At 41.7% G+C, this 144,179-nt stretch overlaps 5 protein-coding genes across 8 annotated transcripts; all 5 read left to right on the top strand.

Annotated features, from left to right (window-relative positions):
- The first annotated feature begins 22,956 nt into the window (after positions 1–22,956).
- pde10a (phosphodiesterase 10A) lies at positions 22,957–98,188 on the top strand. Of its 2 annotated transcripts, XR_013965303.1 has the most exons (23): positions 22,957–23,359; positions 50,910–51,041; positions 64,057–64,085; positions 69,162–69,282; positions 69,678–69,727; positions 69,882–70,022; positions 70,239–70,400; positions 71,039–71,089; positions 73,644–73,702; positions 73,910–73,961; positions 77,439–77,581; positions 78,291–78,383; positions 80,426–80,612; positions 82,377–82,519; positions 83,572–83,655; positions 84,154–84,301; positions 85,106–85,261; positions 86,383–86,555; positions 87,398–87,509; positions 88,098–88,178; positions 90,227–90,315; positions 92,585–92,837; positions 98,074–98,188. XR_013965303.1 is itself a non-coding variant. In XM_080782365.1 (22 exons), exons 1-22 carry the CDS (start codon positions 23,296–23,298, stop codon positions 92,712–92,714), a joined length of 2,400 nt encoding a protein of 799 aa, XP_080638491.1. In that variant the 5' UTR covers positions 22,957–23,295; the 3' UTR covers positions 92,715–97,448. The 2 variants fall into 2 exon arrangements, 1 of the variants encoding a protein (XP_080638491.1); XM_080782365.1 differs by lacking the exon at positions 98,074–98,188 and having other exon boundaries at positions 92,585–97,448.
- A 521-nt stretch (positions 98,189–98,709) lies between these two features.
- On the top strand, positions 98,710–102,556 carry LOC308328019 (uncharacterized protein). 2 transcript variants are annotated; one of them, XM_080781695.1, is made up of 6 exons: positions 98,710–98,750; positions 99,358–99,717; positions 100,159–100,316; positions 100,475–100,588; positions 101,317–101,376; positions 102,493–102,556. In XM_080781695.1, the coding sequence occupies exons 2-6, from the start codon at positions 99,366–99,368 to the stop codon at positions 102,505–102,507; spliced, it is 699 nt and encodes a 232-aa protein (XP_080637821.1). In that variant the 5' UTR covers positions 98,710–98,750; positions 99,358–99,365; the 3' UTR covers positions 102,508–102,556. The 2 variants fall into 2 exon arrangements, with proteins under 2 accessions (XP_080637821.1, XP_080637820.1); XM_080781694.1 differs by lacking the exon at positions 102,493–102,556 and having other exon boundaries at positions 101,317–101,419.
- Positions 102,557–103,482: 926 nt separating this feature from the next.
- LOC308328201 (uncharacterized protein) lies at positions 103,483–107,634 on the top strand. 2 transcript variants are annotated; one of them, XM_080781939.1, is made up of 6 exons: positions 103,483–103,627; positions 104,227–104,279; positions 104,659–104,858; positions 105,812–105,865; positions 106,121–106,182; positions 106,440–107,634. In XM_080781939.1, the coding sequence occupies exons 1-6, from the start codon at positions 103,494–103,496 to the stop codon at positions 106,486–106,488; spliced, it is 552 nt and encodes a 183-aa protein (XP_080638065.1). In that variant the 5' UTR covers positions 103,483–103,493; the 3' UTR covers positions 106,489–107,634. The 2 variants fall into 2 exon arrangements, with proteins under 2 accessions (XP_080638065.1, XP_080638064.1); XM_080781938.1 differs by having other exon boundaries at positions 106,121–107,634.
- Positions 107,635–107,993: 359 nt separating this feature from the next.
- On the top strand, positions 107,994–136,104 carry mertka (c-mer proto-oncogene tyrosine kinase a). Its single transcript, XM_080782418.1, has 19 exons — positions 107,994–108,318; positions 109,504–109,864; positions 110,230–110,330; positions 111,010–111,180; positions 118,057–118,143; positions 118,263–118,378; positions 119,118–119,313; positions 120,685–120,830; positions 123,101–123,236; positions 124,735–124,885; positions 126,945–127,036; positions 127,281–127,376; positions 128,015–128,095; positions 128,202–128,294; positions 129,804–129,925; positions 130,543–130,652; positions 131,173–131,332; positions 133,017–133,153; positions 133,910–136,104. Exons 1-19 carry the CDS (start codon positions 108,234–108,236, stop codon positions 134,379–134,381), a joined length of 2,913 nt encoding a protein of 970 aa, XP_080638544.1. The 5' UTR covers positions 107,994–108,233; the 3' UTR covers positions 134,382–136,104.
- A 217-nt stretch (positions 136,105–136,321) lies between these two features.
- On the top strand, positions 136,322–143,398 carry LOC308328534 (uncharacterized protein). The gene is made up of 5 exons (XM_080782419.1): positions 136,322–136,992; positions 139,279–139,382; positions 139,554–139,663; positions 140,585–140,736; positions 142,704–143,398. Exons 1-5 carry the CDS (start codon positions 136,881–136,883, stop codon positions 143,183–143,185), a joined length of 960 nt encoding a protein of 319 aa, XP_080638545.1. The 5' UTR covers positions 136,322–136,880; the 3' UTR covers positions 143,186–143,398.
- Positions 143,399–144,179: the final 781 nt, after the last annotated feature.

The raw sequence follows: 144,179 nt of genomic DNA, 5'->3' as shown, positions 1-144,179 counted from the left end.
TGAGATTTGGCCCTACACTGTATACATAAAATTGATTAAACTTGACTGCGACCCTATCCATGTTGTAGTGATGAGGGGGGTAAATTACTCCACTGTAGAGTGGACTTCTAGTCTGCTCGTCATGTTTCAGGGCTGACTACTGGTGTAGTTTGACTAGATACCAGATTCTCAATATAAACTCTCAATTAATACCAATCAATCAACTGACAGTCAGACAGGCATTAGTCCGACAACACAGTCGCTCCCGACATGCGCGGCTGGTTACAACTAACCCTTGGCAGGTTAAAACTCATCCTTGGCTTCTGACATGCGTGAATGATAGGTTAAAACTAACCCGTGGCAGGTTAAAACCAACATGTGGCTCCCAACATGCGTGGCAGGCTAAAACTAACCCATGGCTTCCTATGAGGTTTAGGGTTTGGGTTTTGGGTTGGGTGTCGGACTAATGCCTATCTGACTGTTAGTACGCCAGACCAAACGCATGCACCCGCTGGCAGGGCACTGCGCCAGCCAAGTAAATTGACTCTAACCCAGGGCAGAGCCAGGAGGGGCAAGAAGCACACCACCTACTTTGACGTACAACACTGTAGAGCTCAAGAACCTGATAGATAGGACAGTGTGGAGGGCAGCGATCCAGGAGTCGCGCGTTGGTGCTGGCTAGACCACACTCTCGCATCGCATGCAAATTCATGCAAAAATACGTTATTCCTAAATTATTCCTAAGTAAATTCAATGGAACCCCACTTGAATTTACACTGTGAACTACGTGCACATTTCAGTGTGGATTAAACAATGACTTGTTATGAATGAAGCATGTGACTTGTGAATAATGACACTGGGGATTCATATTTTTGGGGTTCCCTGGTGTCTCACCTGGTAGAGTGCATAGTATTAAGGCTCACATATCGTTGCTGTCGGGCAGAAACCTCCTATCTCCATATTCTAACTTTTTGTCGAGCTTATACAGATGTGCTACTTTTGCAATTTTTTATTTGAATCCTGAAAAGTAAAAGTTTTGGAGGTTTCCACCCGACAGAGATGATATGTGTATATATAATATATCATATTAGTGCAGCGATTCATCTGGCTACACAAGGCTAGCCCTTTGCTGCGTGACATATCCTTCCTTCTCTCTCCTGCCATTTCTTGTCACTCTCCACTATCACAATCAATTAAAGGCTTGAAATTGCCCCCCCAAAAATACGAAAACGAATTAATGAAATGTTGCATCGTTGGGCGTGGGGTGTGTGTATATATATATATATATATATATATATATATATACACACACACACACACAAAATATGCCCACATGATTAGCTGAGGGAGTAAAACCAATATGAGATTTATTTTGTAATTATTATCTATCCTATCCTATTTAACTTGATAAAGCCTTTTTTTGGAAGTGGACAAAAAGGCACAAAATACAGATAATTAATGATGTTTAATATTTTCAAGGATATAATATGACTTAAGCAAATGGCAGCTGCAATAGAAAGGTGGCAGCAACAGCCTCTGAAAACAGACACATCCGAGAGAGGCAGCACTCTCTCTCTTTCGCCTGCCTCAATCTCGCTTGCCTTCCCAAGTGCTCAGGCTTGTGTTTTCTCATGGAGGTCGTTTTTGTTCGCTACCATATCCATGGCCCTAGGGGCCCAGGTGGGAGAGGAGGCATAGAAATGGGGGCATTGAGATTCATATCAGGACCACAAAGCAGTTATTGTCTCGGCCTCTCTGTGTGTGGCCTGGATGTGTCGATTAGAGAGCCACTCCTGCACACAGGTCTGCTCCCCTGGTCAGCCTGGTGTCCCCATCCATCCAGACCCGGTCACAACAGCATATCAACCACAATGCCTAGCGCACACAATGACGGTTCACGTGTTTGCGGCGCGCTAAATGACCCGGCCCTGAAGCATCCTGGGATATTTGTACTTATGGGTGCATCTTTACACTCAACTCAATAAGTGCTGAGAATGTGAATCTGTTTCACCAGGGTAATAAATCATAATTCCAAACATGACTTATAGCAAAACGAAAACCACCCAAAATAAATAAGGTATTTTGGTCTATTGTGGCGTTTCATTAGAGCCGACTTGTGGGTGAAAATACTGGAAGGGGTCACATATACGTAAATCACTGGAAATTAAAGGAATGTCTTGATTTGAGGAATGGAAACTTAGGTAATTTGTTCTTAATTAATTTTGTTTCATATGTAGCTAAGCATGTATAAAATGGTCCTACAAGTGAATAGATGAATGGATGCATGAATACCAATTTATTCGTTAAAATAAGTGGTTCTCTGATAAGTGAGACTACTTAATTGCTGGGCCCAGTTGACACACGTTGTCACATGTTGACACATGTTGCCTATAAATGCTGTCTAGATGTATGCTGTTGTACTTGTTCACACACTGTATGCTTTGCACATTATTTAGATAGAAGTACAGTATGTAAGCCGTTTGCTTGTCTACAGATAGTATGTTATTTAGACAGATGCTAGGTTTGATTTTCTTGCCCTCTATTGACTGGGTTTCATGCCACTTACTGTGTTACTCTGTGTAAGTCCCTTCTGGATGAGAGCATCTGCTAAATGCTGAAATTATAAAATTGTATTGGGTTAATTCAATCCCAAGAATACTCAGTGGCACTGGCTTATAACGACAATGTGATAATAGCGCAAGTATAGCAAAAAAGCTAACTCTCAGTATAATAATAATAATCGGTTGAAAATTTTACCAGAAGTGGGGGGGGGGGGGGGGGGGTGAAAGAATAAGATATGGATCTGTATTGTAGTGTTTGCCGACGGCATAGTCAAGTGGTTCTCAGATTCTTGCCTCCCGAGTTACACACAGACCTGCTTCCAGCCAAATCCTGCCAGAGCATTTATTTGCCTCACTTGCCTTGTCTTCTCTCCTAGCCATCCCACAGTCACAAGAAAAGGGCTGAATGATAGTGAGGGATAGGGCTGGGCAATATATCCATATCAACGTCCTGATATGAGACCAGATATTGACTAGACTCGATAGACTAGATACTACCTATTTATTTTATACTTAAAGCTGAGTGATTGTGATATTTCAATTTGTCATTCCTACTCTCACCTATGGTCATGAAGTGTGGGTCATGACGAAAGAATAAGGTCGCGAATACATAAGCGGCCGAAATGAGTTTTCTCCAACGGGTGGCTGGCATCTCCCTTAGAAATAGGGTGAGAAGTTCAGTCACGCGGGAGTGACTCGGAGTAGAGCCTGCTCCTTCGCCTGGAAAGGAGCCAGCTTAGGTGGTTCGGGCATCTGGTTAGGATGCCTCTCGAGCGTCTCCCTAGGGATGTCCTCGATGCACGTCCCACTGGGGACGATGGAGGGATTACATGGACTCACTGGCCTTGGAACGTCTCGGGATCCCCCAGGAGGAAGTCACTAATGTTGCTCTGGAGAGGGAAGTCTGGAGCTCTCTGGTGGAGCTGTTGCCCCCGCGACCCGACTACGGATGAGCGGTTGAAGATGGATGGATGGATATTATGCCCAACCCTATAATTTACAGAAAATGGCTGACACGTTCAGCCACTAAAACGGGGATTCTCATTCCTTTTTAATTTCAAGGACCCCCAATTTGATATGCATTAGAGTAGACCACAGACCCCAATATACACTGTAAAGTCATGAATTTTGCCTGAGAGTTCAAAGTTACCCACTTGTGAGGGTCCATTTGGTTCCTAATCTAACTAGCGATAATGTATCTAGGGACCCCCTGGAATCCCGCCAAGGACACCGGGGGGAGACCCCACCTCGAGAAGCACTGCCCTAAAACAACAGTGACGCTCTCAACCTAATTAACAATACATTAGGAGTTTCATTATGAAATGGCATGGCATTCACCAGAAGAACAAGAAAGGCAATGTTCTGGCTCAGAAAAAAGCCGTTTGTTCATGGCCAGTTTAGAGTTTCCCCTCTTACTTACTTTGCATTCCCCATACTGTTTATAATTGACTGCTGAGGATCAAGTTTCCGAACTAGTGGATTACTTTGTCGTAATGGATTTAACTGAGCAACAGTCTAACCTTATACTCTGGCATTGGTGTAAAGTAATTAAGTAAAGTATATTTACTTAGTACTGTACTGTACTCGAGTACAATTTCAAGTCGCTTTTACTTTGCTTGAATATAAAAAATGTGTAGATACTTTATTCTTCTACTCCACTACATCTCAGATCAGAAGCATTGTTTATTGTAACTTTTACTCCATACAGCTATTTGACAGCTTCAGTTAATCCCCCCCCCCCAACATAGCTGCTTTCAAGCTCATAGCGTGATGCGTTGTGAGCTTGTATAAGTATAAGAGTAATACCGGTAAGTATAAATTGATAATGATCAATAATTATATTCCAATAACATTCTGTTATTGAAATTCTGAATAATTAATATGTTTGTTAGTCTACTGAGGATAATCTTGATGGCAATACTTATGTAGGCCTACAGTACTTTGACTTAAAAGTATGTTAAGTGATTTCCTAAAAATATAGACTACTAACCATAAAACTATATATTCTGGTAGTAATATATGTTTGTTCAGTAACAGGATTCTCCATGTCTCTCCAGCTCTTTATTAAACAGAAAATGTATTTTCGGGTCAGGATACCAATTTCATCTTATCAGGATAGAAAACTCATTAAACAAGTGAAATTGGAAGTGATGACACATATAAATGAGCAGACAAAATTGGAACTGGAACACTATCAAAATGAAGTTGATGAATGGGCACCCTCTCCTGACTTCATACATAACTGAAAATGTATTTTACTGAACAAACATACGGTAACCAAAACATATCACTTATACCCGGCTACCTTTAAGTTAAATCTTAAATGCACGATTTAACCTGTAACAAAGCATATCTTTCTTTTTTATTTCATATACATTTTCTTTGCACAGCGCTATTGCTACTTTTATTGAAGTCCAAAATGGGAGTAGTTCTTCCAGCAGTGCTGGCCTGGCTTTCCCGCGGTGCAGTGCAGCATGTGTGTGTCTTTAGCTTGGCAGGGTGCCCAGGATGCTCAAAGACTTTGTGGGAGCAGAAGGAGCGCGCCGGCCTCTGTTTGCCACTCGCTTGACGTCACCAGTTTGGCCAAAGGCTCCGACTGCAAGTACTAAAACCACATGCAAGTTTGGCATGCACACGCATGCACAGGCTACACTGTGTACTGTACACAATTCATTTTGGGGCTTTGTTAACTTTTGGGGGGCATTGAATTGACTAAACATTCATTCCATATCTCCTTACCCTTTTGTCAAATGCTTTATTTAAAGTACATAATTGCCTTGAAATGTCTAAATAAACCCTTATCCTAACTATGAAAGTTAAATCCCATTGGGGTCACAAATCTTGTCTACAATTTGTCATACCATCTCCAAACAATTGCATTTGATTATTTGTCAGGCTTTTATTTTTGGATACATTTATACGTTGCTAACTTGCTGGTGTCAGCTTATGCTTGGTCACCTCACCATATGAGTAAAATGCCTGCATGGACTCTTTGCATCCTGTCCGTCGTGTGTGTGTGTGTGTGTGTGTGTGTGTGTGTGCGTGTGTGTGTGTGTGTGTGTGTGTGGTAATCTCCGGCACCGTTGGCTTGATCGCAGCAAAACTGTGCACACACAGTCTCTGGATGCGAGAGCATTTATTTGTGACCCAGCAGGTTGTGGCTTATGTCAGGACTTCTGTATTCTGTACAAAACATCTTTCAAGAATATTTTCATCAATAGAATACTTTTTTGGCAGGTGCCAAAATGGATTTAGCTTGTTGGGCCATCATCGGTCCAGAAATCTATTTAAAGTCAATATGAGTTCCTGACTTGTACAGGAACACCACATAGTGGGCTACCTTTGAACTGCAGGTAAAATAACTGGATTCATGTTATTATCTGCAAGTTGCAATGTTTGCCATTTTGACTTTCTCTTTATTTGTCCATAGTTTGTTGATGCTTTACCTACCGGTATGTTACAAACACAAGGTGGAGCCAAAGAACAAGTAAGAGGAAAACCAAGCCATCACTATTCACTGTACAGTTGATTACAAACATCTTTGGTTTGAATATTTGAATGAAAGAAGTTGACTTCATTCTATCTTCAACTGCTTTTGACTTCATAGGCCAGTGTGGTCTGTGGGACCCAAAATCTGTTTAACCACTTTAGGCCCAAAGTATATACATTGACTGAGCTACAAGCTGTATTATAACAACACAAATCTTGTATGTATGGTCCCTGGCATGAAATATTTTCAGATTGTGGGTCCAGTGTAGTTTTTCCACCAAACATTTGAAGAAACACAAATGTAGACCCGATTTCACCAGCAGTTATTGGATATTGGGCCACATTCCTTATTATATATTATATGTTTAGGCAGATGCCATTTCTTCGGTTTAGGCTGTTTGAGATACCATTGAGATTGAGACCCCATATGGGGTCCGTGGCCCCATATGTGGGTCCGACTCCTTGACATAAAAAAGTGACCACTGACATAGGCTATTTATTATTCACTGAATAATAGTGTCTGAAAACCATATTCAGAATCAGAAGACAGAATATAGTTTTTTTTATTTGAGGACTGTCAAAAGAGGGTTTAACACCATGTTCTGTAGATGCAGAAGATGACACGGACTTATATTTGACCGCTTATATTTGTTCATATTTCAACTTATTTTTACTTTATACGAAACCATAAATAATGGAGAGAGAGAGAGAGCAAAAGAGAGAGAGAGAGAGAGAGAGAGTGTGTGTGTGTGTGTGTGTGTGTGTGTGTGTGTGTGTGTGTGTGTGTGTGTGTGTGTGTGTGTGTGTGTGTGTGTGTGTGTGTGTGTGTGTGTGTGTGTGTGAATGTATAATATGAATCTATTATATTTTACTTATTTTGTTGCATTGCAATGTGCTGCACGCTTGTAGATCAGATCTTTTTTAATTAAATAAATAAGAAACAAATCAGACAGATAATATTAATAATAACAATAAATGTAATTTATAATTAGCATTTGAAACAAATCTCAAATGCTACAAACAGGGTAACACATTTGTATAAAGAAAATCACAAAACTGTAAAATAAAAGAAAGTAAAAGAGTTTTCTGAAAAACCTATGTTGTGGTGTGCAAACTAAAATAACATTTAGTCAACTAAAACTAGACTAAAACTAAAGCATTTCAGATGACTAAAACTAAATGAAATGTTATTCAAAAGACTGACTAAAACTATATAAAAATGTGCAGTCAAAATAACACTAGCATCCAATCCGGCATGTGTATGGAAGGATGTGTGCGTATCGGCACACACAGCGAGTGCACACAGGGCTCATACGCCCTCCCTGTGAGTGTGTGTGTGTGTGTGTGTGTGTTTGTGTGTGTGAGTGAGTGTACGTGTTATCAGTAAACACGCAGCCGTGACGTCTGGGCAGCCAAGCTGTCTCGTCCAGCTCTGATGTCTGTAACGCAGAGCGACGCTGACAGGCCTGTACGTCATCGCCCATATTTCTCACCTATGATTCATACATACCCACTCTGTTAGGGCCCCCCCGATGAGGGCTGCTGCTGCCATGCTGCTGGCGCGCTGTCCACACACACACACACACACACACACACACACACACACACACACACACACACACACACACACACACACACAGCGGTGTGTATATACTCAGTAGAGTACATATACTCAAGTACTCTACTGAAGTATAATTTTGAGGTTTTCTTTCTGCAGTATTTAAAAAATGCAATACTTTTACTTCTACCCCACTACATCTCAGAGGAAATTATTATACTTTTACTCCACAAAATAAATTATGAAAACTTTAATTACTATAATAGTTGCATTGTAGATTTTGTGCAAAAGACACTTTTGTCCTATACATTTCGGCCATTTGAAAATGGTGAGGGAGCCCGAGGTGAGGGATTTTTTCTTCCTTCAAGCACCAGGCTGTGTGAACATTGAACAACATGTACTGTACTTCATGTCACATGAAGTACAGTGACACGAGGACACACTGGATGGAACGCCACACAGCTGTAGCCTTAGTAGTGGCTTAATTGTGCTGCTGTGGAGGGAGCTATAGGACAGTATAGCTTAAGCCCAATTTCCACTACCATGGCCTGACCTCACACCACTCCACCCCTCACTACCCACTTGTACCACCGTTTCAACTGCAAGGAATGGGGCTAATGAGTGCCTAAAAAGTACCTAGTACGCCAGGGTGGGTCTGATGATCTCTGATCTAGGCTAAGCGGGGCCAAACACTTCATAATGCCTGATCACTCACTGACTTTTTATTATTTTATAATTATCATACATTAAAATACTTTATATCGTATTATAATCAGCTACAATCCATATAATGTATTATCATAGTTGAGATACATTATATTGCATTATAATTACAGTTATCTGGGGTCCTGCGAGGGGGTATTTTATTTGAATGAAATGGTAGATATTTTGATGCGGTGTGCGTGCAGGTGTAGTGAAATGGTAGATATTTTGATGCGGTGTGCGTGCAGGTGTAGTGAAATGGTAGATATTTTGATGCGGTGTAGTGCAGGTGTAGTGAAATGGTAGATATTTTGATGCGGTGTGCGTGCAGGTGTAGTGAAATGGTAGATATTTTGATGCGGTGTGCGTGCAGGTGTAGTGAAATGGTAGATATTTTGATGCGGTGTGCGTGCAGGTGTAGTGAAATGGTAGATATTTTGATGCGGTGTAGTGCAGGTGTAGTGAAATGGTAGATATTTTGATGCGGTGTGCGTGTAGGTGTAGTGAAATGGTAGATATTTTGATGCGGTGTGCGTGCAGGTGTAGTGAAATGGTAGATATTTTGATGCGGTGTGCGTGCAGGTGTAGTGAAATGGTAGATATTTTGATGCGGTGTGCGTGCAGGTGTAGTGAAATGGTAGATATTTTGATGCGGTGTGCGTGCAGGTGTAGTGAAATGGTAGATATTTTGATGCGGTGTGCGTGCAGGTGTAGTGAAATGGTAGATATTTTGATGCGGTGTGCGTGCAGGTGTAGTGCCGTGTGGTGCTAAAGCTGCTTTAGAAGCCAGAGCATTCAGTATAGTAGTGTTCAGTGGTGGGAAGTAACTGAGTACATTTAACTTTACTCTTAACATTTGAGGTACTTGTCTTACTTTACTTGAGTATTTTCTTTCTTCTTCCCTTTATACTTCGTTGATGTCAGGAAGAAACCTCTCAAGCCTATCTCCATGTTTGAACTTTTTGTCGTCGTCCCCCCCCCGTAAATGAATGCCCTACTTGCACACTACAATGTGTCACACACAGTCTAAATACTTGTCGATCTAATACTTCTGCTATATTTAAATTTGATTTAGATTATTGTAACAAAACACACATTAACCACTTTAAGCCCCATGGTCCGTCTATTCGAAAATCTACAAGAGATTTTCTAAAACGTTTGACAAATTTGGAAATAATCAGAGTAGCCTACTTTTTACTTTGGTACTTTAAGCATATTTTGATGTCTTTTACTAAAGTGAAATTTTGAATATAGGCCTTTATAGGTATTTTTATATCGTTGCATTGCTGCTTTTACTTATACAAAAAATAAAACGGAAAATAATTCATAGTACTTCTTCAGCCACTGCTAGTGTGAACAGGTTAAATCTACGCACATCCATGCTAGAGATTGTGTCACAGTCGAGTGCGAGCGTACTAACCAAGAGGGCTGGGGGGGTGTGTGTCTGCCTTTTGTGGTGCCAGTAATAATTTCTGTGTCTGTCGGGGTGTGTGTGCGTGTGTGTGTGTGTGTGTGTGTGCGTGAGATGGAGGGGAGTGGTTTTTGAATGGTTGGGGTCGCGAGGCTCACGTTGCCTGCTTGCGTCATCAACCTATAAGGACCTGCCCCCCTGCGCGCGCTGCAACAGCTGTGGCTCTCATTGTTGCTACAATGTCACACACAGCCGGGCGCAGTACACGCAGTGGTGTGGATAGAAACGGAGTCCATTTACTCGAGTGCTGCTGTGCATGAGTACAATTTTGATCGGTGCTTTGCTTTACTTGAGTATTCACAATTCCTGGATACTTCTGATCCACTACATCTATACGTCTAAAAGGCAAATGTTGTTCTTTTTTTTACTCCACTGCATCTATTAGTACTAGTTTTATTTTAGTAATACATACTTTTATAATTATTAATCTTCAAAATTATTGGGAAATTGCTGATCTACACGCTCACAACGTGATCACGTGAGCTTGTAGATTGTCTTCTGAAAGAATATATATTCAAAGATTTGTGCTGCATTTTCACAATAAAAAAATAAATAGCAGACCTACAAGCTAGTAGGGCGCGCTATGAGCTTGTAGATCTGCTACTTTTCAATAGCTAAAGTATCACATAATGCTTAGTTAAAAAGGGGTTCCCTCCCAAAATGGGTTTTTAAACAGACAGAGCCACAGCAATTGTGGGTGTTTTGTTTTGAATGCATACCATATTTTAAAAGAAAACCGAAATAAACACTATAGTGTGTGTGTGTGTGTGTGTGTGTGTGTGTGTGTGTGTGTGTGTGTCTGTGAGTGTGTGTATGAATGAGAGAGCATGCATGTGTCTGTGTAGCACGCACGCAAGCCTACACATGGAAACCATGCATGCCCAAAACTGTTACTTTCCAAGAATTCAAAATTGGCAAAAGTAGCAGATCTAATAAGCTTGTTGTGGATCTGCTATACCTTTGACGCTTGTGCGTGACGCTGTAGCATGCTCAAGTAGGGCGCTAATTTACAAAAAACAAAAATATATGGAGATAAGAGGTTTTGACAGAAAAGCATTTTACACACGGCCCCGCGTGACGTCAGCAGCGGGAGGTTTTGGCCCCCGTATAGTCGTCTAGTCCCCCCCCCCCCCCACCAGTGACCCCCAATGAAATATACTTAGTTACCACCCCCTCCTCTCCTTACCCCTCCTGACCACACATCATTGCAATCGTCTTCCAGAATTACGGGTGTAATAATCCGAGTGACGACGGCATCCAGTAGAAATACTTGCCCTCTAATCTCATACAGTAATAAGCAGGATTTATGTGTACACACACACACACACACACACACAAACAAACACACACACACACACACACACACACACACACACACACACACACACACACACACACACACAGAAACAAATGGTTGTTTTATGGTTTTAAGAGTTAGGATTAGGATTACAATTAGGAAGAGATTGTTTATGGGTTATAGGGATTATAGGATTACTCATTTAGAGGTTAGGTTTAGGGGCTGGGGATAGATCTTCTCTTTTCAGGCTTTAAGCTTAGTGCTAAAATTCCCCACAAATGTAAAAAATGGCATTCATAAAAGTCTGTCCTCGCAAGTATAGTAATACAAACTTGTGTGCATGTGTGTGTGTGTGTGTGTGTGTAAATATCTGATGGCACCATGTCACAGAGATAACAATAAAGTTGTGTGCTCATGCATGTAACATGTTGTCAGGCAGAACAAATATTTTTATTTTATAAATCTTTCTCTTAAATAATAGCCTACCCTACTTCTTCACCATACAAGAATGTCAAACAAAAGCATCAAAAGTAGCAGATTTACAAGCTTAGATCCGCTATGCTTTTAAAAATGTTTTGGAGAGAGACGTGACATGAGAATATTAAAGCAATGCTCTCTTTCTCTGGTGATGAACACTCACAACTGTATACTATGTACATTACTGCTGTGTGTCTGTGCCTCATACACACCGCATCTTGCATGTCACCTTTACTGCATAGCAATACACGTGTGTGTGTGTGTGTGTGTGTGTGTGTGTGTGTGTGTGTGTGTGTGTGTGTGTGTGTGTGTGTGTGTGTGTGTGTGTGTGTGTGTGTGTGTGTGCGTGTACGTGCAGGCTTTGCTGCTGCGATGTCACACACACAAACCAGAAAATAGCTGATCTACAAGCTTGTAGATCTGCTATTTTCCAGCTGTAGATCTTCTATTTTCCGGCCATTGTCAATGCCTAATTGATGTGTATGTAAAATTGTACAAACCTGTGTGTGTGTGAGACAAAGGAGTGGAGGCTGCTGTAATGTGTGCCAGCCCTGTGACGTAGGGGGCCTGGCGGCCCGGGTGGGTATACTGTGTGAGAGTGGCAGTAACAGCGTCTCTCCTGCTCCAGCCTGCCCCAAGCTCTGACTTCATTGGCTCCAGCTCTGACGCAAATAACCCCCCTCCCACCCCCAGCCCTCGCACGCACGCACGCACGCACGCACGCACGCACGCACGCACGCACGCACGCACGCACACACACACACACACACACACACACCTCCCCCCTGCACTTTTTTCATCCCTTTTTTTCCTCTCTTTTCTTTCACCCGTTCAGATGGGTTTTTTTCTTTTCTTTTTTGATTCATGTGTTTCCTGCAGCTCCTCCACTCCACTGCAGACTTCCAGTTTTGCTTGCCGTCTCTTGCCTGATTTCTGCTTGCCGCGTTGCGCACGAAAATGGCAGATCATCAAGCTTGTAGATCGGCTGAATCGTGTGTCTTGCCGTAGCTGCACCACCTGTCTCTCTCCCTACCTTATCGTTACGTTTTCCTCTCCTCTTTAGCTTTGTGCAGTCTCTCCAAATGCCTTTCGCCATAGCAATTCCCTATTTGTCTCTCTCTTTACTGCTACTGCTGAAGTCTTCTTAGTTGTGGTTGTTGTTGTTGTTGTACTGTTGTGGCACAGTATCTCCTGAGGACCTCACAAACTCGCTGCTTTTACCTGTATGTCTGACAGATAAATCTTCTTACTCGATAGCTGATTCTAGATGAGGTCTGTCTGTCTGTCTGTGCAATCTTTGAAAAATCGGGAAGATTTAAATAGAAATATTTTTTAAATCAAACCTATTTAACACAAATCCTTGCTTCTGGAGGCGTCTGGCACAGCATATTTTTGAGTTGGGGTCTGTGGTCAAATACAGATCATTTTGGGGGTCCTCGACAAGCAAAGGTTTGAGAACCACTGCTCTATAGGGGTTGTGACACCACCGAAGGGCCTGGTGACAGTCATGGGGTGCTTTTTTTCCCTTTGTTCTTTGGAATGTCCTTCCAGCCTTTTTTTTCCTTAGTCATTCCTTGCCTTGCAAGTGTGCATTCAGTTCCCATGTCCAAGATAACATCCTAGTTGGAGCCCATGTATTTCCATTCCACACAAACGGGTTCTGTTCACGATTACCTAAGGCATTTTTCACGTTCTACGCTCTATCGTAATCACATAGTTCTGTTTACGATTACCTACGGCATTTTTCACGTTATCGTAATCACATACATCTCATATTCTGAGCTGAGTAGGATGTCTCTGAACGAAGTCAGATTAAATTCTTATTCAAAGACTAATGTATAATGTTTCATTAAAAAAATACTTAACGTTTTATACATCTGATCTCACTGGTGCAGTACTTACAGTAGTTTAGACAGTTTTTGGTTTAGACTAGTCATTAGTCCTACAACTACAACATATCTCAAACCCTCACCCTAACCCTAACCTCCCACAGGGCAGCACACCTAAACCTAACCTTAACCCATGTCTAACCAATGACTAGTCTAAACTAAGTATGCACCCCAATGCTAAACATTTCATTCGATTTTGCTCTCTGTGGTGTCTGAAAAGCACCAAGGTTTGAAGAATCTAGAACGGAACCATCTAGAACCAAAGTTCCTTATGTGGAAAAGGGGCCATAAAGTACCAAAAGTAAAAGTGCTCAATGTGCAGAATGTCCCAATCTTCTTAAAAATAGCCAAATCTATTTTCAAATAGACCAAAAAATATATAGGACTGAAGTTTTTAGTGTGTTTTGTAATAATCGAAATCTACAAAGTAACTACACTAACTAGTAGTAGTCAAATAATTGTAGTGGGGCAAAAGTATAATATTTGCCCCTGAGATGTGGGTGGAGTCGAAGTAAAAGTAATACTCAGAAATACCTCAAAATTGTACTGTACTGAGTAAATGTACGTACCGGGTAGTTACTTTTGACCACTAACCATGTTTTTGGCCAGATTCATTGTTTACCTGGTATACTAAAGTTTAAAATGTATGTACAGTAGAAAAAGTGTTCCTGGGAGCACAGGTCTTTGCCAAAGGTTTTTGTGGGCCAGAAATGTTCGGAATTCACCAATCAGGATGGAATATGGAAGATCGGACAGACCACATGTACCGGTTTCTCTTGATGTTTGGACAACATTTGTAAGAGTAAATATAAAAAACTGGTGGTGCTATAACAGGACAATGTGAAAAGGGCGGTATTTCTTCCTCAGCGTAGTGGGAATGTGTGTGCTCTGTTTTACAGCAATCGGATGCTGCGTTTATGATTTGAGACATTTTGTTCAAAATAGACCAATCCTGCTCCGTCAACCAGGGAGTGTTCACTTTGATGGGCCAACGGTGCCGGAGATTAGCTGTGCACAGACGGACGGATGGATGGACGCACAGACAGGCTTGACAGACAGGGTGCGAAACATAGTCTCGGCCACGCCTTTGGCCTGGCTGGCGGAGACAATAATGTCATTTAGATAGCATGTTGTTTAGACAGATGCTAGGTTCATTGTTTACCTCGTATCGTATAGTTTCAAATGTACAGAATGTAATTTAGATAGCAATGGTGTTTAAACAGATGTTGGGTTCATTGTTTCCCTGGTATGCTTTATCTGAGACGTGACTACACTGTTCTTTCTGCACTATTTATTTAAGCTGTAAATTGGCTAAAGTTCAGATTGAATGTGGTTATTCCGAAGTAAGTCAATTTGGATTAGAGTGTCTACTAAATGCCTATATGCCTAAATTTGTTACCTTGCTAAATAAAAAAGAAAGCTTGTAGATTGGCAATCTTCACTATTTGTCGTACAAAGAAGTACCTGTGGTTAAGAAAATGTCAGTCAGTTGTTCCTAATATAGTGTAGCAGTAAAGGCCTTGACAAAAGCCTAATATCTCTATGGCCAAGGCGGAATTCCCCTTTAGACTAGTGGTTAAGATGTCCCATGATTCTGCATGGGAGACCTGGGTTAAAAAATCCTGGGCATTACAAAACATTGCGATACCACAAACCAATATGAGGCAAAATTTTGCATGTCGCATGCTACTTTAAGTAGCATGTGACAAACTAGGGGGTTTTCATGATTCTGAATCCATTCCAAGCATTAGTTTTGCACGAAAAACACTCCTTGGCCTAAGAACGGCGATAGCCGTCATCTCAAATGTGATGAGGTCAGCACATTTGATATGGCCGAATTTAGGCCAAGAGGTGTTTTTCGCGATATTTCCGGCAGAGCAGACCTCTCATTCTGTGGACCTTAATGACCAAATGAATAGAAAAAATACAAATAGAAAGTATGTCATGACATCACAGGTCCTCTCAAATTGTTGATGCTGGCTCCCCGGTTAAAAGTATTCAATCAATCAATCAAGCCCTGGTGATATATGTGCTTTGGTTTAGGTCCATCCATGCTATAGTAGGCGTCACACATCATGTAATAATGCATCTGAGACTGGCTTTCATGAACAACCATAAACTTCCTCATGGGTTTTTGTCTGATCTATTATGATAGCAATTATTATTCGATCAGAATGATGATTATTCATAGAGGCCAGGCAATGATTTGTGGAGAGAGAGAGAGAGAGAGAGAGAGAGAGAGAGAGAGAGAGAGAGAGAAACAGAAATAAAAAAGATTGCAAATTATGCACACATCTCTTACATTGTGTCCTTGAATGAATAATGACAACAGGTGCATTTGGAGATGATCTGCATTATTGAATGCTAATGACATGCAGGGCCATGGCTATGTTCATATTGTCTCTATCAGACGGACACCTCATATATTACTGTATGTGCAAAACACTTACTTTTCAGGATTCAAATTCAAAAGTAGCAGATCTACAAGCTCAAAACGTGACGCTTCGCGCTTGCAGATCTGATACTTTTGCTATACTTTATGTGACGCCGTATATATGATCAAGTAGTAGGGCATTAATAAGGTTTCTGCCCTGGCAGCAACGATAATATCCTACTAGCCTACTGTTTTTTACTCTGTTACTCTTTTTATTCCCAGTGTTTCTTTTTTCTTTTTTTTGGGGGGGGTAAACAGAGGCTGTAGTGTACAACGTTGGGTGGTTATTGAACTAGTTGTGTGAGCCGAGCTGTGAAGATGTGCATAACTCTCCTCCTCCCCCCTCCCCCCGGGGACCCTGTATTTTCATGGGCCTGCCTCTGACGTCAATGCACCGGCTGTCCTGTGGATTGTCAGGGCAGACTATTCAGCTGGGGGGAGGGGGATAGAAGTCTTGATGGTGCGTGCGTGCGTGCGTGCGTGAGTGCGTGCGTGCGTGCGTGTGCGTATGTATGTGCATGTGATCACTTAAGATCTGAGACGTGTGTGGCGTGCAAAAGAGTACATGGTGTACAGTGCGTCGAAATCTAAAGTGTGCTTTGCTTATAAGTGGATATAAAGCCATGATGATTGAGACTGTATATACTTATGTATACATCATGTTGCGATGGCATGCTTATAAAACAAACTCACGACAACGTACTCTGTGCTTGTAGATCTGCTGTTTCCGGCTCTGAGAGAGAGCAGGCATATCATTTATAATACATCCATATGTGAAGTTGAGGGTTTTCCTTTTTTGCACTGGAGCGAGGCAGAAGCCGCCGTCGTCATGAGTGCGGACGCATCATGCTAAAAACGGCCAAGGCTGAAGAACGGTTAAGCATAGCCTGATGACTGCTTCACTCTTCACTCAGCTGTTGCGATGATGGACGGCAGTAATGCATGCTGGACTCTGACTGGCCACCATAGGGGCCATAATTGAAACGCGAAAGGAATTGCAACCTCTTTCATCATCGTTTATGATTTCCATGCATTGCGCTGCTGCAACAACATGTGGTGTCCATTCGTTGCTGGGATGGGGGTATTTTGGTAGCGAGATTGCATTGGCCTGAGAAGTGAGCACGTTAAATGGACATGTCCAAATTGATAGCGATCAAGCGGGAGAAAGCACAGAGCTCTCTCCTGGCAGACATTTTGAGTGTTTCTGGCATTGTTTGACTCTCAGTTCATTTGTTCCTGTTGCCTCAGATTGAGTCTTTAAATCCTTCAGTCCTTTTGTATTTGTTTTATAGTATTATTTAGTAGTATACACAGCCTACAGTACCTATCTATCTATCTATCTATCTATCTATCTATCTATCTATCTATCTATCTATCTATCTATCTATCTATCTATCTATCTATCTATCTATCTATCTATCTATCTATCTATCTATCTATCTATCTATCTATCTATCTACCTACAGTAGGCCTACAGTACTGTCTGTCTGTCTGTCTGTCTGTCTGTCTGTCTGTCTGTCTGTCTGTCTGTCTGTCTGTCTGTCTGTCTGTCTGTCTGTCTGTCTGTCTGTCTGTCTCACTGGTAGAATGTAGACATGTACAAACGTAGGTGCAGAGAATGTCCAAGAATGGCTATTATTGTTGAACAGCATGTCGACATACAGTGTAGATATATGGAATTGTACCCCGTGATTCGGTTTAAAATTAGATATGATTTTAGCTAACGGGGACATTTGTGGGACCTTGAAATGAAAACGTCGACCAGAATCACTGGTCATCATCACTGGACTGTTGCAAATCACTATTTACATAATGTTGCTCTGACATGTTGAAATAATGTTCTAACTGTTGCAGTTGTCTAAATAGTAACCTAAACATACGTAATAGGAAACACACAGCCGTTTATATGAGCATTAATCCACGAGATAGAGCTCCCATAGCAACCCATAACCGGCTGTAGCTTTGCTTTGTGTGCTTTGGATAGCATGCCTAAGGTACTGTATACCTAGATCATTTATTCTTCCTTGTGTTTTGTGGCTTTCAGGTCCAAATGGACCCTTACAGGTCTGTAACTCTTGAGTAGCGTACACATTAATGACCCTTTCAGCAGGGGGCATTTGTGACCAGATTTGACTGAGAGCCTGCCATCGCGCAAATTCCAGCTCCTCACCAGAGGAAAAACGTATTATTATATATTTTTTCCAAAATGAGTTAAAAGCACAGGCAGACTCCTCACATACTAGAGCATGTCTGAAATAAGTGTCAGAGCTGAAATGCTAAATGTAAATATGAAATAAATGCTTAGACATGTAGCTATAGGTGTAATGTTAGAGACCACAGAAGTGAACCTTTTCGCTGTTTTCTGCAAGACTTTATAAGCCATATCTCCAAAACTGGTGGGTCAAACTGAACAACCAATTAATTAATGTCAATTTGAAGCTATGATTCCCTGCTTTCATATGACATGAAAACATCCAATGGCAGTCCATCGGTCAAATTTGGTCAAATTTGGTTCCACTTGTACGCTCTCAGATTTAAATGAACACTGAGGATTTTACTGTGTAGATTGGGGTCCAAGAGGTTAAAAGAAAAGGTATCAAATGGGGGTTGAACTAATCCTTGGATTTCAAAAGGATGAGAATCCCTGCTGTACAAACCTGACAGAACTCTGAAGATTGCTGTCAGCTCTTATGCAACCTCTAGAATCTATAGGCTACTTCTTATGACAATTTTAGAATAAAATCTCACTGATGTTGAAGATTAGGGCTAACAGGACTGCAGCTTTTCTGAGGGAAAACCCCAAAATCCAAATAATGTTTTGACTGGAAGTCTTGGGCTTTGTAAATGTGTCTCCTGGTGGTGTTGTCGTACAGTATAGTTACAAGGCTGATAATAAGAGACATTCGAAGTGAGGATTGCTTGTCACTGCAGAGAGTTCCCCTGTACCGAACGCTCTTCATTTAGAGTCTGGAACGACACATCCCCAAAGCAGAGAACGGAAGCTGTCATCTGTTCATCATTTCCGTTCACGAAAATATATTTTAAAATATTTTTCTGATAAGCAGCAAGCCATACATGCTCAGTTCATTCTGACTCATATTTGATCGGTTGTGAAGACGAAACGGAAGAGGGGAGGAGGCGTCCCATCCGATTTATCCTCTGATCATTTTCAGAGCTCCTGTGCTCCAGACTGTATGACGGAAGCATTTGCTAATTGTGGAAGGCAACAGTCTGGCTGGCGAGACTATAGTTCCCTATAATGGCCGATATTCCTTTGCCTGCCTCAGTTGTGCTTTCACTTGTATCAGACTCCCCCTCACTAACCACCCTTTAGACCTGAGGCAGACAGAGTCTATAGGGTATTTATTTAGACTCTTTCTTTTATGTTATGTTATGTTTGTTGTCTCTTATGTTATGTTTTCTGAAAACCTTCAAATTCGTGTGTGTGTGTGTTTGTGTGTGTGCGCACGCCGTGCACACCGTGCTGCTACATGTAGGCTATAGCAACTAATGAGACACAGAGGTACAGTAGCTCCCGTATTGAAAGCTAACTAGCCAATTTCTGCCATCTTATATTATTTGATTTGTCTTTTCTTCAACATGTTTGACCAGTTGTTATAGTATAGTTTTGTTGATTACTTTTGACCACTTATATGGTTGACCAGAGCCCCTCAGGGTTCTATAAGTAATTAAGCCTTCCGAGCTGTGAGGCCCATACGGCAGGAGCCCATCTCCTGTTTCTGGAGCGTGACGCAGCTTGATGTATACAAGTACACCCCCTGGACATGATGCTGATACCCCCTGGACACGATGATGATGCTAGTATTGTCACATGATGTACAAGTACACCCGCTGGACATGATGATGCTAGTACTGTATGTCGCAGGGGACTTACCCGCAAAATCCAACCCTTGATGCTGAGTGTCAAGCAGGGAGTCACTGGGTCCCTTTTTTTCCCTCCACAAACTCTCTTCAGTCGGGCGTCCGCGGTCAAACACATATTTATTTGGCGGGGGGGGGGGGGTGCTCCTTGGCATGAAAACGTTTGGGAAAACACTGGTCTAGGATGACAGAGTTGAATGGGTAAGGGCAACGAGGGGGGAGTGTTAGAGCAACAGAAGGAGGAATGAGGCGGGAGGGAGGAACAGACACGCGCCGCCGTGCCAGTGAGAACACGTTATGCTATGCATGACCCCTGACCTCGGCCTGAGCCAGCTGCCAGAGAGTGCAGAGGAATGCCAGTGATTGATGGCACACGGTCTGACGTAATCCCAGTTGATATGCAATGCATGGTCCCCCATCTGAAAAGGTTTTGTGCAAGGGACCCCCAGAAGAGAAAGGTAATTGTGTTCTTTCTAATTCTAAATGATAATTCTAAATTTTCTAAATATTTCTAAAATAGGCCTACCAGATGTGAGCTTGTTCATCTGCTTTTTGTTTTGTTTTTTGTTTTTAAAGCCAACATATGAATGGATACAGGTTTTGATGCTATATTCACTTTAGCTGGGGACCCCCAGGCGTCCTTGAGGGGGTTCAAGGGGGTTCCCAGCACAAAAAGGTGTTAATATTGTATCTCTTTAACCGATTGTATCAGTTTGACCACAGTACACATGTAGATGTGCTATTTTCAAAAAAGAAATATTTTACCATATAGATTCTCTCATGGGGGTCCCTGGCACAAAGTATTTTCAGATAGGGGACTGCGGCCAAATTCATATCAATTTGGGGGTCCTTAAATCTTGATAAAGATAGAGCAATCTAGATACGATCAGAATGTAATTCTGTTGTGCTATTTATGCTGTATCATGTTGCAGAACTGCAAGCTGTTTAGGTCCAGAGGGACACTGATAACGGACATACAGAGTCTACAGGGTTTGTGAGATTTCTCCACTGAGATTGCTCTCCAGATCTGCACCTAGTCTGGCCCAGTTAAACAGCCGTATAGATCAGTGGTTCTCAAACATTTTCATGTCGAGGACCCCCAAACTCTACTATATTAATTTGGCCTTTAGACATAGCCTCGCATAGCCAGCCTTCATCTGCCTTTGCAATGCATATTCCAGGCAAAAAAAGTCTGGTCCCTCTCAATTGTGGGAGGACTTCATGGCCGAAGTGGTGACGAGCCAACCAGGTTCGTCTAGAACCAGTATGCAAATATGGGACGGGACATTGCAAAATATATCACACCCGTGTGAAGTGAGGGGCGGTCTTATCATCATACGTCATCATACATCATCTGTTGACCATTTGTCAACATTTATCAAAAATATACTATATATAAGCTCACTCACAACCTTTTCCGAAAGCCGAAAAATAAAATAGGGCTCAAGTGTTTCAATTGTTCCTCATTTTGCTGTGGGAGAGCTGGAGAGCTGGAACGCCCTCAAGGACCCCTGGGGACCCCCGGAACCCACTTTGAGAACCAGTGTTATAACTGTTGATAAGGGTTGATGTTTTGTACTTTGAAATCCAACAAGCATCTTCAAGTGGGCTATTGATAAGCAGTGGGTATGTTTATGGCACAACATTTGTGCGGTGTCATGACTTTGATTTTTGTCCGACACTGGCATCTTTAATAAACCAGCCTATCTATGATCCTTTCACTCCATGGACTTTATTATTGATAGTTGTACCATAGATAGAGACTCCCATCCACTTGCATGGAGTTGCTCACTCAGCGCATGAGACGTTTTCACCCCTTCTTCCGGGTTGTAAAAGTGGTGGGCTCCGCCCATTTTGGGCCTATCTACGTCATAGAATTGCATTCAATTATACCCATTCATTCATACACCGATGGTGGCGGAAATCATGCAAGGCACCAACCTGCACATCAAGAGAAATTCGGGGTTCAGTGTCTTGCTCAAGGACACTTCGACACTAACTCTGGGGGAGCCCGGGTTCAAACTGGCAACCTTGCGTTTACCATCCGGGCGGCCACTCTACCCCCTTAGCCACCGCCACCCTGATTTGTTTAATCTATAATGTTATGATAATTCTTTACTGACAGTGATAAATGCTGACTACTCGCACACGTCTTGTGCTGGATGGGGGGGCATTAGGTTTCAATATTGTATAGTACTCTAGGTTATAGCCTATGATAGAAATGGAATTGTATATCCTATACTATCCTCATAGCAGACCTTGAACTGTGCTTATTCTATCTACAAGCTGTTAATAAAGTTTCCAATCAATCAACCAATCAATCAATCAATACAATGACTCTGTCCTCTTCAGTGATGTATAGCCTACTAGCCTGTCCACCCCAAAGCTCATTGATTGTTCATGAATTTGTTCATTCCGTCATCAGGTGAGGTCATTGCCCGAAATGTAGCCCTGGTCCAGAGCGTGTTCTCTAAACTCTAATCTAAAACTCGCTAACGCTCTGGAGTCTGGACGGTGGACCAGCCTGGGGGGCTTAGCAGATAATAAAATAACTGATGGCTGACAACGCGAAGTTCATCCGTCCTTTTTTCGGCAAAACAACACCCTTTGTGCGAATGTGATGATGGAGTAGCAGCAACGTAGCGGAGCTACGTAGGCTACAGCAGCAGCAACCTAATTAAACACATTGGAGACAGCCAGGCTGGTAGCCATTCACTCAGAGATGTGGCTCAGCTCACTGAGTTCAGCAGCAATACGCGACACCGGGGGGAACAGCAGCCAGCATCCAACCGTGTGTGTGTGTGTGTGTGTGTGTGTGTGTGTGTGTGTGTAACACGCGTAACACGCGCGCATTTTCAAGAAGGGGGGTCTACAACTAGTCAGCTGCGTGACTCTATCCCCCAAACAACTGTAGTGCGGTTGATTCCGTTCCACTGTTTCCAACTCAACTCGTATCCTCCTCCCATTTGTGTGTGTGTGTGTGTGTGTGTGTGTGTGTGTGTCGACGGTCGCCCCTGTTTCTCTTCCTTCATTTTCAGCTCTCTCTCTTTCTCTCGCACATTCACAGTTCACACAGCACAGGCTCTGAGTTTAGCTATAGCTGTCTGTCTGCCACGCCGAAGGAGGAGGAGGAGGGCGGACCGACGTCTAGCTAGCTACACCTCGGCGTGGTGGTGGTGGTCTGGTGGAGGTGGTGGCTGGTGGGGGAGGAGGAGGAGGTGGTGGTGTGGGAGATATTTTGCCTTTTTAGCCGTTGCTCGTCAAGCAGCGCTCAGTCAGTCAGCGCCGCTCACGGCATCGTACCGCTCAGAGCAACGGACCATTATTATAATATAGCACTTCCATCCGGACGCGTTGTGTATGTGTGTGCCGTGCGCGCGGGCGTGCGTGTGAGCGTGTGTGTGTGTGTGTGCGCGCGCGTGCGTGCGCGCGTGTGTGAGTGTGTGTGTTGGGGCTGGCGTCGTCGCTGCTAAAAACGCGCACAAGTTTTTCTGCAGCAGAGAGAGGTGCGTCTTTCTCCCTCTCTCTCTCCCTTTTTTGCGCTCAACAATCCGACATGGAAGATGGCCCGTCTTCAACAAGCTGTTTCAGAAGGTTAACGGACTGTTTTCTGGGTGCAAGTACGTACTTTTTTAAAATTTATTTATTTGTATTTCTCCTTCACTTTTAAGAACAGAAATAACTCCATTCTGACAGTTTAGCCTCTGTGCGTTTGAACAGAGAATATGTATGTTTGTGTTTCAATTTGCTCTGGTGCTCCAGTGCCTGCCTCTCTCTCTCTCTCTCTCTCTCTCTCTCTCTCTCTAAATTGAATTTGTTTGACTGGTGACAGAACAAATTGCCGTACACCTTATAGCTTATGAAATCATCACTATGTATGGCTTAGAGAATACATCCCTGCAGTGTGAGTAACTGCTCCATTCACCAAACCTAATGAATGACAGATTGACAGCTAGGTTAGAGCAAGGGTGGGGACTTTACTGTTGGAGGTTGTAGCTACCTGTATTTGAGTGTTTTGAGTGTATACAAGTGTCTTTATTACCCCCCCCCCACACACACCCACACACACACACACACACACACACACACACACACACACACACACACACACACACACACACAGGAGATATATGAACTCTTGAGACACTTAAAATAAGTTGCAGAGATTATACAAATGAGCTTCATTATTATGCTACATTAAACTTTGCCTATCTAGGCATTTCCACTTTGACACCTAACTTTATAGCCAGCGCCACACATGCCCCCAAGCTTTTAAACAAGACAGCTACCATCAGAAGAAAAGTTTCAGCGCTTGCATGGGTGTTTTAAGGCCACCGCAGGCCTTATTTGAGAGTCATTCATTTCAGCATAGGTTTTTGTCATACACATTAGTGGTGTATAATCACACACCAAGTTCTCAACTATAGCAAACAATATTGTTATAACATGTTAGCTGTGTTTTTAATCTGGCTTGCTTGATGATGCCAAAGAATACACATAGCATTATAATGTGATCATGGAATGTATTATTGAGACATGCAGGTATCCAACACCCACATACCCCTATACCCTCACCCCCCCCCCCCCCCCCCCCCCGCCCACACACAGACAGACAGACAGACACACACACACACACACACACACACAGGGGACAAGGACAAAGATTTCAGAATACTTTCCCACTGCAATATATTAAATCGTAAATATGCGTAACGATGCCAAGCATTAATATGAGATTGATGTGGTGCTTTGAAACTTTATTTGATCTTAAGATGGCTTGTGGCAGGTGTTCATGTAAATAGATCAAATCTAACAAAACAAAACCTCCATTTTATTATGTGTCAACGCACAGGATATACTGTATACTGGTTTCCATATAATTTGACATAAAGCAACTATTATCATATTTATGTGTTATTGGTATGGGTTATTATTTATATAGCTCACACTTACAATTGCTACTATGTTTTATTTCCCAAATTGTGTTTCACAAGTGTGAGTCAACCATATTCAGTTGATCGTAGTCCACCAGGGGCCTATATAAGTCCACTTTCCCCTCCACACTAAATATAAATCTTGCATTGTGAGCTGTAGAGCTGCTATTGTTGCCGAATGTTCAGCCCAGAATACAGACGCTATAGGGTTTATAGGTGTATAAAGGACTATGGTATGTTTACAGCTTAATATAGCTTTTATCGGACCTGTAAGTGGAAAAAACTTGTTTACATCTTGAGATGACGCTCTGGACTGAAGCTGAGTTTTTGCCCGAATTCATTATGACAGCTAGTGTTTTTATGGTTCTCAAAATGGGGTATTTGAAGGAGTTCCATGGGGGTCCCCAGCTAAAGTATTGATTTTTAGGAACTAAATGGACACTTACAGGTCTGTAAGCCTGCTATGGGGGACTAATGGGTGCCCGGGGGGGTCCTTGAAATTAAACACATTGAGAATCACTGCTCTCCAACTTGAATGTAAAAATCATGTACTTCAAAAAATACACATGTAAATCCACAGAGGACACAAGCATTTGTGTTCCATTTGTTTTCTTGACTATCAATGGGATGATTACCCTCCTGTCATTGTCCCTGCAGAAACGGGGTCGTTTCAGCTGAGTTGCCCTCTGTTCCGAGGGCACAGACAGCAAATACATTCCTCTACGGAGAACCACAACCTCAGTTCATAAATCCTGCAGTGTTGGGTCACTCAGTCTGTCGTTGAGCTCATGCTCAACTCTTAAAATTCAAAGTCATTAGTCCACATGAACCTTAGTGTGCGACTCTGTGTCCTTATACTGGAGGTGAACATTCCGCAAAAATAGCAATAGACGATAGTAAAATAGATCTATAAGCTCACAATGCTTTGAAAGCTTGTAGATATTTATTGTGGAAGGAAAAAAGGAGGGGGCAGATCCCTGGGGGACGCCTGTCACTGAAGTATAAGTTGAGCCGACTGCTGTAGTGGACTGTATGACAAATAGCTCAAGCTTGTAGATTTAAAAAAAAAGGTATACATTTTAAAATCTTTTGAACGTGTAACATAACCCATATCCATATAGAGGAACGCCCAGTTTTGTGAAAGTTATTTTATGAACTAGTTCAGTTTCTTTTAAATTAACTAGTTCAGTTCATTCAAAATTTTGAACTAAAGTTCATGGTTCCAAAAAGTTATTTATTTATTTTTAATTATTGCCACAGCCCATAGTCATATAAAACCGCATACTTTATTCCTATTGGAAATTAAGTCCAAACCTTAAAAAAAAAAAACTTTGGGATAAATAAAATGACAACTTTTACAATATCTCCATTACCATTATCCAAATTAATTCCTTGTAAATTTTTTACATTTTGGAAAAGAAATTGCTCTTTTGCAATGTGAAATGCCACCGAATTCTTAATCCTTTTCCTTGTCTTTATGGGCACACTTGTGAAAGCTGCATGCTTTTAAGGCAAAAGTTTCTGAATGTTCTCAGTTCTCACAGCCTGCATATGGGCGTGCTGAAAATAGCTGATCTACAAGCTTGACGTGTTGTGAGCTTGTAGATCAGCTATTTTCAGCACGGAACACGTTGTGCGACGAAGAATAAATCTGGCATCGCTGCGCTTCACTCACTGTGGGAGGGAGATGTATTTTATTGGCCGTTCGGGGCGATATGGACACTAAGCTATTGGAAGCTGTTTTTCGTGGCACATTATGTTTAATCAAACAACAAGTTTGGGTCGGGAGTCGGTTCTGTGTTTGCTGTCTGCGTGCGTGATTGGATCCAGTGTTGCCAACTTAGCGGATTTGTCGCCATATTTAGCTTCTTTCCAGACCCCCCTAGCGACTGAATTAGTGAAAAGCTTCTGGCGAGAAATCTAGCTTTTTTTCCTCAGTGAATTGGGGACAAATCGTGTTGACAGGCGCCAGATATGCGCCAGAGATAAAATTCAAACAGTGTAAAAAAACAGTGTCAGGCAGCCACCACGGTAAGGTGATGGTCCTTGGAGAGGATTTTATTTTTTGTTGTTTTTTAATGGGTAGGGGTTTTTCGACGCAGCAGCTGCAGAGGCACTCTGTGCTGTGGTCTGAACTCTGAAATTTCGCTGCTCGTTTAAACTCATTGTAATATAAAAAAAACAGCAAGAGATGATACAAACTAAGTGCACGCTACGCGCGCGCATATCCCACCCCTGGCGACTTTTAGCTACTTTTCGAGGAGCCACTAGCTACTTCCGTTAGTGGAGAGTTGGCAACACTGATTGGATCATCATCATCATGCAGTAGATGCGCGCTGCACACTCCAGTGACGGCTGAGAAAGATTAGTTAATTTGTGTCGGATAAGGGCTTATTGGTGGGTTTTCCGCGGCCTGTTTAGGGTTTGTTTTAGTGGGGATTTCGCCTGGAAGGCTCTATGGAAACACTCACTCTTGAACGAAGTTGAACGTGAGAAAGTGACATTCCCACGCCAGAAATGAACGTGTTCACAATGACGTTCAAGTAGAAATACAGTACGTTCAGTTCACGTTCACCCAAAATATGGGTTCGCGTTCGTGAATGATACTTCTTTCAACGCGTTCAGGGACAACACTGGGGACGCCAGGTTGAAATGGTTAAAGCATGCCAGTTGTAGGTTTATCATGTCATTATCATGTGTTTGCCTGTGCATTTATGTGTGTGTACATGTGTATGTGATGCATGTGTTTATAGAAATGTCCCACAGTTCTGGTTAGTATCAGAGGTCATGCTAGGGCAAAGCTTAACCCATTTTGACCTGGGAACGATTCTACAAATGTCCTCTAAATCATGACAGTTTTCTGAAAAACCCATGTTTCTATGCCAGTCGTTCTCAAACATTTTTATGCCAAGGACCCCCAAAGATATATGAAATTGACCTCCCCCAGAAGCAAAGATTTGAGTTAAAAAAGTTAGTTCTGAAAGAATATATTCAAAGACTTGAGGCACATTTTCACGATTTTTCAAAAATAGCAGACCTACATGCTCGTAGTGAGCTTGTAGATCTGCTATTTTTCAATAGCTATACTATAAGATAATCCTTAAAACACCAACAGGGGTTCCCGCCCAGAATGGATTAATATGATCTGTCAGGCATTTCCCAGCCCAATTGGACGTGGAGGAATTGCTTAACTTCGTGAAGAAAGCGGCATTGTCAGTTAGGAAGTGCTCACGCTGGACATTTCCTGCCATACTGCATGCCATCTCTCATAGCACAGTTTTTCATCCTTTTGGAAGAAGTCATTCAGTATGACAGCGGTTGTATCAACTGACTCAACTGACTATCTGCATATTATTGTCATGCCTGGAATATGATTATGAGTGCTCGCTTGCTTGGACGTTGAATTCCATACGTAATTACATACATCCTCGCCTGGGTTAATGCCAAATAGTTCCTTTATTTGGTTTGTCTGCCAGGAAGGCAAGCCCTGTATTAGCGTGTTGTGAAATGTGACTTTCCTTTTTTTATGTCAGCCCCTACTACTACGAGTCTATACGACACAGCCTTGCTGCACACACACATTGTGTCGTTCGAGCTGCGAAAAGCCAGTGACATTTTCCTCAAGTACATTCCGCTGACCCTTTGTGGGTCTGGTCACGGGGTCAGATCTTGCGGGGGAATAGTAAAAGGCCACATACATGTGGATCTCTCCAGGTCTTGTCCAAGTGTCAGGGCTCATAAAAGAACAGTACGTGGGGATCTGTGGTTCTCATTACGCCAGGGTCCCCACTGGCCTCTCTGCAGTGGAGCTGCGGAGTTCAGCGCGGGTCCAGATGTGGGACAAGGCAACACGATCCTGCCCCTAATGTGGCTCAGGGGGACAGGGTGCAGCGCTACATCAAACCAGCCGTTGGAGGAAGGGATGCAGTGTCTCCCAGGCAGCAGCTCCGGTCACAGTGCACGGTCACGTTAACCCGCAAATCTTGGCTCAGTCGTAGGCCGGCTGGCCCACGTTCAAGTTTAATTCAAAAATGAGGGAGGAAAAGGCAAGCACAGATATAACATGATTTGTCGAGGTGAAGATTGTTATTAAAACACTTTTCGGCAGATTATCATCTCTCATATTTATGACTTACCCTTCGTCGCACAGAGGACAGGGCTTTTCCTGGTTGAGTCCGAAGGTTGACCTGATATGTGACTGTATAGTAGCCGGGAGAGAGCTGCAGGTTAACTGCAACCGTACTGTTAGACTGCGGATCAAGGGACATTCCTTATCTACATCTCAGCTTGTCATTTATAGCCCTCACCCTTTAAGTCTAATGACCTGGACCATGGCAGTGGAAATAATGCAAATTACATTTCCATGGAAATCTGTCTCTCTGTCTCTCTCTCTCTCTCTCTCTCTCTGTGATTCTTTCTCTCTCTGATTCTCTCACCCGCAGTGTCAGAGGTGTGAGCTTGCATGTTTGTGCGGCGGTGTTTGTTTTCACCATGTGGGGGGTGTGTCTCTTTAAAGTGGTGTGATTGCTGGTGCTGGTGATATTAGCACTTTGAGGTCAGAGTGAACACAGCACTTTCTTAATATGACACCCTCGTTCGCGACAAGCGCATCGATTTGGTGGAGCCAAGAAAAAGGAAGTGGCATTTTCGTCGCCATTCATTCGTCCCTTGATTCATCGGTGAACACACATGCTTCACCAGATACCTGCATACTGTACAGTACAGTACATGCCCCTTTTTGAGCCTCAGGTGGCTGAATGAATAAATTACGACGACTGGGTATGAGTAGAGTCAAAGCCTTTTCATTTGTAAGTCTTTCCACCACTTGCTGAATGTCAGCGTTGCACGATGTACACCAGCCCGCCCGCTAGATAAGATAAGAACCACATGCTCGTCCCACCTTCTGGCAGAGGGAGTCCCAGGCGGACCTGCTGACGCACACACTCACACGCCCCTCCCCCCCAACCCTCTACTGCCTGCCTCAGCCTCATGTCAGGAAAGTGAAAAGTAGTACCTTGGCAGTTTGCCCATGACTCTCTGCCAAACGACGAGGCGCTGCTTAAAGAGAAGTGGTCTTTTCCCCTTTTCCCTCTCATGTGCATTTATTTATCTATGTGTCGTTTCAAAAAGGGGAGAGTCTTGCTCACTGTACGTCATGGCCACTGCACTGTAAAAATAAGGCCTTCTGTTATTGACACGACTCTCCCCTTTATCCTGGAGACAAAGCCACCGCTTCGGCTATGTTGCATAGCTCTGTCGTGCAAATGCAGGTCTGCTGCGTTGGAGACTGGAATGGAGATGTTTGTCGGAGCTTACGGGCAGGAACGGTTGTTGCTTTTTATCGGTGCTTTGAGCATTTATTATTCAGCGTCACAGTACCATGCGTAAGAAACAGCTGCGTTCCCTGTGGCAAACATTGGGAACACAACACTGCTTTGTTTGTTTGATTGTTTGCTTGTTTTCTTGTCAAGCACAGTCGCTTTAAATTGCCTAAGATGGAAGATCAGTGACTTTGAATTAGTTTTTTTCCTGATCAATCTGGTAACTCATTTGGTAAAAACATGTTATTTATTCTTTTAGCTGAATCTGTCTTGAGAGATTCTCTGGCTAACTAAAAGAGTCAGTGGGGTGACCTTTACTCTCTTACTAATCACAACTCCAATTGCATTTCACGGTAAACTGCCGGTAACAGCCGCGGTGCTACTGGGAGAAGGGGCTGCAGCTGCCGGGGAAACTGGGGGGGATTATGACACTTGACTGCCGCTCGCTTACACGGCAGTGCGTTTGGTCCGACATGCGTTGCGTTATGGTTACACTCGCTCTCTCTCCAAATTTGTGCACATTGAATTGACATTCGTTCACAATTTGGTCCCAAACAACATCTAAAAAACTACCGGCCTGGATTGCTATTGAATTTTCTGTGCACCTTCGTGATCTCCAGAACATGGCTGGCAGAATGGATAATGTTTTCCGGGACCCCTTAACTCACCGTTCCAGTTCCACTAGTGCCACCATTAGGCCAAATGATCCACTTGATTTATCTCAAAATTGAAATAAACAGATTGTCATTATAAGTTGCACCTTACTAGCCCAGTAAATGAAGTAAAGCAAATCCTCTCAGGTTGGACAAAATTTGATTATTTTGTTTCTCAACTGATTCTGACAGGACTTTAGGTCTACTAGCCAGGATAAAAAATCTACTGTAATCTGCTCACTGCGAATACCCTAAATTGGCCTTAATCCAAGATGCCACCATTGATGACCTATTATATAATGTTTTCTCAATTTCATTATGCTTTAAGTATCATGTGACGTGTCAAACTAGGGGGGTTTCATCATTCTGAATCCATTCCAAGCACTAGTTTTGCACAAAAAACAAAAATTTGGCCTTAGCCCCAAAATGTGCTGACCTCATCACATTTGTGATGACGGCTATGGCCGTTTTTAGCTCAAGGAGTGATGCTTGGAATGGATTCAGAATGATGAAAAACCCCTAGTTTGACACGTCACATGATGCTTAAAGCATAATGAAATTTAGAAAATATTGCCTTATAATAGGTTGTCAATGGTGGCATCTTGGATTAAGACAGATTTAGGCTATTCGCAGTGAGCAGATTATGGTAGATTTTTTTATCCTGGCTAGTAATCCTGTCAGAATCAGTTGAGAAACAAAATAATCAAATTTTGTCCAACCTCTGCCATTTAATTATTGGACTATACTGATCTTGGTGACCCACATGGCCTTTCAATATGTGAGTGATACCATGACCCAGTGATACCATGACCCAGTGGTTCTCAAACATTTTTATTTCAACGACTCGCATAACTGAGAGTGTACAAATGGACCGGTAAGGTTCCATTTGGTTCCATTTGTCAGAGTTACAGACCTATAAGGGTCCATTTGGAACCCCCTCCTAGCTAGGACCCTACATTGAGAACCGCTGAAAAAGACAGATTCCTGAATGGACGCTCCTGGCGTTGGTGACCCTTTGGCTTTAGGCCAACATTTCCATTTGAACACAAGATAGCATGTTGATAACCTCATGACCAGAACTGTCTTCAGTTGTTAACCTCACACACTCACAGTCTCACACACACAACCTTCAAGCTCCACAGTGATTATCTTTTCATCAATAGGAATCAGGTGTGTAGAAACTGTCTCGTCTCTCCCAGTAAGATAACAGAACTGTATGTGGAGTGAGGGAGTCACATACTGTGTGTGTGAGTGCGTGCGTGAGTGTGGTCTACCTTAAAAACCGTTTGTCCCAACCCTTTGGTGTGGTTTGGGCTTTAGAAGTGGTCCGAAAATTGATTCAAACGTCATTCTCAATAAAATAAATACGCCATATTATGAGCACACTTGAACAGCGTTTCATTTACGAAAAAACATAAATAGTTTAAATATGAAGATACACGGTTTCTGGCCAACAGAGACGATTATAATGCCCCCACCCAATTTGGACTATTTCCTAGTGACAGCAATTTTCCAAGGATGGCATTGTCAGTCGGTTCAAACCACAGTGGTCCAGTTGGGTGTAGCCTCCTAAGGCCTTTTCACATCAAGTCAGTTTATTTAATCTGAAAATACCACACGTTAGTAAAAAAAAAAAATACAAGCTTATGTTATGCCCATCACAGCTCGCACAACTGCAACATTGTTTTTCCGTCATAATTATTTTCTGAACCGGTTTGACGTTTTACTGTTTTCATGCATCAGCCCATAGATATTTTTGCTTGGCCTTGCCTACAGGCTACATAAGCTACAGTATTGTATATTAATTGTGCTGTATCAGAAACCACCCAGGATGTCTATTAGCAATAGAGCAAATAGTCAAATGTGTTTTCCTATGGCCAAATTGTGATGGCTTTGTGTTACTGTATGCTGTGTTTACCCAATCCTCTCCCCATCTCTGTGTGTAGTGTGTGAGAAAAGGAGAAAGAGTAGACCATGCTTGCTGGTTACTATATTTCTCTCCCAAATTCATGGAATTTCTTAGATTTTTTATTTATTCAGTCATGACATTCTTTTGAAAGATGTTTGAATTAGTTTCTAATTCATGAAAAAAAAAATATATAAAAAAGAAAAAGTTGGGAACAAAAAAACAAAAGGGATATGTACTCGTGAACCATAGAATTGGGTGGCAACCACTGCTGTAGACTGATGGATGAAGAAAGAAAATAGAGGACACTGTGTGTTTTTTTACTATCCTCACTAGCTGCATAGGCTGTACCTAGAGTTTTTCACAGTCGTAAGCAAAGAAAATGAAATTGGACAGAGGTCAACCTCACTGTGCGTACTTCATTCAGGACAGTCCAAAGTACTGACGGAGACAGTAGTCTATGAATTATTTGTCTGGTATTTATATTTTAGTTGACCAGCTTCATTCAAAACAGAACATGTTCTCTCCTCTTTGCCAAAATAGGATGAACTCGATATTACAATTTCCTTTTATCTAGAAGCAACAATAAAATGTCATCCTCGCGGCTGCTTGAACTTGGTGACTCCATTCCGTTGCTGTCGGGCAGAAACATGTGATATCTCCATATTTGTTTTTTCTGAATTAATACCAAAATTCATCATACAAGAGTGTCACACAAAAGTAGGGAAAATAGCAGATCGCTCACAACGCGTTGCGATGTGATATGTTGGTGAGCTTGTGGATTTTTTATGTCTTGAAAATAAGAACGGTTTTGGACATACAAGGTTTCTACCCGACAGCAACGATTTGCTAAAGGAAATGCTTTGACGAGAGAACATGACAGACCAAGGAACATTAAAATCACAAGTGGATTTACACAAAAAGCTTTTGCATATTTGCACTACCAGTTTGCAATGAACTAAACATTGTCGAGATCAATTATTTTCTATACATTTTCAGGCTTCTTTTTTGTTTGTTGTTGCTTTATTTCGAGAGCGTAGAAAGAAGAACATGAAGACGGAGAGTTTGATTGAAAATTGAATTAACAGTTTGTATAATGGGTACAGTTCAACAAAAGTACAGGTCAATACAAAATCTGCTAAGAGGATAAAACCAGAAAAAGCACTAAGACATATTTACATCAGGGTCCTGCACATACTTAAATAAAGCAAAAAAATAAATCTTAAAATAGATTACCGTTAGCGTTAGTTAGCGTTACTGATAGGGTTAGTAATGGTGCGAGTCGGACCAACGCGCCGTCTTGAAGCCTAATTCACACTAACTCGCGAGACAGTGTTGCGTGCCAAAAATAGCAGGCCTGCAAGCTCACAATGAAATGTCAACCTTCTGAACCTTGTACACAATAATATAGGCTTGCTATGAAACATCCAACACCGATATTTTGAAAAGTACTACTTGGAGTGTAAGGAGTAGCATGTAGTCTAGAGTCTAGAGCTGGCAGAACTCAGTTTATAAATTGACAGAATCTGTATGTTGGCCTTTGTTTTTAGAGAAAGTAATTTGTGAATGGATGGAGAGAAAAAAATAACCTTTCCACATTCTAACTTGGTGGCTTTCAATTGGGGTTCCAGGGGGTCCCCAGCTAAATGATTGTTAGTTATGAACCAAATGTAACCCTACAGGTTTGTAATTCTCATTGTGTACAAATGAGACCAATTTGATTCCATTTGTGCACTCTTGGGATCTCATGGGGTCCTTGAAATTAAAGTTTGTGAACCATTCTAACTCATACAGTAGGCCTACAGAAGAAAATGATGACTCTGATTGATCATATTTGCACTCAATAAGCAATGCCCATAGCTGCACAGCTGTCATGATCATGACACTTTACTTTAAAGTGATTAATTGGCATACAAATTATTAATTGTGTTTAAAAAAACAGAAAAACATTTACATTTCTTTTTGGCTTTTAGGCTTTAACAAAAAAAAATCACAGAGCGGATATGACGAATAACTAATATCGTTGCTGTTACTTTTTGTGTTTTTTCATAAATGAATGCCCTACTTGATCAAACTACAGCCGGTGTCAAACAAAAGTATCGGAACTGATGCTGCAACCCTGAGCTTGTAGACCTGCTGCTTTTGCCATTTTTGAATTTGACAGTTTTGGACATAATTATGCTATATGCATATACCATTAGCAGTGATGGAAAAAGTACTTTTCTTACTCAAGTAAAAGTACTGCAGTAAACAGCATTCAAAATCCACTTGAGTAAAAGGACAAAAGTATTGGAATTGAAGTACCAACAGCAAAAGTATGACTAATTATGCAGAATGTCCTATTTCAAGTTTTCAAATGTATACAAAATATTTTGAAAATAGCAGATCTACAAGTAGATGGACTATTTCAAATGGTCGGAAGTGGTTAATGCATGTTTTGTAATAATAATCAAAATCTACAAATTAACTAGTATCTAAGGTTTTCAAATAAATAGTAGTGGAGTAAATGTACAATATTTGGATCCAAGATGTAGTGGAGTAGCAGTAATAGTATTGCCGGACTTGGAATTTCTCAAGTACTTACTTACTAGGCATGTAACGATATATCGTATATCGATATATATCGATATTAATCCCGACGATATGAATCGATTTATTGAAATTAATGATGATGAATTATATAACATTTTAAAAAACAGTAATTTTTCCGGAAAATATTTTTTGTTTAAAATATCGTGAAAAATCGTATCGTGAACCTCATATCGTGATACGAATCGTGAGTTGAGTGAATCATTACATGCCTAAGTACTTACTCAGTACTAGTGTCCACCACTGACTATCGGTAGTATTTACATGTCATTAAACAGTGTTTTAACTTTTCCTTTATCTCAACCACACTATTTGTGTTCTCTACCACAGTAGTAGTTCTTATTCATCATTAAGCCATGGACCCCATTCTACACGGTGATGTAACTCTTGAGTGAGTGTGAACAGAACCAAATTGACCCCATTTGTACATAACCAGGGTTCTAGATGCACACGTTTCCATTTGGTTAATAACGGGGACTAACTAACTAGAATTAGTAAATGAAGGGGCTGTGAAGTGTGTGTGAACTCACCTGGGATTACCATTATACACTTGGATGTCATTCAAACCAAGTGCCTCTGAACAGATAGTTAGTTACTTTCAATAATTTTATGACAAACATTGCACACGTATTTATGAAATCCCTGACATATGAGACCTTGTGTTTTACATACCCTTGTTGAATCAAAGCACATTGAAACCATGTGCGTTTAATTTCCCCCAATTAAAATGTCCATAAAATGGAGGAACACCTGTTGGACCTTTGTTGGACTCTCCATGATGCACCTACCTAGATCACTTAAAGAGCAGCTGAAATGGAAAATAATTATGTTTTTTGCACTTTTCGCACACTGACATGCCCATACTGTATATGGACATCTCTGTATCTGTCAGTCCACGTCCTTTTTTTTGTTGGTCAAATATGTTTTTATTGAACAGATTATATATTGTTAAACATTATGATATGAAATACATTTTTTTTAATGAAACAAAATGAAAGAAAAAAAAAAAAGGTATGGACTCTGTATCTGTCAGTCCTTATATGGAGATCCCTGATCTCATCAGTATATGCCCAAATATGGGCATGCTCCCTATGGAGACACTACAGGGCTGCTAAGATGGCAGCCAGACGGTGCATTACAAACACTCCCATTTGTGTGTGTGTGTGTGTGTGTGTGTGTGTGTGTGTGTGTGCGCGTGTGTGTGTGTGTGCGCGTGTGCATGTGCGCGTGTGCGTGTGGCGGGTTGCGCAACAGTGACACTTTGTTGTGAAAACCAACCAAACGTTATTTGACAGACAGACAGACCCAGCCAGGGACAAACATAGCTGTCTATAGGAGCGGTTGCAACACTCAAAAATCACACTTGTGTGAGGTGAGGGGCGCTCTTATCACATTCCGTGCTCAGCCAATCAAATAATTTCCGTGGTACACACGGAGACACACAAAGCTGGGCATAGGAGGGGCTAGCGCCCCTCAAAGATCCAGAGTTGATTTGTGTACAAAATGTAACCATATATTCAGATCAATACAATAAATTGTTTATACTTGTACACTATTGGAGTTAAATTAACACAAATGATTTTGCTGTGTTGGAAGTGCGAGAGCTGAACAGGGAGATGCAGGGACATTGGGTCTGTTGTGGTTCTTTTCAAAACCCAGGGTGTGGTGATGTGTGCTGTAGTCAAGACAAGTGTTATGCAACAATACCTCACTGCCTGAACCCAGGCTCTGGTTTTTACACAGGAAACCCATGGCTGACTCAGGCGGTAAACTCTTTGCCAACTAGGCTCAAGCCTCTCACAAACATATTGTAGCCTATACTGCCCAACAATAGTGGGTACAGTATATCCAGATTATCCACCCATGCGACCCATTACTATAAATGTAACCACTTAAACCCCCTATAAAAAAGGACCTGAGTTGCAATTATACTTGGTACATCAGAATATCGTTGCTGTCATGCATTTATTTTTTTTGTAAATGAACGCCCTACTCGATTATCCTACAACGTCACACAAAAGTATGAAAAGTAACAAGTTTGAAACACGCCACGCTTCGCGCTTTTGCTATTTTTGAGTTTTAAACCCCCGACAATACATTTAACTCGTGGGAGTTAGAAGTGGATAAAGTATGATTTCACTTTGCACCGGCATTAAACAATTGCCCTTCTAAAGTGTGCTTATGTGAAACCCTCAAATACATGCTAGCTTTGACACGCCACATTTGGGCTAATGAAAGTGAATGGAGAATGATGATGTCATAAACGGTTTGTTCCAACAAACAGGCTCAAGGATCAGCGAGATGTTTTTTTATGACGTGCCAACAAGAGTTAGAAGGAGACGTTTCACTCCTGGTTCACCACATTCCTCTCGGATGATGAGGAGCCGCCGGAACGGGGCCATTTTGTTTGTACAGTTTGGTTATTAATCACTGTGATTACCACCGATAGACGACGGTGTCTGACTGTGCACATGTGAGATGTCACTGGTAGTCTCTGGTAACCAAGTACATATACACAAGTACTGTACTTAAGTACATTTTTGAGGCATTTCTTACTTTACTGGAGTACTTCCAATTATCAATAATGTTACTTCTACTTCCATTACATCTTAAAGACATATTGTACTTTAAAGCCCTAAACACAGTACACCAAAGGGTCAGGGCTTTAGCGTTGTCCCTGCCGTGTGATATGTCTTGTTGAAGGTTGACCCACGTTGACCCTAGTGAATTCAACGCATAGAATTCAATGGCCCAAACTACACCAAAGGGTCGAGGCGGTTTTAGCGTTAACTCCTTGCAACCGTTTGGACCCAAGGAGTTGCATGGTGACCCTTTGGTGTGGTTAGGGCTTTACTCTAATTTGTTGTTACTAGTTACTTTGCAGATTTGTATTACAAAATCACTTCAGACCTATATACTTTCTACAAACTCAAAGATTGTTTTTATATATTTTATACATTTGAAACTTGTAAAATGGGACATTCTGATTCATAATGATTACTTATGGTACCTTAAGTATATTTTGATGCCAATACCTTTACTCGGGTACATTTTGAATACCGTACTTGTACTGTAACAGACTATTTCTTCAATAGAGTATTGATACTTTCACAAGTAAAAAAACTAAACTAATTCCATCACTGCTGGTATTTCAAACCATCACAGTCAGCGCTCATGTAGTTTTTATTTTAATACATACTTTTTAGATATTTGTGGGTCTTTTTCTTAGAAAACAGTCTTACTGCACACCTATGGAGGACAGGTGCGTCAGACAAAGCAACTGTAGGAATAGAGTTTTTTTTTAATCCCGCACACTGCCTTCACTTACAGAACAAAACAGCAGTTTGGGGGCTTTATTCTGCCTTTATTGATAGATTGAAAGTAGGTTGACAGGAAATAGGGAGAGAGATGTGGGGGTGACATGCAGCAAAGGATCGGGAGTCGAACACGCTGTCGGGCTGGATTGCCAGCCTATAGGTGCCCGGACCGCTAGGCCAGCCTGGGCCATGCTCATGTATTCTTTAACTCAAACATTCGCATTGCTTTCCCTTCCCCTTGTTTCTTTCTTGATGACGGCGTCTAGTGGGAAGGAAAATGCTGTGAGTGCGGTTTGACTCAAAGCCTCAGGTCAAGTCGTGGACCAGGACCTGCCTTTACCGCAGCGGTCTGGGTCCTGTCTCTCTGCAGCATGTGGCCTACCCCTGGGGTTAACCATTTGAGACCTCAGCATCTGGGACGCAGCACAGAGTCAAATTCTGTGTGAATTTATCCATTTCGTGTATGACTGAGAGCGTACAAATGGAACCGAGTGGACACCTTATTTGTACACTCATGTATTTGTTCATGGGTTTAACTCTCAGAGTTATAACCCATTAAAACCCGGGGAAGCATCTGTCATTTTAGATTTTAGCTACCGGTATATAGATCAACGTAAGTTTCTCAGAAAACTCTTAGAACATTGGTTTATTTAGAACAGTGGTTTTCAAAAATAGCAGATTTACAAGCTCACATTGTGACATTTCGTCCTGCGCTGCATGCGGGCGGGCTTGTAAATCTGCATATTTGAACTACATGTGGTTTGGGGGGGGGGGGGGGGGGGGTCAGTTTAGATTGTAGCAGTGAGCCCAGTGTCTCTGATGTCATGGAGACTGGGCTCACTTCCTTCCTGGACTAAATGTTGTCTCAGTAAGACAGCCCTCCCCCTATCCACAAGGAGGAGCAGTGTTCCAAAGCATTATGGGAATTGTAGTCCAGGAAGGAAGTGAGCCCAGTATCCATGACATCAGAGACACTGGGTTCACTGCTACAATCTAAAATATCTAAAACCACATATTACACACATAAAGACCCCCAGGAAAGTGTTCTAAATCTTCTAAACGTCATTACAAAAAGGGTGAAGTGTCCCTTTAAGTGCTTTTGTGAAAATGCATACATTAAATTAACCTGACTTCGCCAGATTGCGGCAGTATTGAGTTCACCAGTTCCCTCCTCCTGCCTGCATCTGGGATCTCTCAGAAACGATAAACCCGGAAGCAGCGGGACAAACGTATATCCATAATAATTTCGAGTTGTAGTCTTATTAGGTTGTGTTTACATTTGCGCTGTGGGAGCGCTTCAATATGTCATAAGTCTCGCGTTGATCCCGCCTCTAGCAGCCTCATACAGCCGCATATCACTCCGGCCATAATTGGACCGGAGTACATCATCTCTGCCTGAGAGTTCCCAGACTGTCCCTGCTGGCAGAATGCAAATGTTGTCCAGCAGGGGGAGTGTTTTCACCCGACTAACATTAAATAGCCCTATATTCCGATAATAATTATAACTATAGAGGGTTTTTGAGTGGTGCAACCACTCCAAGGAACAGCTATGTCCCTATGTCTCTATGTTTAGAGTACCAACATGTCCCTATGTTTAGAGTACCAACAGGGGGCACTGTTGCACCACTCACTTCAGACCGGTCAGAATTTTCAGTAACAGGGTCATCCCATCTCTGTATAGCTGACAATATATTTACAGATCGGGATACTAATTATTCTAAACATTCCAACACACACTGATAATTAATTGACCATTGTGGGGCTCCATCTCTTGATTGAATAACATTTGTAACCCACCTGGGAAATGTATTTCTGTTTAATGGTGAGACTAGCCTGGAAAGCAGATGAATCTGCCAGTGCGATTTATTTTGCAGCGATCTTAGTGCCAGGTGAGATGGGGAGACACTTTTTGTTTTAGCCAAAAACATCACTTTTACAGCTAGTTTAAGTTTAAATTCAGAACTTATTTGAATGAATACAACTTTTTTGTTTGGTAAGCCTGCTGCTTAGACCCTGGTGTCTGGTAGGATGCCTGCTGCTTAGACCCTGGTGTCTGGTAGGACGCCTGCTGCTTCACAAGTCGTCCAGCCTGAATCTCATATATGCAGCATCTCCCCTGTCCAAGACCTGACTGTCTCTTGTGTGAGTGGCAGGAATGGGCCTTAAACCTGGGCATATAGTAGACAGTGGTGAAAAAAGCACTCACATTTTTTACTTAAGTAAAAGTATCAATACTGCATTATAGAAATACCCCTAAAAGTCTGGAATTCAAAATGTGCAAAAGTATTGGCATCAAAATGTATGTAAAAAGTACCAAAAGTAAAAGTACTCATTATGCAGAATGTCTCATTTCAAGTTTTCAAATCTTTTGAATAAAGCAGATCTACAAGCTCACAATGCATTGTGAGCTTGTAGATCGGCTACTTTCAAATGGCCGAATATGAAATGGCTGAAGTGGTTAATGTATATTTTGTAATAATAATTAAGATCTACAAAGTAACTAGTAACTAAATTTTTCTAATGTAATAGAGTAAAAGTACAATATTTGCCTCTGAGATGTTGTGGAGTAGAAGTAAAAGTACTGGCAATTGGAAATACTCAAGTCAAGTGCAAATACCTAAATTTTTTACTTAAACAGCACTTAAGTAAATGTACTTAGTTACTGTACACAACTGATGGTATATATGCGTTGCAGCATTTAACGCTGGGTATTTTTCCATGCACAGAACTGTCTGCCCCGTTGATTGGCTGACATATTCGCCCAGGACCAGTGTTATGTTGCCTTGTCCGCTTATTATAACCATATTATTAAAGAAAATAGATGCCTCATTGACCGCTGCAGTTCATTGGAGCGACGTGTCTCCATTGAAGGCAGGAAGTCAAGTGGAGGCAATTGCTGAAGGCACGCTGCGTCGCAGCCCAAGTGACGTCACTCATGCGACTGGCCAATCACAGCGCATCTTTTCCAGGACTTATGTTACGCACGCGGAAGCTTGCTTCGCAAGGAATCTCAGGAAAATTTGACTTCAACTTTGACACGCGCCCCAAAGCTGGAAGAGGCGTCTACCTTTTTATGTCTATGATTGTAACGTTGCTGTCGGGTAGAAACCTCCTATCTCCATCATCCATCCAACGCGTCACACAAAGGCATCAAAATGAGCATATCCACAAAGCTCGGATCGCAGCACAAAGCGATTTTTTTTTCTGTAAAGTCTCTTCTAATTTGGTAGGTTTTTTTGTTTTGCTTGTTTCTAAAGTGGAGTTGCTTATTTGGACTAGGTTTAAATTGGTTAAACCTATCTTGATGCTGTGTGTATGTGTTCATGTGGCCTGTACTTCGCTTCTTTTGGGCTTGTTTTTGTAGACCTGACCATTTCTCTTTGCAAAATCTGGCCCAGCACACAAAATGCACAAAATGCATGGCCCCCATTGCAGTCCTCACAACCCTGAGTGTCACCGTGGTCACATTAGGCTGAGCTGTGTGGCTCTAAAAGAAAAGGGCTTTTTAAGGGCCTATACAGACAAATAGCAGGAATGCCTGTAATGTTCCGGACAAAACGCTATCAATCACCATCATTCTGGAATGGTGCTTTTTGGGCCAAACCAATGCTTTCTTTCAATATGCCTGACTTGTGGTTAATCCAGAACTGTGTGCATGAACGCTGATCTTTATGATAGCGGATAAAGATTTTAACTTTCCCGTTCTCGTGCCCACAGTTACAGGTTTGTTGAACGTCAATCTTGCTGGATTTGCACTATCACTATGTTCTCTATCGGGTGGAAAGTGGAATCCTCATGTGCAAAAGTAGCAGATCAACTAGCTAAAGACGCGTTGCTTCACGGAGCATTTGGAACTGCTACTTTTTACGCTTTTGTGTGACGCTGTAGTATGATAGAAGTATGGCAAATTCATTTAAGAAAAAACACATTTCTGCGCAACAACTGCGCATTAAGTGTGTGCTACTAAGTGGCTCTTCTTGCACAAGAGACTGATATTCAAGGCGCACGGTGGCGCTGTCTCCTCTCAGATATCGGGTTCAGTTACCCCCGGGGGCACTGGGGGCATGTTCTCTTCTCCATTCGACAATATGACATTGATTAAAGTTGAAATGAAGTAGAGATTATACTCATCTTGAATTTACAACAAGAGAGTACAGTACCTACAGTCGCAGTGTATGGTTTTTGGGATCTGCAGGAAAGTGCAAAGAGATGGACTTCATAATTGTCCATGACAGGCCATTGACCCAGATTTGAAGGGCTGGGTTCAAGTAAAGTGGCGAAGTTGGCAGCTTGGGGATGTGTGCATACTTACTTAGTGAGTTGAGGACATAGCCTTTGGCTGTGTTATTACAGACACTGTCATGTGATTCAGTGTGCAACTTTGATGACGATCCATGTGATTTGGCGAGTTATTTTTGTTTTGAAATTACATTTATAGAAAGGTAACAATAGGTTCAACTTTTGAAAGGTGGTGTCACTGAGGAATAGGATGAGAAGGTGATTTATCCCATTAAGACCAGAGGCCGATTCTACGAATGCCTTCTAAATCACTACTTCTCAGTTCTCTCACACTTAAAATATTTTTCAAAAATAGCAGATCTACAAGCTCGCAGAGCTGTTAATCGTCGGTGCACCGCCCACTCCATGCAGGGCACAACCAAATCAGGCGTCATTGTAGTTTGATCTCAACGTGTTCAAGGTCGAGCCAGGGCTTCAGAAGTTAAGTGCGCGCTCTGTGGGGTTTGATTTGTGGTGAAAGATGCTCCGGGAAAATCTATTTTGCAATTTCATACCAGCGTAGGCCTGCAATCTTTAAAGTCCCTATCAGTCAGTCTGCTTGTCACCACAGCATTAACCCTTAGAAGTGGTGCATTTTATAGTATAGTAGATTTCCTAGTTCTACGTTGTACCACCATGTAGCACAGCCCCCCCCCCCCCCCCCCCCCCCCCCCAGCCACTGGGAACCACATACGACATACCTTTAGTGTGTGAAGGAGGTTTATTTAATACTCATTTCTATTCATCTGCACCACGGAATGACCTTTAGAAAATATTCAAATTATGATTTATTTGTGTTTGGACCACACATTATACTGTATATATTTTTTTAATTTTCATAATAATAATAATATATATTTTGTTCAGCCAAAACCAATGTGCTTTTTGTGGTGCTAATTCCCACACTACCCTCTTTGTGTCTCAAATAGGACACAGTTGTAAGGGTCTCTTTCTCCTGCCTCTGTGTGTGTCTTTGTGTCCCATGTACACCCCCCACCCCGCGCGCTCATGCACACACACACACACACACGCACACACACCCCACTTTCTCTGATTTATTAAGCCGTATTCCGCCTACGTGCGTCAGCACTGGCTAGGAGTCTCGTGAGGCGTTCCGCTCCTGAAGAGCTGTGTCTCGTGTCTGGATAGCGTCAGTCGGCAGCCCCCCCCACACCTCCTCCTTCTCCACTCCCCCTCCGCCCCCTTCCCCCTCTGCCTCTGTCTGCCCTACAAGCTCCAGTCCACTTAACCTACAGCAAGTCCTTCTCAAATACTATTCATGTCAAATTGACAACATGTTAGCCTGTGTATTTTTTGCACCAGGGACCCCCGGCAGGGAAGATTTATGTTACTTTTGTTTTTTATTTTAAAATTATTCAACTCAAATCAATGGATGAAATCAATTGTTGAAATTATTGTGATGCTGACGTAAAAAAATTATTATTCGGAAGTAGCCGATCTACATTGCATCGTGACGCTTTTGAAAAGCTTATTATATATAAAACGGTGTTAAAAAGATCCAATTGATTTTAAACGCTATATTAACTCACTCCATGCCTCATGACGCCAATCCCGTATCATAATGTTGCTGGAACCCCCTCAAGGACCTCCGAGTGTCCCTGCTGGGCCGCACTTTGAGAGCTACTGACCTACAGTACACACACACACACACACACACACACACACAGTAAAATCATAAGTGGTGATTTAACCACTTGTAACTCCGAGAGGGGAGACAAATGTACTGTAAGTGTACAAATGTAAGCAAATGGACCATTTGTAACCTCGGCGTTAAATAAACCTGTACAGGACGGATGTTCTGTCGCTTCCTTCCTAGTGGATGACGGGGTCGGAGGACACAGACACAGACAGTAACATGTCGCTGTCCGTTCCTTCCTAGTGGATGACGGGGTCGGAGGACACAGACACAGACAGTAACATGTCGCTGTCGCTTCCTTTCTAGTGGATGACGGGGTCGGAGGACACAGACACAGACAGTAACATGTCTCTGTCGGTTCCTTCCTAGTGGATGACGGGGTCGGAGGACACAGACACAGACAGTAACATGTCTCTGTCGGTTCCTTCCTAATGGATGACGGGGTCGGAGGACACAGACACAGACAGTAACATGTCGCTGTCGGTTCCTTCCTAGTGGATGACGGGGTCAGAGGACACAGACACAGACAGTAACATGTCTCTGTCGGTTCCTTCCTAGTGGATGACGGGGTCAGAGGACACAGACACAGACAGTAACATGTCTCTGTCGGTTCCTTCCTAGTGGATGACGGGGTCGGAGGACACAGACACAGACAGTAACACGTCGGTTCCTTCCTAGTGGATGACGGGGTCGGAGGACACAGACACAGACAGTAACATGTCGCTGTCGCTTTCAAAAATAGATTTTTTTTAAAATGCAGTCTGCAATTGAAATGGTTGAAGATTCAAATGTTGCCGAAATGGACATTGATTATTTGCCCCACCGTCTTCCCTGCATGGGCTTTTGTTTTTTGGGTGTGTAGTAGTCGGTGTCAGCTTCCATGCAATTGTGAAATCCGGAACTTTACATTATTTTAATCAATCTTTATGGTAAAGTATATAGCACACCCGCAGTGGTTTATTGGGATGTGGTCTCCCTATACTCTTCCATTGAGAACTTGAAACCCTGGTTGTCGTGGGTAGAAGTTACACCCGCTGGTTTCTGCCTGTCGTTCCTGAAACTGACCCAGAGGGTTGACATTCGTTGACATTCATTTCATGCGAGCGATTCAGGTTCATATCCTGGGCAGGACTGAAGAGTTGTAGATTTAAGCTTTGAATTGATTCGCCATGCGACTCCTTGCAACATGCAACTATACTATATCAGAAAATAGGAATTTAAAAGATTCCAAAAAGGTAGCACATCCAAAAAATGAATAAATGGCGAACAAACTAAGTACACACATTTCCATTTATTTATTGGCACACACCAAAAAGGAACGCTTACATGTTTCAGCTATGAGCCTTCATCAGAGCATTAACATGAAAAAAATAAATAAAGAAACTCTAAACTTCAAAACAACTCTCACAGTATAATCTAAATGTTAAGGAGGTTATAGTTACTGCGATAGTGAGGTCTAGCCAATGCCCAACTCGGGACTCCTGGATCGCTGCCCTCCACACTTTCCCATCCTTTTGAGCTCTACAGTGTTAGCCAAGCTGTCGCACCGCAGTGCGTCTACGTAGGTGTCAGAGTTTAGGGCGACGTTATCTGCGTAGTCAGACCATGATGGGGTGTACTCACCTTGAATTCCTCGCTACCAGAGTGAACCCCAGTGCTTCCTCTCTGCCATTGATTGATTGAGAGTCTCAGTGCATGGTCCATCGCTACAATGAACAGGAAGCGGGCCAGTGTCACCTTGTAGGTGTATCTCGCTAGTATCTCAAATTATTTGGTGTCACCGTCGCAGATTTGGACCTTGGTTCGAGTCTGGCTGTAGCTTGCCTCTATCATCTGGATAATTTCAGGAACTCTGTAGGCACGGGGAATGCTCATGATTTTTCTTTCGGTGGATGGTGTATGGTGTGGTGGAGGTTATAACATTATATATATTCTTTTATTGTTGTTAAAGCTGTACTATGCATATGTAACTTTCCTCTTCTACCCTGGATTTGAACCTGGTTTCCTGCACAAGTGCTGACATTTTACAGTCTAGCTAATGGAGCCTGCCTGCTTGCTCAGGGGATACATTGAATTGGGTAAACATTTGTGTCAGGTGAGACATGACCTTTGACACAATCTAAATGTCTCAATAGAAGAGCGGGGAGACAAAAGTTAAAAAAGGTTATATTGTATTATCATACTGCGCATGCATGCAAGTCAGTGGCAAAGTGAGTTTAATGTTGTGTAACACAATCAGATACTGACTTTTCTGTTTGGGTGTATGGGCTGTCAATGCCAGATAGTAGTTTTTTGCCACTCAGTAGGCGTTCACGCATAACTTCCGGGCACGCGTATACCCTCTATACAGAATGGACAACATTTGTCCAATCTTTCTTTTAATGAATTGTATTAATATATTTTTTTACATAGTTCCGCTTTAAGCTTGAACCCCTATTTTCTTCAGTTCATCAAACATTCTCTCTTTTATTTTTCATTCAGGAATGCAACAAAAACTAAATGTTATCGATTGATTCCAGGTTTTGTCGGGCGACTAAATGATAGAAAGCCATATTGGGGTGAAGTGCTACAAAAAAAGTCTTCTAAAATTCAAAACAGTTTTCTGAAAAACCTGTTTCCATATCAGTGGTTCTCAAACTTTTCATGTCAAGGACACCCACAATTATATGTACTTGGCCGCCGACCCGAATCTCAAAATATATTGTTCCAGTGACCTCCAGAAGAGAGCATTTGAGTTCAAAATGTTCACTTAATATATATATATCTTCATTTGCACACATTTTCATAGATAGGTAAGCTAGTATATCTGCTAGTAACTATATATCTGCTAGTATATTGGGCTAACGTTGAAAATAATGGTTAAAGTGGTTAAAAGCCAAGGCGACACAGATGCGTTCCAGGTCTTAATGGATTAAGTTATGTGTTGTTCTCCACAACAGTCTGTAGCCCCTCACTACCGTGGGATTTCTGACGTACAACTCACTTAGTACTGCTTTGAGTGTGTGTGTGTGTGTGTGTGTGTGTGTGTGTGTGTGTGTGTGTGTGTGTGTGTGTGTGTGTGTGTGTGTGTGTGTGTGTGTGTGTGTGACACAGAGAGGGGGAGGAGGGGGGGGGGGGGTAGTAGGACACATGCCTCCCAGCTGCGTGTCCTCCTGTGATTCATAGTTGAAGAGAGCCTACAGATGCTGCTGATATCCGGATATCTCGTGAGAAAGCGATATGTCCATGCAAGGCTCATCATCTAGGACAGGGATCTGAATACGACCGCCTTCATTCTACACACGGGGGGGGGGTAGCGTTTTTCAGGCCAAGGACCTCTTATAGCTGAGAGAGATGAAGCAGGGTGGGAACACAAATTGTGTTGATACAGCATCACAGTCATTTTAACCACTTCATCCATTTATATGTTAGCTGTTCAAAAATTCAATTCAAAATATTTTTTTCCCTCTTTTTTTCCCTCATCTTCTCTTCTGGGGGTCCCTGGCAAAACGTACTGTGGAGCGTCATAGATGGACAGCAGGCCACTCTGGTGGTCAGTAATCCAAACATGATGCTTTTCCTGGCCTGTCCTGAAGGACTGCTCAGACGGAGGATAGGACCACATGTCCGATAGAGTGCATTCAAATCAACTTTCCCCTCAACGATGATGCTCTTTGCAAATAGCTTTTCTCCCTGACAACAAAGACAATAAACAGGGGCACTTAGGCGTCTCTCGAAAACCTAATTGGCTATTAATCAGAGCTCCTCCTTTAGCCCTCTGTCGGGGCTTCCAGTTCACGGAGACACTGCTGTACGGTAAATATTTGTGAGATGGAGCACTTTATTACTCTGCCGTAAGATCACAGTGATTTGCGCGCCCACCAATATATGTGATCTACAAGCTCACAATAAGCTTAAGTATTAGATCGGCTAATTTCAAGGGATAATTCACTTTAAAAACGTGTTTAGGGTCATTTTAGTGTCTACTTTGGCTTTTGTGAGCACCTCAGACAGTTTTTAAGTTGCTCGTATTTAGATATTTGATATGCATTTGATCCTATTCAAACTCCATTTTAACCATGATAGATTCATCGAAATCACCCGTCCTTGGTTTTGGTCACTGTTGGACAGAAACCGCCGCAGATGTTTCTGCCACACTTGCATGGGACCAAAGCTTGCTGTATGCCACCTTATTCTGGACTACTAACGTGGGAAGTTTGGAAAATTCCTTTATTCTCTCCACATTGCAGTCGCAGGAACGTCAGGAAGAGAAGAGTTAGAACAGGGAAGAGTGGAAAGGAACACATAACAGGTCAAATAATAGGAAGGCACCGTCAAATCAAATATACAAAGTCCAACGGCACGGCCAATAGCCCTATTGACCATTACAAAAAGTATGAAACAGGAACATTGGTGGAGGTAATTATGTGGCCTATACTGGCAATGCATATATTGCTCCAGCAGTTTGTGATATTTGTGAGACATGATGCATGCACGCACATATGCAAGCATGCAAGCATACACACACACACACACACACACACACACACACACACACACACACACACACACACACACACACATAGCTTCAGAGCCACGCCATAAAATCCCTCGGATGATATTGTGTGCTTTCAGCTTTTTTATTTCAGTTCGTCTCTCTAGTCTCTCCTGACACTTTACAATGCCACAGATGTTAAGGTTTTGCCATTGCTGGGTTTGGATTTCCCTGTAAATGCCAGTAAACTGATGGTCTGGAAAATCACAATCAAATATAGTTCTAGGTCACATCGTGAGTTTTCTTTATCAGATATAGGCTTTATTTATTTTTATAATTACGAATAAGAGTGAAACTAAAGAGTAAAACTATCAAAACAAACATGTTAAACTTAACAGTGCTGAAGTTCTTCTTACATATTTTTCTTGGACATGTGCCAGGCACAATAACCAGTATTTAGGTGTTTAGGGGGCGTTTACCTATCGTCTCTGTCGGGTGGAAACCTCATATGTCCAAAACTGTAAAATTTCAGGATTTCAAAGATATCAAAAGTAGAAGATCTGCAAGCTCGAGTTGCTACTTTTGATGCTTTTGTGTGACGCTGTAGTATGATCAAGTAGGCCGTTTATTTAAAAGCCCACAAACAAGTTTTAATGCTTTGAACTGCATGCAGTTTCAGTACGAGATAGCAGGGGTGTGCAGGAATGTGAATTGACTTATGTTAGATGGTTTTTGGGCCTAGTATTGGATTCCGTTATGTAATGTATGTAACCATGTCGTGTTTTGTAGATATTTCATATGGTGATGATTTTATTGATTTTAGGCGAACATGTTATTTAATTTATGTACATATCTATGGGGTTTAGGTCTACGTTGTTAGAAACCCCCCTGTGGGAATGGTACCATCCAGGTCATCTACCTGCAGCTGGGCCTACCCTGGCAGGTAGTTCTACTCAAGCTGTTGACAACCAGTTGGCTGTGTCCAACATGGAAATAAATGGTGAAAGAGATGAAATAGACGTCTCATGTCTCTTGCCTCATTGTGGTAACTCCAGCTTTTACTTTCCTTTATTTGGAAGGGAACAGAGAGAATAAACCGGATTTAGCAAGGATGCTAATGTACATCTGCAGACAACCATAACATAATACTGCTGTTCATAAGCCGGACTCTGGGCTCCAGACTTAACGTTTTAGCTGGTTGCGCTGTTTTACATAAAACTGTACGTGCACCAGCAGATCATGCTCAATGTAAGGTGCACATGGTTTAACACGTGAAAAGGTTTAGTTGCACCTGGACAGATTTCTGGGTGCATGTGTGCCGACTGTGCACTGAATGGGTGCATTCTTGAGCCCTGTTAATATATTGTTGCTGTTGAGTGGAAACCTGTACAGTATGTCCACATACAGGTTACGCTCTTACATTATACATCACATTCTGTGCTTCAGCCAATCAGCTGAGCACATCCCGTGCTCATACAGACACACAAAGCTGTGCATAGCTAAAAAAAAAATATATATATATATATATATATATATATATATATATACAAGCCTATTCTCATTTTATATTCGATACAAATATTGTGTTCATTCACTACTCTTGTATGATGAAGTAGGACGTACACATACACATTTGAGGTTGTTCTGCCCCGACAGCAACACTATGACGATCATCACAGTATATGATGGGGGACTAGAAGATCATCACAGTATATGATGGGGGACTAGAAGATCATCACAGTATATGATGGGGGACTAGAAGATCATCACAGTATATGATGGGGGACTAGAAGATCATCACAGTATATGATGGGGGACCAGAAGTATTGGCTGAAAGAGACAGAGAAAGAAAAAAAGAGAGCTCTCCCTGTGACTTTGTGTGACACCTTGTGTCATGATGTCTTTGTCATCGGGGGTGACGGATTGCGACGCGTCACCGACAGGGCCAAGTGGATAACTGTGTCATCTCTCCTGTGTGTGTGTGTGTGTGTGTGTGTGTGTGTGTGTGTGTGTGTGTGTGTGTGTGTGTGTTGGGGCCCAGGTTTGACAGATGAGAAAGTGAAGGCCTACCTCTCGCTGCACCCTCAGATGCTGGATGACTTTGTGTTGGAGAGTGTGAGCTCCGACACGCTGGACAGATGGCTGAAGAGGAAGACCAGCGGCCGACCTGCAGGTGACAGCAACCATACACACACACACACACACACACACACACACACACACACAAACATTAAATGCCATTGGCAATGAATGGAGAATTTACGTCATATGTGTCTGAGCAAATCGATATTTGTGTGTTACACAAACATTAAATGCCATTGACAATTAATGGAAAATACTGTCATACTGTATGTAGACAAGCAAATTGGCTATTTTGTCCTAACCGAGAGAGAGTGAGGGAGTGCGATAGAGAGGGAGTGAGGGAGAGAGAGAGAGAGAGGGACTTTACAGGTCATTAGACGTGTATGAGCTGGCCGAGTGCAAGCCGGCCGGCGCTCCACACACCATGCATGGCCTCTGCTTCACAGCCCAAGCGCATCCATCAAGGGCCCGCGGGGGGCTGGCACTCAGCCCAGTGTGAGCCGGCTGACGTCAGAGCCCACCCCCAGGGACTTGCAGCCAGGGGCTGAAGGGTAGGGGGGGGACTGGCTCACAGTGTGGGTGTGCGTTAAGGGGTGGGTGGGGGGGGGCTTGTGGAGGATGGATTTGTCGCATTTTGGAGCGATTTCCTGCATGGAGGTCTGCAGAGACCTCGGTGGCCATGCGGTCTATACGCTCCACACCGTGCAGCCTTTCCCTTCTCTCTCCTCCTGTCTCTCCATCTGAGACAGGCCTGGTATATCCCATTTTGGACTGAGGTCGATAAAAAAAAAGCTTCTAAATCCTATTTTCTTCCCCGGAAAAACCGAAAAAACTATGTCAGTGGTGCTCAACCTTTTTCATGTCAAGGACCCCCAGAATGATCTCTATTGGGCCACGGACCCCCATCTCAAAATATGTTGTTCCAGGGACCCCCCAGAAGCCAATATTTTAGTTAAAAATGTTCGCTCTGAAATATATATTCAAAGATTTGCGGACCCTTTTTCACGACCTTTCAGAAATGGCAGACCTGCTATTTTTCAATAGCTAAAGCATAACAGAATGCTTAAAACACCGAAAGGGGTTCCCGCCCAAAATGGGATCTATGGAATAATATATCCAATCCACAAACCAACTTGTCCCATTGTAAGACCTGAGGTCGATTCTACAAATGCCTTCTAAACTGATAGTTCTCACACTTTCAAGTGACACGGATAATATTTTTCAAATTTCAATGAATCAAGCTAAAAAATATAATAGATATTTTATTATCGACTAAATCGGTTACGGTAGTCTGAAACTTAACCCTTGTATATTATACTGCACGTACAATGGTGTGTGTGTGTGCGCACGCACGCGCGCGCACACCCTTGAGTTAATCCAAAGTGATCATGTCCTGTATATGAAAAATGTGTCAGCTTGTTCCTTTCAGAGATAAGAAATATATTTATATATAAATTCTGCATACAACTAAACACTGTAGAATATTACTGTATAGTATACACAGTAAAATCCTGAGTGTTAATTTAATTCAAAATAATTAATTTAATTTGACCATTACAAGCCACATTCAAGGAAAAGGTAAAGGGATTCTCGTGCATCAGTGCTTTTCATGTGCACTATCCCCATTTTGGAGTTCTGGAGCTATCTTCTATCCAAGAAACTCCCAGAACAAGCATAGCTGTGTCAGCTCGGCCGGTAACTGACAACTAAATGCAGTAATCCCATGTCTTGTACAAAACATGCTTTAATGTGTTTTCCAGCCATTGACAATGAATCCTTGGACATTTACAGTTATTTCTTGGAAAGGCACTACTTACTTTATTGTCATGGATTTCATAAGACAGAGGTTCTCAACTTGTTATACTGTATTTTATACAGTATCTAATATAACGTTGAGCCGCTGTGCCAACTGAACTGCAAATGCCTACTGTAGTTGTGTGTTGTGAGCCGGCGGGCCCCTGTGTAAACTGCTGCTGCAAATGTTATTGATGGCTGATTGGACATTGTATTCAGTTTGTAGAATGGGTACAGTTCAAACGGAAGTAGCCTACACAGATCAACGGGTGCACACTCGGGACCACTTCGCAGATGTTGTGGTAGTGTGAATGATGCGTACCGTTACCGGGAGCAGATCGCCCAACCGTCCCCGGGACCGCATGGGGGGCGGGTCTCGGGACCGTTGAAGTGTATTCAGATACGGATCGTTCCAATGTGAATGCATGTGTACCTACAGAAGGAAGTGGACTGTTTTTTCTTTTTTAAATAATGTGACATAATCTCTAGTCGACGAGCCAAGCGTCAACAAAAAAAAACACAGTCGCTGCACGACGCGTAACACCAGCGCATTTCTCAACGCCGCCCGTCTCCTGTTGAATCTGCGTATACGCACAGCAACGCAGTACGCGCTGATCTTATTTGGCGGACTACACGTGGCTCTTGGGCTTTGCTTGGCATAGTTTCCAAAGTAAAACAAAATAATAATAATGCTGAAGTAGAATCCATATCAAACACGACACTGGAGCACAGAACTGACTGACACAGTGAATAGCAGGCAGGCTGACAGTGAAGTAGTATAACGGCAAAGAGCCAAAGAGGCAATGCAATGTGTGTCTGGATTTATTTGAGACAATGTCGCAGAGTTGATGGTCAGTGTCCGGGCGCGCCAGCCATCAAGCACACCACCATCTGGAGTATTAAAGTGTGTTATGCAAGTGTACCCGGGTGCGCTGTTGAATCTCGGGCAATGTGAATCATGGCCATCGGGGACCAGGCAACCGTATTCGGAAACAGTTCCAATGAAACAGATTCAGTCCATCTCAGTGTGAATTGCCTATGATAGGCAATTCACACTGAGACGGACTAAATCCTGTGCTCCTGTGCTCCAGTGTCGTGTTTGATATTAGTTTGCTATGGATTCTACTTATTATTATTATTATTATTATTATTATTATTTTGTTTTACTTTGGAAACTATGCCAAGCAAAGCCCAAGAGCCACGTGTAGTCCGCAGAATAAGATCAGCGCGTACTGCGGTGCTGTGCGTATACGCAGATTCAACAGGAGACGAGCGGCGTTGAGAAATGCGCTGGTGTTATGCGTCGTGCAGCGACTGTGTGTTTTATTTTGTTGACGCTTGGCTCGTCGACTAGAGATTGTCACATTCTTTTTTTAAAACAGTCCACTTCCTTCTGTAGGTACGCATGCATTCACATTGGAACGATCCGTATCTGAATACACTTCAACGGTCCAGAGACCCGCCCCCCATGCGGTCCCGGGGACGGTTGGGCGATCCGCTCCCGGTAACGGTACGCATCATTCACACTACCACAACATCTGCGAAGTGGTCCCGAGTGCACACCCGGGACCATAGTGTGAATCGCCCCTTAGACTTGTTACTTCAGGGTCCTCCATTTTCAATTCATCAGAACATTTAAAGACATAGGCCTATAAAAACGTCTATATGACTATTCTATTGTGTTCTGATGGGTGAGCTGGCCGTTGGTTGTGCACGTGTACGTGCACGCACGGGAGCTCCGGCACCTAAGAATTTAGAAATTAAGCACTGCTAAGCACCAATGATGTAAAGCTACGTCAAATGGTCTCTATAGTGCTTTATGATGAACCGGAAGCTCTTTAGATGTTTCCTTTCCCAGATTGCGGCCCTAGTCAAAACAACCTTTATTCCCATAACCAAAGAACCGACAATCGCAGTCACACAATGTCTTCTCCGGGTGAAAGAAAAGACGAGCGTCACACACATCATTTTCCTACATCCGGTTTAGATCTTCAAAATAATTTATTTCACTGAAAAACACGGTTTTGGTGAGTTAAAAGTATATTTAAGCCAAAAATTTAGGAAAATCATGTAACGATACAGTAGAACAGTGTACCATGAAGGAAGTCAGGTGCACATTATTATTGCAATTGCATACTACAATTTACTATCAATACTTAGTGCCCATTCATTTACCTGTATAGAGGCAAGTTATTTAGGCAACCCTAATTAATACCAGTCTACAAGCACGCAATGTGTCAATGTGTTGTGAGCTTGTCAGCTATTTTCGCTATGAGTACCTCGCGATTTTGACAAAGTGCCGCAGTAGAAAGTGACAGGTAAAGATGGAAGAGAACATGGGGATTGTATTTGAGGTTGTGGGCCAGATGTGAACACAGCACATTAAAAGTATATATGGGGGAGAGGGCCGTAGTCCAGCTTCACTCTCTGGAGTGCTGTCTTGGTACAGATTTCCATAGTGTCAGTCCTGTCTCAAGACCATGCACATGTACATTTGGTCTTAAAAAATAAGTCTATAAAATAACACAATCTTTTAGGGGCAGTGTTTCTCAAGTTTTTCATTTTCTCTTTTTTTTTTTTTTTTTTTTTCGAAACAATGATCTAGTACACAACCCAAACCTCTTTAAATCGTCTTGAGAGGCAACCTTGAACCAACCAAAGCTCCAAGAAAACGGGAGTATTTAGGCTGACGGTTCCCTAATTGTACCACATGTTTCTGTTGGGGTTGAGTGTTTTACGTCACAAACGGTAATGTCACTTTAAGTCTACTTCCTGCGGTGGCAGAAAGAGCACCATGCGTAGCCACTTACCAGAGCACTCTGCAGGGTGTCTTGGTATACTTTGCAACCACTATAAGATCTCGAATGACAAACACTTTGATTGCCCTTTCACACATAGGCAAAGTGGTCATTACGTTTGATGGGATGGAATTGGATCTTGGATCGTTAATTTAACCCATTAAAACCGGAAACAACGTCCGTGTCATTTTTTATTTTAGCGCTGGCTATTCAAAAATAGCAGATCTACAAGCTGACAGCGCGTCACTTGGTGCCGTGCTGTGAGCTTGTTTTCATTTTTTTTTAAACCTTGAATGTTTTTGAAAAATGTTGAAATACATCAAATTGTCTCTTCTGGGGGTCCCTGGCACAAAATATTTTCGGATGTACATAGATATATGTACATTTATATGTATAAATAGATATAATTTTGGGGTCCTTGTCTTATACGTATACGTATACAAATGGACACATAGGCCCTCATTTATCAATTGAGTGTAAAATATGCCTCAAATTCGAGTGTAGGTTTCGTAGTACACCCACGTCGCCACGGCATTTATAAAGTGATCGCAAACAGCTGATCCTTCCTTAATTTCGTTCCGATGTTAATAAATGTGACGGCTGAAATCTATCTGGCACGCCCTATGAAATCAAGCCTCGCCCTCGTGTTTGCGACATGAACAACTGCAGTACGACCTTGGAAACCATAGTTACATGAGTAACGTCAAGCCTTCCTTGCCTTGCTGACCGCCTCACCCCCCTCTCATACACACACGCACACAGACGCACGCACATGCAACTTGCAAGCAACTGTCACTGTGTGTTAGTTGTATAATTATGCTATTATTAAAATGTTTATTCATTTAATATACAACAAGATTAGTGAACGAAAACCTGAACCTGTGATTATGTGAAGCATTAATTAAATAACATTGCGCACGTCATTGGAATGAGTTTGGACACGCACAGCCTGTGACAAATGCTGTTTTGCGAATAGCTGCATCTCCTCCTCCACTCCTGTTCTGTCTGTCTCTGTCACTGACCTGCATGCACGTTTATGACATTACTCACTGTATATTAGATTGCCTCCATGCGCAGCCTAAAGTTTAAGAAGTGAAGTTGGCACCCCGTGATTTTCCATAATGACAAAAAGAAAAAGAAAAAGGTCCCCACGGTCGACACTGTCGGCATGTCACATTTATTGGCATTCGAGCGCGTCGGGTTTATCCTTAATTAAAAGGACGAGACGTAACGCGAGAAAGACATTGCTGTAGATTACAGTTGCCGTTGGTTGGTAGACTTGACTATAGCTGCATAGCCTCGGTCCCAGGCTTACTTATCTACGAAAAGAAAATCTAAAGCTGCAGCACTGCAAATGCCTCTCGATCCAGTCATGGAAGTTAGGAGGGGGGAGGGGGTCGGGGGGCTACCAGTATGCGCTCATGCAAAACACTATTTAAATGGCTTTTAAAGCATTGTTTTTAATTGCGCAATTTTAATAAGCTTGCACACTTGGAAATATCCTACCAATTTCATATGACATGCCTTTACAAAATATATTTTTTTCACATGTAGGCTATATTATTAGTTTTATACATTTTAGGAGTGAAAACATATGTTTAGATGCCTGTGACAGCCTCTCAGCTGGTCAAACAATGCTGCTCTGCTGTTCTATGACAGAAAAACAGGTGAGGACAAAGAGTACGACAGCTCCCGACCAGACGTGATTTTTTTCTTGGCACAAGTTCAATTTCAGGCTTTGGTGGAAATGGTAAATGCCGAAAATTTCGGTAATTTCGGCGTGCACCCATATTTTGGCGTACGCACGGTTGATAAATGAGGGCCATAATGGGTCTGCTGTATAACTATGAGAGTGTACACAATCGAACCAAAACGGTCTTTTGGTTCCATGTTTGTTTTGTACACTCAAAGTTACATTAACACCATGGATTTTAACTTGTAAAAGGTTTATTCCCCCCCCCCCTCCCCCAATCTCTTCTCCCCCCACCCCTCCTAAGTAGAAGCCCATATTTCCGTTTCTGTGTCGTAATAGTGTGTTTGGGTGACAGAAACAAAGTGAATGAATTCTGTTTGAATTCTGACCCGTCATCATGTGACTGTCATTTAGAGACGCACACTGACTGCTTCCTGCAAGCTATCCTTCCAGCCAGCCGCGTCCCCTCTCATGTGACGGACAACATTACATAAGCTGTCTGTACGTGTGTGTGTGTGTGTGGGGGGGGGGGGGGGGGGGGGGGGGGGAGGATTGTACTTGTATTCTGTGAGGACCCAATGTCACCACACAAGTACATCGAGAAACAGACATTGTGAGGATCATTTGTTCAGTTTGTTTTATGGTTAGGATTTAAATTGGCATTAGGATTAGGCACTTGGGGCCCTATTTTTGCCAGTGCCTTACCCCTTATCCCTAAACTTCTTTATCTTTACCTTTTTTTCAATAGTTAAAATTGCCAATCTACAAGCTCACAACGTGTCGATGTAGATCGTCTAGTTGAACAATTAAAAAAAAGTCTTAATAGTAAAAAGAAAAAAAGGCAAAGGCAAAAAAGGCAGTTGTGGGGTTGGACTAGCTATTTGGGGCTATTGTTCGGCTATTCTTTTTATCTATTTTCGATGCCGTCCTAAAATGTCGGTGTCCGCGCAAGCGATACATAATGTGCACATGCAGGCAGAGGACGTGTTCAGGCGCTCACAAATTGCACACATACGTAGTTATGAAGCCTACGTTCATTGTCCGTGTTTCTCCTCATGTAGCTATACCTACCTATCTACCTATATCTAATATACGGCAACGTGTTTCTTCACTATCTTCCCTTCTATGGAATCCTGCCTCAAAGCAGACCAGAGATAGAAAACTGTCGTTCCCTGATGTCATCGCTCGGGACACATGCATCAGTAAGCATGGAACTGGGGATGGCAATGAAGGACCTGAAAGTCTGGCGTGGCATTGTGAAATCCATGATCTCGACCGCGGTCGAAAAATGATGATGATGATACCTGCCTACTTTCGGTTTCATTACCTATTTCACATCATACGTCTGAGTTTTTTTTTTTTTTTAGCTTCGACGGCCTGTGGCAATCTATTACACAGTAATGCCCTGTAAAGGCTGATCAACAGCTGGAGGGCAATATTGTCGCTACGATATTTCCCATCGTTAAACCAAGCGGAGCATTGCTTAGAAGGCAGTGCATGAGTAAATCTACTCTATTACTTTCCATCACTGTGCTGAGCTAAGCTGAGCCTAGATGCTAAGCAGCTGATGTTGTTTATCAGATGTGTTTGGAGCACGGCCATAAGCAGACAAAGATGTGCTTGTGTGGCAGAATACACACGCACGCACGCGAGTGCACACACACACACACACACACACACACACACACACACACACACACACACACACACACACACACACACACACACACACTCACTGTGACAGAGGAACCGTCTCACCTGCAGGCTTTGACATCAGGAGGGAGGTTCCCACGCGCCCCAGCTCGTGTATAATTTTATACCCTGGAAACTCTAATTAAGATTTTGGTTGCTATCGGGGTGGGAACCTCTACTGTATGTCCAAAACGCTTCACTTTTTAGGATTCAACTTAACAATGCGGTTCTGCCCCGACAGCAACGATTTGCATGGTGTTGTCTGCGACGCGGCGAAGGCTTTGATACAGAGAATTGTGGAGAAACACTTTGACAACACACTTTTTCAGTGGTGGGAAAAGTACTCACATCTTTTTACTTAAGTAAAAATATCAGTACTGCAATGTAGAAATACTGTTATATTGGTATCAAAATGTATATATTTTTAAGTAGCAGATCTACTAGCTCACAATGCGTGAGCTTGTAGATCGGCTATTTTCAAAATGTATATAGGGCATAAGTGGTTAATGCATGTTTTGTAATAATTATCAAAATCTACAAAGTAACTAGTAAAGTAACTAGTAACTAGTAACTCAAGTTTTCAAATAATTGTATTGAGGTAAAAGTACAATGTTTGGTTATGAGATTAGCGGAGTAGAAGTAAAAGTATTGAAAATTGCAAATACTCAAGTAAAATAAAACAATACCTCAAAAGTGTACATACTGTAAGTACAGTACTTGAGTAAATGTACTTAGTTACTGCCCCTTTTGGCCCTGGAAGAGTCAACACATGGCTCTTTATCGAGCTAACAAAACAACAAAATTAGATGCCTGTCAGACTTCTCTTCAAAGCATATAGTTGTTATGACACAGGAAGACTGTGTTAGCTTTGGCAGCTGCACTCAGGGCTGTCGCTGTCATGACATTCTTACTTGACCATTAATTGTCATTGAAATAATTTGCGATTAACGGTTTTAATTTTGTTCTTTAGCCATTGAACACTGGAACATTATGAATAAAAATTGCATTTTCGTTTGCCTTTTGGATTGTCGCACAGGGCAGATATGACATATACAGTAAGTAAAGAAAGAAAACTGACATATTCAATTATTTTCCACTATTTTAGGAATAGCGTGAAATAGTTGATCTACAAGCTAACGACGCACCTTATCGTGACGTGGTTTTCAAATGATTGGAATCGGATGGGGAGAAAAAACTTGTGATGGAGACATCCCTAATTCCCACCCTTTTTTGTACATCTTTTTGGAAAAACCACCCAATTTGATATCGTAGCTGTCGGGCAGATCACTTCTATCTCCATATTAAGCCCAGTTACCACATCCCCTCCCGCCTCCCCTGTAGTTCACACGCTCGAAACGTGTCACAAAGCACTAGCCTTGCGTGGCCAGACTATCACTGAGGGCAATTTTTGGGGGAACTGGCAGGTTCGTGTCTGGCCATGCAAGCTAACTAAGCACCGTGCTACTGCTTCGAGCTTGCGGAACTTATTGTTGGTCCCGACTCCCAGTTTGAGAGGCACTGGGCTAGACAACATCAGACATGCTATAATGACTTCTATCACCAGCAGCGCTAAGCTTTTACGTTAACTATATATATTTTTTATTTTTTAATACGGTTGTGTACCGTATGTCGTGAAGGTATGACATTTTTTTTACTGTACCATATCTTAATATATGGAGTATGCGGTTGTCTACGAACATGTAATAATAATGGATTGCATTTTTATAGCGCTTCACGCACTACATGCCTATACTCAAAGCGCTTTACAATGGTCCATTCATTCATACATTGGGAGGTGAAGTGGCGAACAGTCAACGCCAGCGTCCTCACTTCCCACATTCACACACCAATGGTGGCAACCACTGGAGGCAAGGTGGGGTTCAGTGTCTTGCCCAAGGACACTTCGACATGTAGACAGGAAGAGCCGGGATTCGAACCGCCGACCCACGGGTCATTGGACGACCTGCTCTGCCTCCTGAGCCACAGCCACCCCGTAGTTAGCACCTTTAGTACCTTAGCCGGTCCTCCCCTCATTCTGTTGACACAAAACACTGCAGGTCCCTCACAATATGGGATGCCATTAGACCCGACTACTGGGCTGTGTCTCATATACACACGCACAAACTAAGCTGTGTAGTACATGTTCACTCGCACGCACACACGCACACATCCCTGGCTCTCAGGAGTAACTGTACCAGTAGAATTAATCTCTTGATACAACCTGACGATGCAAACAAAGATGTTATTGTTACGGCTGACAACTTTTGGTTTTGTTTTTTTGGTTGGGTTCAGAATTGCTTATTTTGTGTAGCAGTCGCAGATGCTTAGAATATATTACGTACAGTAATTTATAGATTAATTTCCGTTGGCAATGCATTGCAAAGATGTAAACAGTGGTTCTCAAACTTTTTCATTTCAAGGACCCCCAGATTAATATGTAGGCTACAGAGTTTGGCTGCAGATCGCCATTTCTCTGAAAACATTTTGTGACATGGACCCCTATACTAGATTTGTGATGTTGTTGTTATTATATATATTTTTAATAGCTGATGTATATACAGTTGAAGTGGTTAAACTGATTTTGATGCTATACATAAATGTAGTTGGGGACCCCCTGGAATCCCCTTAAAGACCCCTGGGATACCCCAGCTTTGATGTAGATGATGCATATGTTTTAGTGGCAACACTGATAACACACTATTTACATTTTGGTTCATGATATCTGACAAAAGAAAGTCAGTGAATAAGCTGATTTGTTGGTTAGGAGCCCATAAATGTGTTGAATTCACAAGAACAACTAATCCATCCCAGACACGATCCCGCTGGTCGACTATTTGGTGTTGGCGTAATAAATCCGGCAAGGTTTTGTCATTGCAGGAAATCCCCTCAAAAAGTGAGCTCCACCTCGACACACAGTGAGTCTAATGGTGTTGGAAAGCTCAGTCACAATTTGTGAACATGACAAATTTCTCCCAGGGCCAGAACACAACTGTAATCTGTGATGTCATCAAGAAAGCGCTGTTCAAACTTACAATAAAAATGAGAGGCTTGAGTTTGAGAGCATGTGAAATGTAACTTGGTTTTATTACCATTTTCGTCGCTGTCGGGTAGAAACCTCTTATCTCCATATCTTTTTACCTTTTGATTTTTTTCGTAACTTGAAGCCCTACTTGATCATACTACAACATCACATGAAAGAATCAAAAGTAGCAGATCCACAAGCTTGTGTGAGCTTGTAGATCTTCTACCTTTTGCTATTTTTTTTATTTGAATCCTGAAAAGTAAGAGTTTTGGACAGAGACAGAGACGATTCGATTTGCATGTTAATTCATAGTACATAACCGAAGGTTCGCAGGAAATGAGCCCATGCAGGTTCCTGGAAAACCATCCTGCGCGCTATTAAAGTATCCACAATGTTAGTCTTCTTCGCTGTTAATGGAGCACCTATCACACGTGTGGCGGCGAATGAGTTTTAACATGAAAATAGAGCGCCTACTCTGGGAACGATTTTGTTCACATTTTCACATTTTACACAGTAAATGCTCTCTATTAATGTAACTCTGAATAGTGTACACATGCAACCAAATGGATGTTAACCGCAATGTTTATTGTTTATTGAATTGTATTGAATGGTTAACATTTGCACTCTTCGGAGTCCCAGCACTGAGAAAGATGTGTTCCCATTTCGACTAATATTCGACATACATGGAAATTGATTCAATGATCTGTTCAAATGGGTTTACAACACATGTTTAGATTGACATTTTAGGCCTTTAGCTGATGCTCTTATTATCCAGAGCCACATGAAGCAAGTTCAACTTGACCTGCCAAGGGCAAGGAATGCAAGCTCCTTAAGCCCTTGACTTTATTACTGATCCTAGAACGTGTCTGGATGCTTTTGTGTGTGTTTTCACCCCATTCCCTGCTCTGTGTTTTTCTTTAGTTTTATAGTTTGTGAGAGTTGACAAAACATTGTGCAAAATGGCATTAAAAGTGGCTTTGGCTCGTAATCTCGTACCTGTTTTGGTGCTTTATAGCACCTATTTTAGCACGTTAGCCACCCCGAATAAACACTATTTACATAATGTGGGTTCTACATAAACCAGCGGAACTCAAAATGGGGTCAAGAGACTCCGTGAGAGGTTCCGTGAGAAGGAAGTTTAACCACGAAGGAAATAAAACATAATTCAGATTTTTTTTTTTTTTTTTTAAACAGTTTTTTTGTTGTTTATTAGTTCATATTGTGCCTGGAAATAAAATAAAATATGAATAAGGGCCCCTCAAGGGTTGTCCTACATGATTTTATTTTCTTTCATTCTTTTTTTTCAAGTGTAGCACTGTGTTCCTGCATTGACGTCAGCTCTGGCCAGGGGTTAACTCCAAAATAGCTCTCAGGGCTAAGTTAGGAAACGCCAAGCATACTGGAGGAATGTCTGAAACAACAAACAGCGTACATGGCTTTATTTTTCCTTCTTCGCATGTACAAAGAGACGCTCATTTCAAAAGACACCCGGTTCAAATGTCAGCATTTTTTTCCCCCCAACGCTAGACGCTTCTTAAAAATTCTGTAGGGCTTTTCGCATGGTTTTGATCACATGAGAACATATCAAAGGGGATTCGGGGGGCGGCGAATGGTCATGTGTGCTATTTGGTGAGAGACGCACGCTGCCATGTGAATGGCTTTTATTTTCATACCGAGTCACACTCTCCCAGACTTATCAGTCCGGGGTCTTGTTTGGACTGGCCGAAGCCATCATCATTATCACAAAATTATAAAAATTCAAAAGTAGTCAAAGTAGCAGATCTAAGCTCAAAACGGGTTGCTTCGAGCCACGGTTCAAGCTTGTGGATCTGCTACTCTTGATGCTTTTGCGTGACGCAGCTGTAGTATAAGTTAGGCCGTTCATTTACGAAAAAACTAAAATGAACCAAATGGACCATTATGGGTCCATGTGGTTACACTTGTACACTCAGAGTTGACTTAATTATCTTTTGTATGAACCTGTATCACCATGTGAAATCGCCACACATTGTCGTATATCGTTTATTTGTGCAATCTCTTCATGAATCACACCTTATCTCGTCATTCAACACAACTAAATTTGTCATTGTTTATTTTCTCTTTTTAGATGACACATCAGCTAAAGAAGTCAGCAGGGTAAGTGTGTGTGTGTCTGTGTCTGTCTGTCTTGTCTTGTCAAATCACTGACTTTCATGTGCCTCTTGCTCATTCTGTTCCCTATGGTGATGCCTTGTTTTTATTTACTTTTTGGGCATGGACAGTCATTGCTTTCGTGCAGAAACCTTATATCCATATTTTAGATTTTTGTGTTTTGCGTATATGCACTTACTGGATCGTACTATTCAAGTTTACACATACAAACAAATTAGACTATCCAGCACTATCCACCTCGGGGGACATTCAAGCCGGGCAGTGTCGGTAGGCCAATCACAGGCAGGCGGGGCGTTACCATGCCTATGCTCGGACGCAAACGAGATTCACACGCTATTGACACTCACACTATGGCCGTGACCATAGATCGGTGACCCTGCCTTGAAATGAGTGTAGTTCTGCCTTCTAGAATGGTACAGGTGGCTCAACGTGGAGGTGCATCCAGTCCTGACTGGGAACGTGCAAACGTGTTAAACGCTGTACGCGTGTTCTCGATCACATTCCCACTAGGCAGAGGAAGAAATGCCACTATACATTTTTCAAATCAGCGTTGTGATGGCACTATGAAATGTTTATCTATAATTGGACCAATCGGTGTGACACTTTGCAAACTCTCTAAAAAAAAACACAGCGCTGGGGTTAATGGTGGCATCAAAGGAGTTAATTTGCCCCTGCTACAGTTTCACATGGGCACCCCCCCCCCCCCACACACACACACACACACACACACACACCACCACCCCACCACGACAACCCACTCACACGTGTCTCTGCAGACATAACAAACACAACACTGCCCGCTGTAGGGCCAGAGTCATTAACATCATGCTGTTCAGCTTGGAAGGTCTGCCTGGAAGGATCCATCCGCTCATGTATCCTTGCTCATAGCTCCTCAGAAATGCCTCCTAAGCCCCACTCCTCGCTCCTTTGGAAGAGGTGGGGGCAGGAATAATAACAGACCTGGCATGACCGTCGTCAAAATGGCGGTGCGAGCTGAACTTCCGGGTTCAAGTGAGGATAGAGAAACGAGGAAACCTCCGGCACGAGTACCAGACAGACATAGTATGCTTTTTGTCAAGGGAAACCAGGGCTATGTAAATAAGGTAAGCAGAGACGATCCGTACCCCATCTCAGGCAAACAAGATGGAATGCATAGAAGACAATGGGAGACTGGTGGACAAGCTTACCATTGCTGTCGTGCAGAAAACACTTATCTCCATATTTTCTCCAACTTTTCGCGTGTATTTTTGGTAAATCAACGCCCTACTGATCGTACTACAGCGTCATGCAAAAGCCTGAAAAGTAGCAGATCCACAAGTTGGAAGAAGCACGGCTCAAAACGCAGCTTGTGTTTTATGCTTGTCGATCTGCTACTTTTGAAAAGTATCTGTTTTGGACATAATGAGGTTTCCACCCGACATAAATAAACATTATCTCTGAATGATTGCGACCATTGCCAAAAGGTCAGTCCAGGACAATAAAAGTATATTTTAACATAGTATAATAGTGAGTATTTATTCATATAAGCGTGTACACCCAGCGCTCATTCACTCTCATCGTTCATCGACCTTCCAGCTCCAGTTTGCTTCCCAGGGCCTGACGAACAACCAACTAATTTGCCAGCTGGAATTGTCGGCCCAGTAAAAGTGATGTGTTTGTCCTCTCCTTACTTTAGTGATGTGTTTGTCCTCTCCTTACTTTAGTGATGTGTTTGTCCTCTCCTTACTTTAGTGATGTGTTTGTCCTCTCCTTACTTTAGTGATGTGTTTGTCCTCTCCTTACTTTAGTGATGTGTTTGTCCTCTCCTTACTTTAGTGATGTGTTTGTCCTCTCCTTACTTTAGTGATGTGTTTGTCCTCTCCTTACTTTTCAGGATTCTAATTCAAAAACGGCAAAAGTAGTGCGCTCGAGCATGTAGATCTGCTACTTTCAATTATTTTGTGTGGAGTCCTTTTAGATTTTCGCGCTGACTCTACAAAGACAGCAGATTTACAAGCTCAGAGCTTGTGCCGCACGGCAAGCTTGTACATTTGTCTTTGAAGTGTGAGAAGAGAACTGCTGTTTTAGAAGGCATTTGTAGCATCGGCCTCAGGTCTTAATCGGTAAAGTTCATGGAGATAAGAGGTTTCTACTTGACAGCAACGATCCACATGAGTCATGCGACGGGGGTGTCGCCTCTGGGACACTGAGGGTGTCGGGCCCAAGGAGGGAGGGAGGGCCGACAGAGGTTAGAGACCATCGACATACAACAACAACAATGCACTCACACAGACACACACAGCCCCAAAACACCCACTCACTCAATGGGAGGATAGAAAATGAGAAAGGAGGTCTGCGTGACCCCTGCATCAGTGCGTCATCCATATATACAGTACGTCTGAGAATACAGGATGTGGACGGATATGGGAAGGCGGCGCGGCCTCTCTCCCAGTGGTGGGAAGTAACTAAGTACGTTTACTATATACTGTACTTGAGTACAAATTTGAGGTATGGTATTTGTACTAGTTACTTTGTAGATTTTGATTATTATTATTACAAAACAAGCTCACAATGCAACACATTGTGAGCTTGTAGATCTGTTATTAGATCTGTTTTTATTATTATACGAAAGATGTTTGTCTCTGATAACATTTGAAAACTTGAAATGAGACATTCTGCACAAAGCGTACTTTCTACTTTTGGTACTTCCGGACTTTTACTACAATACACATTGCAGTATTGATACTTTTAAGTAAAACAATTGAGTACTTTTTCCACCACTGCTCTCTCCCTGCCGTCCTGTCCTGACCCCCCCCCCCCCCCCCCCCTCGGCAGGCAGGCAGGCACAGAAATAGACGGCTCTCTGGCCTCGTTCGCATGAAGCGGGAGGGCGGCCGGCGCGTTACATAATAGAATGGGACACTTTTTAGGCTCGCGGCTGAGCAGTGAGGCCTGACTAGGGCTCTAATCGGAGCTCTCTGGATGGTCTCCTCCTCTTAATGGGGACTTGTGGGGGGATCCCTGGGCTTGGATGTCAATGAATGACAGAGGGGGACGCAGGGTGAGGTAGCAGGGTAGGATTGAGACGAAAGGTTATCTGTCTGTGTGAATGACAGAATCATAGCATACCTCCATCGCAGAAACCTCTCTCCATATTTTTACTTTTTGGGGGTTTTTCCCCCATAAATTATCGCCCTATTTGATCATACAGCATCACACGAAAGCAGCAGATCTACTTGGAAATCGTGGAAGTGTTCACGGACGGCCCACCCATCTGACCACTTCATGCCTTGTACTGTATGCATACTACACCAGAACAACGAAAGACTATTCGTTTCTGGGGACGCTGGGGTAAAGTTCTCAAACTCTGCCCGAACACGACCCGACCCAACGTTTTCGGGCCTCGGGCTCAGTGATTTTCCTTGATTTTGTCTTTTTCCTTTCTCTTTTTCTCCTTTTTTCTTTATTATAGTAAAAATAGCAATTCTGTTATTTGTGTAGTATGTATTCATTATGAAGAGGCCGGGCTGTGCTATCGGCGATTAATTCACTTAATTGTGACAGGAGGAAGACGGAGGAGTGGAGGCGGGGGGCTTGGTGCAGCGCGCTGGGATTTCAGACTTGCATACTGACTGTGCGCAGGCATGACCAGAGAGAAGTGAACGGTGGGGTTGTTGTTTATACCGCTGGCTGGCCTCTGGTTTGCGGCGCACCAAATGAGCTTCAGTTCATATGCTAAATGTTTTATAAAATCAATCAGATTATCACACGATAGCTGAAAAGGTTTTCGTCATGTTGCAGTTGGACTGAGCTAAAATGTTGTCTATATGGATCGGTTGGTGACTATATGACGTTGATTAGGTCACTAAATGATATAATTCTGTAGTGTATGATGACCACGCAATGTTACAGTCCACTGCAGGCTACAGGCTATTTGATTTCCAAAATAACGATACCTGGAAGTCTTGAACATAGCTGCTTCACTTCAGAAAAAACTAAGGGGAGCTACTTACCACCACCACTGGAAATGGAATCCATTAGAATGATATGTAAATGGAACATCCAGGGCTGTATTTTGCGTGTCTTAAGTACCAGGTCTTATTACCTAACTTGAGTAAACTAAAGACCTGGAGGCGTGATCAATGCTCTTTGGCCACTCAGAATAGCCAAAGAGCATTGATCACGCCTCCAGGTCTTTAGTTTACTCAAGTTAGGTAATAAGACCTGGTACTTAAGACACGCAAAATACAGCCCTAACAGTCTAACGTGAGCTACATAAATCCTTTATTTTGGCGATAAGTCCATTGAACTCCGTTCTCACTCTCACAGTGACTCACACAGACACACACTGAACCACTGAAGCTTCGGGCCGACCCAGTTAGGGCCGGGCCGGGCCTTAATCTTTGGGCCCGTTGAGAACTTTACGCTGGGGTGTGTTCTCTCCTCTGCTGCATCAGTACCCAATGCCCATACCCTAGGTGGGGTTGGAGAAAGGACCTTTCTGTGTGGAGTTTGCATGTTCTCCGCGTGTCCCCTATACTATAGGGTAGGTACCTTCACAAAAAACATTCAGTAATCCACTTGATGGAGGGGAAAGGAACTGGTTGAAATAACGTGTAATAACGTGCTCCCCCCTGTCAGGTAAAAAGAAGCAGCTTGGACTCCTCATGTACTGAATGAAGGTCAGTCTGTTGCTTTCCCCAGGTTGGCAGAGGGAGTGTAGCGCCCAGGATTACAATAGACTATTGACACTGGGTGAAAATAATCTTCTGTCCTCCCGGTGGGGGATCCTCACTGGCAGGTGGGATAGGATACAGCAGTGACGTGACGACCCACATCAGGATTCAAATTCTAAGCTAGCAAACGTGCAATGGGTTTGGAGCTAGTGGATCTGCTGCTTTTGTGTGACGGTGTAGTATATGATCAAATAGGGTGTTAATTTACACAAAAAAACCCCACAAAAACACAAAAAGTTAGTGTATGGAGACACGACACCAACAACACGTGTGTGTGTGTGTGTGTGTGTGTGTGTGTGTGTGTGTGTGTGTGTGTGTGTGCGCGCGCGCGCCTTGTGCTCGGCAGTATCAGGACAGCAACATGCAGAGCGTGGTGTATGAGCTCAACAGCTACATGGAGCAGAGGCTGGACATGGGCGGAGACAACAAGCTGCTGCTGTATGAGTTGTGCAACATCATCAAGACAGGTACATATTAACACCAGCTGGGCCTGATGATGATGACTACCTGTTTTCACTGAAGAAATAAAGGAATGAAAACGAAATAAAAACTAAGCTATGATGACTAAAACGACTAAATATACTGACAATTTCGTTAACAAATCAAAACTAGACTAAAATGTGTGTGTGTGTGGGCCGTGGGGGGGGGGTTGGGAAAAAAGTAATTTTTATGCTTGGTTGTAGCCAGGGCTGCACGATATGGACAACATTTATGCCAAATATTGTGATATCGCTATATTAACGTTAAGTGTTGAAAACTAAACATTATTTAAAAAACTGCACAATAACAAGACACACATACACACACACAGGCACGGGCCCGCATACACGTTTACAACCCTTGCTTTTCTCAATTTCCCCAGCGACAAAAGCTGATGGATTTGCACTTTACTTCTTGGGAGAATGCAACAATGTAAGTGCACGGCAGAACACGTCATTCATTATTCATTGCTGTGGTTATAATACTACATACTTCACATTTCTCTCTCTCTCTCGCTCTCTCTCTCTCCTCTCTCTGTCTCTCTTTCTCCATCTTGTCTTGTCTGCCTGTCTCTTCCTCTCCGTAGAGTTTGTGTTTGTACACTCCTACAGGGGCCAAGGACGGCCCTCCAAGCCTCATCCCGTTGGGCCCCAATGCGTCTGGGACCACCATTGCCGCCCATGTGGCCAAGAGTCGAAAGACGACGCTAGTGGAGGACATCATGAGTGTAAGACTTCAATGACCCCTACGCGGGTCCCTTTGCTTCTAATACACTGTCAGAATGGGCTATATGCACTCAACTTCCAGCCGCTTCCCTTTTGGTTCCCATTTGGTTCCATTTGTACACTAACTCTCAGAGTTAAATTAACATTGATTTTACAATATAAATTGGGTGTCCCGGTGATAGAAATGTCATCAAATGGGGGTCCATTGTGTGTTGCAGGACGAGCGCTTCCCCGACGGAACGGGGCAGGACTCAGGGATCCAGCAGCACGTCCACTCGGTCCTGTGCCTCCCCATCCTCACTGCCATCGGGGACCTCATCGCTGTGCTGGAGCTGCACCGCTACTGGGGCAAGGAGCCCTTCAACCTCAGCCACCAGGAGGTCAGTCTGCTTTCCCCCGCCCTTCACTAATGGTAGGGCCCAGGTCATTGTGACCTATAGCCCCCTTTCTCCCCTTTCTAAATGGTACAGGCTACCTAATCAAAGCCAATGGGTTAGGGTTAGGGTCACGAGGGTTCAGAAAGGTTCCCCACAGATCAAGTCTGGACTTCGGGCCATAGTCGACCAGTTTTTAGAAAACATTATTCTAATAAGACACTGATCTAGATAATACAACATGCTGTAATATGAGCAAGTAAAAGGTTACAAGGGAAGAGGAGTGGTTGGGGGTGAAATGGAGCCCGAGGAGACTAGTTGTCAGACTGCGGTGGAACATGATGAGTGAGTCTGCAGTTCTGACTGAGAGGGGGAGTTTATTCCACAGTTTGGGAGCCAGGAGGGAGAGGAGACTAGGACGTGTGGAGCGTTGGCCAGGGTGTTTTTAACGAAGAAGATGAACAGACTTCCTGTGTTAGCTGATCTGAGCGGTAAGGGGTGTGGGATTGGATCTTGTCTCTCCCTGACAAAATAGAAAATGGTACTCCAATAAATAGGTGGGGAAAGGTGAAGAAGACACCTCTGCAGAGGTTTGTAATACATTTTCTGGCTTAAGTGTCACTTTCTTTCTTTTTTTTCCCCAGGTTGCAACAGCTAATTTAGCATGGGCATCAGTCACCCTTCATCAAGTACAGGTGAGTAGCCAGAGGTTGTTTTCCAAAAACGGTGCTTCCAGGGGATCACACAAAAGTAGTTAATAAACCATCACAATCATTTTTTTTTTTAATACTGTTTTTATTAGGCTTTTTTTGTATGACAATTTCAGATTAGACAATGATAATAAGTAATTCAGTTAAATAAAAAATGAAAAAAATAACAGGCAATGTAAATGTTCCACATACAGTATAATAAAAAAGACATAAGTGTGATAAACATGAAAAAACAAAAAACAGTTAAACAATGACAAGTGTGAACAGACAAACAAAACAGACAACAGGACAGACACTCTTGCTCTCAAACTTCCAACATGTTGTTGTAAATTAAGTAAGTTACAGACATTTTTTTTTTAATAATAAAAAATAAAATAAAGAAAAAACACTCAGTTCCTTTTCCTTCAGTTCCTTTTCTTTCTTTCCAATTTTCTATTGTGCTATCTATTGTGTAGGAGGGGTTAGCGTGCACCTATTGAAATATTCAATGAAGGGTTGCCATCACAATCATTTTAACCACTTTATCCATTTATACGTTTTGCACTGCTATTTTTCATTTGTTTTTCCACTAATCTTCTCTTCTGGGGTGTCCCTAGCGCAAAACCTTTTCAGATGGGGGTTCGTGGCCAACTGCATATAGGCCTACATTTGGTGGCCCTTGACAAGTTTTAGAACAACTGATCTGTGACACTTGATGTGTCCAAGTCTCTGTGGATGTTATGAATATTGAACCAATGAATTAACGTATTAACAAGATTGCATCCATTGGAACACATTTTTTATTCCCCCTTATCCTGAAAAAGTGAGTAAACAGTGAGTAAACAATCAAACTGTGGATCATTGAAATAAAAGTTTGAGAACCACTAATCTAAAACAACCCCACAGAAATGGAAAGTGGATTTGGACCATGACGCAGGTCATGGCAGAAATAATTCAACCAGCGAGGGCGTCTTGTTCTTTTAGCCAGATCGAGGCCTAAAAAAGTACAGTTCTGTCCCACTTTATTATGCTCTTGAGTGACTTTGTTTATTCTGGTTATGTGTTCTGGTGTTTTGATGTGGGGGGGGGGGGGGTCCACTGTGTATAAGAAGTGGGTTGTCACTGATGCCCCAGTGCAATCAACCTCGCCATAGATGGCTCCCTGGAGATGTCATTATGACGTAGTATGGCCGCTTAGCGCAACACCTCAGAGCTAGCAGTGTCCCTGACGGCCACACCACAATGGGCCTCTCTATACCTCTGGTACAGTACCATGGCATTCAGTACTATGGGGCTTGACCGCCTTTAATGAAACCTAATGAGATTTAATGAAAATTTTGCTGGCACCGGGATGCATGTCTTCTACGCCAGACGCAAAACAACAACATACAAAATTATTTCAAATTACAGTCATTTCACAGTCACAAGACCCGCAACCACTAGGTTCTCAAGCTTTCTCATTTCAAGGACCTCCACTTTGAAGTCCCATGAGTCCATGGTACCACCATTTTTTATCAATTTTTACCAACCTACGCTTTAAGCTTAAAAGGTGTTTATTTAATTCTGAGAGTTGCACCTGACCTCGAGAAATATAACCACTTAAGTCGTACATTAGAAAATAGACAATCTACAAGCTCACAATGCGTCGCGACTTGTTGTGAGCTTGTAGATTGTAGCCTCATATGTCTAAAACTGTTACTTTTCAGGATTCAAATTAAAAAACTGCAGAAGTTCAAAACGCGTTTCAATCTTGTAGATTTGCTACTTTTGATGCTTTTATGTGACACTGTAGTATGATCAAGTAGTGCATTAATTTACAAGTTAGATTGAACATTTTAGTTTCTGGTTAAAATTGTACCGTGTGCTGGTGCATTTTTCTTTCTTTTTGTCCCCCCCAAACATAGGATGCAGTTTTATTTTTCATAGCGCCACACAATGTGTTGATCGGTGAGAAATAACACTTTTTCTTGTGATTGACAATCTGTTATTTTCAGCCAGGTCAAGGACCGCAGAGCACGGACCCCAATCTGATATGATTTTGTTCCAGCGACAAATTTTTACAAAATATTGTCTTTTGTAAAATAGTAGATTGGCTATCCAATGTACTGTGGTTAAAGTGGTAATCTGATGCTATATTAATCTATTTCACTGAGGCTCCTGGAACCCCCTCAAGGACCCCTGGGGGTCCCCGGACCCGTTGCCTTAAGGAGTGTGTAAATCATCCATCCATGTAATACTAGAAGCATGTGGTGTATTTTTCTACTTCGTGGCTTCCCACAATTTTCAGCTCCAGACACAAAAGAGACATTTTGGGTCCCTAGGACCCAGAATGTATGTGAAAATGAATTACTTCATAGAAACATAGCCAATCTACAAGCTCACAACGCGTTGTGTTTTCTGAAACTGTCTTTTCTTGTTTTGTTTTGAAAAATTCTGCAAATCTTTTGAAAAAGAATGTGTAACGGGGCCGTGGCCCAAAATGGGCTCGCGGGCCTCTGTTTGTAAGCAGTGGTCTCCGGTAATGCCATTAAGTGTCATGACCTACTTGTGTGTGTTCTAGGTATGCAGGGGCCTCGCCAAACAGACTGAGCTCAATGACTTCCTACTAGATGTGTCAAAGTAAGGACAAATAATGTTATTATCCTGATTTAAAGGATTAATTTAGGAACTAATTTAAGGCTGGCTGCACTGCCTTTTCTATTATGCGAGGCTGGTCGTAAAACTGTAGTCACAGCATAGTCTGCGGCTTCATTTTTTTTGTCTTCATTCCAGTTAACTTTTTTTAATTTTTTTATCTCAAAACGTCATCTCTTCTTTTCTCCACAGAACTTACTTTGACAACATTGTGGCAATAGATTCTCTACTTGAACATATTATGGTGAGTGTGGTTGCAGCACTTCTGTGGTCCATCATATCATCTATAACAGTAGTTCTCAAATTCTTTCGTGTCAAGGACGCCCAAATTTATATGTGGCTTCTGGACTCCCATCTGATTTGTTTTGTGTGCCACGGACCCACAGAAGAGAAGATTCGTGTTTAAACACAAAGCCAGGCGTTTCTACGGGCACAAATCGCGGGTCTTATGATGCGGCATCTTGAACCAGAAGTATTCGCTGCATCCTGTCCGTCGCTCAATCCGTCCCTAAACTAGCATGCAACACGCAAGGTTTTTATTGACATCCTAAGATCATACTTTATGTCATATCTCGTCATCTGAGCTCCAATTCTGAGATAAACAGCTAAAGTGGCCATTATAGGACTCTATGGAGCGTGGATGATAGTTTTTTCAACTTTTTCTCCCCCCGGGCGTTCCAAGATGGATGCCGGTTTTGAGTCGTCGGGGCCCGTATCCAAGAGGCGTACAGTACAGTATGACTGTTAAACGGCCAAACGTGGGATTGAGTGAGGCGTTTTCTTAAGCGTTTTTAAACGTGTATGGCACAAAAATTCCAAATCTGAAGGTTTTTGTCCCAAAGAAATAGCAGATGTACAAGCTCACAGCGTGGCTATTTTTGAAAGCAGATGTATAAAATATAGATAAAGGGGTTAAAACTGTTTGCTGCATCAAATTTAGCTGGGGACTAACCACTGTAATAGACGATATGCTTTGCGTTGCAAGCCTGTAGATGTGCTGTGTTTGTGGTGCAACCCTGGAATGCAGCTAAGGCTGTTACGGTCCGAATCAGAATTTTATCTGATCAGTTTTACAAGTTAGAAAGTGGGTGATTTTTGGGGGTTCGTTGGGTCTCTCTTATTTTATTTACAATACATATTGTAAGACACGTTCTAATTTGGCAGCAGAAGTCGTGGGTCAGACCAGGGTTGTGTGAGTTACTTAATAATAGTTCAGTCAGATAACTCACAAAATAATTTAACCAATATTTATTATAGAATGATATTTTATCTTGGCGTTAGGCTCTGCTAAATTTTTCTCCCTGCTCGACACAATTAAACACCATCATTAAAACACAATCAGTGCCGGGATTCTTTCAAAATAGAAGCTCTGGGGTTCCGGAAAGACATGGCCGCTTTTACGCTGAACCCCCCCTGAATGTTAGAATAATATGGAGATAAGACGTTTCTGCCCGACAGCAGAATTTGACATTTCATTGACATGAAAAGTTTGAAAACGACTGGCTTAGGTTATTATTATGTTACAATATACTGTATAAATCAGGCTTAATGCTGCTGCGTTGTGGGAGTATGCGTGCGTTGTGGGAGTATGCATTGGGACATAATTTATGTTCCAGCAGCTCGCTCTGCAGAGTAGATAAATACAGGGCCAGGTGGTTCTCTTCTCGGGGTAACATTACTGTGTGTGACACTGCAGTCTTCTCTGCGGCAAGCTAGAACAGCTAATTATTCTGTCGCTGTCGGACAGAAACCCCTTACTGTATCTCCATATTTTAACTTGTTGGGTTTTTGTTTTTCCTTTCGGAAATCAATGCCATACTTGATTATATTGCAGCGTCACGCAAAAGTATCCAATATACCAGATCTGTAAGCTCCGCAGCACGCTTTGAGCTCGTTGATCTGCTACTTTTGCTACTTTGGGATTTGAATTCTGAAAAAGGTTTCCACCCGACGGAGACGATTTGTTATTTGTACCAGGTTTACACCCAAAACCGTTACTTTTCAGGAAATGGAGGGAAAAAAATAACCTGTGATCCTGAATTTAGTTATGATTATTCACAAGCTCTAGTTAACATTTTTTGTTCAATCTTTCTAAATTAAAACAAGCATGAACATTAAACCGCTGAAAATGTTTCTAAAATAGTGAAAATAGACAGTCCACCAAGCACAGAGCTTAAAGATCTGCTATTTTCCACAGTCTTGTGTAAGGAAGTAGTATAGGGAATAACTTTTTGAGAAATATAGAGAGAGAAACAAGGTTTCTGCCAACGATATAAAATGATCAACAAGGTGAATTTCAATAAAAAGGATGCATAACTAGCGTTTCAATATGGAAATCTGGTTCCTCCCCTTTCTTAAGTTCAAACCACACCAATGATTCGAGACGCAACAAAACCGTTTTAGCGTTCGTTGAAATCAGTGGTCTGACATGTTCCGTTGCATGACGGTGCATGCCATTTCATTGCGTCGCAAGTGATTCAATTCAAAGGAGCTTTAATGGCATGAGTGTGTGTGTGTGACGTGTGTGTGTGTGTGTGTGTGTGTGTGTGTGTGTGTGTGTGTGCAAGTGCGTGCCGCTTTACGTCAAGTCGCAAAAACACTTGCTGCCGCGGAAACCCAGTGGTTTACGCTACGCCGCATAAATCTATGCTGTTGAAACAGATATTAGGGCAGTGTGGTGCTGACGCTTACCCTTTTATTTATTTATTTATATAAAATTATAAAATGGTCTATGGTCTGCAGGAGTTTTGATGATTCAACTAACTGTAACTAGGGCCGTCGCCTTGCCCCCCGCCCCTCCCTCCTCTCACTGGTGCGAAATCGGGTAGGAAAAAACGGGGAAGCGAGTGCTGACACATATTGCTGTTAACAGAATCTGTGAGAGAGATTACTACCGTTATAGCAACAATGCAGCCTTTTAAAGCCAGGCGAATCTCACAAGTTGCTCATTTGGCGCTGTTGCCTCTGGCTCACAAGACTCCTATAAACAGATGGGAATCAACATGTGCAGGTCTCCCCCCACCCGTCCCCCTTCATCAAGCTGCGGAGCCTTTGAAGTCTTAGTATATATCATATATCATATCGTTGCTGTCGTGCAGAAACCTCTTATCTCCGTAATTCTAACTTTTTGTGTTTTTTTCCCCCGTAAATTAACGGCCTACACGATCATACTACAGCGTCACACAAAGGCATCAAAAGTAGCAGCTCTGCAAGCTCAAAGCAAACTTCAAGCTCGTGGATATGCTACTTTTGATGCTTTTTAATTTGAATCCCCAAAAGTAACCATAACATGAGGTTTCCACCCGACAGAGACGATTATATATCACTGTCGGATGGAAATATTTTATGTCCAAAACTGTTATTCAGGAAAAATCTTTGTTCCATTGAATCCAATAGTAGTTTTTATTTAGTGACAAGCTCTTCTTAATACTTTTTATAGGTTAAATACTGTACTTATTATAATTGTAATTTATTACTCACAGACATTTTCAACCTGGTGTTCATAGTACAATAGCGTCATAATGGTATCTGTCGGATGGAAACCTCATACAGGTATATCCAAAACTGTGACTTTCATTTTCAAGATTCAAATTTAAAAAGTGCAAGATCAAAATGAGTCTCTTCGAAACCTGCCCATTGAAGTGCCAATGGGCAGGCTCTCTGAAACGTTGGAATATCACATGTGTATGCATATATATATCCCTGGTTTTGTGTGTTACAGATATATGCAAAAAACCTGGTGAACGCAGACAGGTGTGCACTCTTCCAGGTCGATCACAACAACCAAGAACTCTACTCTGACCTGTTTGACATCGGGGAGGAGCACGAGGGCAAGCCTGTCTTTAGAAAAACCAAAGAAATTAGGTGCGTGGTGCGTTTTCTCCTGTTGTCTGCTGTCTTGATGCGATACCGTCTGTTTTCTCTATTTCATTTAGGGCTGTGACTGTTTTGATTATTTAAGTGCTTAAATCTTTACCATTGAGCTAATAGAGCCAATAGAGCCTGCCAGCTTGGGATAAATTTAATCTTGACCATCAAGTTAAATATGTTATCAGATCCATGTGTCTTGGTGTGAGACATGACCTTTGACACGAAATGTCTCAATAGATGAGCAGGGAGACGAAATACAACCACCCCAGTTGTAACATACTTTACTATACAGATTGGACACAATTGCATGTATTAAAACATTTTATATGGTGCCACTTTAATTGAATATTCGAGGTGTTTGTCTTTTGTGTGATCGTTTTTTTTTTTGTGTCAATGAACCAACGCAAAAATTATCAGATTTTCTATGATCGACTAAATTGATTATCATTATTAACCATTTAAAGCCTAATTTTATGCTTTGAAGTGCAAATCATAAAATGAGGATCTACAAGTTCACAATGAGTCATGATACGAGGCCTTGTGAGCTGTTATGTTTTTATTTATTTTTGTCTAAAAAGCTAACATTTCTCCCCAAAATAAATGTTTTTTATAAAAATCAATTATCGATTTGATTTATTATAAGCAATGAACTATTGCAGTCCTAGACTGTGTGAGAACTAATTATAAGCCTCTCCTCCCATAGGTTTTCTATAGACAAGGGAATAGCTGGACAGGTGGCCAGGACAGGGGAAGTCCTAAATATCCCAGATGCCTATGCAGATCCTCGGTTCAACCGGTAAACATCACACACACACAATCACACGATTACAGGTGTGATTACAGATTACAGTGGCTGACATTCAAGCTCTAAACATTTCAAAATAATTCACATTTTTCCAAAAACAATTATTTTTGGAAAATATTCAAAAATAGCAGATGTACTGGTCTGGACAAATCTGTTCAGCTCGCTTTTTTTCTATTTCACGACTGTCTTTAGGATGTTATTGTTACCAAGCAAGCCATTCATTAGGTAATTGGTTTTCAACCTATTTCATATCAAGGCCCAATTATTTAGATAGATACAGTAGATACTTTATTTGTCCTTTCGGAAATTTGTTTTGTGCACAGCAGTCATCAGGATACAGAAACATATACAACAGATCACACAGTACATTGACAATAAAGAAACAATGCCAACAGAAGGCCACCAGTCATAGTTCCAAGAGGCATATCATATCACACTTTATGCATGGAACTGAGATGGGGCCTGCTTGTTCATAAGTCCTATACTTATAGGACTGACCGCCGTTTAATGAGATTTAGCCTAGCTTGCAGACCCAAAACTAACGAATATTTGTTGTCGTTGGATAAGATTTTGTCCACAATTCCATGCTGCATTGATGAATTAGAATTATTTTACATTCCCTAATTGTGTAGAGTTCTTGTAAATTAAGTAGCCTGCTAATACAGATGTTTAACACTAATTTAATCAAATGGACCTTGACGGGTCCATTTGGTTTCATTTTACGCTGTCAAGAGTTCAAGATCTAATAAAGGCCCATTTGGTTAGGTTACCAACTCTCCATTTAGCTGGGGACCACCTGGAACCCCGGCCCTCATGGACCTCTGGTTGAAAACCACTGCATTAGGCACATGTCTAGAACAACTTTACTCATTCATTTAGATGACTATCCAAAGCCCTGAATGAGTAAAACCATCTGCACCCCGCTCTCTGGGATTAGCCAGTGGTGGAAAAAGTACTCATATTTTTTTACTTAAGTAATAGTATCAATACTGCAATGTAGAAATACTGAGTCTGTTAACAAGTAAAAGTCTGGAATTCAAAATGTAAAAGTACAAAAGTATTAGCATCAAAATGTACTTAAAGTACCAAAATTAAAAGTAGAAGTAAGATCTACGAGCTCACAATGCGTATCATCTCGACACATTGTGAGCTGGTAGATCGGCTATTTTCAAATGGCCAAAATGTATACTGTAGGGCTGAAGTGGTGCCTGTATGTTTTGTAATAATAATCAAAGTCTACAAAGTAACTAGTAACTAAAGTACAATATTTACCAGCTCAGTGGCCTTGTGGTTAGAGTGTCCGCCCTGAGACTGGGAGGTTGGGGTTCGATCCCCGGCCGGGTCATACCAAAGACTGTAAAAATGGGACCCAGTGCCTCCCTGCTTGACACTCAGCATCAAGGGTTGGATTGGGGGTAAGCCCCTGCGGCATACTAGCGTCATGTCCAGGGTGTGTACTTGTACATCAAGCTGCCTCACGCTACAGAAACAGGAGATAGGCTCCTGCCCTATGGGCCTCATGGCTCGGCAAGGCTACTTACTTACTTTTAAAGTACAATATTTGGAACCGAGATGTAGTGGAGTAAAAGTATTGGAAGTTGGAATTACAGTCAAAACCCAGATGACCTTGGGATACATCACTGAGGATACGTCGTCCTAGGTGCATCCATGCGATGTGTTTTCGTTCAAATACCTTAAAGTTGTGCAGTATTTTATTTAAGTATATGTATTTGGTTACTTACATCACTGGCATTAGCTGTAGCAGCCTGAATGGTTACCAACCAAGCTATTGAATAAATCGTCTCTGTCGGTTGCAAACCTCATATGTCCAAAAACTGTTACCTTTTCACGCTTCAAATGAGCAGATCTAAAAGCTCAAAGGGCCCGTGGATCTGCTGTTGTTTTTGCGTGATGCTGTAGTAGTGTAGTACGATGAAGTAGGGCGTTCATTTACGAAAAAAACACACAAAGTTTAAATATGGATATAAGATAATCTGTTGTGTTGCCTATTTTCCTACCCCCCCCCTGAACAGAGAGGTGGACCTCAAAACCGGCTACACCACACGGAACATCCTGTGCATGCCCATCGTGAGCAGAGGAACCGTCATCGGTGTGGTACAGATGGTGAACAAGCTGAGCGGCAGTGCCTTCACTAACACGGACGAGAACAACTTCAAGATGTTTGCCGTCTTTTGTGCCCTGGCCTTACACTGTGCAAATGTGAGTCACCCGTGGTTATATCCATGCATTCATGCATACACAATTACTTCTTCATTTAAGTTTTAGCATTAATATTCTGACAACACGAATGATGCCGGATCTATATATCCTTGCTGTCGGCCGGAAACCTGTTATTTCCATTTTTGAACGTTTTGTGATCATACTACAGTGTCACACAGACGCATCAAAAGTAGCAGATCTACAAGCTCGGAACGTGGCACAAAGCGATGCTTTGTCTTTATGTGTGAAGCACATTAAATTGCCTCGCTGTTGAAATGTGCTATACAAATAAGATTGCCTTGCCTTGCCTTGTCGATCTGCTACTTTTGAATTTGAATCCTGTAAAGTAACAGTTTTGGACACCCTACAGAGACGATATATAATGTAAAATTCCTCTTCCGTTTCCAACAAGCCTGTTCATTCGATTCTGTGTGCGGTGCAAAAGGTTACGTAACGTACTGAACATGAATCATGCTCAAACAGACAGATAGGCTTGGGTCTGGCTGTCCCCGTCATGCGGTCCTATAACTCGCTGCCTTGTGCGACAACCGTTACGCAGGCAAGAGCGTCACAAAGTTAGTTCTACGATGAATGAGGTGCGTTCACACTTTAAGACCCACAAAGCCCATGTTATCTTGTCTTTCCCATTGCCTCGTGTCTCCGCCGCAATTCAATCTCAACTAATTTATTGTATTTATTATGAATGATGAAAGGCGTGAGAGGTTTGGCCTCTTGTCCCTTGATGTTTACGAAGGGACAAGGAGACGTGTGGCTAAAATGTCATCTCTGTCGTGTGGAAACCTCATCATACGTCCAAAAATGTAAATTTTCAGGATAAAAAATAATAATACGTTGCAGAGCTCAAAATGCTTCGCGCCATGTTTCGAGCTTGTAGATCTGCTACTTTTGATGCTTTTGTGTGACACTGTAGTACTGTATGATCAAGTAGGGCATTCATTTACAGAAAGAAAATGCAAAAAACAACAAAAATGGTTGTGCTGCGCTGATGTTTTTCAAATCGACTAAGACCAGAGAGTAGTTTGTGGTGGGACAAAAAGGTAATGAAAGAATAATAATAATAGCCAAAGCATAAAATATGGATAAAGATGTTAAAATATTAACAACTTTTGCTGGGGACCCCCTGATACGTAGCAAAGAAGCAGATCTGTAACGACTTTGCAGTCTAATCGATGCAAAGCTAAAACATCTTATTGATTGTACCGAACAAATGTGTGATATTAGCAAATATGCAATCATTGGCTGAAGAATCAATATGATGTCTTATCATGATGAGACTAATGATTTACACCTGTAATAACTACTATAAGCAACAAACTATGTTCATTGATTGATTGATTGATTGATTGATTCATTGATTGGATACTTTATTAGCTAGAAATGTAAACAGTACAGAGTACAGTCAAACACTTAGTCTAAAATAATATCACTGAAAAAGGTGATGACGTTTCCATTCAGGTCCTGGGTATTTAATTCATAATCGTGACATGAAAAATAACAACTAAATTCAAATCATCACAAAAGAATAATAAAAAATGTACAGGTTGGGGGAAAAAGGAAAGGGTGGATTTTCAGGCCTGTTTTAAAGGACGCCAGTGATTTGCATTCATATTTGTTGTTTAAGCCGTTTATCACAGGGAAACTAAACACTTCTTTATAGCGAAAACAGTGACGGTACGTTTGAACTACACCATGAAATATCTAGACATACACACCTTTTGTAACTTCTCTCTGCGTGTTCTGCAGATGTATCATCGGATCCGGCATTCGGAATGCATTTACAGAGTGACCATGGAGAAGCTTTCGTACCACAGCATCTGCACGTCAGAGGAGTGGAAGACCCTAACCCAGCTTAACCTCCCCACCCCCATATACAAAGAGATTGAAATGTGAGTGGGCCTTTTTTATGGCTGTATCATCATAAGGTCAGACTTTTCAAGTGGGCTCTGGCCATAAAAGTTTGGGAAATAACTGCCTCTAAAGACGAATCCACGGAGGGGTGCCCTGGGCGCGGCCATAGCTGCGGTCTACCATTAAGCTTTACACTGCAGCACTGATTAGCTACACCTGGCCCACAGGGCACTGCTCCATGGAATCAAGAAAATAAGCAACCTCATGCAACAGATGTGTGTAAGTGTGACATCTAGTGGTTGAATGCGGTCTGTAGCACCTTCAATAATCAATAAGCTTTGAATTTAAAGCAAAGGACTTTCTTGCCAGATTTGTCTCCATAATCAGCGATTCAGCGGTTCACAAAATGTTCTGGATCAGGGCCCACTTGATTTTTTTTTTTAAAGTGGTCCACCCATTTGATTTGATTGATTGATTGAATACGGAGGCACAGAGGTACATACTAGAACAGTGGTTTTCAACCAGTCCCCAGCTAAATGATGGAGAGTTGGTAACCAAATGAACCCTTAGAGATCTTTAACTCTTGAGAACGTGAAATGAAACCAAATGGACTCATACGGGTCCATTTGTTTTCATTTTACACTCTCAAGAGTTAAATTATACTATACTATATACTACTATGCTATACTCTGTCCTTTTTTTACAATCTACCGACATCTTTACCATCTTTTTTTTCCACAAACATTGAAGACAAAAGTCAGGACAGAAAAGACTTTGAATTTGAGAATTGTGATTGGCTGGAATGACATTTGTGCTGATTTGATTGGTTGAGCACGGAATGTGATGTACGATGATCGCCCCTCACTTCACACGGGTGTGATTCTTTTTTAATGTTAATGTTATCAATACATTATTTGGAGGTCCACTTGGCAATCACCACAGGTTGGGGAATGGCCGCTCTATATTTAGTAGTAAATATATTCTGTAGTTTCCATTTGGACACTGTCCTCTCATCCCGTCTTCTCACACCCAGGCGTGCAGCGGTGCAGGACACGTCTCTAAACCACTGTCTCTGCCATCCCTCCCGCAGGTTCCACTTTGACATCAGTCCCCTGGAGGACATCTGGCCTGCTGTCTTTGTCTACATGATCCATAAGTCCTGTGGGGAGACCAGGTAAACTCACTGCAGAAAGAAGCCTCGTCTGCTGGCTTTTTAGAGGCAGCTAAAAACACACTTCTATGACCTTGCCTCTTGGTCTCCTTTTAACTGGTGTTACCCTTTTTAATTTCACTGTTTTATTGTATTAATTAACTCTCGACTGTTAACGTATGCTTAATTCAACACTATAGTAAATTCATCAACAGCACAGAGCAATTGACTATTACAGTTAGGTAGGCCATATAACTCTAGCCTTTTTTCTCTTATGCCATATAATGTACCAACAAAATGGCAACATAATTACGGGAGGAAAAGGGAAAAGGGGTGAGTTGTCCTGTTACCCCTCTGGCCATTACTGAGGATATTAATGTTTTTGTTTCGTGTGTGTGTGTGTGTGTGTGTGTGTGTGTGTGTGTGTGTGTGTGTGTGTGTGTGTGCTCGTGTGTGTGTGTGTGTGTGTGTGTGTGTGTGTGTGTGTGTGTGTGCGCGCGCGCACCTACCTTTCTACCACAGTTTTGAGCTGGAAAAGCTATGTCGGTTCACCATGTCCGTGCGCAAGAACTACCGCCGTGTTCCGTACCACAACTGGAAGCATGCGGTGACGGTGGCACACTGCATGTACGCCATCCTCCAGAGAACCACTGTCTTCACTGACCTAGAGGTGTGTTTCTGCTCTGCCTTATACTGTATATTATACACACTAGAAGCTCGACCGGCCTTGGCCGTGTTCTGCGTTCTCCGTTTCTTGAAGTGGAGCTGCTGGCGGCGGGGTGGCGGGGTGAAACTCGTTTGTGTTCATGCATGTGTGAGTGGAAATTATGCGCTCTAAACCTGGCCTGAACGACCGTTTACACCTGTTACCTTCTTCTCCAGGGCTTTGAGCAACTGATGGGTAGTGTAGTTCTAGTTGACTAGTGCTATTTGTACAAGTGAGCACAGAGGAATAGCACTACTCAACATGAAGACATATGCATGTACAATATAAAATATGAATATTATCCATATTATTCAGCAACACCTTAACAAATTAAGACATAATTACATCATTATGAATAGAATCAACCAAATTAACCCCAGCTATGACTATTCTCGGGGGAACATTAGCCTAAAATAGCCCACGTATATGTGAATCTGTAGAATTTATAAAAGAATCTTCTCATTTACGTTGGATAGTAATTTATTATTCTGCTATTCTGTATTATGCTCACATAATCTATTCAGATGGGGTAGCCTAAACAGTGCAAAGTATTCAGGCCATTCACCACAAATAAGGATGTATACATTTATTGATTTGAAATACACACAAATATGTTTGTTCTGGGTTGCTTTTGTGTGACCAAGTAGGGCGTGCATACGTCATACTGTATGTAAGAATTTTTCGGTTAGGTATTTTTCGGTTGTTTCTAAAGCACTGATGGATTGATTCCATTGTTGTGTCCTCGTTGTGCTTTGTGTGCCTTAACAGAAGAAGGGCCTGTTGGTAGCGTGTCTATGTCATGACCTGGACCACCGCGGCTACAGCAACACCTACCTGCAGAAGTTTGACCACCCACTGGCCGCCCTGTACTCCACCTCTACCATGGAGCAGCACCACTTCTCCCAGACCGTGTCCATCCTGCAGGTACAACCACATAATAATAATAATAATAATAATGATATGGGTAATAATAATAATAATAATGGTAATGATAAGGGTAATAATGATAATGATAATGATAAGGGTAATAATAATAATAATAATAATAATGATAATGATAATGATAATGATAAGGGTAATAATAATAATAATAATAATAATGGTAATGATAATGATATGGGTAATAATAATAATGATAATGATAATGATAATGATATGGGTAATAATAATAATAATGGTAATGATAAGGGTAATAATAATAATAATAATAACTTGACCTTCGGCCGGTCTCTCTCTAGGGCCATGGGAAAAAAAACATTACTAAAGATTGTAACCAGGATCATTCGGTTCTTTAGTTATGGGCCGTTGAATAAAGCTTGTTCTGACCAAAAACGCAATCTGGGAAAGGAATCCGTGATTATTGTATTTTTGTCTGTTTTACATCTGTTTACATTGATGGACAGATGGAGACGGAGTTTTTAGCAACCTAAAAACATTGATTGAACCAACCATCATTGGCGAATAGCGAAAACCAAAACCACTGGGAAGACCATAGGGCGTCTATAGACGTCTTTGGCAGTGAAGCGTTGGATTTGAAAAGACTTCTATGGATGTTCTTAGCGGTCAATTTAAGTGCCATTCAGATTGAGCACTATGGTCTCTTTTTTCGTCCCTTATCCCTAAACTTCTTTGCCTTGTTTTACTATTTAAAAAAACGTTTTTGAATAGTTAAAATAGCCAATCTACAAGCTCACAACGTGTCGATGTAGATCGACGTTCTTCAAAATAGTAAAAATAGGCAAAGAAGTTTAGGTATAAGGGGTTTAGCATGGACGAAAATAGAGCCCTATAACTTTTTCATAGTCTGTGACTTGACTTTTAAAACTGTATTTTTATAGTTAGCCTATATAGATATAATGCATAACTATCTATGATAGACAAATTGTTTTAATAACTGTTCTGGCTGTTTTTCCCGGGAGACCTCCCATATGAACATTTCCTGTCAGGAGCGGAGCCGCAGATGGCCCACTGCAGCAGCATGGCTGAGCCGAACGCCTCATAAGTGGAGCTTTTGCTTTTTTATTGATCTCTTTATTTCTCAATAGCTGGAAGGGCACAATATTTTCTCCAACCTGACTTCCAGCGAGTACGAGCAGGTGCTGGATATCATCCGCAAGGCCATCATCGCGACGGACCTCGCCCTTTATTTCGGCAACCGCAAGCAGCTGTCAGAGCTGCTCACCACCGGCGGCTTGGACCTCGACAACCATGCACACAGGTCAGGTCAAAGGTCAAGTCCCACTGAGCCCTGGTGATGCAACCGTGGCCAGGATTCTAAAGGATCCCCGAGTTTAGTTTAGATTAGTTTTTGGATTTTCTGCCTTTATTGATAGTTGAAGTGAAGATGGACAGGAAAGAGGGAGAGAGAGACACGCAGCAAAGGTTGTCATGAACGGGACTCGAACACACAGCGTGCTGTCAGGCCAGAGCCTATACACTCATTCAATCAATCAATCTCAGTGCTCACTAGTTTGAAAACCCGTGTGGCTAAGAATCTGGGGGTTGGACTAGGGTGTGGCTGAGATTAAAAACCCGTAGGTACCTTTCAATTCCTATAGATTCTGATTTGACGTCCAGGCAAAAATGAAGGGAACATGAAGGGTATGTAGCATGCGCCTGCACCGATAGACCAGCGGGCAGTCTTTTAAATCCCTTAAAACACACTTTTATCCCTTGGCTTCAGTGCCTTACCCGTTATCCCTAAACTTCTATACCATTTTTTACTATTTTGAAAAAAGATTTTTTAATAGTTCAAATATATAAGCTCACAAGGTGTCAACATCGGCTAGTTGAACAAATTTAAAATGTTTTTCAAAATAATAAAGAATTACGAAAAAGTTTAGGGATAAGGATAAGTAAGGCAATGACGATTATATGGCCCTCAGTGTTTGTGTCTTGATCTGTTTGTTGTCACCCTGTACAGCACTTTGGTCAATGTTGTAAATGTGCTTTATAAATAAATCAATAAAATAAAGTTTGACATAGAATCATAGCAAGAGGTACAGACCTTTACATGAGCTATACCCCACAACTATAATAAAGCTCCCCCCTCTCCCATAGGGACCGCGTGATTGGTCTGATGATGACGGCATGTGACCTGTGCTCTGTCACCAAGGTTTGGCCAATCACACGACTCACAGCCAACGACATCTACGCCGAGTTCTGGGCTGAGGTGAAGTTGGAAACTGTTAATTCATACTTTATGAGTACTAATTTATTACAGGCGCATGACTGGCACTCAGTGGTAACGACATATTTAAAACTAAATACGCCAAATTACACTCTGGAATCTCTGGACTCTGTTTAAATCAGTGGTTCTCAAAAGGACCCGTACATGTATTGTGTATTAGGCCACAGAACCCCATAAATATTTCCTACCAGGGACCCCCGTACAAGATTTGTGGTGTTAAAAATGACAAATATTTGTGTAAATAGTAAATACAAGTGGGTTTTTTTGTAATATCTGATGTATTTAGGAGCCTGGGGGGGTTCCCTGAACCCCACCCATTAGACCGGGACCATCATAACTCTTGAGAGTGTACAGATGGAACCAAATGGACCCGTGTACACTCCCACTTTGAGAACCAATGATTCAAATAACATGGTATTAGTTATGTTCAGTCAACAGTATAATTCCAGGTCCTTTAGGGGTCGTAAAATCATGCAACCAAAAGTCAAGAGCAGTGACGCCATACGAAGCTTTACAGATAAAAGAAAAGTAGGCATGGTACTCAACTCATCTCGTTGCACGTCTCCGCAGGGAGATGAAATGAAGAAGATTGGCCTGCAGCCCATTCCTATGATGGACAGGGATAAGAAGGACGAGGTGCCCCAGGGACAGGTGAGACCTTGGGAGTGACGTGTGTCTGCCCCCCAGGGACAGGTGAGACCTTGGGAGTGACGTGTGTCTGCCTATCATTGCTCTCATCAACGACTTGTGATCCGATGATGTCTTTGGTGAGCCACGAGGTTCAATGTCGTTGTTCAAAAGTGAAAGCGGATACTTTAACAAAGACTAGAAAGGTGATCTCCTGCAGATCTGGTTGCCTAACCCAGGGCTGTGTCGGTCGTGGTGTGGGGGTAGGTGCGTGCGTCCAACAGGATATTATTGCAAGTGATTAATATGAAAAATAAAATAAAAAGTCATGGTATTTTTTTTCCTTTAAAACATGCGTATCCAATGTGATACCGATAAATATGAATGAACTTAAAGAATACATTGAACACAATCGATCATGACAATAAACATGCTCTGAAAATGCATGCGTGGTCGACCCATCTGACCACTCTTTTGCGATCTTTATCACATACTATACATGCAAATGAGAATTTTGAAATGCTTTAATAAAAAAAGGGAATGAAAGGGATAAACACTCAGAAATATAAACCTTTTATCTCCATATTCAAACCTTTAGTTTTTTCATCAATTTAAACCCCTACTTGATCACACTAACAGTAGCAGATCCACAAGTTCGAAACGCTGTGCAAAGCGACATGTGAGGTTTCCACCCGGCGGATGATATATTGTACTTTTTACTTCGCTACAATTATTTGACAGCTTTAGTCATAAGTGACGTAGATTTAGATTGTTGTATACTGTACAGTGTACATTAACCATTTTAACCACACATACTTGTTTTATTACCTGTTTTATAACATTTGAGTACTTTTACTTCTGTAAGTGTTGATGCCACCACTTTTGTACATTTGCTAATGAGTATTTAGTCTAATTTGTCTTCCACCCCTGCATACTGCGCATACAGTATGGGCCTAACTCTTCCCTACATGGGATGGGAATCTAGTCAATGGCCTTGCTCCTCATGCTAAATGATTACAATAGCAAGTAAACATCTCTGTCTCCTGTAAGGAGAGCACGTTGTATCAACACACACACACACACACACACACACACACACACACATGGAGTTACAGTACACACATACCGTCTCTGTCGGGTGGAGACCTCATAATGTCCAAAACTGTTAACTTTTCAGGATTCAAATTCAAAAGTAGCTAAAGTAGTAGTGTGTTACTTCATGCCGCGTTTCGAGCTAGCAGATTTGCTGCTTTTGATGACCTTGTGTGGTGCGGCTGTAGTATGATCAAGTACGGCGTTAACAGCAGCAATATACCACATACAGATAAACAACAGAGGTCTTCAAAAAAAGAAGGGGAAAAAAAACATCCAAGCCATTCCGTACAGTCATATTGCTGCTAGGCCTGGATGCAGTTGGAGCCAAAGAAAGCTGCTCGCTGGTTACAGGCTTGTAAAAATGTTGTCTTAAGTTTCCCCTTCTTCCCTGGAACTGCCCAGAGCAGCTACAGTATGTGCATGTGAAGTGCTGTGCAATTTCAATGTGGGATATGACATGTTGCCATATACTTCGTATCATCTATATACATCAAAGTATATAGGGGTTCACACATTGGATCTTCCCGACAGCAGTTCTGGGTAAGCCCATGATGATCCTTTAAAACTTGACAGGTCCAAAGGAATTTGTCAATGTTGAAGTAGTCCAAATCTGGACCAGGTCTTCTCTCACGGGTGGTTAATGGGAACGAGCCACCCTGAAGACCACGGTTGCGGCACACGCATGCACGCACGCACGCACACACACACACACACACACACACACACACACACACACGGGGCACAGCTGGGTTGCGTGACCCAGTAGGATGAAACTCGCATATTATCCATGTATAAACTATAATCTTCCAAAACTGGAAAACATGTTAAATCATGAGCTATGTGGAGACGTATCATTCAGATATGTCTCATAGATCAGTATGAATAGGCCTTTAGAGACAGTGGTTGGTAAATTGTGTCTGAATGTATTTTTCATCATGCCAAGTACTTTACTAGTTGTTTATTGTGTGTTTCTTAAGGTTGGATTCTACAATGCTGTTGCTGTTCCATGTTATACAACACTGTCAGAGCTCTTCCCTCCATCCAGCCCTCTACTAAGTTCATGCAAGTGAGTACTCGTCCTTGACGTACTCTCTCTCTGTGTGCATGCGTCTGTCTGTATGTCTGTCTGTACTGTGACTTCTCCTGAATTTTTATTGTGTCAGTGAGGGTTCATGTGTGTATGTACAGTATCAGGCAGTGTCTTGTGCATTATGTACAGCATCACATTCTGTGGTGCGTGTGTGCAGGATTGGGAAGGTTACTTTTAAAAAGTGGGATTACTTTTTAAACAGTTATTTACAAGTTACGTCAGTAACGTAATCCGAGTACCACAATTTAAAAAGTAGGGGGGTTACTTTCAGTTACTTTTGGATTACTTTTAAGCAAAACTCTATATTAGATAAAACACGTTTTACCATTAATAACCAGCCAAAAATGTTGAGCCTATGAAATTAAGAAAAGGACAACAGAAATATGGTTAAATCAGTGGTTCTCAACCTTTTTACAACAAGCAGAACCACCTCAGAAAATATTTTCAAGTAACACCATTATGATTCATAATGATGGTCATTAAAATACATATGTTTGAGGGTGTGCGTATCAGGCTCACATGGCACATTCACTTCTCCTGTGTAAGTCAGTGCTTTAAACATGTTGTGGCATTCAGGGAATGCAAACATACGTTTCAGCTTGGCTCTCCACGTCATCACAGAAGCTCTGCTCTGCCAGGCTGATGGTGGGATCAGCCACTGATTTGTGTCGGGGGGGGGGGGGGGGGTTATGCAGCGGCGGATATAGCTGAGTGGTTAGAGGCCCTTTGGCTATCGGAATGTCACCAGTTTGACCCTCAGCTCGCCCCGTCTACATGTCTCTAGTCTGAGCAATACACTTATCCCTTAGCTAGCACAGTGTTTACCAACCTTGGGTCCGTGGGTAACCTTGGGTACATTTTGTCATGTCATTGCAAAATCTTTCAAAAAGTATGTGTATGTGTGCGTGCAACGCCGCCGTGCATATCGGGGGGGGGGGGGGGGGGGGGTGCTCCAAGGAAAAAAGGTAGGGAACCACTGCTTTAACAAGCTTGAACCGTACCCTCATTTGACTCCTCAGAGCAGCCATCTGCTGGGTGAAGCAGTAAAAGTAATTTTCCCTCCTCCTGGGCGGGTACCAGAAAATACTCCCTTTGAGCTTGATGTGTAAACGACCTCCGGCCAGCTCAGTGAATGGAACAGTCTCTGCATCATCATGCTTAATTTAAACCCTGTCGTTTAACTCTTGCCACATGCCGAAAATGTTCACCGTGCGAGACAGTCGTGTGAGTGCGACAAAGTATAAATCAGACTTCAGGCTTTACGGTGTGTATGCTCAGTAGGAGTAGAAGAGTGTAAAAAATGACCCAAATGGACAAAATTGTTCTTCTGGTGACTTTGCTTTCTGGCATTGTTAATTCTGGCAAACTTTTTTTTTTCGCTAGCTGTTTCTGCTCTTAATGTTGGCTTCAAAGGCTTGACATCACCACCGGTGTTGTGCAGTCATAAGACCGTGGTTACTTCAAAAGATGTCACCTGCTCGCTGGCACTTACATCAACAGTAGATGCACTCGCTTTTGGCTAGTTTAATCGAGTCATGTGTGCTAGCTAGCCAAGTAACTGAATATGTACCGTCCTCGTACCTCATGGTTGGGTATTAAAATGTGTTTTTTTAATGTTTATTATTACTATTTGTATTCATAAGGCAGTCCTGTTTCTTTAGACGCAGTTCAGAGGCAGGTTAGCACCGGTTAGAGGCTTTTGAGTCTGATGCCTAGAAAATGATTAGATGGTATTTGCACTTGAGCCACTTGGGGTATCTAAAATATTTTGGGCAAATCTTGAAGGTTTTTCCAAACAAATTAAAAAACTAGAATAAAATAAATTCTAAATCTATCAATTTTTTCCCAAAAATAGCAAAAATTGTAGATCTACAAGTTCGCAATGTGTCCCTCCCTATGCGTTGTGAGCCAGTAGAACAGCAATATTAGCTATTTGTTGTACAACAAAGTAAATAGGGCATTGGGGTCCACTTTGAGAACCAGGGTTCCTTGAGTGGATTCTAAATCGACCCTTGCAGGTCCGTAATTGGGGTCATTGACATTAAAAGGTTTGGAGAATCACTGACAAAAGGCTTTAAATGTTAAATTTGCAACACACACACATGTACACATACACACACACACACACACACACACCCTCGCCATATACAACTCTCCACAAAACATCCAGCTCAAGTGGAGTTAGGAGGTTTTTGTCAAAGCGCTTTTTGCCTGTACTGTATGTGAGGATGTGTTGTGTTTGCAGGGACAACCTTAACCAGTGGGAGATGATCGTACGAGGAGAGGCAGAAGACGACGTGCCGCTGAGCCCCTCTGTAGAGCCCGTGGAGCCCAGTGAGCCCTCTGACTCAGGCCCCGTCAAGGTGGACAACTAACTGTCCCAGGATCACACCCCAACATCCTGCCACAAGGACACTGTCTGGACTTCCTGGGTGGAAAGAGCTCGTTTCCCTGTTGTTTCGCAGGAAAACGCGCCGTAGCATGAATGGGTGCAGAAGGTGACTCAAACACACACACACACACACACACACACACACACACACACACACAGTTACCTCATCGGGTGACAAAGGTGTCAACACTGACAATTTCACCGGTCCCAGAGACTGACTGACAGAGGACGCCGGAGGGACTTGAACCATCCTCCCTATATGTCTGCTCAGCTTGGGAATTTCCTTTAGTAGAATGGACTCGAGTCGTTTGTATGTTTTTTGGGGGGGGTTGTTGTTCCATGTTATTTTATTATTTTTATTTGACTTCAGCTGGTTTTCTTTATGGTCTTGTATTTGCAGAAGCCTTACTCGCTGCACCTTTCCAGAGGCTAGGATGTGTGAAATCTTAGCTTCTGTTGGGTCAGACTTTCCTTTTTGTTTTTGTTCTTTTAATGGTACTGTTTTGCCTTCTGTGGTAGATTTATTGTTTGCATACTACTTCAGATAGGTATTCAGAGACAGAAGGAATGTTTATTTTTTAGAACAGTTGCATGTCAAAGCCATCTTATTAACCACTTTAACCCCCGGTGTGCCATGTTTGGGCACGTCATTATAGGTGAATGTCTTTAAAACTAAACAAATTTGAGAATATTTCGGATATAGCGGGTCTACAAGCTCACAATGTGTTGCAGTGCGACACACAGTGAGCTTGGAGATTGGCTTATTTTCTAAATAACACTTTTGTGGTTAAGTGGTTAAAAAGGTGACCGCCAGAATGTTTTATATAAATTTATTTGAGCAAAAATCCTTTGCAGTACTTGAATAAAATACATACAGCCTATTCTATGTGGAGATTACATAAATCCCCCACAAGTGATATTGTGCAAAACATAGATCAGTGGTTCTCAAAGTAGGGTCCAGGGACCCTCAGGTTTTCTTGAGCGTGTTCCAAATGGACCCTTTAAAGTTATCTAACTCTGAGAGTCTCAAGAGTTATGGGTGGGGGTGGGGGGGATGGTCCTTGAAATGAAAAAGTTTGAGAACCACTGACATAGTTAAAACTGTGACGGCAGGAGTTAAATAATGTCAACAAACCCAGCGGAGTCACACGAGAGTCACAATGTTCCAACCAAAAGTGGCCCCCCGACACAAAAACACCACTCCCCCCTGCCCCCCCAGTACTGAGGGACACAAAGACACCACTCCCCCTGCCCCGGCACTGAGGGATCTGCTGTATCCATCAGCTTGTGAGGTTAGCAGTACCTGACCTTGGGCTGACAGTTCGTTTTTTAGGATAACCGCTGAGTTCACAAGACAAAAAAAAAGGAACTAAGCACACAAATAGCATCAATAGGGATCATTTGCAGCATGCCTGGAGTATGTGCACCGTTGAACAATGTTCCCGTAGTCATAATCTTATGTGTACCGGCTTATACTGTAGATACTTTGGTCTTTGGAGTGGAAAAAAGCAACATTTTGGAGGAACTGAAAATGTTTAGCCTTCGAAAGTCGTCAATAGCTTTTTTGCAGAATAAAATAAAAACTTTCAGATAAAATGAAACACAAAACTACATGTAAGCTACTTCACTGTTTCGTCCCCTGGGAGACGCAGTGCCATGTTTTTTGTTGTTTTTTGCTAAAGAAATAATCAAATTTTACTGTGACGTTGATAAATATATGCAATGATCTGTCACTTACACTAATTCACAACATGCAAGTTTGGCATGATGAATTATTGAGTGAAATAAAAGGAGAAAGAGCGCAGTTAATAGTAGAGTCGTGCACAGTCTTAGCATTTTGTACATCTGAAACCAGATTTCATTTCCTTTGAAGTTCATAGACTATGAGTGTGGTTGAACATCGATGCCAATAGCTGCTCAACAACGACCTCTGATTAAGAAGCCTAGACACATCACTTTAGATCAGCGGTTCTCAACCTGTGGGTCTGGGCCCACTGGACGGGCCATGAGGATATCGCAAGTAAAAACTATGTATTATTATTATTATTATTATTTTATTTTCATACTTTCTTTATGTAACTTTCTTCTTCTACCCCGGATTTGTGCGCAAGTGCTGCTTGCTCAGGGGATACATTTAATCTTGACCATCAGATCAGAATTCACGTCAGATCCATGTGTCTAGGTGAGACATGACCTTTGACATGACTAAATCTCAATAGAAGAGCAGGGAGACAAAATACAACACCCGACTGTATGAGCTTTATTGTATTAATATACAGATTGGACAAAATTACATTTTATTCGTTAAAAATAAGTGCCGTTTTAAAACCTTTAAAACCCACTTTCAAGATTTTCAAGTGGGCCCTGATCCAGAAAGGTTTGGGAACCGTTCTTTTAGATCCTGCCTTCAATGTCCTCGCATAGCTAAGGAACAGGGGGGCCATTCTGAACACTAGAAAACATCTGCTACAGATATATATATTTTTCCACAATGTCTATAACTACTCCTTGTTAAAGGGGATGTAAGTTAGACGTTTTTGTTAAAAAGTTGTTTTCAGTTTTTTGTTCTACGTTGGAGCTCTATATGCTAGTAATCATTGCTACAGAGTGTTTGTTCAATATCAGGTGTCTCTCAATCTCGCCAGCTCTTTAGTAAACAGAAAAGAATCAGTACAGCCATTTTATCCAATCAGGAGACATTATTGGCTTCAGCTTTCAATTGTACACAATTTTATCACTTCCAGTTTTACTTGTGTTCTGCCTCCTTATAAAATTAGTATCCTGACTTGAACATTTATTTTCTGATTACTAAAGAGCTGGAGGGATGGGGAAACCCTGTGTTGCTGAACAAACACACTATAGCAATTATTTCTATTAGAATATACAGCAATTTAACACACTTATTTTAACAACAAAATATGGCATACACGCTCTAAGTACATCACAAGTCTATCCTCTTTCGTTCACAATCTGCAGTGAAAACGTACGTATTTTGTTTCCTTATCACTTGTAAGGATTCAATTATATCCTCCCTTATGCTGACATTTTCTCCAGAACAGAAGTGAAGTGATAATTCTGCAAAACAATTTCCAAGATCTTCCAATAGACAGATTTTGTGTCAAATTAGCATCCCAGTGGACACAGTCCCTCCATGATTGAAATGATACTGCTAAAACAAGCCTAAGAGTGAGAAATTACGATTTTGTTTAAAGCAACACTGGGTTCCAGGGATCCCCAGGGGTCCGTGACGGGGTTCCGGGGGGTAAATGATTGAAAGTTAGGAACCAAATGGACCCTTACACCATGATGATGTAACCGTGTAGATTGGGGGTCCCAGAGATTGAATTTTTGTTTTAAATGGCTAGTTAACATATAGGTTACAACAGGTCTAGATGGGTTTTAAGAACCAAATGGATACTTAATAAGTTTGTAACTGACAGTGTACAAACGGGTCCATTTGGTTCCATGTGTGGCCTCATGCATAGCAAACTGGGGGTTCCTCGAAATGAAAGATGTTTGAGAAGCACTGGTTTATGTTGTTGCAGATCCTTGGTGGGGGCACGTCACGTGTGCTAGTTCACCATCACAGTTTCCATGATGCGTTTTGTCTACAGTAGTTATACGTTTCAGAATTGCTTCCAGTAAACCTTCAAAAACAAGAGCAACAATAGCATGATGCACCTAAACTGAACTTTATATGATTTTATTACATACACAAGTAATAGGTGTATAAATGTGTATATGCTACAGTTTAGTTTGTACGGAATGAGATGTTTGCTCCGACGGTGCTAAACTGAATGGCAGTCGTGCACTTTCTGACTGTGTGTGTGTGTGTGTGTGTGTGTGTGTGTGTGTGTGTGTGTGTGTGTGTGTGTGTGTGTGTGTGTGTGTGTGTGTGTGTGTGCGACCCATGCGCGCGTGTGTGTGTGCATGCATGCGTGCGTGTCGGTGTCTAAGCTTTAGATTTGTTTTTGTTATTTTCACCAAGACCCACCCCACCGTGAAACATGGAGTCCAACTCACTGCACTGTTGTTTCTTATTGTCTCTGTCGGGTGTAAAAAACTCATATGTCCAAAACTGTTACTTTTCAGTATTCAAATTCAAAAGTAGCAAAAGTAGCAGATCGACAAGCTCAAAACGCGTCACTTTGCACCGCGCTTCGAGCTTGCAGATCTGCTACTTTTCATGATTTTGTGTGATGCTGTAGTACAGTATGATCGAGTAGGCTGTTAATTTACGGAGAGAAAAAAACAATGTTTGAATATGGACATAAGAGGTTTCTGCCCGACAGCAACGTTATGCTTAATTTATGCTCCTTTGTACGACGGTGGCATGCTCCGAAAATAGATCTATTTCCATCGCATGACACCGTCATACAAGAAAGTATAGATGGGGATTTACTTTTCAGCACCAGTTATAATCCCATTGTCTGCACTATGTTTAGCATATGATTATCATTACTATTATTAAATGATTATTCTTATTATTGCTATTATTACTATTGTTATTTTCTTAGAGTTAAAATTTAAATTAACTTATATTTTTTTATACAAAAGGAAAAATGTTGGCCTTTTTTGTTTTGTACAAAGTGAACATTAAAAGATAAACAAATCGGTCTAGACATGTTACTGTTATCCAAGATAATTGAGGAATGTCTCAACTGTAAATGTAAAACAGTAGAACCCTAATGACTTTTATTAAATACCTGAAAATACACATGACTTTGCCTGCTCATTCTTTGTTTAAAGACAAGGATTTGTTTTGCTTATACAGTATATTTTAATTTCCTACTTAAACAGTATTCCATATTATGGGGAAAGTTTGCGCAGAAAATTGCAGATCGACAAGCTCACCTTATGGTGATGTGACCATAGGTTGTGCGTTGTGAGCTTGACGATCTACTATCTTCAGCAAAAGCTTTCCGCACAATAACAGAAAACGGAACATACACTAGTATAGCGCCCTGAGGGACTCCGCTCAACCATATGCTGAACTGCTATGGTCAATTGTTGCTGTTCATCAGTGTTAGTCCTATTTAGTCTTCTGAAATTGTTTAGTCTAGTCTTAGTCGAATAAATATCAAATTATTTGTTTTTTAGTCTAATGCAATGCGAATTTCGCGAGAAAAGATTTAATCTTAGTCTTCTTAGTCAACAGAATGAACACTGCTGTTCATCATCGTTCCCGTACCCAAGAAACGCCTCTCCGGCCAGCCTACAGTATATGACTACCACCTGGTTGCACTGATCTCGTGAAGTGCTTTGAGAAGCTAGTGAAAGACCACGTGTTCCTCAGCAGCATCCCTGCTGGACCCACTGCAGTTTACCTTCCATCCCAACAGATCCACATGGATGACGCCATCTCTCGGGTCCTGCAAGGCACCCTCTCCCACCTCGACAACAACAGGGAAAGGGGGACATTGACGCTGCCTGGCAGAAACGTCTTATCTCCATACTCTTAACGTTTTGTGTTTTTTCCCCGTAATACTGACATGATATACTGATCATGATACTGATCATGATACTGTCATGATTGATAATGACAATGATACTGACCATGATACTGTCATGATTGACACTGACAATTGACTAACCACTTTTTTTCTTTTTATTATTATTATAAGCCCTTTGCGTTCCAACCCTCGAAATGCTTGATATAGGTCATGGTCAATGTCATTTATATACACAGCTATGTCACACCTCTGTCCCATGATGTGCAGACAGAAAAAACAGATCCTTGTACATCTGTTATTTTTTGCAAGGAGTAAGGTGAATTGTGGCCTTGATGTGTATTTGCACCATCTTGTGGCGTATGTTCATATTACAGTCTATGGTGTTGAGTTGACACCGGGTGTCTTGACAACCTGCCCTGTCTGTCTGCTGGTTTAGCAGACGATAAACTTAGTTTGTGCACATGAAAGTAACTTTTCATTTTTTAGTTGAGTTTGAACAGAATATCAAGCTTTCACTTGCAGATTTTTCGTTCAACTAACCATTTACGCAGCATTTTCATCCACGGGTAAGTATAAGAGCATCATTATTTACTGTAATTTTGTAAATAACGAAACACGTTTTGTTTGCTCACTACCCCTCTACAGGCAGCATTTTAAAGTTAAAAACTATTCCAATTGAGTTACCACTAGTCAGCACTTCTGTCACAATAAGCGCATGGTTTGCCAGGTTTGGCGAATTGTGCTAATACTAAACCAGAATTAATCACACAGTGATATGCCAGGTGAAAGAAGCGCTGTCCCCCGTTGAACAGTAGCCTACCACTAATAATAATAATGCTTGTATTTTGCTAAGAGAACTGTTGTAGAGTTTAATTGATATTAATTAATATTACTGAATTCATTTTACCCATTCTTGACATTATTCCGGTAGTGTCTCTTCCCTATGGTCGCTTTATCGCCTTTAAGGCGTATTACTGGTAATATTACATAATATGTAGGCCTACATAATATAGGCCTACATTTATATTGTAGTATAGACTAAAATACTTGATAATATCTGCCTAGTGGTGATAATATATAATTAAACTCGTCTGTTCAATTATGCATTGTTAAATACAGTGGCTAACACAATTACCGATGTGAGCTTTGCAATAAATATTCTGTGTTTTACAGGCTAAGCCATGTCGAACTGCAAACCAAAGCTACACAGAGACCTCCATAGACTGCTCCTTGCTGCTGAGGCCGGACACAAGGCTGACATCCTCACCTACTGTGCCGGTCACCTGGGACCCCACAGCCTGACCCCCAAAAAACACCCCCAAGATGACAAGACTACAGCACAGCCTTTCTGGAGGTCATCTGAGGGCTGCAAAGCAGCTCCAAGTCCCCAGACCCTCCTACAGAGACAGAAGAAAGCACATCTAGTAGTAGTCAGTGCAAAGCCGATGGACAACTCTCTCTCTGAGGTCATTCACACCACTGCTGTAGTGGCATCAAATGGCAGCTTATCTGAACAAGAAGACTCCACAGCTGGTAAGTCATCACATCAATGAAAAAGACAACACTCAAACTCGCTGTAGACTAGGGTTTTGCATTTTTCATTAGTCTTGAAATAGTTTTTATTTTGTCAGGTTAAAAATAATGAAACCAATCTAGCAAAATATTTTTGCTAGTTTAGTTTTCTTTTATTTTTTAAGGTTTAGTTTTAGTTTGATTTTAGTGTTGTGTTTTTATTTATTTATTGTAATATGGATTAGCCACTATAGCCAGGGTTAAGATTCAACAAGGATCCGAATAATAGCAAAAATAGCTGATCCTTCAGGCTCACGACGCATCTCATTGTGACGTGTTGTGAGTGAGTGGTGTAGTTCGTTTTGATTCAAATAATAATAATAACATCAATTATTATTATTATTATTATTAAATCCACAGTTACTGTATAGTTACTGTATGATACACTAACCCCGCTGTTAGACGCTTCACAAAGACGCCTAGTCCAGACGGAGTCACCTGGACTAGAGGGAGACCGCATGCAGCACAGTGGCTGCTCCAGCCATCCTCGCCTGTGGGAGCCCAGGTGCATCATGACTGGTAGAAGAGCTGCAGAGATGCACCAGAAGAAGCTGGAAAGAGTACAGTGTCACATTTACATCACAAACTGTACATAAATAGGCTATGGGAAAATATTATACTGAACAGTATAAGATGACCCACTTTTGTGTGTGTGTGTGTGTGTGTGTGTGTGTGTGTGTGTGTGTGTGTGTGTGTGTGTGTGTGTTTCAATGCCCAGGAACTGCAGAAACTGTGCGGAACCAGTGGAGACCGCCTTGCGGTCTACAGTGACGTCTTTGACGATGTGTGTGACGGCTCACGTATATTTGGAGGCATCCTGAGGGAAATTAAGGTTTCTTTTCATTTCCATTTCTTCTCTGCCTAGTGCCCGAAGTCACATTTTTAGCATGAGCTGCTATCAGACGCACACTTTTTAATGTCAAGCACCCCCAAATGAATATGTGGTCGCTGTCAGACAGAAACCTCTTATCTCCATGCATAGACTCCATATTTTAACTTTTTAAGTAGCAGATATAAGAGCACAAAATGCAGGCTTGTACATCTGCTACTTTTGCTATATTTGAATTTGAATCCTGAAAAGTAACCGTTGTACATATGAGGTTTCGACATGACAGAGACATAGGCTATCCCTGTATTTGTCTGCAATTCATTATTATTATTGAATTCATTATTATTATTATTATTATACAAGATGCTATTAATGTTTCCGAAATATTTTAATATAATATAAATAATATTATATTTACAAGATTTGTTGGCAGTAGCTGATCTAGCTCACAGAGGCGTTGTGAGCTTGTAGATCGGCTATTTTCGAATAGCCTAAGTATATGGGTTGTGGACTGTGGAGCATCCACTGTTCATGACAGTTGCATCGTGCATGACGCATTGTGACCTTGTAGATCTGTTTTTGCCATTTCTTATCTTTTCTGAACATTTTTTGCCTAAAGCAGCCCAAAGTAGGGATGCTAGGTCGAAAATGATTAATCATCTCCTGAAATCCATTATTAATTCATTATCAATAATTATAATTAAGTATTTTTTATTTCTGTTACTTTTTAGGTAGATTATGACCTGTACCTATATGACACCATGGCCTCCCAGTCATCTCTCCAGGACAAGGTCAAGGCCAAGTACACTCATTTTGCACTGCTTTAATTCCAAGAAATTATGATTGTCTATTAGGCTAAATTAAATTAGCATTGTGTGTTACATAATTAAATATGTCTAGGTAGGTGAATATCTCTGCTGTCGGGAAGAAACCACCTAACTCCAAAATGGTCATTTTTCAGGAAAGTGTTTTATACTACTTTCCATTGGTTCAATATTTTGACATAAAGGTGGTTCAACATCACTGATTTATGCAAAAATAAATTCCACTCCCACAAATTTGTGAAGATATTACAGGCAGAGGCAAACTGTACAGAACATGATAATCCTGTTTGACGGTCATTGTCACATGACTCACAAACCTCTCACCCAATTGGAGTAGGTATACTGCCTTATTTGTTGATGATGTTCATTGTTACATCATTTTCAAAGGAAATCATACGGTGTTGCCTGTGCTTATGGCGTGGAGAAGCAGAGAGACTACATTTTGAGGCGCTCTGAGAGGGCCAAGTGGCAGAAGGTTACAAAATAATAGGCTATTATCATTTTTAAATAAATGCTACTGTCCTTCAAACTTCAATCAATAATCACATAGCAACAACAGAAACCTTGACCAGTGCTTCTCATGTATCAGTTAAACATGATGTATACAGATATACGATATATCGATGCATGATTATTGTCCAATAAAATAAAAAATCACACCTGTGTGAAGTGAGTGATGCAACTCCGTGTGGGGGTCCCCGGGGGGTCCCCGGAAGTTTCAGACCCACAGGAACGCGTCCAGGGTACCGGCCCGGTTTTCGGCGAGCCGTACCGTGTCCGAAACGGTCGAGAAATGACAGAGTTACCGTGTAGGGGTCCCCGTGGTGTCCCCAGAACATCCAGACCCCCAGGAACGCACCCAGGGGGCTGGCCTGGTTCCAGCAAGCCGATCCGCGTCCGAAATGTTTGAGAAATGACAGAGTTACCGTGTGGGGGTCCCCAGGGGGTCCCTCTACTGTACTGTACTCATTTGGGGTGTTACAGTACAGTACAGTGTACTGTACTGTAACACCCCAAATCATCACAGTTAATATGTGTGTGTGTGTGTGTGTGTGTGTGTGTGTGTGTGTGTGTGTGTGTTAGGCTGTGCAACAGTGACACTTTGAACGCTATTGTCGTGCTCGGACAGACAGACCCATGCAGGGACACACTAAATTATAGACACTAGTCCTTACCCGTTCTGAATATATGAACAGCAAATATATATATAGTAAATATATATATATATATATATATATATATATATATATATATATATATATAATATTAGTGTTCCATGACATGAAAATGTTTGAGAACCACTGCTCTGAAACAACATTGGACAATGATGTTTGACAGTCAGCTATATTGTTGCTTATTGTAGATTTATTTTCTGATTTTCTGATTTATTCTGGCCTGTTAACATTTTCATAGACCTGGTTGCTTGTTTCCCTCTCAGTCAATGTGGCAACCCTGGTGATTGCCCAACACTGTTTTGTTCCTAATGCTAATGTAGCTTAGCAACAGCTAGGAGAATGCAGTAAGCTGCTGCGGTTTAAAAGTTTAGAAGTTTTTTGCGCAATTTATGTCGCCGAATGTATGGATATGGACTTATGGCGCCATCGCTGCCTCTTTCTTTAGTAGAATTTACAGTTTTAGCGTCCCTCTCACGCACGCGCGCGCGCGCGCACACACACACACACACACACACACACACACACACACACACACACACACACACACACACACACTGTGAAGGCCGTAGTACTGTAAATATGACATGAATATGAATGCAAAGTAGCGGTCCATGTGTGGACAGGCTACCTGTCGCCGCGGTGCATGGTGAGATGTGTGCAAACCGTGTAGTTTATCAGGAGAAGACTACCAAAGGATGCAACACGCACACACACAGTCAGCGGCGCCAAATTGTATAGGGCACAATTTGTTGTGTTGCAGCGCTAGCTAGAGGAAGCATGCCAGTGGGGTAACTGTGGGAACGGTGGCCTGTGATGCAGGTGTCGCTATGATGAGATAATTCGCTGTCAGTGACATTCAGAGATTCGCTGAATTATTATAAGGATATTGACACTGTACTGTATGTGTTCATGGTGAAGTGGCTGATGTCTCCACTGGAAGACTGGGACCATGGCGTTGCAGCGATGGAGAAGCTGGAGAAAGCTGAAGAGGAGGTGTGCAGCCTGGAGGATGAAGATAGGAGAGCCCTGAAGGAGAACCACAGGTACTGACACCTCTATGATGTTCACACGTCACGTGCTATACAGTAAGTACGTTATTTAGACAATACTGTATGTTATTTCGATGAATGCTATGTTTGAAGTGTACTTGCTCAAATGTCATTTCTGTAACACTTTGTTGTTTGTTGACTAATAAGTACAGACGTTCTGATGTCACTTGTTCATCCCCAGGGTCATGGAAATAATTGGGCCATCTTAGAATCGTCTCATATAAGTCCAAAAATAAACAAAGGTCCCGGCAATATTGTCAGGGACAGGGAGGAGGCTCTGTATTGTTTACGATAGTCAGTCACTCATATTTCATATAGTTTGTTACTGGCGAAAAATGGCTATGGCAATTCAGAATGGGGGAGAAAACGTGACCCAGGTAGGATGCATAAATTACGTCAGACTTTGGTGCTCAAGGGTGAATTATTTTACTCTGATCTTGCACTTTGTAAGTTGCTCTGGATCTTGAGCGTCTGATAAATGCTTAAGATTAATGCAAATTGAATGCTTAAATTGAAAATAGCTTATATTTACTTTTAGAAAACATTGTCAAAATCTCTATTCATTCTCCCGTAATTGTATTCTCCACCTTCAGTGTCCGAACCGAATTCCAGAATGTACCATCCATAAGAATTCCAGAAGATCGAGGTACAATAATAATAAAAAGACAGTACAGTACACAAGGCACACACGCAGGTCAGTCAGTCAGTGTCTGTCTGTCTGTCTGTCTGTCTGTCTGTCTGTCTGTCTGTCTTTCTTTCTTGAACAATTTTTTCTTGAACAAATTTTTAAGAACTCAAACATTGAATAAAGTTCAAAGCTTAGTGAAAGGTACAACACTGCACAAATGGGCCCTTATAAGGGTCCACTTGGCTCCATTTGTACACTCTCAGAGTTAAATTAACACTGAATAGTGAAGAATGCGGTCCCCGAGATCAAACTGGTGGGACCTTGAAATGGAAAATGTTGAGAATCACTGAGCTACAAGTTACAACACTCATCCGTGGCTCCTGTGTGTCTGTCCTAGGGGTTCACCAGGAGACAGTTCTTCTAGGACCGTTGCAGGACGATGGGACTGCTGTCTGCTACACAGACATGGTCCAGAGCAAGAGGCTACAGGTGTGGAAGGTGTGGGAGGAGATGCAACAGCTGCAGAAGGAGATGAAAGAGGAGATGGTGCCTGTTGTCACGACCACTGCCACGCAGACATGCATCCAGGAAGCAACGGTACTTGACAAATATGAGAAGATTGCATTACTGACACAACGTAGGCTATTGCCAGCGTGTCCCTTCACATGGAAATGTAACATCATTTACTAATTTGGCCCTCCAGACAAATGTGTTTACGGAATTGCATAATTCACATAATCAGCCAAATGGCACAGATTATGCAGGCGTAATTTTTCGAACTAATGAACATTACGGTAAATCTGCATGTAGTCATCACTCATCAGTGGTCGAGGTAGAAAATATCACAATGATGTCTAAAACAAACTGTGGGTGGCTGCACCTGGTAAGAGCACATACCACAGTAGTAAGTAAGGCTATATATAGTCCTTACACTGCTCCAGGTTCTAATCGACGATCACGAGGCTCTTCGTTGCATTTCATCCCTTCTCTTTCTTGCATTTCCTGGCTCTAAGGCAGAAATGCAAAAGAATACAATAATCTTTCTGAAACTTTGTTTAATAATGCATCTTTTCAATATTGTGAAGATATTTCAAAGCTGTTCACCTGCTATTGACCTGGGGAAAATCTTGCAATTACGAGCTAAGTTGTCAACCAGGGTTGTCTCAGTGGGAGACCACATCCAACCACAGATGTACTAGTTATTGTATTAAGATACTGTACCATACAGTTAAAATAATGTTGTATTGATGTAAAGTCGTATGATTTGTCATACACGTTACCGCTGTGAAATTTGTTCTCCACATTTGACCCATCTCTTGGAGCGGTGAGCAGCCAAGGAGCTACAGTCGTGCTACACTCAGGAATCATTTGATTAGTTGATTTGACCCCCAATCCAACCCTTTGATGCTGAATGCCAAGCAGGTCTTTGGTATGACCCGGCCGGGGATCGAACACCGACCTCCCAGTTTCAGGGTGGAGACTGTAACCACAAGGCCACTGTCTGGTGTACATTACACCAGACAGCTTATTTCTTCTTCATTCACTTCCAGATAGAGATGATGAGGCTGCGGGTCTCAAATGATCGCTTCAGGAACATAAACAAGGCAAGAAGCCAGTTTGACACTTTTTACTTTAGTTGTCAGAAACATCTCGCATGTAAGATCATCACTCTGCATGTAACTTAGCTCTGTATCTAAACTAAGAATATATATATATATTTTTAAGTTAACTTATTTTGTCTCAACAAGTTTATATTCTCAGTTGATGTTGATTAAAAAAGAAAGTTGATACACGTATGAGGGCCTTAAGGGTTGAAAAGAATATATGAATATTTACATGTTGGTATTGTCTGTCTCCAGGAGTTGGAATACCACATCAACATGCTGCTGGGTGGAGACAATGTAAATAAGACCATGAGAAGGTACACAAGTGAAGCATTTCGCTACTGTCTGCTACTGTTGCTACTCTTGAATTTGAAATGAGTCCTGAAAGAAACTGTGTTGAATTTATGAGGTTTGAAGGTTTCCACCCGACATAGATGATATACTCCATCATGCGTCAGTGTTGCGCAAAAATAATCTTATCTACAAGCTCACAACACGTTGATACGATGCATTGTGTGTTTGTAGATCTGCTATTTATGGTGTGTCAAACTGGATCTTATGTTTCTGCTTACAGGGAAGTGTTGGACAAAATATGGAGCGTTCTGCCACCAGAGAGTGAATAAGTCAACTAGAAAAGAGCGCCAAATCCCAGACAGGCCGGGTTATACCTATAGCAGCCTACCCAGAGCTGTGTCAGTCATTGGGTGCAGGACATGCAGAAGCTGCAGGGGAGATAGTTTGTACGATTAGACGATTAGCTCCCCCGATGGGCAGGAGTGAAAAGCGGTTTTGGAGGTGCACGCTATAGCAGATGAAGCCTGTCAACATGCGATTTGATTGATTGATTGAATACTTTATTAACAGTTTGCATTAGACAAGGACAGGGAAGTAGTACAATACAGTACAAGGTCTGCTAAATAGGATTTATCCAAGAAAGTCTATATGGCTTGTTTCCATTGTGCCTTTTGTACTCAATTCATTGAAGCATTTGATGACAAATATACAATACTATGCAAGAACATCATATAAACGAGTAGAAAACATGATTGGATGTTGCTTTTATGTCATACAAGTCAATCACAGCCATTCAGAAAGGAGTAGTTTGGAGTTACGGTAGGTACTGTACTAACTGTACAAAGTATCAGATCTATAAGCTCACAATGTCCAGGACAGAACCATCGATCCAGGCCAGTCCAGACTGAGTGTAGTCCCTCAGGGCCCTATACTAGTGTATTTTCTGTTTTCTGTTACTGTGGGGAAACCTTTCGATGAAAATAGCCAATCGACAAACTCATAGGGGTTTACAGTACGTGGTTAATGTACATTAGCCTATACTGTGGAAGGCAAATGCCTTTGTACATTGATACATACTGTAGACAGTCTAATCATTTTGTCAGTAATTATGATAATATTTATATTTAAAATTTGATTTATATACACAGTTACACAGTAGTAAAACGACCCTCACTCCAAGTGAGCTAGCTTTGTTGGCAAAGCTCGTTATCTGTCACTGTCATACAGACTAAACAAAAAATACCTTGATGTGATGTCTCTGTTATGATGAAGACAGCAGTTTGATGTGACCCTGAGCTACTTGTTAATTACTGCCTGGAGGGGACCTATCTTTCAGATTAGGTAGTTACAAATGAGTATTTATTTATATTTTTATAATTAATGAGCTCCACAAGTCTATAACCTACAGGTCTGCATTTTATTATCTTTTCAGTTCAAATCAATTCTAGCTTATTCTTGAGTTAGCCAAGCATGCAGTACGCCTATCCTACCACATGGTGGAGGAGTTGGGCAACTTACACAGACGTGCTTAATAAAAACATGTTTTAACAATAAAATTGTCTTTTTTGTCCTCTTTACAAACATCCAAGACACACTGTAAAATATTCAGTGTTACCTATACTTTACCGATTTGTAACTGGAGTTGTAGCCTAACTTTGATTTGAAGATTTTACTGTGCAATGGCAGTGACAAATAATGTAGCCTAACCATAACATATAGGCCTGCTACAATAGACTATTGTGCTGATTCCAGAGGGGGAAGTTGGAGCGGGATAACATTAGCCTACTCTATTTTGTGGACAACTGTTGTTTTCTTCACTCACTAATGTTTGCAGACTCAAGAACCGCCTTCATGGGATGGGATCCCTGTTCTGACGTCAGTCAGAAGAGAAAGTTAACTGTGCTCCTCGCTGCTCCATGAGTTCTCTTGGTCAAACTGCAATGTGCATCAGAACTAGCTGGACGAGTAGAAGTGACGCTGGTGTGCGATGTTGAACAACATTACTGTTATATTGACACGTGTAAAATAGTGGCACTGTAGTGATTGTGGAATTGAAGGGGCCAGCATATGTGTGATGGCCATGGCTCCAACTTGGTTTGGGATTTTCTTCTCTACAGCGACCGTCACCATTGCCTTTATTGCTGTGAATCCAGTCAGAGGTAAGATGTTTGGTTAAAATATCGAATGTATTCTTATCGTTTTATTTGATAATGTTGTTGCAAGGCAAATAATAGGACTCAATTTAGCAACCTAGAGACCGTTGTTACTTTATGTCAGTATAGGCTAGTGTGCGCAACATCTGGAACCCATTAAAATTCTTAAACGTATGCTAGTTAATTCCCAATGCCATAGTCATTTGCCAAATTAAAGCTTAAACATGTAGGCAGTAGGCTATGGCTACATGCAAGAAATAAAAAATAAGTTAAAATCGATTGGAGCTTGTGCGCTCGATCTTTCCTAAATTTCTGACCAATATAGACCTAAAACCATTAAAAAAGAAGTCACATCTCTGCCCACTGCCAGGCCTGATTAAAGAGTGAAAATATGAAATTATTTGTCACGAACACATGCAGGACTATCAATTATCAAAGATGAATATGCCTGCCCTGCACAATTCAATCTTGTCTGGTCTTGACAGCTCTGAGGAGTGATTGTCAAACTTTTTCATATAGGCTATATCAATATTTGGTCTGATTTGGTTATTTATTTATTTAAACTCCAGTTTGTATTTGTTGTAGTAGTAGTGGTGAAGATGAACTATAGATCATTTAAGCTGGCTTGACCTCCCTGTAATCATGTGAAGGACCCCTCACCCCTGGACAACCCCATGCAGAGAACCATTGCATTAATGTAGCTATATAACTCAATGTTTGAAGGTTCTCAAACTTTTAAATTTCAAGGAGTCAAGCAGTTTGGTATGCAAATAGCTCTCAGAGTTACAGATCTGTAAGGGTTCATTTGGTTCCTATAAAACTAGCATTTAGCTGGGGACCATCTGGAATCCTACAAAACCACTGTTATAACTAAGCAAATGGTTAGTTACTACCGTTTTTTTCTATCGTTCTTCAATTGTTTTCTCCCGAACATATGATTTCACCAGCATACTATTTAAGGCTTATTGTTATGATCTTGACCTTGCTGAACAATCACCTCAAAGATAACAGAACACTGCACTACAAAATGTTTCTTCATAATACATTAAACATCATAATAGATTATTTAATAGAATAGAATAAACTCTTAATATACTGTAACACCAGGTATACTAGGTATAACAACTTCTACCATGCTGTACATACTGTACTTTTGCAATGACACATGAACTTTGATTTGACTTCTTGCAGGTCTGCACCACAGGGGTGCGTTTGTTGTACAGGCTGATGCTTATCGTCCTGGACGCCATGGGCGCTCTCCCCTGCCCACTAGGACATCTGAGGCCCTTATTGTACGCCACCACGTGCCCAAGCTGCACTTGAGCCAGGATGACATCAAACGTCTACACTTCAAGCCAACAATAGGCTCAATCCACCTGTCAGAAGGACGCGAGGCCAAGTTCAACTGCTCCATTGACATACCCGATGCCAAGCTGGAGCCCACCATCGTCTGGGTGAAGAACAACAAGGACCTGGCAGCCAACTCAGGGGTTGTGATCAATGACCTGCAGACGTCTACAGATGGGGTTAATACTCTTCTATCCACAGTCAGGTAACAGTAGTATGGCTGCATGGGAAGACACCATTCCATTGCTACACTGGCATGTGGCCTTGTCGTATGTGACTAGTGTGCATATATGTGTAGATGACTGCAAATATACTTTGCACAAGAGACAGAGAAACAGTATATTTATATTCCTCCTACATTTTCTGAGTAATTTCTTTCGAAATAGCAATGTGTGAAAGCTTGTACAGAAAATAACTCTTTCACATCAAGTTAAACTTAAAAGTGACTTTAGATATAAACTACAACATTTTTCTAGCTGAACACATTTTGAATTTTCAGCCAACCTCTGTGGAGGCCTCTTGAAAGAGAGTTTATGAATCTTCATGTACTGTACGTAATGTATATTGCAGCATTAAACCTGTGCAGAGAATGGATGCTGGGGATTACCGCTGCAGACTGAATATCAGTGACGTCATGGTAGAATCTCAGCCTGTCGTCCTCCACGTAGAAGGTGAGACTCATGTTTATACAAGAACGCTTGCCCCTCAAAACGCTCGCCCCACAATTCGGCGACCTCAGAGCGGTCGCCACCAGGTATTCCTAAACTATGCCTAAACCTAGCCTTGTTCCTAAACTTAACCTCAATAAAACTATGCCTAAACCTAGCCTTGTTCCTAAACTTAACCTCAGTAAAGCTATGTCTAATCCTAAACCTATTCCTAACCTTAACCTCAGTAAAACTATGCCTAAACGTAGCCTTATTCCTAAACTTAACCTCAGTAAAATGTATGTCTAATCCTAAACCTATTCTTAACCTTAACCTCAGTAAAACTATGCCTAAACCTAGCCTTATTCCTAAACTTAACCTCAGTAAAACTATGTCTAATCCTAAACCTATTCCTGACCTTAACCTCAGTAAAACTATCCCTAAACCTAGCCTTATTGCTAAACTTGACCTCAGTAAAACGAATACTAGAAGACAAGAACTGCGAGCAGTCCGCCGAGCAATCTGAGAACCCATCGTCAAACAATAAAGGAAAAACAGCGCCCTCTTTTCCTTTGAATTTGTCTCGAGAGACTAGGGGCAGAGTGTTCTGGTTGGTTACCCTTTGAACCATATCGGTGCCACCCGTGTGTGTCTGTGTTACAGTACTGATGCATTTTCGCTGGTCCACTCTGTCGGTTTCTAGGTCTCCCAACGTTCATCAAACATCCAGAGGACAGGAACGTCACAAGGAACACGTCCTTCATCCTGTCCTGTGAGGCCATTGGACCCCCCAACCCTGTCATCATCCGCTGGTTCCGAGATGGATTAGCCGTCAGTGACTTTCACGCATCACCCAGCAACTATACTGTGGCAGGTGAGAGACATCATGCTAAAAAGGAATAAGATATGCACATTCCCACTGCCCAGTTTTTAAATACGGTGCTGGACCCAAAAATGATCAAATGAAGAAAAAAGGGAATGTCTGCACAGGTCCTTTCTGAAGTTCTCAATTTGAGAAAGCCCGGACGGGCGAAACGTTGTTTGGGCTTAATCCCAAGGGGCTTTTAACATGGGATCTAATGGGATGACGTAGTTGAGATACTATCGATGACACGCTGTTTTGGCTCGGCCCTCTCCGACGCGGTGGGAGGGATTTTTCATAGCAGTGGCTACTAGCCCGCCCCAACTTCACACAGCATTGAACAGGCTGTATAGAGCCTTATAGTTGCATTTTCGAATAGTATCACAACTTTGTCATAATTAAACTCAGACAAAGTAGATGCCAGCGTGATACTCTGCCTTTAAAATAAAAAGAGCAAACATATCGTGTACGGACATTCCCTTTTTTTCTTCAGGTGAGAGACATCAGCCACAATGCGATCAACATAGCTTTTAGCTTTTTGTGTGCGCGGGACTTTTAAAAGCATCTGGTCAGCTGAGTAGCCTAATTTAAAATAAACAAATATACAAACAGTGGAGTTTTTTCAGTGGAGAATTGATTCTAAATTTGACTGGCAGGGAGGCTAGAATGAGTCAGGAGTCTGGCAGCAGCATTTTGGGAAAGTTGTAGTCTGGAGAGGGATGAGCTAGCAACTCCTGAGTACAGAGAGTTGCAGTGCATTGAGAGAAAGGGTTTGATTTTGGCGATCTGCCTGAGTTGGCATTTACCTGTTTGTCGAATTTAAGTGCATACACAGTGCACAGTACTGTACACACAGTAAGGGTCTATGTAACCAAATAGACTCTATTTGGTTACATTAGTACACTCTCAGAGTTAAATTAACTGTGTATGTCCATTGTCCACAGGCATGATAAATGCCTGTGGACCCTTTTTAATAGGGGTAACAGAGTGTTGAGTAGGTCTTCAGCATGCATGCTTCTATATGTGCAACCTCAGCATGTGTGCCAGGCTGCTTACTACAATGACATTTTCACCATGGTCATCATCCCCCCCCCCCCAGTCAAGCAGAGTCAATGCTCTTTATAACACCATTTTGACAACAGTGTTAATCGGACACTGTTTCCTTTTATCTAACAATCACAGATTGTCACTTTGGTGAAACTGGGAATACCACAGACAAAAAACTGTCTAAGTCCACACTATTTATCGATAATGTATAAATGTTAGATAAGGAGTCAGGAGAACGAGGCCTTTTCGTGGAGGGGTCAGAATGAAATTTGGACTGTTTTTCGTCTGTGGTACTCAGACATTAGTTGTCAGACATTAGTTGAAGTACGGGTCCTTCACTGGAATGAAAGCCATTATTAGGAATCTCATTATGTTCTCAGCCTGGAGCTGAAGTGGATTCTTTCCTCTCCTTTAAGTAAACATTTATCCACTTTTTGAGGGGCGCTAGCCCTTCCTATACTGTACAGCTTTTGTCCCCACACGTCTCATATTTGCCATTGATAATGAAAGGAGAAATTAGGTCAAATGTCCACCAATTATGACGTACATTTGTGTGCAACACAAACATTAAATGCCATTGACAATGAAGGGAAATGTTACGTCATATGTAGATGAGCAAATCGGCTAACGAATCACATAAATTCAGTTGTTCATGAGATTATGTATATAATGATAAGAGCGCCCCTCACTTCACACGGGTGTGATTTTGTAACATAAGCGTTTTCCTCCAGGCTACTTCATGGCCCTTCATTTACCACCGGGGCCCAGCGAGGTATTCCTGCTGTGAAGTGTGTGAGTGGTTGTGTTGCTGGCGTGGATGGGGGAGGGTTAAAGGTTCAGAGCTGTGTTTTGGTCCAGCGTGTGCAAGGGCTTGAGCAGTGAAGGGATGGGGGGTTCTGCTCTTCTGCACTGGGAGAGTGTTCGGGGGTTGGCTGTTGGCTCCTGCCACAAAGGCTTCATTCATGGGACGTCCCACTGTCCTGTGAGGAGGGGCTAGAAAAGGAGGCTGGTAGGCTGGCAGAGCTCGCTCTGATTTAGATCTCTGCAATACCAACCAGATACCTCATAAACATCTAGAGCTTGATGTCCTTTTCACAACTTTGGCTCTCTTTTTGAGGGGCGCTAGCCCCTCCTATATACAGCTTTTGTCCCCACAAAATGTCCGCAACACAAACATTAAATGCCATTGACAATGAACGTGTCCACACACGTCTCATATTTGCCATCGACAATAAAAGGAGAAATTAGGTAAAATGTCTGCCAAATCTGACATAAATTTGTGGCAACAGGCATTCTGATTGGCCAGTACGAGATGATCCATGATGATGTACGATGATAAGAGCAGAGCGCCCCTCACTCACAGCTGACATGATATGTGGAGAGAGGCTTTCTTTCTGCTGTCTCTGACGATGATGGATGACTTACTTCCATCATCAGTCATCATCATGACTACTCTACAAGGCTCATCTCTCTCTTAAAGGCACATTGCACTGTGCTTGGGCATGCTTGTACGCACACCATAGCCCTTGTAGTGGTGGTGGTGCCGGTATATGCGGCAGAGCAAACTGAATAGGATCTTGCAGGAACAAGAAGGTGGCCATTATCCCATTACTTTATGGACTGTTCAGGTGATCTGTGGATTATGAATCTGTGTCAGCGAGTCATAGTGGACTTCTTTTCCTTTTCAGTTGCCGTTTGTTGGTAGTAGTAATGTGTGTGTGTGTGTGTGTGTGTGTGTATATATATATATATGTGTGTGTGTGTGTGTGTGTGTGTATATGTATATATATGTTTGGTTGTCATCTTATGTTCATGATAAGATCAGTTAAAGTTAGTTATTTGTGTTGTCATTACTAAAGGACTAAAACAAACATTAGCACACGTTGCTTAAACAAACATTATGTTGTAATTGATGTTGTAAGATGATAAGAGCGCCCCTCACTTCACACAGGTGTGATTTTTTATTTATAGGCCATGTGGGGGACAGCAGTACTACAGGTTCCTTGCTTCTGTTATGAGAAGTTAACTTAATTATAGCATTCAGGATATGGAAAGCCTTCTCGCCAACATTGCAGGACAGCTTAATGACCTGTCCCAAAGCTGTAGCATTTTCTAGATTCCCTTTAGTACAGTGGCATAAAAAAGGAAATAGGAATAGTTTTCACCGAATCTAATTAAGACACAGCATTTGAGGAGTAGAAAGCTGTATTCCTTCTTTTAACCACTTAAAAAGTTTCTTTATTCATACGTCTGCTAGCATTTCACACTAAACAAATCTCTTCTCTGAAAATAGCCAATCTACAAGCTCAGTCATAATGACACAGATCTGTTATTTTGGCAGAATGTTTGCCTCTGAATAGGGACGTTGGGTTTATTTGGCTGAATAGAGCAGAAATCTGGCCCTGTGTTTGATGCCTTGATGTGAAATCGGGAAAAAGTCTAGCCTAGTAAGTATGGAGTGCTCCAAAACCTGATAATTACAGGTTGCTGTGTCCACTATGTGAGACGTCCAGTGTATATAGATTATACATTTGGCTCCTCCAATCCAGCCCACTCTGCAGTTACTGAAGTTCTCCACTCATTTCTGATGTTTCCATTTGAATGGCCAGCAGCTGTGTTACTCCCACATCTCAACTTTTTTTGTTTTTTCCATTACTTTCATCCGTGAAGTGAAATGAAACAGGAAAGGCTGAGTTTAGTTGACCTTTGTTCATTTCCCTTTATTTGCTTACACTTGTGTGATCCGTGAGTTTAACTAGCTTAAACCCTATATAATTAGTTCTGGCGTCCTCCAAGGGTCTATACATTCACTCTACACCAAAGTATTTGCCAAAAATAATGTGACCCCATGTGAGCTTGCAGATCTGCTTTCTTTGCAGAATGTTCACCCAAGAATTGTGACACGAGTGTTCATGTCGGTTTTGTTATGGGAAAAATATATACATCCAATCCAAGTGAAGCTGAATCCAACACTATCAAAAACAAGCATGCTTCTCTTGAATGCCATGTCCCCAAAGCCCAAGAGGAAGAGGGCATGCACCCTGAGCTAACTCTGTGCTTCTCTCACCGTGGTGTGAACTCTACATAAAAGACTACATGTCCCACAGACATCCTTCTTAAAACAGGAAGAAACAATAGGCACAAAAGGAGGTGTCAGGGGGTCCAGGGAAGGGCCAAACCCATTGACATTCTCTCAAATAGCATACCTTGCCTTGAGGTTACACATAACAATCAGATATATAAAAGTACTTCAGTTGATAACAAAGCAGCATGGAATGCTTAAAGTAATGAGACATTGTACAAAGATCAGCCATTTCATATTTCCCACTACAGTCTATGACCTTTAAGTGAGGCTGTCAGTGGGGTTATGTACTGTACTAAAGGTGCTTTGTCCATTTTGCCCCTCTGCCAAAGCCGTTATGAAACTCCCTTTGTGACCAGGCTGCAGATTGCCCAGCGCCCACCATGCCCCAGCCAGCAGCAGACCCAGCATGGTTTTTCTGACCTCAGAATGAAGGCTTTATTTATTTGGTTGCACAGCAAGCGAGGATGCAACTAACTGTCCGGTAAACGTTTGCGTTGAAGTTGGCACGACGAGGGTTAGACGTTTTGAGCTTGTAGAGTATCGATAATGTTTATCGATTTTTTTTTTTTTATATTTGTTTTAAATAATCAATTAACTTGATAGTTCAATTAAAGGACCACTGTGGGCAGTTCAGAAACCGTCTTCCAGTGACATCATCATTAGGCAGATTATTTTTTAAACAAGATTTTTTTTACAATAATGTTTAGATTTTCATTATCGTGAGAACGATGGCTTCCATTTTCGCATTGCAACTTTTCAGGACGAAAAGAAAGCCTGCTGTTTTTTATTAGCTTGTATTCCCCATCAATGATGTCACTGGAAGACATTTATAGCAGCAAGCTATATAGGATTGCACAAGACAAAATGGAAGCAATGAGGAGGCGTCACATCCACTTTATCCTCTGATCATTGTCAGAGCTTTCGTTGCTCCCCATTGTATGTGGGAGGCAACAGTCTGGCTAGGGAGACTATCATTCATTCATCCCAGACCACCTTTGATGTGGTGGCGTACAAGGTTTGGATATTTCTGTAAAACACTGTGGCAACAAACCTGTTATCTGGCCTGGTGAGAGATGGAAAGGGGAAGCTGTTTTTGGTGGAATTTGGCATGTCAGCGCTAGCTCATCTCTCTCCATCACTGTAGTTACCTATAGCCACTAGCCAAATACATAAAAGACTGACTGGCTTTTTATTTTAACCACTTAATAAGTCCTGGCTATAACCTACTTACAACAAATAGCAAAAATAGGCAATCTATAAACTCAAAATGCATTACGATGTGACTTGTGTTGTGAGCTTGTAGATGAGCAATTGTTTGTTGAAAGTGGCTCACAGCCAATCAGGCAAATTCGAAAAAGGTGAGACACATTCCACACATAGGCCTGCTGCGCCAGATGACAACCCTTTACCCACTAGCCACTACCACACCAAAGTCAAAGATTTGGTATGTGACCAAGTGATTTATGATGTCAAGTCGATCAAGTCAAGTCAATTTGATTTATATAGCATTTAAAAACAACAGCAGTTGACCCAAAGTGCTTTCCAGAACAGGTAGACCGTAGTCCATCACAGTGCAATAATAAAACATAAAATTGTAATACAATCGAAAAAAGCAGGCCAAATCAAACACAATAACAACAAAAACAATGAACAACAATAAACACTTGTTAAAAAGCCAGACTAAAAAGGTGTGTTTTCAGGTTGGATTTAAAAATCTCCAGGGTCTGGGCTAGCCTTGATGTGGAGTGGAAGATTATTCCAAAATGTAGGTCCAGCTAGAGAGAAAGCCCGATCACCTTTTGTTTTCATATTTGAATGGGGGACTGCAATGAGTTTGAGAGTTCAGAAATGTAGGAAGGGGCAAGGCCGTTTAGGGATTTAAATACAAAGAGGAGTGATTTGAATTGAATGCGACTTGAATCTTGAATCTTGAATGTGACTAATCCAGTCTGGCCTAGGTTGTGATATCGGCATGTAGCCTATTTATTATGCAAACGCTGGCTGCATGCATGGATGATATGGCAGTGTTTGACCTAGTTTGCTTCCTGACACTGCAACTCAAGGCCGATTAGTCTGCAATAATTTTGAGGAATGTAAACAAAAACATCAGTTTCCGAGATCAACACTAGAAAAAGAAAAAAAAAGAGCACAGAAGAGACATTATTTAGAAGCCATCTCTGTCCTTTTCTAACTGGCCAGCCTTGTGGCCATTGAGGGGTAGTCAGTGTGTGACTACTGGCTAGTAACAGAAAAAGCAACTGGTTTGTTGTCAGAGTATACTGTATAATCATGGAGAGGCTTTGATTGTAGCTTGATACATCAGGTTCTGTCTGTTGGGTGCACATTTGAGGAATGAGGAAATGTTGACGGATGAGGAAAGGACTGATTCATCATGAATATTTTCATGTACGTCCTACACACCAGTTCCCCTGCTATATCTGACTTTGCTTTCCTGTCCCTTTGTTCTAGACACATCACACCTGACCTGACCGACACTTAACAACCCTGTCGTCCCCATTTTTTAGGCAAAGAGATTATTTGTTTTTGTTTTTAAATTATGTAATAAATAAAAGCTGGTCCACAAGCTCATAATGCATTGCAAGCAAGCTTGTAGATGGTCTGTGGGAAATCTTCATTTAATATCTCATCGTTCAAAAGCTATCAAAGGTTTGCCTCTTACGATGTCCAATTCTGTTCTTATTTAAGAAATGTAGTGCTACATTTCCAAGTCAAAACTCATCATGTTCCATCTACAGGTGAGGATAAATATACGTATTTCGGCTGCGAAGCAAAAAACAGCAAAGGCGTTGCTACGTCCCAAGAAGCTAGGATTAACATCAGAGGTAATGTGGGGGGGGGGGCACCTTTTTTGGACTCTAAAGCACATTTTTGAATATTTTCAAGTGCAATAAGAAACAATAATAATAATAGTATATTTATTTATTTGATGTCTGTACTATAGTGCTCCCTGGTCCTGTCTCTGAAGTTACCATAGTGGAGAGGCAGTCCAATAAACTCATCTTGAGATGGACCCCTGGACATGATGGCTACTCTCCACTCTCCAAGTGTCACATTAGGGTAAGCTTTCTATTGACTGACCACACTGATAGCGAAGGGCTGGGCAATATATCAAAATTATATCTATATCATGATGTGAGATTAGATATCGTCTCTTCCTGGTTTTAACCACTTTCAACCTGGTGTCCTATTTTGGACACCAGGTTATAGGGGTAAATTTACCAAAATATATTTGCGTCACGCTGTGAGCTTGTAGATTCACTATCCGTCATATGACCAATAGCAAAGTATATAGGGCTTAAGACATAAAGGGGGATACCACTCATTTTAGAGTTGTAATAAAAATAATTCCCCCTTCTGTTTAGCCTAGGTATTCCCCTTTGGTTACATGGACGGATTAACATGCATACAGCCCTTGGCACAAACTCTCCACACCTAGCTCCAGGGATCTGGGCACATGCAGACTTTGTACGTTAATATGTCATTGAATGGTTAATGGGTGCATTGCCAGATTCCTATCAGATTCAGCTTAAACGGCATTGTCACATCACATGATTAACGATGTAAGAGTGGGCAAAGTTCTGTCCAAACCAAATATTCAATGTACAATATTACATTAGGTTACATTACAGTAAAGTTACCTGACTGTTCTATGTTGTATTATTGGCCTTACTATAGCCGCACCCAAACTATCTTCAAATTATCACTCAATATACTGTATTTTGTTGATGATTCCAGCCCTATGATAACATTGCTATTTTATTAATGGAACCCACGTGTTTTTCCATGTCTATCCAAGGTTAAAGAAGTCAGCCGGAGGAAAGGGGAAGTGACAAATACCAGGTTTGTGAATGTCACCACAATGCCCCCAGTATTCCAGAGCGAGGTTCCTGGACTGCAGGCCATGACGTGGTACAACATTAGTGTGTCCTGCAGCAATGAGGTGGGACCGTCCCCCGTCACATTCTGGATTCAGAGCAACACCACGGAGGGAGGTAGGCGTGCTCTAGGAACCATGTTCTAGTTGCACTTTCTTTGATGATGATGCACCAAAGAGTGTCTCAACAGGCAATGAAGTGACAGGGACAAAAACCCTGTCAAACCTTTCTTGGCAAAGGCGTTAAGCTATCATGACAGATTCCAAAATAGGCCTCTGTAGCGAATCCACATTAAACCTGGCTTCCATGTTCCTATCAAACTAGGCTACTTCCACATTTCCCAATTTTTTTTACAAATGTTCAAGATTTGTCAAAATGTTAGCTGATCGTCACCATTATTTCACAATTTCTCAAGATTCGTCAAAAACAGCCTGTTTTTGAATAGCCGAAGTATGAAATAGGTCTTATGAGGTTAGAGAGTGCCTCGTCAAAAACATGGTCTTAGGCTGACCTACCTGCACTGGACACCGCGGGAGTTCTCTTCCTAGATGTGTCACATCCACTATATCTGTTGGCTTTTCCTGAGGGGACACATAGGAAACAGCAGCAGTTTCACCAAGAAAAAAGGCAGCACTTTACTGGGAGGAGCTGCTTCCGGCTTCCTTCCTGAAGGAATGTTTCAGTTGATAGATTTAATATTTGCCTGTGCCAGAAATGTTCTAGTGCTTCACATAGCAAGCCTCTGTAAAGCGCTGATCCAAAATAGTGGAGGCTCGGCTCAATTGGAGTTTCCACATTCCTCGCATTTTTTCCGTTATTGTCGACATAGCTCTTTAATTGAAGTCCTTTTATGTTGTAATCCACTCATTCTCAACGGTCTGACCCCGGAGAGCACCAGGGGTCTAAATGGACACAGGTCTGTAACAGGTCTGTAACGCTGAGAGTGTACCATTTGTACTTTCTCGGGTCTTGTTGTACAGTCTCTGACTTAAACTAACACTGAGGATTTTACAGTGTAAATTGGGATCATGGAGGAAAAAACACGTTCATCTATCCCCTAATGCATATGAAACCGTGTATCTTTGAAATTAAAACGATTTAGAATCACTGAATTAAACTATACTAGAGACCAATCTACTGCTTATTTAACTCAGAGAATGTACAATTACACTCTCCTGTAAGGGTCCATTTGGACCACTGACCCGACGTTGAGAACCAGTCGTGTATGACTGCGTTCACATGGGCAAATTTAATTGTCAATGGAAGCCAGCGACATGAAGATACAAAGATACATCCGACGTTTGTTGCTGCTGCAAAATGCTACAACAGCTACGAAAAAGTTGAGCTGGTTTCAACTATACGCTACAAAGATACAAAGCTACAAATGTAATATACTCTGTAGCTTTGCACCTTTGTATTTTTTGCATCTGCCTGCCGTTGTGAGTTCAGACGTAACCTTTCTCCATCCTTTCCTTGCTGTGTCCCCAGTGCCATCGGTGTATCCGCGTAACGTCACCATACAGCTGAACGAGTCGATGCTGGTGATCAAATGGAATCCTCCAGCCGCCGATAAGATCAATGGAATCCTTCGTGGTTATGATGTTGTTGTGAGACACACCAATCATGTGGAGAGGGTGAGTTTCCTAACCATGCCCCCAATGGCTGATTTGAGCCATATTACCTTTATTAGCCCATCGTCGATTTGAGCTTTTAATAGTTTCTCAAAATCCTGTCCAGGAACCATGAGGGATCCAAATGGACCCTTAAAGGGCCACTTCACCCCTTTCCTGAAAAGTCACAGTTTTGGACATATGAGGTTTCCACCCGACAGAGACGATTGTCGCCATCACCTGCTGTTTGTACTGTGTGTTTTCAGACTAATCTGTTAGTGACTCAGTATTACTTTGTAGATCAAATGGAAGTAGAGATGAGAAGTTGTACTTGTTACGCATACTGCTCCCTAAGGAGGTTGGTAATGTACTCACAGTTGTGTGACTACACTCCTCCAGTGCCCTCTAGTACAATAGTGTGTTTCCTGGTCTTCCTGTCTGTGTAGTAGTTGACAGGAAACTGACGCTGTAAAAAAAGGTTTACATTTTTTTTGTTTTGTTGATCCAGCATGTGGGCTTGAGTCATCACGGAATATGGGATACAAAGGGATTATGCACTGTTGGGCTCCCCGATATCCATGTGCGCTGTCCGGTCAAGTGGTGATGTCACTACAGACAAAGGCTTTTGTTATTACGGCAGCAGTGACTGGAAATGCAGCGTAAAGGACAGTTGTTTCTCCCTCAGGGTCAGCTGTTCCTGTTGTATAGATCAATGGTTAATCAGTTATTTATATTTTGATGACTCTTTAGGATATGGATTAGAGCTATATTATACTGTCACCTGCTCCTTAACCTGCAGTATTCACATTGCTTTGGAAAGGTCAGCGGTATTCAAGAATGTGGTCTAAACGTGAATAGGTTGACGTTTCCCTCATGCACGGTTTCACTGACCGCAGACACCATGCATGGCATTAATCATGAGGGACTAATTGTTCCAACCTAACCTAGTCACACTGTCAGCATGTTGGTGACGGAGAGGAACCCCACATGCTGCCATGTGCTGTTGTGAAACACTGGGTTCTGTCTGTCACATGTCTTCGCAACATCTCAGCGCAACAAGCTTATCCAACAAGTCCGTCTGCTTCCCCTTTTCTCAGGGAGTTTGTTTCCTTCTCTTTTAGTCAGCGTTAGATCCATGTTATTGAAAGGGTAAGAGGATCGTCCTCTTCCTTGTGTTTGGGAATTTCTGAAAGATTTGTCTTTCTTTCGTATTATCGGAAAAGGAGAAAAGGAGAAACAACAGTATTGTAGGAATGTGGCAGGCAACGTGGAATGTGTTTTGTGACTTTTGTCCACTTCCAGCCATCTCTACTATGCACCTGTCTCCTTTTATATACACTACAACATAAAGAAACAAACCCATATGGGTGTTGTGAAGACCCTGGTTTCTTAAAGGAAATATGAGGGGAAACGGCTCATGAACCAGAGTTGAACCCATGACATTGCGTATGAGTAATATTCCCCTAATTTCTGATTCCTTCTTAGTTGCGCAAAAATAGCAGATCTACAACAAGCTTATAAGTAAGTAAGTAGGTAGAAGAGGTTTAAGCTTATTGTTGGTATTAGCCAGAGCATAGCCATCCCCGTTTCACAATGCGCTTGACCTCTGGGAGATGCATTGCTGAGTTGGAGCGCAACACCTACCATCAGTACTTATCGCACAACTTGCCTCACGCTGAGTTGGCAGAGCTCTGCCGACTGAGCTACGCGAACACACAAGCTTATAGAACTCTGTTTCCGGTGTGCTACACCGGCGCAACTGAGTATACTGTGTACATCATGCTATAGCCTCCTCTTGAGTGCCCACAACAACTCCTAAATAAAGTGTGTGTGTTCATGAATGCAAATATAAATCAGTAAATTAGGTTTCAGGTTACGGTTCTTGTGCTTTACCATAAGGACTGTCTAGCTGTCGCTCCCCATATAACCTAATTCCCTCTGCCACGTCTGACTTTGTCTCTTCAAAGACAATGATTAACATTAGCAGCATGCATATAGTCTGTTTGAGGGCCATGTTTAACTGGTGTCGTAACATGATCCATCATAGAATTTGCATCATCGTGTGTTTGTGTGTGTGTGTGTGTGTGTGTGTGTGTGTGTGTGTGTGTGTGTGTGTGTGTGTGTGTGTGTGTGTGTGTGTGTGTGTGTGTGTGTGTGTGTGTGTGTGTGTGTGTGTGTGTGTCTGTGTCTCTGTGTGTGTGTGTGTGTGTGTGTGTGTGTGTGTGTGTGTGTGTGTGTGTGTGCGTGTGTGCGTGTGTGCGTGCGTGCCGTGCGTCCATGCGTGTGCCTTTCAGTTTCATAGTTACACCAACATGGCCATTGTGCCTCTGAAGGTCTTCAACACCACCTACTTTGTGGAGGTGGCCGCCTGCACCCAGGCAGGCAGTGGAATGGTCAGCCCAATAGTCCGCTTCTTTGTGCCAGACTACAGTAAGATCCTTTTGGTGCATCTCCTCATTTCATCAAATAGAAACTGTTAACTTCATGAACTCAGTGGTCAGTGGTCAAACAGGGCGTTAGTCATATTCTATTACATTGTAATTGCATTGCTCTCCTACGAAAAGACAAACTATTGATGCAGTTTATCTTCAGGCTACAAAAAGTATTTAAAGGCCGCAAATCAACTTGTCACTCTTTAAGAACTAGAGCGTTGTTATTCATTATGGGAGCTTTGCAATGCTGTGACACAATTGATAAAGTGTTATTTGTTAATCCTAATTTAATATCCGTCTTTCAGTCAAATAAACTCAGAGTCATTATCATGTCACTTAAAATGGCTTTACAATAATAATAATCATTATTAACAACAACAACAACAACAACAACAACAACATTATTATTATTATTATTATTTTAATGCAGTTCAGGTTAGTGCTCTGTATTAAATGGTACATAGGACCTTTATCCAAAGTGCTTTAGAATGTGCATTACATTCACAGTTCACACACATACTAGGCACTAACCTGCTCATCGGGAGCAGTTATGCTGCGTTCACACTGGCAGATGCAAAAGATACAAAGATACAAAGGTGCAAAGCTACACAGCGTATTTGTAGCTTTGTATCTTTGTAGCTGAAGTTGAGAAGTAGCTTTTGCAGCAGCTACAATTAAATGTTGGGTGTATCTTTGTATCTTCATTTCGCTGGCTTCCATTGACAATGAATGGTAGACTGTATCTTTGCATATGAGTAAGTAAGTAAAGTTTATTTATAGAGCACCTTTCACAGACAATTACAGTCACAAAGTGCTTTAACAACAATAAAATTAAAACAAGTCAATAGTCAATAAAACAAGTCAAGAACTAAATCACTAATAAAACAAGACAAAATAGACAAAATAGAGTGAATGCAGCATTAGAGTTTCGGCGTCTTGCTCAAGGACTCTTCAACCTTAACCCAGGGATCGAACCGGGAACCTTCCGATTCCCAAGTGGCCTCTCTACCTCCTGAGCCACTGCCGCTCCGTTGAAATTAGCTGACAATGCACAGCCACAATATACAGTAGAATCCTGCTCTGAAATGGGTTTCCCTTTAACTCCTTACTGACAGTGACAGCAACATATACAGTACATTTCAACCTCTAAAAAGCATGACTCTTAACCCATTGAAAGCATCTGTGTCATTTTTTATGTAAGTTGGCTATTCAAAAATAGCTATATATATTATATACATTATATTATATATATAAAGCCAAAAATCGTTGCTTCTGCATGGGGGTCCCTGCAAAAAAAATACATTTTGGGGGTCTGTGACATGGACAAAGTTTGCAAAACACTGACAAGTTTTTTTTTTCTTCAGAAAACTGTTAGGATTTAGAATACATTTATAAGAATCAGCCTCAGGTTATAACGGGTTAAATGTGGGTTCTTGTAATATTATCCCTGCTTGAGTGGACTTTATATCATTCTTCCTGTTGCCGTCTCTCCCCAGGTTGGACGGCGTCTCCGTCACCCAGTCCTGACAGCAGGGGCTCAGACTCTGCCTACATAGCTCTGGGGGTGGTGTGTGGCGTCTGTCTGCTGCTGCTGGTCCTCTGGGTGGCTGTGTGCGCTCACAACGGCACCACGGACGCGTGGTTTGGGTATGTCCCCCGTCCCCGTCCCAGTCCCCGTCCCCCAGTACAAACAACAGTGGTGGAAAAAGTACTCAATTGTTTTAACCCATTCTGACTTGAGATCAAATTCTAAAAATGTCTTCTACATCCCGACAGTTTTCTGAAAAAGCTATGTTTCCATGTCAGTCGTTCTTCGATTTTTCAAAAATAGCAGACCTACAAGCTCGTAGCGCGCCACTGCTAGTTTTCAATAGCTAAAGCATAACATAATGCCAACACCAAAAGGGGTTCCCGCCCAAAATGGGTTAAAGTATCAATACTGCAACACAGAACTACTCCGCTACAGTCCAGAATTCAAAATGTACTTGAGTGAAAGTGCAAATGTATTGGCATCAAAATGTACTTAATGTACCAAAAGTAAAAGTACTGTTGTGTACTGTCTCAATTGAAATTGTCAAAATCATTTGAAAATAGCAGATTTACAAGCTCACAATGCGTCACATTGTGACTATTTTCAAATGGCTGAAGTGGTTCTTGTATGTTTTGTAATAATAATCTACAAAGTAATTAGTAACTACAGTTTTCAAATAAATGTAATGGAGTAAAAGTACAATATTTGCCTCTGAGATGCAGTGGAGTAGAAGTAAAAGTATTGGAAATTGGAAATACTCAAGTAAAGTACAAATTCCTTAAAACTGTACTAAAGTACATAACTATAACTTTTTTTTTTTTTAATATATTTTTTATCCCACGATTTTTGTAACCCATTTTTTTCACCCCTGTGCCAATCATCTACTGTGATCCTGGGCTCTACACACCCTCCGCCAACCTGGGGAGAGCAACGTTATGTACTTATTACTTAAGTACATAACTTAAGTAAATTTACTTAGTTACTTTCCACCACTGGGCATGTTGACTTAACCTGCCCCCCTCACCGTCCAAACAATTCATCTTCAAGTCGCAAAAACGCTGCTCCAAAGTTGATTGGGTTGGTTTGAGGGGGATTCCAGGGGATCTTCAGCAAAATGAAGAACAGTTCAATGATTTCACGAGACATGAACAAAGCATTTCCGGGGGTCCCCAGCCAAAAACGTTGAGAACCCCTTGTATAGACTGTAGAATTCTGTATTAATTCTAATCTAACAACTACAACCTTCTCTTATGGGGGTCCCTGGCACAAAATCTTGACATGAAATTGTTTGAGAGAAGCACTGCACTGTGCATTATCTGCAGCCCAGTGAGTGAGTGTGTGTGTGTGTGTGTGTGTATGTGTGTGTGTGTGTGTGTGTGTGTGTGTGTGTGTGTGTGTGTGTGCGTGGTTGTCTGAGCCACAGCCACGCGTCATGTTATAATAGAGGACATTGTGTGACTGCTGACACCAGCACTGTTCACTCCTCTTTCAAGCCCACTTCCATTAACTTCAATAACTACATCAGTGATATTCTCAACCTTTTGTAATTTCAAGGATCTCCAGTTTCAAAAAACGTTTGATATAGCCTACATCAGGCCACAGACCCCTATTTGATACAAATGTATTTCATCTATGGGACACCGGACACTATACTGTATAACATCTTATACTGTTAATTTAATTCAGTGAATGTACAGAATGTAACTCTCTGAGTTACAGACCTATTGTTGTCCATTTGGACCCCTGGTTGTCCCCTGACCCAAGAAACATTGAACTAGCCTAAATGCTTCCTATAGCTCTTTTAAATAGGATGTTTCTTTTCCCTTTAATCACCCAGCCTTGCACCTGACACCATGCGTAGCTTTGCTTTACAGCTGGAGGAGCTCCACTCTCGCAGCTGCTGCTGTTCTGGAAATCATTATGAAGTCTGTGACTCAGTCTTGCCGCTAAGGATACCGATAAGAAGTGTGTCACGAGTTACGATTCAAAACAATAAAATAATTTCTATCCCCAGACTCTCTATACATATAGATCGCCGACTCACTCCTAACCTACACCCGATATTCCAAATGAAATGCCTAACTAAACTAACTGCACAAAAACTGTTGTTGTTGAATCACAGATGTTTGTCTGTGGCGTTGTCCTCATTTTGTTTAACTTTGTCGCCCCCCGCAGGAGGATCTTTGCAAGTGGAGACAAGCAACCGATCCAGATCGTACAATACAGACCCCAGAGGTCCTATAACCGATCAGCCATAGAGATCACACGTAGGTTCTAAACTGCTGTTGTGGGGGTAATAATTATGTGTACACATGTACCTTTGGGAGAAGTACTGGTATTTGTTTCTTATATAAAGGCAACAATACCACGAATAGTATTGGCGTTAAAACAAAAAATACTCACTATGCAGAAAGCCTAATTTCTTACATTTAAAAATAACAAGATTTGTATTAATTCACACCTTTGTATTCATTACTATATCCTTAAACATGCGTTTGATATTTGTTGTAGTTGGGAACCTTGTTATCAGTGAAGAACTGCGGGCCAAACTTCAGGATGTGATGATCACTAGGAACCTGCTTTCCATCGGGAAGGTTCTTGGAGAGGGTGAGAGAGACAATATAATATCATTGTTGCTGGCTGTCGGGCAGAAACCTCTGCATTTCAACATTTATATCTTTCGTACATTAATGCTGTGCTTTGTTGTACAAGTAGTGAAAATAACCAGCTTTTAGATTGCCTATTTTTGTCAAAGTGAAAGTGGTTAAGTGCGTAGACCTGTGGGTTTTGCCTGTGACAAGAGGTTTTCCTGAACAGAAAACGGGTTACTTTGGACACACAAGGTGTCCAATATTTTAATCCATGTAAGGATGGAAAACATGAATATAAGTACTACATACCCACACGGAGTTGCACCACTGTGATTTTTCTTCCATAAATCAATGCTATTGAACACCCTTTTCGTCTGTGTGTTGGTTGAAAAAAATATTGAACCAATGAAAATAATAAAAAATTGCTTCTGACAAAACCAGCTAACTCCTTTGGACCCTCAAACTGTCACCTAAAGCAGCTAATTCCACCCCCTCTCACCCTCATATATAAAGTCACAATATCAACTTTGATGAGGCAGTATTGCTTCGTTTAAAATATATATATATACTTTTCATTTCCTGATAAATGAACATTTTGGAGTTAGCTGGTTTCTGCCCGATGTATATTTTAAAGCAGTTTCTCCTTTTGGACAGGTGAATTCGGCTCAGTGGTGGAGGGACAACTGAGGCAGCCAGATGGAACATCAGAAAAAGTTGCGGTGAAGACAATGAAATGTGAGCTTTCGCTTTTGTTAGATGCATTCCTGTTGATGATACAACATCGACGCTATGAAATGAAATATAAAACACATGTGATAAACCAGCTGGCACTCCTTTTCAGTGGACAGTTTGTCCCAAAGGGAGATAGAGGAGTTTCTGAACGAGGCTGCCTGCATGAAAGATTTCAACCATCCCAACGTCATTTGTCTATTAGGTAAGTACAATATGTTTCTGCATATCCTACAACCTATTGTAATTAAAGGTGCAGTAAGTGATTTGTTTTTAAATAAGTGTCAAATAGCTCTGTATTCTGTTATAGAGTTTGTTCAATAACAGGTGTCTTTCTGTCTCTACCAGTCTTTATTAAACAGGTGAGGATACACATTTTATCCAATCAGGAGAGAGAATGCATACAGTGTACATATATGCGTATATATTTGCTTCATGGCTTCCAATTTCAAGTGCAATTGGAAGCGATGAATCAAATAAACAAAGAGACTAAATTGGAACAGGAACTCTATAAAATTGAATGAATGGGTTCTTTTTGAGTGGTGCAACCACTCCCTTACGGAGCTATGTGTGTGGGTGGCTGGCTGGCTGGCTGGATGGCTGGCTGGGTGGGTGGGTGTGTCTGAGCACGAACACACAAACTAACACACACACAAACACACACACGCACATATTAACTGTATATATGGTGATTTCGGGTGTGCCAGTACAGTGATAGTATAGTGCTACAGTACAGTAGAGGGACCCCCACACGGTAACTCTGTCATTTCTCAACCGTTTCGGACGCGGGGCGGCTTGCCGGAAACTGGCCGGCACCCTGGGTGCGTTCCTGTTTTTTTCTGATTGGATGAAAATTGGCAACCCTCCTGAAAAGATTAGTTTCTGACTTTCTGTACATTAAAGAGATTGAGAAAGTGGGAGACCCCTGATACTGAACAAACACTCTATAGCAATGATTACTTATCATAATGGAGATTATTATTTTTTTAACAAAAAGCGTTTTGTGTCATTGAAAGAATTACACCACCTTTAACACGTCCCTTATAAGAAAATATAGTGTGATTTCTACTTTTGTCATACAAAGATGTAACCTGACGCTGCCAGATCCAAAAAGCTTGCTACACAAATTTGTTTCACAGCTTATTGGGATCTGGGATCGCGGAAGCAAATTCGATGACGGGGCTGTTCCTTTTTTTCAAGATACATGGTAGATGATTGGATGGGAGCGTCTGTCTATCACCGTGTGGGCGTGCAAACACAACCAATCATATTGACGTGTCTATATAGCTTCACATCCGGTTTCGCACATAGCTCACGCTGATTGGTTCGGTACGAAGCAGATCTGACTCAGGGCTCAACTCCGTCAGAGATCCCAGATGAGTGTTGTGTTGGGGAATATGTTTCCCCAATACCGCCCTCATCTGGCAGCGTCAGGTTAACAAAGATGTACTACTGTGTTGAATAATTTCATGCTATTTGCGTGTTGTATGGTATAATACATCCTCAGAGTGTGTATGGTAACTTGTTATTGCTAGGTGTGTGTTATATGGTATAATACATCCTCAGAGTGTGTATGGTAACTTGTTATTTCTAGGTGTGTGTTTTATGTTATAATACATCCTCAGAGTGTGTACGGTAACTTGTTATTTCTAGGTGTGTGTTTTATGTTATAATACATCCTCAGAGTGTGTACGGTAACTTGTTATTGCTATAGGTGTGTGTTTGGAGGTTGGCTCGGGGGGACACTCTCCCAAACCTATGGTCATCCTTCCTTTCATGAGATATGGGGACCTGCACAGCTTCCTGCTACGCTCACGCTTAGGCGACAGCCCGCTGGTAAGAAGCATGGTACATTTTCAACCATTATTCAGTGGTTAGCCTACTGAATAATCAATGAATAACTAAGGCCACTCAGTACATGGTTTTACATTGTATAACAGATAAGCAACTGCAGTTGAGCTGCCGCTAACAGTAGTAACAACCACTATCTGTGTAAGGTTTGAATGTGATTGTAATGGTTAACTGAGAAAAGCGCAATCTGTGTAAGTAATTTAATTCATGGATGGTAAACAGTGCATTTATCTATAATGCCTATATCCAAAATGCTAACCAGTGCAAGGTACCACCACCTGTGCTGATGGGGAACAATTCAAGGTTCAGTGTCTTCCTCAAAGACAAATTGACAATAACCAGGGAGCCGGCGATCGAACTGGTTATCTTCCAATTCCCAAACGGCTGCGCATCCTGAGCCACTGCTACCGCCATGTAAGCTTCCAGTCAGAGACAAGGCGTCCTTGGTCTCTCACTGAATGTTGAATGACTATTGCGCAGATAGTACTAGCTCAGTAGTACTGTATTTTTAGGTAATCCTCAAAATGGGGAAAGTAAGTAATGAGTTTTTCCTTTGATAAATGTGATTGTAATAAAGAATATGATTTTGTCTTTTCACACAGTTCTTGCCCACTCAGACACTTCTCAAGTTCATGATTGACATTGCCCTGGGTATGGAGTATCTGAGCAGCCGTAACTTTCTGCACCGTGACCTGGCTGCTCGCAACTGCATGTAGGTTTTACCTTTTGTGTGGAGTAGTTTGTGTACTTCCCCAAATCCCCCAAAAGATTTGATGAATAGGACATAGTGGTCCAAGCTTAACAACAGCAAAACAATGAAATAAATCTATGTATAACCTCTTGACACTTCAATTACAACAAAACGTATAAATATATTATTTTTAGTTAGTTTAGCTGTCTTGGATCCCAATTTTCTTCAATAAATTTTCGGATTCTTCATTTAGAGAAAGAAACGATTCAATATTTCATGGTGTGACAAATTAATAGCAAAAAGGTCATTTTGGGACTGAATTACTCCTTAAAGTAACTTCTTGAGGGGGTGTGGTGCCATTTAAAAAAAAAGATGCACGTCTAATCTACTTGTTTTGAGTACTGTTTGCAGCTGCAGTTATTTGCAACCATAAAAGTATTATTGTTATAGACATGTGTACATTGTGTACGTTGCTGATTGAGACTATATCTATCCAAACTGTTGAACATAATGAAATGACGGTTCATTGTTTTCCTGGCAGGCTGCGCGATGACATGACGGTCTGTGTGGCAGACTTCGGTTTGTCCAAGAAGATCTACAGTGGGGATTATTACCGGCAAGGCAGAATAGCCAAAATGCCCGTCAAATGGATCGCTGTAGAGAGCCTGGCCGACAGAGTTTTTACTATAAAAAGTGACGTGGTGAGCATCATCTTCTACTACTGCACTTGCATTTAAGTCCAAATGTGCTTAGTGCAGTGTGACTGTGTCAGACACATGGCAACACAGGTTCCTTTCCAGTAATACAGTCACCATTTCAGTCAGAATGTGCTGAGTTTACAGCCGTGTGAATGTGTCAGACAGGAGGTAACAACAACACTGGTTCCATTCCAGTAATAGTCAGCTTTTACACTCAAATGTTAATAAATAAGTACTATACAGTCATGTGTCAGAAAGTAAGACTGGTTTCCATTTGAGCATGGATTCATGCACTTTTCTACTTGACTTCCACATTCATCATTCATAGGAATGTTACTGAAAGTGCTTTGTGCTGAAGTATTGTGAAGTAGACCATCCCACACCACAATGGAGACTTGGCTTTGGCTTTTTTTGTGATTCATCCATTTCGGAGCTTTTAATTGCCGATATTGTGCTTTTAATTGTTGCTTCTATTCTATTCTATTCCATTCTATTCACACCTTAAAATTCTGTGAGTGCACATTGTTTAGCAAAAGATTTGTAATTGAGAGAAATTTGTTTAATTGAAACGTAAACAAATGCAAAGCATCCTACTATAAATGCACAAACTCTCTGTGTGTGTATCTGCGTATCTGTCTGTGTATCTCAAGAACCGTCCAACCGATCGACTTCAAATATGCCACGGTTCTCTGCGGAGTGAAAATGTATAATATTTGCCTCTGGGATGTGGTGGAGCAGAAGTACAGAAGTATAGAAACATATACTCAAGTAAAGCAAAGGTACCTCAGAATTGTACTTGAAGGAGTAGTTCACCCAATTCTTTTTTACTTATTTTCTATCAATTGCACACCTCATATGTTAAGCATATGTTTTTGTTTTTTGTCACATTGGCGGAGTGATTCAATGGAGTCTCCTACCGGAGAATCCGCCAGTCATCAAACGGATACTGGAGAACTCACCAGTTTACCAAGTCGCCACAGTGAAAATTCTTCATCAATGTCTTCATCGTTATGCTAACATGCTGTCTTCATCAGTGTAGTATGTCAAACTCACAGATGTTATAGTTAATTTCCAACGTGATCAAATTATTTTGAGCAATTAAATGGTCAGCTAGATGATGAAAAAAGGTGAGTATGTGAATACCAATGATAAGTAGGCCTACCATTTCAGGAATAGTTTACTAATGAATTACATTGTTTCGGTACTTTGGTGTTTAAACTTTTGGCATTCCTACTTTCTCTAGTGTTAACTCTAAACAACTATCCTCTCTCTCAATTCAATGCAATTTAAATGAAGGTGAAGTCAAGCTAAAATGCACTAAATCGCGGCGAGTTGGTAAACTGGTGAGTTCTCACCCATCAAACTATTAAACCACTTAGGACTGAGACCAGATTCTACAAAATGTATTATGTCTCAAATCTAAATCATGACAGTTTTCTGAATAACTCATGTTTCATGTCAGTGGTTCTCAAACTATTTCAGGACCCACAGAATTGTCTGTATTTCATGGTCGCCATCTGAAAATATGTTGTTCCAGGTACCCCCAGAAGCAAATATTTGAGCTCTACAAGCTCATAGCGCGGCACTCATGCCGCACTATGAGCTTGTACAGTAGATCTGCTATTTTTCATATAAGTACAGTATACCACTTGAATGCTAAACATGTGTGTTTCATATTATTGTGCAGTGGGCATTTGGCATTACCATGTGGGAGATTTCTACACGAGGCATGACGCCCTACCCTGGCATCCAGAACCATGAGATCTATGATTACCTTCTGGAGGGCCACAGGCTGAAGAAGCCAGCCGACTGTCTGGATGAGCTGTGAGTGCTTCTCAACCAAACCTGTACCCAATACCAATGTCTGTTCTTTATCGTTATGGTTTGACCAAGGACAATGGAATTGACGTAGTTTATCATGCTTTTTGTACAATAAAATGTACATGTATGTCATGTACATTTCTTTTAACATGATGTCCGAATATACGGTATACAATTAAATAAAATCAAACACTTCTACACTTGAAGAATGCTCAGTGTTCATGTAAGTTGGTGATTCTCAACCAATGAGCATTGATTAGGCCATGGACCCCTATTTCATAATCTTCATAATCTGTGGTACCCGAATCTACACTGGTGTTTATTTACTGTAACTCTGAGAGTTACAGACCCGTCTATTTGGACCCATGGTCGCTAACATTGAGAAACTGTGATTTAACTTATTTTGGTTCATTTGCATGTCAGTACAGTGTTCACTCATGATTTGACTGTCTGTGCTGTAGCCTCAAAGTTTGTTTTGGGTTTCATTATTTTGAAAGTAGAAAGTAGATCAGATGACACCTCAGGAGGAAATTAAAGTAGTAAACTAGCACCCTGGCCGCGTTCCTGTGGGTCTGGAAGTTCCAGGGACCCCCACACGGAGTTGCACCACTCACTTCACACGGTGTGATTTTGAAATATTGTGTGCTTGTGTGTGTGTGCGTGCGTGTGAATGCGTTTGTGTGTGTGTGTGTGTGTGTGTGTGTGTGTGTGTGTGTGTGTGTGTGTGTGTGTGTGTGCACACGCACGTTTTGTGTCAAGGTTCGAGATCATGTACAGCTGCTGGAGGGCTGACCCACTGGACCGGCCCTTCTTCCCTGAGCTGCGAGAGCGCCTGGAGAAGCTCACAGAGAAGCTCCCCGAGTCCTCCAGCAAGGAGGACATCGTCTACATCAACACCAGCTTCGCCGAAGACGACCCTGACGGAGAGGCGGCGGCGTCTCACAACAACTCCCCCGGACCCCTGTTTAGCTCCTCCCCTTCCTGCTGCAGCAGCAGCAACAACCGGCGAACGGCACCGGAGAACTCCACGGTCACGGCGGACGTCCACGGCAGCCTGGAGGACGAGGACGACCGCTATGTGGTGGTCATCACCAACGAGGACGCCGCCCTGAGGGCCGCCGCGGCGGACACGCCGTTTTTGCCGGCGAGGAATGGAAGCGCCGACCGCAACAACTTACGCGACACGGACCACTTGCACCGAGGACTGTTACCCAGGGAATCGAACCTATGATGAAAGGGACGGTTCGTCGGTTCCACCTGGCTCGTCAGTACGAAACATTGTGTACGTCCCGCCAAAACCTTTCAGGAAATGGAAAAATGCGTTCCAATGGAACCAATGCAGTTAGTTAGCCACAAGCTCTTCTTTTCTATCTATGAAACCCACGGACACACTTAAGACACATTTTTCAAAATCCTTGCTATTTCTGCTACTTTTAGCATGACACAACTAAGTACGGATTAATTAATGAAAAACATAAACATTTTAAACATGGAACTACGAGGTTTCTGCACGTCAGTGACAATGTGGTTCATTATAGACATTACGCCTCAGCACCTTGTCTTTGAAAGAAATAAGTAAGAACAGTGACCAGTTGTCCAGGGGCAACGTGTGCTTCACAATGCATCAGTTAGGGTTCATGTGTGTAAATATTAGAAATATGTATTTACACATGTTACAATAAGCTTTTAATACATTGAACTGTGAAACCTTTTACTGAAATGAAGTTTGTATTAATGTAAATATTTAAAATGTACATTTATTGTAAAATGTTGCACATGATTTACTGTATATTGAGGTGGACATTCCTTCCCAATATTCATAACTTACTGTACAGTTAAGGCTTTTATTTTGCACATGAGGAAGGAATTTTCATATTTCTCCTGCCATGGTGCAACAAATACCAGGTTTAATTCAGCAAATTAGAACAAAAATTAAAACAAGTAGCTACCATGTGATCTTAGACTTCATGTGGCCAGCCAATGAGATTCTTGAGGAAGGTCCTTACGACCAAAATAAGGATGAATTTTTAATAAACTCATTGCAGAGGTGATCCGTTTTTTTTCTTTTATGTGGGTTTTGATATCCTGTACCACAGAAAAGTAATCAGATCAACCTATCTCGTTTGTACACTCAGAGTTACAGACCTGTAAAGGTCCATTTTGAGTAGACCCATGGTCCCCGGACCGGATGTTGAGAAAATATAGGGGACTCTCTTTTTCGCACAGCCTGGGAGTCGATGGGCACTGATTGGGCGCTTGTTTTACAGCACCGGCTACTACTAATAGGGCGGGGTTATATAACCTCACAAAAACTATGCCTAAACCTAACCCTAACCTCACAAAAACTATGCCTTAAACTAACCCTAATCCTACCTCACAAAAACTATGTCTAAACCTCACAAAAACTATGCCTAAACCTAACCTAAACCCTAACCTGTAAAACAAGCGCCCTATCAGTGCCCATCAACAACCAAGCTCTGTGAAAAAGGTGGTCCCTGCAGAAAAACAATGTTCCTGTGCCTGGTGATTGGCTGCCTGGAGAGGAGTTTGCTGCTATTTGTTTTTGACATCCTTTTTCCCTTAAAGAAAAAGAGGAAAAAAAGACAATACTGAAATATCAATGGCATTATTAGCTTACTGCTCAATGCTGAACATGCTGTACCTTGAGATGGCTGTAGGTGCACACCTGTGTGCAATGACATAATTTGTAAGGAATTATGGTAACTAAATCTGTAAAACTGTCTCTGTCTGAAATTATGCTGCTGTAAACTGCAGATTATGATCAAAACATGTATAGCCCTTTGCCTAGAGCCCATTCTGATGTTACACGGCCCTATACTTCTTTTATTTTATTTATCTTTTTTTTTTAAATATTAGAGTTTTGGGGGACATACATTTTTTGAAGATATTTTGAAATAATAATAATTAAAAACCAGTGGTGGAAAGTAACTTAAGTACATTTAGTACTGTACTTAACTGCAATATTGAGGTACCGTATTTGTACTTTACTTGACTAATTGACTAAGTTAGGTACTTGTTACTAGCCGATCGTAAAGCTCACAATGTGTCGTGATGTGACGCATTGTGAGCTTGTAGATTTGCTATTTTCCAACGGTTTTTAACATTTGAAAACGTGTGAAATGGGACATTCTGCATAATGAGTACTTTCTACTTTTGGCACTTAAAGTACATTTTGATACCAATACTTTTGGACTTTTACTCAAGTAAATGTTGAATTCCGGCCATTTAGAGCTACATTTAGCCATAGGAAAACGACCCATAAAAATGGGTCTGCGGCCCAAATATGGGTCCCGAGCCTCCTTTATACTCTATGGTCCCGACTCCCGAGCCCTTTGAGTATGCCCGAGCCACTGTTTGGCAACCACTGCTTTGACTGACGTGCGGCGTGCGCGGAAACAAACGTCGACCCGGAAGTATTTCTTCTTGCATTGTTTGTTTACGTGGAGGAGGGAGCTCAGAGGGAGCTTCGTGTAGAAAACCAAGCGGTGTCTGGAAAGTAAAATAAACAGAAACGTAAATAAGTATATAAATAACCGTTCATGTATCAGTAAGTGTTACAATATAATACGCCATAGAAAATAATAACATATAACTCAACGGTTTATTTATGGACCAGCTTCTGAAGAATACTGCATCTGCGATCTGGTGAAAAACCAACAACCACATACTTTGTTTCTTTATTAATTTGTTACTTTGAATTTAGAGTAAAATGTGTGACGTGGAGACGTTGCGGTTGTTCGTCAATGAGCGATTGAGCGCCGCAGCGGACGATATTTTCACTTTTTTCATCAGAACCCTGGAACTATACCACAAACATCCTGGTACGGACGGTATTCATATTGATATAATTATATAATATTAATATATTATAGAATATTATGAGTAGCACAGGGCAGGCGCTCTAATGCGCGCATTAGAGCTGGGCAGAATCGTAGAAGCAGTAGAAGGCTATGGACCAGAGCTAAGTTAACCCTAACCCTATGGTTAGGGTATCCTTTACACTGCAGGATGGTCAACAAAAACACCATGAAGACCCTAACAGGAGCCCTTACAAGGTTTCTTCGACTATATGCATGTATTGATTGATTTATTAACAGTTTGCAGAATTACAGTACATTTCAAGTACAACTCAATACAAAAACTGTTAACAGTGAGTGGACGATGCACCTCCTGGTACCACAGCACCTCAAAGGCCCTTAAAACAAGGCTCCAGACTTCCCAAAACAAACTGGTCAGGCTCCCACTTGACCTCACCCCCGACCCCACCTCACCCCTTCCCACTTTGACAGGCTGGAATGGCTTATGGTCGATTCGATACACAACCAAGATTCCCATGTACCTGTCTAAATACTTCCTTAATGTTATTGTTAACGAAGTCCACGCCCACAACACCAGAGGGATTGCAACAAACCATGTACAACCCAGATTCAGCACAAACAAGGGACTAAATTATTTTCGCTCCTATGCCACCAAAAGGTGGAACGCTCTACCTACAGTCATTAAGACATGCGAATCCCTTGACTCCTTCAAAACTGCTCTCAAAGGGCACCTACGGACGGCTGCAATTCGAAACTGGCCCCCGTAAACTCTCCAATATTGCACCTTGTGTTCTCGTTGTCTCTGTGAAAATAGTCGATCTACAAGTTCACAACATACAGCTTGTTATTAATGAACAATAGTACATATCAATAGGGACGTTAATTTTATTGATAACGATCACCTTATCAATAAGGCTTATCGAGCCGGATTCTTATCGAGCCCACTATCGAGCATTTTATATTATTTTGTGGAAAGACAGGAGACAATACATTCTGAAAACAACCAGTATCTTTTACTAGGGCCTTCAAATACAGTGCATTTCTAACAGGCAATTGACTTTTTTACCAATAAAATAATATTAAAGAAACTCTTCAGAGTGTTATTTTGTTTACCCTGGCAGCGCTGATTGGTAGGTATGAATACACTTTTAGACCGACATGTTTGTGCCAGCACGGATGATTACATTTATTTTCTTGATCGCCTCTTGCCATGATTGTTTGAACATGACGTCATGGGCTGCTATGCTCGATAACAGGCTTGATAAGCCCAAAACCTATTAATACCGGGTACTCAATAAGCTTGTTATCGGGTATCGGTTATCGCACTCCATCCCTACATATCAATGTAATGTAAATATACTGGACTTAGCAATTGCAGATCATCCGCAGTCCCCACACAAAAACAACACCTTTAAAACAAGCCACAATGGAATCTGGTAAATTACGTTTCACAAGGAAAACATAACAGGTAGCATCTTATGTAGACGGATGCCAGGTCATTGATCTGGCATCCTATATAGTATTTATAGTTTCAATGTACGGATGTTCTACTGTTAGACTGATGATATAGGAAGCTTATTAGTTTACTTGTGATTCTAGACCTATGACTATTTCTATGCATTTGATGTATGTATTGTATTTACCTTGTGTTGTTCTAAATCGCTCTGGATTAAGAGTGTCTGCAAAATGCCTTAATTGTAATAACAGATATTATAATTGTGATTATCTCAAATGATTGCATTGCGGTCAGACGATTATGGCAGGGGTTGACACTGTGGTCTCTTTCCTGTTAGCCAAATACAGACCATGTTCTACTTGCCCAAAGCTCATACCCACTTGCTCGATAAGTAAATCGTCCATTATAAAATGATAGGTCAATTTTGAATTACTGTTCAATGTATTTATTTTTTAATTTCTGGGGCTGTGCGATAAAAAAAATCCATGCCTTTTTAGGCCAAATACCTACATAGCTATGAATATCACTATGGGTTCACAATACTACACACTTGGTATTGTAAGTGTAGCAACAATAAAAACGGCAGAGCGCTCTGGTGACGTGTTGTGTTCATTCATAGACATTCATCCCCTCTCAAACAAGCAGTTGCCCAGTTGGTCAGCCTGAAAGCAAACTACACCTGCCCGGAAGTTTTCTTTACCTGGTGGGAAAACCTTAGTGTCAACACCTGTAATATGTAATAATTATATAAGGCCTAATGATGGATGAATGGTCAGTCGGATAACATCCTTAGGAAGAGAAACATCACAATAAAAACATTGTCATTCCTCTAGACTTTTTCCCAGTGTGTGAAGATCAGATATCTGCTGAACATCAGGACAGACACTCCAGTCTGCTCCAAGAGGAACCAGACCCTCCACTCATCAAAGAGGAACAGGTAGGAACCCTCTGCGTTTAAAAGGATTCTGAAACTTTAATAGTTCCCTCTTAAAGGGAAACCGCCAAAAATGTGATTTCTTTGGGGGGCTGAAATAAGTGTTAAATCAATTGCAATTTTTGTGTGACAAATTAATAGTCTAGTAAAATCTGATGATGGTGACAACTGCAGGAAGACGAGGAACTACTGCAAAGACCAGAGGAGGCTGATTGGCCGACGATGACGTCACCAGCAGCGACACGTGAAGATGATGATGGAAATCCTAAATATATATATGCACGGTATGTTGCATTCCAGATTCCACCCCTGCCTAGACACACCCAGTAGACACTAGTCTGCAGTGACCTCCAGTCCTCCACACCCTCTACAGGGCTAGTATTCCCACTAAGGAGTCTTCCACACACACCTAATTTCCCAGCTCGGTCCCCGAGTCTGGGGCTTTTCAAATCCGGAGAGGGGGATAGCCCAAGACTTCCTGGACTTATAGACCCCCTTCTTACCTCCCCATGCACACCCACCCTACCTCAGCCTCCTCTACCCACCTGAGGGCCACCCCAGGATCCTGCTACTCTCCGACAAACGACACTCTCACTGACCTTCACACCAGCACCAACCTCTGGAGGTACCAGGCCCTCTAGGTGACTTTGACTCCTGAGGCATTTGCTCTGCGATTTTGATTAGCTTTTATATATACCGTACTAGCCCTTACCCGTTGTGAGATATTGCCCCCCCATAAATATCTTTAATTGCCGTTCATTAAGACAAATACTTGCTGCGGGGGGTACTGCGCCCTGGGTGCGTTTTCGCATTTTTAATGCACTCATAAATTCATTATTAATTTATAATTTGTTAAATTGAAAAAAGGGCTTCGTTAAGACCTCCATATTATGGTCGATGCCTGTGTGAAAAGTGGGAGCGATTGGTGCAGGAGGTGAGGAGATACGCAATGCAGTTTAAGTTTGTTAACGTTTTGTTTTTATAATGTCGCATTTCCATTTTTATTTCAGTTAACTAAAATGTTGTTCTAACTAGTTTTGGTGAACTATTGTAAACTGAACCTGTCACCAGCAGCGTAGTCTCTTGAGACTGTTGACTTGCGCTGTTTTTCCTTTGTTTTGCCGATTGGTCCCCAGATTTCCAGCAGCTCAACTCAATGTGTCTGTCTCTCTGTCTGTCTGTCTATCTTGTCTGTCTGCCTGCAGAGATACAGAGGCTGTGGCTAGCACCTCATCTCAGTACATGGAAAGTGTTGCTGATGAGGACTGTGGAACATCTCCGCTCTGTTGTCAGTCTGACTCTGAAGCCATTGATGACTTCAGGACAACACGGTCCACTTTAAACCCAAACACTGCTGGTAATACTAACCTATGTATAGAAACTAGGGTTGGGCACCAGGGGAAACGGATGCAACATTGAAGAACTGTTTTTTTATATCACACTGTCAGAGCTGGTATGTGGACTTCACATGTGCTATACAATTATAATACCAGTGCTTCTCAAACATTTTAATTTCGAGGACCACCATAACTCTGAGAGTGTACAAATGGAACAGACCTGTAAGGGTCCATTTGGTTCATTTAAGACCTGTATTTGTAACCCGGATGGTCCCTTGACCTCAATTTGTAAGCCACTACAATAATTAAGTTAAAACTATAAATAATTACCACCCTAATGACGACCAATGCCTTGCAGACCGACCTTGGTCATTGTTCTCATGTTCTTATTAGTATTGTTGTTTTTGAGTGAGTTAGAATTTAATATATTAGCGCCCCTCACTTCACACAGGTGTGATTTTTCTTGATCAAAGGATTACTGATAGCCACAGTTCCATGTTGTAGCGATAGTGTAAACAAATACATATTATATTTTGCTGTTGTCATAAGTGTCTTAAACGTAACTTTCAAGTGCAGTTTATGGGGAGAAAGGCAGTCTTGCCTGCTGCACTGAGCCAACGTGGTGTGTCTCTGTCTCAAGTTCAACGAGTGCGCACAACACAGACACATTGCTTGCCAGTGTGCAGTGCGTGCATGCACTCAAACTTTATTAATAATAATAATAATAAACTTTATTTGTATAGCACCTTTCATACATAAATGTAGCTCAAAGTGCTTCACAGGGGAACAATATGTTCTCTCAACAGCAGCAGCACCATTTATAATATCAGCTCTAATGTTAAAAATGTTGTTATCAAAAAAGCATGCAAACTCATTACACTTAGCTTTAGAGGCCGGGAATGACTGCTTGTAGGACTGGGGGGGGGTTTATAAGTCGTTCAATGGTAGAGAAAAGGACTCTGGCATTTTTCTTGTTCTCATTAATAATGCCAGAGAAATATGCCTGCCTTGCTAGACGCAAGGCTTTGTTATAGGCGGCTGTTGATTTTTTAAGAATCTCTAGTTGGATGGTGAGTTTGTTTTTTCTCCAGGCTCGCTCAGCTCTACGACACTCTTGCTTCAGTGAGCGTGTATGCTCATTTATCCAGGGTGTTATTCTGGTGTTATGTTTCTTTTTTGTTTTAAAAGGAGCCACTATATCAAGAGCTGACTCTAGTTTAAGATTGTTATCATGCGTGACGTGATACAAGCATTTGTTTCATATAAGCCAAATAGTCAATTTAACACTGAGGTGCTCACAATGTTTAGGTGCCCAGTCTTTTTGCACCTTTTTGCAATGTGAAATGCCACCGACCGAATCAGTAATCCTTTTACACTGGCCACTGGCTATGTGAAATGATACTGCATATCTCTTTTCAACTTGTGAAAGCCGATGCTTTTATTGTAAAGGCAAACGTTTCTGAATGTCTCACATCCTGCATATTTCCGCATGCTGAAAATAGCCGATCTACAAGATCATGTGTTGCGGAGGTGACGTGTTGTGAGCTTGCAGATCAGCTATTTTCAGCATGCAACACGTTCGACACGTACAACAAAGCATAAGGCCCGATACTCCTATTTTAGAGCCGAATAAAAGTCGGTTCAAATGAGTGACGTCACATATTTGAGGTTCGGGGGGGGGGGGGGGGGGGGTACCGTCCTAAAGTCGCCTCTTCGGTGCTACTGAAAATATCTGACGAGCCAAAATCATTTCGGCACTACAGCGGGAAAATAGGAGTATGTATCGGCCATTAGTCAGGCCTTTTCGATTTAAATTTGATTAATCGCCCACCCCTACACAGAGTATACATGTACACACACACATTTAACCAAAGTGACAGAAAAGTAAGATAACAAGTTCCCATTGGGAGGGAGTTACAGGTCAAATAATGTAAATCTAATTATAATGAAAAAAGTAACAAGTAATGTATTACTTTTTTCTTTTTAGTAAGGAGCCCAACACTGGACCTGACAAAATCACATGACAACAAGACACAGAACGCCGAAGGACAAAGATGGTGTTTGAACAACAAGCTGCCCCAAGGCCCGGAATTCTCACTGCAAATTCCAGTCATGAGGAGTCCCACTGTAGTAGAAAAACCCTTTAGTTGTACAGTTTGTGACAAAAGCTACAGTGGAAAAAGTGACTTGAAGAGGCACATGAGGACGCACACAGGGGAGAAACCCTTTAGTTGTGCAATTTGTGGCAAATGCTTTGGTGGGAAAACCGTCTTGAAGAGACACATAGGGACTCACACAGGGGAAAAACCATTCAGTTGTCCAGTTTGTGGTAAGAGGTTTAATCGTAACGAAACGATGAAGAGGCACATGATAACTCACACTGGTGAGAGGCCTTTTAGTTGTATGGTTTGTGGCAAATGCTTTGGTCTGAATGCACACCTGAAGGCACACATGAGAACTCACACATGAGAGAAAGCTTGTGTTGGTAAGCCATCTGGGCAAAGAACAAATCTTACGTAGTGTGACAGTGACATGGTCTACTCTAGATCAGTGGTTCCCAAACCTTTGTGATCCAAACGAGAAATTTGACATTCGCCCGGGATCCAAACTAGTGAAAATAGAAAATCTAAAAGCTCACAACGCTTGTAGATCAGCCATTTTCACTAGTTTTTTATGTTTCTAAATCATTATAATAATAAGAAATGGAAACTAAAACGTAATGTTGGATTTATTTATGAAATTCTTTTGAAAAATGTTTGAATTTGTTTATATTTCATGAATATTTTGAAATAATTATATTTAGGAAATGAAAAATAAAGGCATATTTATTCGCTTGAAACGCTTGAAAATGTGCACGTGACCCCAAAATGGGTCCCGACCCACTGTTTGGGAAACACTGGTCTCTAGATAGTGAAGCAAAGGAAATAAACTAGATATTTATATTTATTAATTGTATTTATTGGCCTTTTTTTGTAAATATAAACTTTTACAAGTTCTGTGATCAGTGTAATCGTCGGGTTTCCGTCGTTGCCACATCACAGCCAGTGTTGCCAAGTCTTCTTATTATAAGCAACTTGTTTTTCTTTAAAGTCACTTATAACTATTGGTAGTTGCGGGTTGGCTTGTTTATAAAGTGTTAATTAACGTACTATATGGACACAGACCCCCATTTGAAATCTGTCACAGACCCCCATAAAAGATTAGTGTTGTTTAAATGTTTGAAAAGCAAAGCTTTTGCACACCTACAAACGACAGGTGCGTAGGAGAGGGTACGGTGCCCCAAAATTGAACAAGGAAAACAACCGCACACTGTCTTCAAATGCAGTGACCACCATTTATTTACAGGGAAATAGCAACGTTTCGGCCTATGCGGCCTTCATCAGGCTATCTTTGATGGCCGAAACGTTGCTATTTCCCTGTAAATAAATGGTGGTCACTGCATTTGAAGACAGTGTGCGGTTGT

The sequence above is a fragment of the Protomyctophum bolini genome (genome assembly GCF_963924005.1).
Source record: "Protomyctophum bolini genome assembly, chromosome: 14".
Classification (NCBI taxonomy): domain Eukaryota; kingdom Metazoa; phylum Chordata; class Actinopteri; order Myctophiformes; family Myctophidae; genus Protomyctophum; species Protomyctophum bolini.
Note: the sequence above shows the minus strand (reverse complement) of the source record. Positions and strands in the feature narration are given on the sequence as shown.

Excerpts from the sequence above, each read along its gene's own strand:
- pde10a (XM_080782365.1), top strand. The coding sequence starts at position 23,296 with ATGGAAGATGGCCCGTCTTCAACAAGCTGTTTCAGAAGGTTAACGGAC. Across the intron at positions 73,703-73,909 it reads TTCCTACTAGATGTGTCAAA|AACTTACTTTGACAACATTG; the intron begins GTAAGGACAAAT and ends TTTTCTCCACAG. Across the intron at positions 80,613-82,376 it reads TGGCCTTACACTGTGCAAAT|ATGTATCATCGGATCCGGCA; the intron begins GTGAGTCACCCG and ends CGTGTTCTGCAG.
- LOC308328019 (XM_080781694.1), top strand. The coding sequence starts at position 99,366 with ATGTCGAACTGCAAACCAAAGCTACACAGAGACCTCCATAGACTGCTC. Across the intron at positions 99,718-100,158 it reads ACAAGAAGACTCCACAGCTG|ACGCTTCACAAAGACGCCTA; the intron begins GTAAGTCATCAC and ends CCCCGCTGTTAG. Across the intron at positions 100,589-101,316 it reads GCATCCTGAGGGAAATTAAG|GTAGATTATGACCTGTACCT; the intron begins GTTTCTTTTCAT and ends GTTACTTTTTAG.
- LOC308328201 (XM_080781938.1), top strand. The coding sequence starts at position 103,494 with ATGGTGAAGTGGCTGATGTCTCCACTGGAAGACTGGGACCATGGCGTT. Across the intron at positions 104,280-104,658 it reads AAGAATTCCAGAAGATCGAG|GGGTTCACCAGGAGACAGTT; the intron begins GTACAATAATAA and ends TGTCTGTCCTAG. Across the intron at positions 104,859-105,811 it reads CATGCATCCAGGAAGCAACG|ATAGAGATGATGAGGCTGCG; the intron begins GTACTTGACAAA and ends ATTCACTTCCAG.
- mertka (XM_080782418.1), top strand. The coding sequence starts at position 108,234 with ATGGCCATGGCTCCAACTTGGTTTGGGATTTTCTTCTCTACAGCGACC. Across the intron at positions 118,379-119,117 it reads TCTCCAAGTGTCACATTAGG|GTTAAAGAAGTCAGCCGGAG; the intron begins GTAAGCTTTCTA and ends TGTCTATCCAAG. Across the intron at positions 131,333-133,016 it reads TTACTATAAAAAGTGACGTG|TGGGCATTTGGCATTACCAT; the intron begins GTGAGCATCATC and ends ATTATTGTGCAG.
- LOC308328534 (XM_080782419.1), top strand. The coding sequence starts at position 136,881 with ATGTGTGACGTGGAGACGTTGCGGTTGTTCGTCAATGAGCGATTGAGC. Across the intron at positions 139,664-140,584 it reads CCTAAATATATATATGCACG|AGATACAGAGGCTGTGGCTA; the intron begins GTATGTTGCATT and ends GTCTGCCTGCAG. Across the intron at positions 140,737-142,703 it reads TTTAAACCCAAACACTGCTG|TAAGGAGCCCAACACTGGAC; the intron begins GTAATACTAACC and ends TTTTCTTTTTAG.